The 108,455-nt window shown below is 37.2% G+C and overlaps 2 protein-coding genes across 2 annotated transcripts; both read left to right on the plus strand.

Annotated features, from left to right (window-relative positions):
- Positions 1-8,880: 8,880 nt before the first annotated feature.
- Positions 8,881-67,899, plus strand: TMEM38B (transmembrane protein 38B). Its single transcript, XM_004747748.3, has 6 exons — positions 8,881-9,129; positions 22,168-22,324; positions 34,917-35,101; positions 35,874-35,961; positions 40,305-40,422; positions 65,952-67,899. The coding sequence occupies exons 1-6, from the start codon at positions 9,018-9,020 to the stop codon at positions 66,165-66,167; spliced, it is 876 nt and encodes a 291-aa protein (XP_004747805.1). The 5' UTR covers positions 8,881-9,017; the 3' UTR covers positions 66,168-67,899.
- LOC101682551 (protein S100-A10-like) lies at positions 58,625-59,257 on the plus strand. Its single transcript, XM_045081653.1, has one exon. The coding sequence runs from the start codon at positions 58,712-58,714 to the stop codon at positions 59,003-59,005; it is 294 nt and encodes a 97-aa protein (XP_044937588.1). The 5' UTR covers positions 58,625-58,711; the 3' UTR covers positions 59,006-59,257.
- Positions 67,900-108,455: the final 40,556 nt, after the last annotated feature.

The raw sequence follows: 108,455 nt of genomic DNA on the forward strand, positions 1-108,455 counted from the left end.
TTTTAAAATGAAATTAGGTCCCAATTGAATTATATTCATGATAAGAGAGAATTATTAAAGTCCTTATAATGCTGGTTAAGTAAATTCTGAATAATAACTGACATTTATTGAGGGCTTTCTATGTGCTAGGCACTGTTCTTTACACACATTAATATATTTAATCCTCACAAAACCCCATGAGGTCCAGAGTATTATGTTCACCCTTTTAGAAGTGAGAAAACTGAAGCATAGAGAAACTTTCCCAAGATAGTTCAGCTAGCAAGGGTCAGAGCCAGGATTTGATTCAGGATCTCTGGCTGCAGCACCTGTAGTCTTAACCACTAGGTCTCTAAAATTAGTATAATTTCTATAACTTCAGTAGTTAAGAAAGCAGTATGAAAGAACATCTAAGGTCCTTCCAAGACATCTGAATATCATAAAAGACTAATAGGTAAGATTTATCAAGCAGTATGCCACACTGTCTCCCAAGGTGAGAGTTTCCCAAGCGAACTCCTTCGTATAAAATGGAGAATGCAATCTGATATGCTGCTACTAGCTGGCTAAGCTTAACAGAGAAGTCGCTAAAGAGATGGAGGGAAAGACTTTTCTGTTATGATTTGATGGGCCCTATTTGAAAATGAGATACATACTTATTGAGTGAATGAACCTTATAAATAATCTGATAGTCCAGCTGAATGTATTGGAGATAGGAAAAGAATTATACTGAGTTCTCCATGCTGGATGTCTAGTTTCATGAACTGCTTGGAGGGGAAAAAAAGTAGATTTCAATGTTTAAAACACTTTGGAAAATTGTTCCCTTTTTCGATAATCATAATGCCCATAAGAAGTTGTGCTGTTATTAAAAATATTCTCTCGAGGGGCACCTGGGTGGCTCAGTAGGTTAAGCCTCTGCCTTGGGCTTAGGTCATGATCTCAGGGTCCTGGGATCGAGCACCGAACTGGGCTCTCTGCTCGGTAGGGACCCTGCTTCCTACTCTCTCTGCATGTTTCTCTGCCTACTTGTGATCTCTGTCTGTCAAATAAATAAATACAATCTTTTAAATCTTTAAAAAAATATATGCTCTTGAGACACCTGAGTGGTTCAATTGATTAACCGTTGGACTCTTGATTTTGGCTCAGGTCATGATCTCAGGGGTCATGAGATTGGGTGCCTGGTCGGTGCCATACTCAATGGGGAGTTTGCCCGAGATTATCTCTCCCTCTCCCTTTCCCACTGCCCCCTGCCCCTCACCACCACTCACCACAACTTGCACATGCATGCTCTCTCTCTAAAATAAAGAAATAAGTCTTTTAAAAAATACTCCCTTTAGCTTTTCTATTTTATTTTTTCAGGCTAAGGAAACTTGTTACTAATTTTTCTATGCAAAACCATAAGAACATGGATAATAAATATTAATAGATCTTTACGTTTTTATAGATTTTATATCTAACATGGTTTACACAGATTTACAGATGCTTAAAGAACATCCAGTGATTGATGCTTCAATCCCTGGAAGTTCTGTCCACAGAAACATATACAATTCCACTACTTGACAGGCACTTTAGAAATAGACTTGGGAGATATGTAATGTAGATCCATTCTATATGAAAGCTAGACAGCTTTGGGCTCAAGCAATGGAATATGTATTTATTGTCAACTGTCCTATTAGAGCAGCTTTACTGGATTAATTTGCCTCAGTGACTGTTACTGGACAGAGACCCCCTGCATTTATCCTCTCCATCTATACTTCAGGACCCTCTTCACCATTTGTTCCCTGTTATTTGGTCACACTTCTGAAAGTCTAGTTAGGATTCCTTTGGTTTGCCCAAATGTCAGGTGCATATTATGTTCTTGTTCCTAATGTTTTGGTTTAATCAACCCATCCACACAGATCACTTACATTTTGTGAGTTCTTAGCTTTAGCTACATGCATTTTCTTTCAAACCTCCCTCATCGATCTCATTTTCTAATCTCTCTCTTGCCTATTTTATGGTGTAACAAGATGTTAATTGGGAGTTACTATCTTGGAACTCCAGCTACCGCCCCTAAGACAAAAGATGTTACTTATCTTCATATTCTAAAGAGAGGAGGTAAACCATCTAACTGGGACTTAATTAAAGATAACAACTGGTCTAGAGACCTTTACTCCCAATACCCCAAGATGTCAACAATTTGAAAGGAAATTCATAGAAGGGAATTCAAAGGTTTGGAGTGTTACTTTTCTACTCCTCTCTCTGTGAGGAGGAGGTATATCGCTCTCCCCCAAGCCAATTCAGACTCTATTTAAACAGATAAAGGATTACCTTTTCTCATGTAACAGTAAGCTTGAGAGAGATAGCTGATATCTTCAGTTATCTGCTATTTTCTTGACCTTCTCCCATGGTCACAAAACAGCTGCTCCAGCTCAAGGCAGAAAGAAAAGAAGGCCCATCTCAAGGGCATAGGTTACCTTTGTAAGACAACCCACATTGTTTTCATTGATCTGTTCATCTCTTATTTTACCAATATCACACTGTCTTGATTACTGTAGTTGTACAGTACGTCTTAGGGTCGAGCAAGCAGCGTCAGTCCACCACCTATGTTCTTCTTCATTTTTTTTAATAATTATAACTATTGCTTATTAAATACATACTATATGCCAAGTAGCATGAAAGAAACTTTACTGCATGTAATCTTTCAGAAAGCGGTTGATTTTCTGTTTCTAGAATTGCTGCTCTTCTTCTCTTCACTCTCCTGTTGGATTTGTAGGTGTTCGGAATGGTTTGATAAGCTAGCTAGCTGATTTCCTGCTACCTGATATCGTCTTAGCCTGCTACTTCTCCGCCATCTTGACTCCTCTTCACTTTGTTTTTAAAGCACTTCAACAGACTCCCTCTTCATTTTCATTTGCCAGTATTCTAAAACATGGCCACCCCTTGCTGAGAGGCTGTGAAAGCTATATTTAATGTTTTACTTCAATGTGTAATGTTGGACATACCTGTTGTGTTAGCCATCTGGTGGTGTCTGCCATAACTATAGATGTTGGGAAAACATCCTATGCAGAAGTCTGTGATATCACTGCAGAACCCACAAATGTACCCCATGAATAAGTCAGCACCGGAATCCTGTCATAAAAAAAAAAAAATCAATAGCCAAAACAAAACCCAAAACTATAACCAACACTTGTTAACTAGAAGGGCTTTGTTTCTTTTCTATAATTTCCCTACCTTCTACCTTGACTTTGGAGGGTACAGAAGATGGAGGGGGCAGAAGATGAGGAAAAGTGAAAGACCTCTTGCCCCTTTCTTCCATACCAAGTTTCTGGGCTACACAGACCAAGCTGATGGAACATGAGAAGCTCTGAATTAGATGCAAGACTGACAATTTAACCATAGTAGACTTGAACATTATCATTTAATTTTATTTTTTAGTATCTTTAATGATAAGAAGCAGTGGGATCTGATGAGATAATGTTAAAGGATGGGGTGGGGAGATCTGATATAGGGTGATAGTTGGGGGTTTTGTCTGAAGGAAGATAAATTCACTTCCTGATTATGTTCCATGAGGTTCAGGCCCTTCAACAAACTGCTTGTGCTAGAAACTACCAACTCCTTTAATCCTGACTGTCCACCCACTGACTGACTCCTAGTAAGTCTTTCTTGTTCTTATCTAGTAGCCTTTTCGTTGCTGTACGGGTGCTGAATCTGTTACTAAAGGACAACTTTTGGAGGAATATTTGGTGTCTGCAGGACAAGGGAAAGCCGAGGAGCAGTACTTAGGAGAGATTGAAACAAGATAATAAGAAATCCTGGTTTACCGCTGACTGCCTTTGTGATCTCTCTGTAGCCCTAGGTTTCCTACTCTGAAATAAGTGGGCTGAAGAAATTGATCGTAATAGACACCGCTTGTGATTGTTGCCTAGCTCTCTTTGTTCTTGCCTCTGATACCTAAGGATGCTCTGGGTCCATATGACCCAGCCTCCTTTCAGAGCTGGTTAAGCAGGAGAGGATATCTGTCTCAGGCCAGGCAGGTTCTCTTTTCTGCAGTATTGAATAGGGGGACACAGAGATGGAACGAAGCTGACACTGACTGTCATTAGTAACTGAGAGCTACCCACCCACACCTGCTGCTGCTGGCCTCAGAAATGTCCAGCTTCTTGCTCTTCTTGGGGTTAAATGGCTTAACTCTTCCTTGGCTTTCATGAGATTCCTGGTAGTTTTTCAGTAAATCCCTCATTTTTTTAAAGCTGCCCCCAAACTGTTTTCTATGACTTGCAATCCAAGGAAATTTTTTTAAAGGGTTCATTCAACTTCTACAACGTTATCATTTTTTATTTAATAGTGCCTGTTAATCTTGAACAGAGATGAGTTGTAACACTGGGTGCAGGTAACCACAGACACGAGGCAGCTATGCACTTGTGAGTGACTTCTGTTTTGGTAGTCCTTACATGGATGAATTCTAGGGATATTCCTTTTATTTTATTTATTTCTTTATTTAAAAGTTTTTTATTTATTTATTTGACAGACAGAGATCACACGTAGGCAGAGAGGCAGGCAGAGAGAGAAAGGGAAGCAGGCTCCCCGCTGAGTACAGAGCTTGATGCGAGGCTTGATCCCAGGACCCTGAGATCATGACCTGAGCCGAAGGCAGAAGCTTAACCCACTGAGCCACCCAGGTGCCCCGGGATATTCCTTTTAATTACACCAGACTTTTAATTAGGTATATTTGCATTTGTTACCGAGGAGAACATTTTTAATTTGATAGTTTATATTAGAGGTATATGTGATGTTTATAGAAAAGAATTAGCTTCCAGTGTAAGAAATAGGTGAACCAAGTCTTATTTTACAAGTCACCATATCAGAAGGTACTATTATTAGATATCCACTGAATCTATAAAGTTGAATGTATACTCAAATTGGTTTATCACTTAAACCTTATGCACCAGCATCTCATTGAACTGATTGAATGCTGTAGGTATTTTGAGGGCAATTGATGTTCTTTAGTTAATTCTCCCAGATAATGCTGGGTATTAAAAAAGTTGAATTCAAATTAAGCATATTTTGTTGTAAATGTCATATACTATTACACTATAATTTGATATGGCAGAGTTATCAAATACCTATCAAAATAACTTCAGAGTGAAAATGTTTAACTGGAATACCAAGGTTTAGAAGTGTTATTAGCCACTTTAATATGAAACCTCCTAACTATGGACTCTTTATGGGTCTTTGAAAAGTTACTGTTATTGATTTCCCAAAGTGAAAGGCATGCCACTCAGTGGATTGGAAGCAGTATTGCAGAGAAGAAATAGCTAGGATTACATTTTGAGGTACTAGTTTTGGGGATTTTGCCAACTTGACCCCCAGGGATGGGTGAGCAAGCTGAGACTAAGGAGGGCTATGTGAGTTGTTCTAGAATTAACTTAATGATTAATATTAGTGGCATGACAGTAATGTTTGCACAAACAGAAGCACAGACAGGGGAAAAAAAATTATTTATTTATTTATTTATTTATTTATAACAGTAGTTCTGAAGGAGGGGCATTTTCACCACAGCCTTCCACTGGGACATCTGGCAATATCCGGAGACTTTTTTTTCTTTAAGATTTTATTTATTTATTTGACAGAAAGATAGAGAGAGAGAGAGAACACAAACAGGGTAAGTGGGAGACTGAGAAGCTGGTGCCCCGCTGAGTAGGCAGCCTGATGCAGGGCTCGATCCCAGGACCCTGGGATCATGACCTGAGCTGAAGGCAGATGCTTTACGACTGAGCCACCCAGGCGCCCCTGGAGACATTTTTGGTGTGTGTGTGTGTTAGTGACATCTATTGGGTAGAAGCCAGGAATACTGTTAAACATCCTATAATGCATAAGACAGTCCCCACAAGAAAGAACTCTCAATAGTATTGTTGTTGAGAAAGCTGGTTTATAAAAATTAGTTTCATATGTTTTTGAACTCAACTTCTTGCTTTTTAGTCAAGACTCTTCTAGATGTTCATACAGTGAGACCAGCTTTACTTTCTAATAGATAAGCAATACTTTATAGTAACAGATTCATTTTAATATGCAGTGATCATTTAACTTTGTAAACTGCTTCCAAAAGTCAGGAAAAGTTTGAATTTTCACACACAATTTCCCTCAATCTTGCCTTTCTCTGTTACCAATTCAATGCCTTTCTTCCTTTCATTGCTCATTTCCTTCTATTCTAGATTATTTTATTAGACTAAATAACTGAAGCACTGACCAGAAGCAAATATAATTATAATTTTAAATATAGCATATTTAAAATTTGGATAGAACTTGTCTTTTTGTAAGATTGTAATTTTATATCCCTTGGATTTAAACTTTTTTTTTTCTTTAGACTCTAGGCAGATGGAGACCCAGTTTATTCTCAGTTTTTTTTTTTTTTTTAAGATTTTATTTATTTATCTGACACAGAGAGAGAGAGAGGTCACAAGTAGGCAGAGAGGCAGGCAGAGAGAGAGAAGGAAGCAGGCTCCGGGCCCAGGAGAGAGCCGGATGCGGGTCTCGATCTTCGGACCCTGGGATCATGACCTGAGCTGAAGGCAGAGGCTTTAACCCACTGAGCCACCTAGGCACCCCTCAGTTTTGTTTTTGTTTTTTGACAGACAGAAATCGCAAGTAGGCAGAGAGAGAGAGCAGGGGAAGTAGGGTCTCCGCTGAGCAGAAAGCCTGACTCGGGGCTTGATCCCAGTACCCCGGGATCATGACCCGAGCCGAAGGCGGAGGCTTTAACCCACTGAGCCACCCTATTCTCAGTTTTTAAAATGAAACAAGTTTTAGATTACTAGAAGAGCCTGAAGAGATTCATTTCTTTCTGTTGGAATTAGTTTGCTTTGGGTATGTAAAATGTTTGATTTATGTGCTTTAAAAAAAAAAAACTCTGATGCTTTTTATGTTGTCCTATTGGTACTAATAATTGGTTTAATCACATCTCAGAATGATAGTGGCATAGAGTATCGTTACAGATTTTGTAAAGATGACTACAAAAATACTATTTTTTTAAAATCTAAGGACAAAACATATTTTGTGAAATTTAAGACTGTCAAATGTAAAACTTTTTGGGAAACAATATCCAAGTTCTGCCCCTACATTCACAATACTACAATTCCAAAGATAAAGGAATGTATAAAACGTATGAAAGGAATCAACTGAAACATGGAAGTGTAAATAATCACAGGTATTTTTTTTTTTCTTTAGTTCTGCAAGAGATTTAAAGACCTTTCTCTATGGAAAGTACTTTCTTAGAAAACCACATATGAAAAGTTTTTTTAAGCAAGTCTGTTCTTTCCTTCCTTTCTTTCCTTTCCTTCCCCTCTTTTCCTTTCCTTTCTTATCTTTTCTTTCAAATCTTTCATTTATTCATTTGAGGGAGAGAGAGAGCACCAGCAGGGCAGAGGGGCAGGGGAAGAGGGAAAGGTGACTCCCTGCTGATCCAGGAACCCCATGTGGGGATCGATCCCAGGACCCTGGGATCATGACCTTAGTCAAAGGCAGACACTTAACTGACTGAGCCACCTAGGTGCCCCATGTTCTTTCTTGATAAGTAATAAAATGTAGACATTCACTACAATTTTCCCACCTTTTGAACACTTAGTGTTTAAGAAGGGGCCTCTAACATCCAGCAAAATGCCTGGTCCACAGCAGACACCCAAAGAACATTTGACAAATGAATCAAAACAGACAAATCTTCAGACTTTTAAAAAATCAATTTAAGTCTCCCTTGGCCAGTGCACACTCTCATAGGGCTCTAACTATCTAGCAGCTCATTATGTATTTCCAGTTTCCTGGTGCCAGCATGACCTGTTGACACATCAAATTAAAAAGTGTGCCAAACTAGACATGTGTTTTTCTTACCTAAACCTGCTCCTCCTTGTTTCCTATTTCTTTGAAGGTAACTATAATCCTCTTCCTCACCCAGTCCGCATAACCTTCTTTGACAGGTTGAATTGACATCTGGCTTATTCTGCCTCTACTTTATGTTTCCCATCAGTCCCTGCTCCTGTTGTCCTCAGCCTCTCCAACCATTTGCTTGGACCAGTGAATACGCTTTGGTTTTCCTTATCTTAGTCTCTTCTCATTAATCTATTCCTAAACTTACTAGTTGGTGACATATTACACCCTACCTCCACCGAAAAGGAAAAAACCCAGTTTAGTGTAACAGTGAAGAGAACGGATTCTGGCTCTGGTTTGTCTGAGCATAATGTAGTGATCAAGAGCTTAGATTCTGAAGCCAGACCACATAGTTTATAGTATGTCTTTCAAAGATTTTTTTTTCCAACCTCATTTCTCGCTTTGTAGTCTATCTCTCATCTAGCCTTTAAGGTCAGTTCACCTTTCACTTCCCTGAAACAGGCTTCCCTCTTCTTAGAACTGCCCTAGCATGGCATCTACACTTCTCACCACCAGCTTTGTTCAAATTACATGTGCCCTCAAAAATGTTTTTAATCTCTTGGGAAAACACAAACTTATTGAGGGCAGGATATTATTGTATTTTTTTTTATACCTCCACTGACTCACGGTGTGACTTGCGCATTATGGTTGCTTGAGAAATGTTAGGTGAAACAATTTAAAGGAACTAATCCCACTCTGAAACTCTACCCTTCTGGACTGCATAGGTTTATCCAAAATCATAGAACTTTATATTAAAAAGGGTGAATCAACTGTATGTAAATTAAACCCTTAAAGCTGACGTAAAAAAAATTCTTGAGGACCCAAAAACAGTTCTCAAGAAGTTATAACAGCAAAACTTAAAACAGTCCTTCACGTATTCGTTTTAAAATAATAAAGGTGCTAAATGTTAACATAAGTAATGTATTTCCCGCCGGAACACCAGGGAACCGCTCGCTCCGCCCACTCCAGGGACGCGCGGCCCCGCCCCCAAAGCGCGCCGGCGAGGGTCCCAGGGCGCACGCGCAGGGCTCCTCCAGGCCGCGCGAAAGGGCGCGCGGCCGCGGCGGTCCCCTCCCCCACTTCTCGCCGCGCACGGCAGGAACCCGTCGTCCGGGCTGCTTCGCCTGCTGCGGTCCGTCGTCGTGATGGATTCTCCGTGGGACGAGCTGACCCTTGCCTTTTCTCGCACGTCTATGTTCCCCTTTTTTGATATCGCCCACTACCTGGTGTCCGTGATGGCGCTGAAGCGTCAGCCGGGTGAGTGCGGGGAGACGCAGACGGTCTCCCTCAGGGTACCTCTCACCGAGAGGACGGCCTGGGCCGCCTGAACGGCCGAGTTGCTTCTGTCCCAGAGTCCTATAGTTGAGCTGGAGGGGCGCCGCGAGGCGACCCTTCCGTCCCCTCGAGCGCAGGTGGGGAAACAGGCAGGGAAGAGAGGTGGCGCCGGTACTCGTCCCAGGAGGCACGACCTCGGGTCCGAGATACCGCGTCAGGGACAAGGGACAGGGAAGCCGCTGGGGCATTCGGGAGCCCGGGTCCTGCCTGCGTCCACCCAGGATGTGCGCCGTCTCCCGGTGGTGCCGCCACTTCCTTGGAAAGTACAGTATTTAAAAGTCACCTGGGGACCGAGGTCCCGGGGACAGTGGGACTCTGGGGACCGAGGTCCCGGGGACTGCAAGTGGGACTCTGGGGACCGAGGTCCCGGGGACTGCAAGTGGGACTCGGTCGCTTGGAATAGTGAGTCGTTCTGGACTGTTCTGCGGTCCTGAAAGTTGTATCAAGACTTAAAAAGCCTCAAGCAGGCACACCACTATTCTTCACGCAGCGCTCTGTCACCTTGCTTAGCGTTCTGGCTAAAGTGATGGCTGGAAAACACGGGATCCCCCCTTTCCGTCGTCTGACCGACACCGTCCAAGACTCAGTACGTGTAGACTGAGGGTAGAGTCTGAATACAGCATTTTGAGGTTTTTTTTTTTTTTTTTTTTTTTTTTGGTATATGGCCAAGAAGCAATATTTATATTTTCTTGTATTTTACATTCAGTGTATGTGTGCTCTTGGGCTGCTTGATGTTTGCAGTTATTCTCTTTGCCTTTTGGTTTTAATGGATCTCTTCTTTGAGTTCAGGCATTTATTTTCTTCTTCTACTTTCTCCCTGTTCGTGCTGCCTGGTCCTACAGAGAGAGTGAGGGCTTGAGGAGGTGCTGTACCTCTTATTGACAATTGTTTGTTTGTTTTTTAAACTGTTTGGTCTCGGAAATATCTTTCATTTACATTGGTGTTTGTAGCTCAGTCTAAAGCATTGTTTGGTAGACCTTTTGACCTGGGAAAGGTGAATATGGTATTAAAGCAGGACAGATAATCTGCATAAGAAAGTGTTTCCCTGATTTGAAAAGGAGTACATTATCCTGCCATATTCAATATTTGAAATTTTCTTGTATAGGCTAAATCAAGTTCTCAAAGTGTGGTCCAGGAACTCTTAGGGTTCCGGACACTTCCAGGTTGAAGTTATTTTCCTAGTAATATGCAGATGTTGTCTTTTTTACACTAATTTTCTCATAAGTGTGCAGTGGAGTTTTCCAGAAGCTACATGACCTATGATATGGGAACAGATTGAATACAGAAACAGAATGAGAGTCCAGCTGTTTTCCCTTTGAAGCCAGACATTAAAAGGGATTTGCTAGCATATAAACAGTGGGACTTTTCTCACTGAATGTTTTTTGCTTTGGAAAAGTTATTTTTCGCAAAGAATACATAATTTATGTTAACATTTAGTACAGTTACTATTTTAAAATTGAAAACATCAAGTACTACTTTAAAATTTTCTCAGTTTCTAATGTGTTAAATATTGATACCTGTAACTCAATAAATATTCTTTGGTGTCTTCAAGACTTTTTCTCCAGGCCTGATTTTTTTTAAAGGTTTAATAATAATAAAGTTTATGATTTTGGAGAACACATACAGATAAGTGATGACCAGCATTATCAAGATATACGATAGTTTCCTCACTCACCCCCGATTCCCTTCTGTCCCTTTATAGTCAGCCCTCCCCCAGTCCTTGCAACTGTTCATCTGTTCACTAATTTTTAGGAGCACAAGGAGTCCCGAGACCAAAAAATGTGAGAAGCACTGGACCAACTGAATGCTTAAACAGTATTACACATGGTGTGAAAAATATTTTATATTCCAGTAGCAGTGCTTGTAAACAGGTAAAAATGATAAAATTCATACAAAAGACTGTAATTATTTAAGCTTTTACCTGAAATGTGTTAGACTGCCTGTTTCTTCCACAGTTTTTGCTTTTTTTTTCCTTCCCTGCTGTTACCATTCTTAAATATCTTGTCATTCTAATGATCAGAAAAATAGTTTTCATTTGCATCTGTCTTGGTTGCTGGGTGTGTACTGCTTAAGTTTCTTAGCAATTTGTATTTCCACTTCTTACCGAGTTTATCATATTGTTTTTCCTATTTAAATTGTAATATAGGGGTGCCTGGGTGGCTCAGTCAGTTAAGCTGCTGCCTTCTGCTCTGGTCATGATGCCTGGGTGCTGGGATCGAGTCCCACATCGGGTTCCTTGCTCAACAGGGATCCTGCTTCTCTCTCTGCCGCTGCCTGCCACTCTGCCTGCTTGTGTGTGTGCTTGCGTGCTTGCTGTCTCTCTCTCTCTCTCTGACAAATAAATAAATAACCAAAATCTTAAAAAAAAAAAATGTAATGTAATACATTTTTTTAAATGATAAATCAGGGTGCGTGGCTGCCTCAGTCAGAAGAGCATGCGATTCCTCATCTCAGGGTTGTGAATTCAAGCCCCATGTTGGGTGTAGAGATTTCTAAAAAAATAAATAAATAAAAATTAAAATTAAAAAAAAAAAATAATGAACCATCCTTACATTCTTGGGATAAGCTCCACTTATTTGAGGTATTATTTTTGTTCGAGATATTACTTTAACTCATTAGGGATTTTGATTTGGCAATATTTTATGTAAATTTTTACTTAATTGGCAACATTTTCTTACCCACCATTGACTGATTCTCTAGAACTTAGACTAGTAGTACAATGAAACTACAATTCATCCATGTATTACCAGGATTCTTCTTCTTCTTCTTCTTCTTTTTTTTTTAAGATTTTACTTATTTATTTGACAGAGATCACAAGTAGGTGGGGCGGGGGTAGAGGGGTGGGGGGGTGTGCCCAGGCGGGAAGCAGGCTCCCTGCTGAGCAGAGAGCACGATGTGGGGCTCCATCCCAGGACCCTGGGATCATGACCTGAGCTGAAGGCAGAGACTTTAGCCCACTGAGCCACCCAGGCGCCCTGATTCTTCTTTTTATTCTCTCAAGCATGTTATTCCTGGAGATTCTTGGCTTTTGGAATGTGCTCTGCCATTGCCAGTACCTCACTCCTCACTTTCCTACTGTTTACATCTTATATGTCTCTACCGAGATCTTAAAAAATGCCAGTGGAAACAAGATGTAAAGTGGGTTAACTCTTTCTGTGGTATGGATAAGGACAGCATCCCTTTTTTGTTTGGTTCAGATTGTAGGCCTTCAAATCCAAGGGTAGATGATGGTTTTTCCCTCATTTCCTTTTCCACATGACTTGTGCTTCAAGCAAAGACATCAGGGTATTTAATAAATTGGATTGTTTTTTATTTCTCTCTCTTTTTTTAAGGTTTTATTTATTTATTTGACAGAGTACAAGTAGACAGAGTGGCAGGAAGAAGGAGAGGGAGAAGCAGGCTCCCAGGTGAGCAGGGAGTCCAATGTGGGGGTTGATCCCAGGACTCTGGGATTGTGACCTGAGCCAAAGGCAGATGCTTAACCAACTGAGCTACCCAGGCACCCCTGTTTTTTATTTCTTAATTTACCTCCGTTTGTAAATAATTAACTTTAGTTCCTCCTAAACCGTGGCATCTGATAGTTTTTAGTTTTGTTTTAGGATAGGTTTTGCTTGTGTTCCATTTTTCTGGGTATTTTATTAGGAAGTTGGAAAATGCTGCCTTGAGGGCTATTAGAAACCATTTAATAGAAAGTTTAATCTTTAATTTCTCTTACCTTACATTTTTAATCTGCCTTCTCTTCTTAAATCTTGATTAAATTAGACACATTTCTTCAATAATATATTCATATCTAGTTGCTATTTTCTGTAAGACTTCCTGAAAATTTAATCTACAGTTATTTCTACTTGATTTTAACACACAAAATCTGCTTTTCCCCTTAATTCTCCCATCACTATTTTGCTAACTTCTCTGGAATCATAGGGACTTCAATTAAGCAAATATTTATTGAAACTCCACTGTGTATCAGGCACTATATTAGATATTGAGGATACCAAGATGAAAGATGCTGTTGTAGCCCTAAAGGAACTCAGCTGTGCTATTAGTCTTTTTTTGATAGTATCACAAAAGGTTTTATGATACTTTCCTATAAAATAATGATATTCATTTCAGATACATGCAAAAACATTGTAGTATCTTAATTCTAATCCTCGTATCTCTTTAAGATAGATATTGAACTCCTTTTACAGATGGGGAATAGTCTTACAGGAATGAAATAACTGTATTTAAGTCTCATTGGTTAATAAATTATGAGCTAGCTCTTCAGCTAATTCCAAAGTTCTCAAATATTCCTTGCTCTCTTTTTGCAAGTCCATTTAATGTTTCTGGTTTCTTAGTATTTAGCAGTTTCTCAATAAGCTTTCATTTGACATGGTTATTTTCTCCCATGATTTGTCTCATTTCCATATCACCAATGAGTTTTTCCTTTGCTTTTAGGAATTAAATCCAGGAATAAAGTTATTATTGTTCCCCCTTCTAATTTGTGGGAAATGAAAGGATTAATATGTCAAGAATTTGTCAGTTCTGTTGATTCTGTAAGGTGACAGCATAGTTTTGCTGTCTTTATGAATCCACACATAGCACACAGAGAAGTACAAAAATTGTAAATGTATAGCTCAATGAATTTTAAAAATAAGCATATCTATTTAATCAACATCTGGGTAAAAATAGAACATTCATGAAACCCCAGAAGCCCCTTTTGTTCTGTGATGTTTTAACCCACTGACCCACCCAGGTGCCCCTTGTTCTGTGATGTTTTAAAAACTGAGTTTATTCTGCCCAGTGTAGGGTGGAAAAGGATGTCTGAGAAATGACAGTTCACAATTTACTTCTACTAGTTGTAGAGAATCTTACTTAAATGTTTTTAATTTATAAGTCAAAGAATATTTGATTGACATGACATAAAATATTGGTCAGGGGATGCGGTTTGGTAGAAAGAGCTCATAAAATCAGGGGACCAGTGTTAAAACTCTGTCACTAACTGGGTAGTTTGGGATAAGAACTTACAACCCGGGGCGCCTGGGTGGCTCAGTGGGTTAAGCCGCTGCCTTCGGCTCAGGTCATGATCTCAGAGTCCTGGGATCGAGTCCCGCATCGGGCTCTCTGCTCGGCAGAGAGCCTGCTTCCCTCTCTCTCTCTCTCTGGCTGCCTCTCTGTCTACTTGTGATTTCTCTCTGTCAAATTAATAAATAAAATCTTAAAAAAAAAAAAAAAAAAAAAAAAAAAAAAAAAAAAAAAGAACTTACAACCCAGTATTTCATTTGTAGAGTGAGTAGGCTGGACTAGAACAATGACTGAGCAGTGTTCCCTGCTTAGGAGTCTCAGTTTTGGTTCTAAAGAGATGTTTGTTCGTGTTTCTAAATTTAAATAATTTCAGCCCATCCTTTGTTTCCCCAGCAATGGTAAACTGCTTTCTGTAGTTGATACCTCTGTGATACCATAGTATTTACTTTTTACCTTTTCAACAATTACTTAACAATTTTATATTTAATGATTTTAGAGTAAATTTTCTCTGTTAAAATAACCATGTATTTTCTCTTTCCTTACTGGATTCTGACAGGTACAGATTCCTAGCAGTGGAGTTTAACTTTTGGTTAAACTGTTGGTTTGGTTATGTCATGTTAGGATATCCAAAGTACTGGCTACTTCCTGCCCGTAGATCCAGTCAGTATAACGTCATCAGTGTCGTGTAGTGTAGGGTCAGTGTAATGTAGTTTGGATTCCCAGTATGATCAAAATCTCTGTGGACTTTGTCGGAGAGCAGGAAAGTTGACATAGAATTAAGGCAAGACTGCAGTATTTAGGTTCTGGAGTTCCTTGCAAATTAATATGGAGAAAAAGGATTTGCTTACCAGGTTATAGGGGTTATGTTGCTTTGTTTCAGTAGAAGTACTTCATCTTGAACACGAGCTGCAATTGGAGTCACTACCTGTCTACAATTATGATAATTCACTTTTTCCAAGATCCCTCTGCTTTACATATAGACCAAATAAGCATGTTAAATGGGATGTGATAAGGTATCACCACCTTTTCAGCTTTGATGTTTTTGGCTATAGCACCCATCTCTGTGGTATTGCTTTTTAAAGATACCTTAAGGAGGAGAAGAAACTCTAGGAGATTTTACTTGAATGTTTCTACCATCTACTAATCCTTGCTCCATAGATCAGAGGATCAACATAGGCTTTGTGTCAGTTAGCAACTATGTCTTGTTCTAGTTATACATTAAGGAACTGGGGAAATAACCACAAGGTGGGTCTATGGATTTACTTGGCCCACTATGATTCAAACTTGATCCAAAACTGGAAGTAGAATATGACTTCATTTTCTAGCTTTCATTTCATAATAAACTATTTTGATCTTCAAGTCCATAGGTGGTTATGAGTGCTTCAAAACTCATATACTTTGAATTAGAGTAAGGCTTCAGTGTGACAAATTTTGCTAAGAGTTTTAGGGAAAATAATTCCATTGCTAGCATATCACAAATATCTTAACTCAAGGTAGGACAGAGAATTTTTTGTCTTTTAAATATCAGCATGTTAAAAATTAAAAAAAAAAACCACATCTTAATTATCACAGCTTGTTCCTAGGCTAAAGGAATATATCTTTGTTTTATTTATTTATTTATTTATTTTAAAAAATATTTTATTTATTTATTTGACAGAGAGAAATCACAAGTAGATGGAGAGGCAGGCAGAGAGAGAGAGAGAGGGAAGCAGGCTCCCTGCCAAGCAGAGAGCCCGATGCGGGACTCGATCCCAGGACCCTGAGATCATGACCTGAGCCGAAGGCAGCGGCTTAACCCACTGAGCCACCCAGGCGCCCAATATATCTTTGTTTTAAAACTGAGAAAAAAATTAAAGCTATCATACTAACTGTTTTTTCCTATTGAAAATTATTTTATGCTGGAAAGATACACAGGCAGTTTCTGGTTAACTTTCTGTATTTTCACTGTTTAACTTCACGGTAAACTAATTCTGGTACTGTTATGATATATACAAAGGAACATAACACCTAAGAAAATTTGTCATAGGGTTGCCTCATAACTATAAAATGTGTTAACATAGTGTGCATACTGAAGAGAGCATTATAGAAAGGCCAGTTTGATTTAGGGAAGTTTTTCCAGCCGATGTAATTTTGAGAATTAGACAGAAAAGATTGATGCGAGGGAAACCCTTTAATTCAGTTCTTTTCTTTTTTTCTCTAATAAAATCTTAGTATTGCTGATTTAAGTCTCTTAGGGTTATGAGTACTTTTTTAGAGCTGTGGTTTGTTGTTTTTGTCCCAGCCTTGCAATAAGAACTCAAAAGAATTAGATTTTGGGCTCAGAGATTAAAAGCAGCCTGAGGTCACATTTTGCCTACTTTATCTGTGGGTCATGATCAGTCCATTCAGTAGGTAAGTCAACAAAGCGTCTGCCATGTACTAGGTAGTAAGTGTGTTTTTATGTATATTTCTTTATTTTAATCCTTATAAGTTATGTATTACTCCCATTTTATGAAAGTTGAAACTTAAGCTAAGAGGGCTTAGTGGTCCTACAAAGATGTTACAAAACTGGTATGTAATTATAGCTGCCTCTTTGATTTGTACAATACAAAGGGAAATTCATGATAGTGAAATCATAATATTTGACCTCTTGAAATATTTCACATATATTTTTCTGTCATTCAGTACATTTATAGAGCACCTACTCTATACAAAAGTCTCTTAGAATTTTAATAATAAGAACTTTATAAATGGAGCTAATACTTATATGTAAAATATGCAAGTTGAGGAAAAAGGAAAGTTATTTTGACAAATGTAATCAGAAATCAATGTTACATGAGCAAATCATTAGTATGAAATCATTTAGTAAATTTGATTTGGATTGTTTTGCAAAGGAAAACCTGGGTACATTTGAATTTGGTTGTCAGTGAGTGGTGAGTATCAGGTGGATGAAGGTAATGCTAAATCTGCATTAGAGTAATACTAAGGAACGTAGAGGACAGACACCAGTGAGTGTTTCTAATTGTATGTTTATTCAAAGTAATCCCCTTCTTTGCTTCTTCTATGTGTGTGTGTGTGTGTGTGTGTGTGTGTGTGTGTGTGTAAGATGTGTGGGGGTGCCTGGGTGGCTCAGTGGGTTAAGCCTCTGCCTTCGGCTTGGGTCATGGTTCCAGGGTCCTGGGATCGAGCCCCACTTCGGGCTCTCTGCTCAGTGGGGAGCCTGCTTCCCCTTCTCTCTCTGCCTGCCTCTCTGCCTACTTGTGATCTCTGTCTGTCAAATAAATAAATAAAATCTTAAAAAAAAAAAAAAAAGATGTGTGAAAGCAAACAATTAACTTGTTGCCTTCACACAACAAGTAAGTGCTGGTGCCAGGATTTATACCTGAGCAGCTAAACTCTAGAGTCTGTACCCTTAAGCACTCTATATTGTTTTTTTCTTTTTAAAGATTTTATTTATTAGAGAGAGAAAGAGAGAGACAGGTGCAGGCAAGTGGGGGGAGGGGCAAAGGGAGAGGGAGAAGCAGACTCCCCACTGAGCAGGGAGCCTTATGTGGGGCTCTATCCAGGACTCTGGGATCATGACCTGAGCTCAAGGCTGACAGATGCTTAACTGACTGAGCCACCCAGGTGCCCCTCTCTATAGCTTTTCAATATGAAGATGGTGCAGTATGGGAGCTAGTGACCATTACCTAAAGAAAAGATTATACTCATTTATTAGACTGACTGACCAATGTTATAATCAGTCATCACTGTGTGGTGCTGTATTGCCTATACACATATTTAGGTAGGTCATACTATTTAGGTAGAGACATCTTTTGTGGGACTTGGGCTTTAAAGAGCATGATCATGTATTATCAAACAAAGTTTAGGGGAAATTGCTACACTGAAGATTGATACCCTGTCTTTTAGCACATTTCTCATAACTGATTTTTCTTCCAGTTGGAACAGGACACCACTTCTTGAGTTATCACCAGATGCATATCATTAAACCTTGGCATCACTTCACTTGACAGGATGTGTACACCACAAAAAATGCACATCTGCCAACGCATGTTCACTCTTGGGCACATTTTGTTGTATGGAATGATGGGTTGCACTATTTGACTTTTATCTCCTCCTTTTGCTTTTTTTCCTGAGCACACACAGATGAATTCCCATTTTTTAAAAAAAGATTTTATTTATTTATTTGACAGAGAGAGAGAGCACAAGTAGGCAGAGAGGCAGGCAGAGAGAGAGAGAGGGGGAAGCAGGCTCTCTGCTCAGCAGAGAGCCTGATGTGGGGCTCGATCCCAGGACCCTGAGACCATGACCCAAGCCAAAGGCAGAGGCCCAACCCACTGAGCCACCCAGGCACTCCGAATTCCCATGTTAATACAAGTATGATGATGTTACTCTACTGAACTCACACATACATCCTACACATACATCCTAAGCGATAACAACAGTTAACTGTTTATAAATTCTTGCAGACCTTATTTTATTACTTGTATAATATTCTGATAGAATAACTGGTTTTCTGTTTTTTCCCTGTAAATAATTTCTTACTGTACATATTATGTATACACATATGATTTTTTTGGTCACATCAGTTCTTGTAAAGCTGCTACATTCTTTTAAATAGATGCATTGTATTCTACAGATTGGGTGTGACATAATTTGTTAAAATTTTGTTTAATTACACATTTAGTAAATGAACATTTTATTTAAAAGAATCCCAATATGATTAAATAATATGCTCGGTATAATTAAATAAATTTAAATCCCCTTTGAGCATCCTCCCAAATCCTAGGCTTCCTCAAGAGACAGTAACAGTTAACATGTTGGTGTATTGCAAACCCTATTCTTTGCATTCCATGGGTATGCAGGTACCTAGAGAAATGTATCGTGTTTGCATTTTTGCTCATAAATGATTCTAAAAAAATTGAAAAAAGTAAATGATTCCATGCTGTAATACTGCTGTTCTACATAATTGTATTTGGTTCTTTGTTTTTGCTGAGTAAAAATATCCCATGTTGATACTGCTTTATCACACTCTTTATTGCTCCTGTATAATATTCCATAGCACAAATGATCATGGTTTAACTGTTCTCTAATGATGGTTGTTTAGATTTTTTTTTTCATTTTTTTCACAGTATTATAAACACACTGCTTTAATATTCTTGTATGACGTTTCTTGGGTACTGAGTCAGTTTTAAATCAAAATTTTTTATTTATAAACTTATACTCCCAAATTATTCTTCAGAATGACTTTTTAATACTGTCACAGGAGTATATGAATTTCTTCAGACCTTTGCTGACTAATAAGTTAATGAATATTAAGCTGTAAATTTTTTTGCCAATTGGATGTGTGAGAAATATAACATCTTTTAAAATTTTGTTTTTTCTTGATTACTGATGACTTAAGGGAGGACTTTCTTATTTTGGTATGTTTATTAATCATTTATATTTCCCACTTTGTGACTTGCTCATTTTTCTCTTGTGTTTGTTGTCTTTTTTTGTTGATTTACTGAAATTTGCCTTATGTAATTTGAAAAACACTGTTCCAGACTTTTTTCATATAGAGGTTTTAAATTTTAGTGGAGTCAAAAAAGTTTTTCCCTTTATAGCTTAATTCAGGGTAAGTACTTTTCCTTCTGTTCTTAGATTGCTAGATTTTTTTGAAAATCAGGAACATTGAATTTTTAGGTCTTTTACTCTCTCTAAAGGGGAGATGATAATTTGTTAGTATGGTGAATGATTTAAATGAATTTTTACATATTGAATCCTTTTTAATTCTTTGGATAAAATCTACTTGGTCATGATTTATTACCTTTTCAAAAAACTACTGATTTCAATTTGTTATTATACTTCTAAGAATTACAGTGTATCTTCTTCCTTTCTTTTCTTCCTCCCTCCCTTCCTATCTTTTTCCTTTCCTCCTTCCTCTCTCACTGTCTCTTTTTTCTTTATTTATAATTTTTGATGTTGGGAGTATGTTTCATAGAATGATTTAAGTTTTTCTCCTTTGCTATATTCCATAATGGTTATATAGAATAAAAATGAGTAATCCAAAAATATTTGGTAAATGTTTTCCATTAATTTATTGAGGTTAGCACCTTTCTTAAGATAGATCTTTGCCCTATAGTTTTTTTTTTCCCCATAGTTATATGTAGATTCATGTTTCTGTCTATTCTTAAGGGAATTTTGGCTGATTTATACTGTCCATTTCAACTGTATCTTCACATTTATTAGATTAAATGCATGTTGCTTTCCTATAATTAAAAAACTCTATAAAACTATTTCCTTATTTTTCCTTCTGATGTTTTGCATTATTTTTGTTTCTGCCCCTGCCCCTTTCTTAGACTTGTTGAACAATGGTCTGTTTTATTGGTCTTTTCCAGTAATAACTTTGGGTTGGCTTTTTGGTTGCCCATCTTCATTTCCCTATTCTAGTTTCTGTTTAATGGGTTTCTACTTTTATTTTTATAAATTGCTTCTATTTTTCTGGCTGAGTTTATTTTTTATTTTATTTTTTGTACTTTCCCTTTGATATTTCATACTTACAGAATTGCCAGAATAGGTCAAATAATTCTCATATATTTTACTCAGATTCACCAACCATTTACATTTTGCCCCATTTATTTTTTCCAGCTTTATTGAGGTATAATTGATAAAATTATATATCTTCAAAGTGTACAATTTAATGGTTTGATATGCATATGGATTGTTAAATGATTCTCAAGTTAATTAGCACACCCATTATCTCACATGGTTACTTTTCTTTTTTTTAAATTGGTGGTAGTGACTTGAGATTGACTGTCTTAGCAAATTTTAAGTGTACAATACAGTATTAATAACTGTAGTCACTATGCTGTACATTAGATCCCCAGAATTTATTCATTTTATAACTAGAAGTTTGTACTTTAGCATCTCTCTGAATGTTTTTATTTATGCATATTATTTTTTCAGAGCCACTTGAATGTAAATTGGAAGCATTTGCCCAGTTACATCAAATTACTTAAGTGTGTTAATATTTACGAACCACAAAACAGTTACTAAAATCAGAAAGTTTAACAGTGATACAACACTGTTATTAGGCCAGGGTCCATATTTAGAGTTCATCAGTTGTCCAAAAAGGTCATTTATAAATATTCTTTCCCACTCCAGGATATGATCTAGAATATGCACTGTATGTAGTTGTTGTCTCTTTCATGTTATTTAATCTGGAGCATTTCATCAGCCTTTGTTTTGTTTTTGTGTTTCTTGACTTAGCTTTGCTAAAGTATAGGCGAGGTTTTTTTTCCAGAAGCACCCTCAGTTTGGGTGTATCTGATTAAGTTAGTTTAGGTTATATATTGTTGGTAGCAGTACTGTAGGAGAAAGATGTGTTCTTGGTGAATCATAACAAGAGTCACCTGATGTTTGTTTATAGTAATGTCTGCAAGGTTTCTCCACTCTAAAATTACTATTTCCCTCTGTAATTAATAAGTGCCTTGTTAGGAAGCATTTTAAGATTGTGTGTATATCTGTTCCTCATCACCCTTTCACCTCTGGGTTTATTTTGTGATTCTGTTTCTAGCCTGTCACGTTAAAAGCTTAGTTTATTTATTTCAGCTTTTATTTTTTAAAGTGCTTAAGATAATTTTTCTTCAAATTTGCTCTGACATATCAACTGGAAGTACTTAAAATAGGGCTGGGAATAAAAGGAGAGAGTAGGTAGGGAGATTGTTTATAATAATGTACTACTGGGAAACTGGCAGTAAGAGCCCGGACAGAGTATTTTAAAGATGCCCCAAATTATGTATGTCTTAAAATGTTTCCAGTCTTGCTTTAAAGAATAATAGGTAGAGTTTATGATGATCATGATTGCCACACCTATGAGTAATAGTAAGCTTTCGAAAGTTATGAAATTAAGAAGTTTATTTCTTTAGTGCCATTGGTACCTTAGGATTTGTTTAGCATACAGTTATCTCAGACCACATTTTTACTTTACCATTTCAGGAGCTGCGGCAGTGGCATGGAAGAATCCTCTTTCAAGCTGGTTTACTGCTATGCTCCATTGCTTTGGTGGAGGAATTTTATCCTGTGTATTGCTTGCAGAGCCTCCGTTGAGGTTTCTTGCAAACAACACTAATATATTACTGGCATCTTCAATCTGGTAAGCTGCCATTATGGTGAAATATGAGACATTTAAAAAATTGTTTTGTAAATTATTAATAAATGAATCTTTTTTTCTTTAAAACCTATTTTATGTTCCAAAAGTGAATGCATGTGCTAAGGAAGGAACCCAAATTAAGGCAATGTTTTTAACTGCAAAGTTTGTCTCTTTCTCGCCCTTCACTTATATTCTGTCCCAGAGGCAAGTATGTTACCATTTTCTTATGTATTTGAGTTGGAAGCTTGTCAAATGTGAAAGGGCACCAAATATTTGGCCCCAAACGGTTTATCTAACTAACTCATACATACAGATATACAGCAGGATAAAATAAGAATGTGACTAACTACACAAAAAGTCCAAGTGATTATGATTTGTATGTAATAATTGTTCTTGTCATAGTCTCTTTTAGATTTTTCAGAGCCTTATGGGATGTAGCATTGATTTTGTTTTGTGTTTGTTTTTAGATTATTTATTTATTTATTTGACAGAGAGAGAGAGAGAGACAGCAAGAGAGGGAACACAAGCAGGGGGAGTGGGAGAGGGAGAAGCAGTCTTCCCGCTGAGCAGGGAGCCTGATGCAGGGTTCAGTCCCAGGACCCTGGGATCATGACCTGACCTGAAGGCAGATGCTTAACGACTAAGCCACCCAGGTGCCCCTAATTTTGTTTTTAATTTAATTTGAAGTGAAGAAAAAAATGTTAGCAGGAATTGCTTTGGTTTCTTACAAATTCAAATATTTAGTTATCCTTAAGGAGAGTGATCCATAAAGCTAAAAGAAAACTATAATACAAAGTGCTTTGCTATGTCTGAAGCAGAAACTATACTTTTGAATAAAAACCATATCAAATATGTAATGTTAAGAATACTTAAAGTTCATTTTTTTGGTGATAATTTTTAAATGGGTATGTAACCAGTCTTAAAGGGGAGTATTATAAATAGCGATGGCTGTGTGAAAAAGTAATAGTGGAAATGTGTGGCAGTGGAAATAAGTGGAAGTAGAATAATAAATTTGATAGCTAATATTTAGTGAGTTGTTAACTGTATATCAGCTAAATTCTTTATATTCATATTTAATCATGAGTACTATAACCATTATTTTTCACATTTGACAAATGAGAAAATTGAGGTATTGAGAAACTTTGCTAAAATTTACGTGTTCAGTGATTGAACTAGGATCAAAACCAGGAAATTTGACTTTAGGACTTTAATATTTAATAGCCACTATCTCTCATAAATTAGTTTTTTTTTTTTTTTAAAGTAAACTCTACTCCCAATGTTGGATTAAACTCATGATCCTGACATCAATAGTGCATGCTTTACCAACTGAGCCAGGCAGGTGTCCCTATTTCTCATAGATTTGTTTAACCACCTTTTATAGAAGCATAGTCTTCCATTGGTTATGTGTTTTCTTTCTTTTTTTGAAGTACAATTAACATATAATGTTATATTAGTTTTGGTGTACAGTATAATGTTTCAAGAATTCTATACATTTCAGTGCCCATAATGATAAGTGTACTTTTAAACTCCTTTATCTATTTCATCCATCACCATCTGCTCTTTGGCAACCAGCAGTTTGTTCTCTGTATTTTTTTTTTTTTAAAGATTTTATTTATTTATTTGACAGACAGACATCACAAGCAGGCAGAGATGCAGGCAGAGAGGGAGAGAGGAGGAAGCAGGCTTCCCGCCGAGCAGAGAGCCCGATGCGGGGCTCGATCCCAGGACCCTGAGATCATGACCTGAGCCGAAGGCAGCGGCTTAACCCACTGAGCCACCCAGGCGCCCTGTTCTCTGTATTTAAGAGTGTTTTGGTCTCTCTTTTCTTCCTTTCTTCCTCCCTCCCTCTCTTCCTTCCCTCCTTCCTTCCTTCCTTCCTTCCTAAGATTTTATTTATTTATTTGACACAGAGAGACACAGTGAGAGAGGGAACTCCAGCAGGTGGAGTGGAGAGGGAGAAGCAGACTTCCTGCTGTTTGGGGAGCCCTATGTAGGGCTTGATTCCAGGATTCTGGGATCATGACCTGAGCCAAAGGCAGACACTTAACGACTGAGCCACCCAGGGGCCCTTCATCTCTTTTTTTATTTGTTTGTTTGTTTGTTTTGCTTCTTAAATTCCACGTGTAAGGGAAATCATTGTATTTGTCTTCTCTGACTGACTTATGTTATTTAGCATTATACCATCTAGCATTTCGTTTTTTAGGACCATTCACTAATTATCAGGAAAATGCAAACCAAAGGTACAATGAGATATTACCTCACACCTGTCAGAATGTCTAAAGTGAAAAACACAAGAAATAGCAAGTGTTGGCCTGGATGTGGAGAAAAAGGAACCCTTGTGCGCTGTTGCTAGGAATGCAAATTGATACAACCATTGTGGAAAACAGAATGAGGGTTCCTTAAAAAATTAAAAATAGAATTTCTATTTGATCTAGTAATTCCACTACTGGGTAAAATGAAAATCCTAATTTGAAAAGATATATGCACCTCTGTGTTTATTGTAGCATCATTTATAATAGCCAAGATATGAAGCAACCTGTGTCCATCCATAGATAAATGTATAAAAAAATATGGTATATACGTAGAATGGAATATTATTCAGCTAAAAAAAAGAATGCCTCTTGCTATTTACAACAACATGGGTGGACCTCAAGGGTATAATGCTATGTTTAAAAGCCTTTCTCAAGGACTTTTATTTTTATAACCATATTTTAAAAAGATATTAACTTAGCATTTATTATAATTTTTATAATTTAATGTATTACAATTTTAATAATGCTGAGACTATATAAAAGGTAGGATAGCCAGAGTCTGACACTTACTGTCATTTCTACTTCTGCTCCTGTATACTAACCACCACTCTTTTTTGCATGGACAAAGTGATTAATAAAAATAAGTTAGAGGGGTGCCTGGGTGGCTCAGTAGGTTAAGTGTCCAACTCTTGATCTCAGCTCAGGTCTCAATCTCAGGGTCATGAGTTCAAGCCCTATGTGGGGCTCCATGCTGGTTATAAACCCTACTTAAAAAATAAAAAAAATTAAAATAAGAATATATTACTCCTATGCTTAGTAGTTTCTTAATCTGATTAAGAACAAAATCTAAAACTCTTTACAGTGGCCTATAAAACCCTACAATATCTTTCCTTTCATTCTTTCTGATGTAATGTCTTTCTACTGTACTCTTATTCATTCTGTTTTAGCCACCATTAGTTTTATCATTTCTTGAACACATAGGGTATTTTTCTACCTCAGTAATTTTGTGCTTGCAGTCTATTCTCTAATGCCGTTTCCCTAGAAGGCATATATATATTTTTAAAATTAATTAATTAATTAATTATTTTTCTTTCAGAGAGGTCTCCTTGACTGAAATAGTACCTCCTCTCCCATGAGTATCACATCATTCTTCTTTATTTTTCTTCTTAGGCTTATTACTATCTGATCTGTTATCTGTTTATTTCTTTTTATCTTGGTCTGTGTCATTCTACTAGAATAATAGCTTATGAGAACAGGGACTTTGTTTTGTGAACTGTGTGATAAGTACTTTTCTATGTTCAATAAATACGTTGCTAAAGAAATGGACTGCTATACATTGTTATAAGGGATTTCTGTACTTGAGTAGTAAGGAATTCTAGATCTTGATTATTTGATCCCTTAAATGACATAAAATTGCTTTTCTATAAATGGATGCTTTCTTGGATTAAATTAAAAGGTATGTTAGAAATGGAAAATAAATGCATTTTTACATGGTGAATTAATAATATAATAATAATATATGAATATTATAAATAACAAAAAATAATATTATAAAAATATAATTTGTTATCCTCAGATCTTTTATTATCCCATTTTTGTATAGGAGAAAATTGAGGCTGAGGAAATTGGTGAATAGAAGGGCCTGAATTCAACTTAGCATTTGGACTGTGATCTTAACCAAGATGAGTTTTCTTTTTTTCCTTAAGATTTATTTATTTATTTATTTATTCAGGGGGTGGTGGAGAGAGAGAGAGCATACACACAAGCAGGCACAGGGTCAGAGGAAGGGGGAGAAACAGACTCCCCGCTGAGCAGGGAGCCGGATGTGGGGCTCTATCCCAGGATCCTGGGATCATGACCTCAGCCAAAGGCAGACACATTTAACCAGCTGAGCTACCCAGGTGCCCTTAGATAATATGTTCATTTTGAACAGTTTTCTTTTTTTAGGACCAAATCTTTTGTCTTATTTTTATTTATTGATTTATTACAATATTTTTTTCTTTAAAAATTTTCAATTAATACTGAACAGGTACAAAAGAAAATTTATAAAATATATGTGAAGTGTTAAGAACTGTGATACAATAAAAACTGCATTTTCATTATTTAGAATAAGAATCTTTTTATTATAAAGTGAAATTCAGAAAACCCACGAAAAAGTGTTTTGCCTAATGAATTATTCTGAAGTATAACCTTGAATCCACTACCCAAGTCTAGAGATAAGACTTAACCATTCATTCTAAAACCCCCTTCTGTGTGTCCCATTTCAGTCACAATGCTTTTGTCACCTTAAATAAGCATTATAGTAGCACACCATTATCTTCACTTTAATGGTAATTACTTGTATATTTTTATAATTTTATCTTCCGAACGTTCATCCCTAGACACTATTCTTTAGTCATGCCTATTAAAAAAAATTGATGTTTCTTAAGTTGCTTTCATTTTATAGGTTTCCTCTCCATTCCCTTTTTCTCTTATAATTTATCTCTCGAAGAACCAGAGTCATTTGACATGTAGAGTTTTCCATAGCCTGGAACACACTGATTGTGTACTCATGGTGCATATCATTATATTTCTGTATCCTACAGAGGATACAGAGGATTCCTGAAAATTGGTAGTTTGACTCAGAATACAAATCAGATTTAGGTTAGATCCCTTTGGCAAGACCATAAGAGACCTACAATATCTGATTTGCTTTCTTTTTTTGTTGACATTAGCACTCTTACATTTAAAGACTGAATTAATTAACTGGGAATTACAAAATGTTAATAGTCTAATTCTATCTTTTCTTGTGTATTATATGAAGTAGTATAAATAAATACTTCCCACTAATCTATTATTTGGTTATCCAGTTGTACGAAAACATAGGAACAGCAGGATAAATCCTTGATTCTTTATCTTTACATACCAATTTTCATGGTAATTAATCGATCCTCTGTCATCCTCCAAACATGGACTATTTTATTGTTTTTTGAGTAATTATGAACTTATGGATTTAAGCATATTTTATAGGTTTCAATAAATTGCAGTTGTCATTATTCAAGACCAAATTCTTTCATCTTTGGCTGGTGGGAGCTTCTTCAGATTGGTTCTTCAAACTTAATAGCTCCTTGCTACTTAATATTAAGATTCATCTTGTAATTTTTTTCTGGAATCACTCATTTCTCTAAGAAGCTCTGGTTTCTCTTAGTGAGAAATGGCATTTCAAGACCAAAATTTGAGCACTAGAGATGTTTGTTATTACTGAATTGATAGTTTCTAAGTCTTTTCAGTGACAGAATTAGGAATAATAAGGATGAAAATTATTCTATTTCTAATTCAAATTCAAGACCATAGAGCCTTCATTAAACTTTCTGTGTGTATATATAATGTATATGTAATATATTTGTGGTGTGTGTGTGCACGTGTGCATGTATGTGTGTGTGTGTGTATCCTTTCTTCTATACTAAGAATTTTCTTTCTTGATGGCACAAGATGTAATAGAATTAGAATATTCCACATTACTCATTTCTTTTATTCTTCAGTATACACACAATACACAGTAGCTTTGAGTAACAGTACTAAACTTCTGCTGATGGGATTACATTAATTTTTCTGCATATACACTTCTCGTTCTCTTCCCATTTTTAAAATGGATGTGCTATTCTACATAGCCTTACAACCATTACACACTATTACTTTTCACTTCCTAATCCTCATTTAGTCTTAGTTTTACAGTTAACTGTATGTTTAATGCTTATCACCAGTCCTTGTGTCTGTGTCTCTTTAGTAATTTTAGTTGTTTGAAGCTTATGCTCTAGGACATGCATCATTGATCCCATATGTTGGTGTTTGTGTCTTTTGTACTTGAAAGTCAGTTTTACTGGGTATAAATAAATTGGATCATACTTTGTATCTTTGAGGATTTTAAAATGTTACTGCATTTCTTATGTCATAAAGCATTGCTGTGAGAAAGTTTGGTGATCACTTTCTTTTCTTTCCCTTATAAGTCACATATTCTTCTAGATGGCCAAAATAATTTTTTTTCCTGTTAAGGCCTACTAATGTAAATACAATAAGTCTTGATGTTGGTCCTTCTGGGTCAATATTTTTAGGTATGTGTTACGTTCTTTTTAGTAGGTACTTTTTGTTTGTTTGTTTTTAATTGAGAACAAGTTATTTTAGTATTTGTATTCTTCAAGACTTGTATGGTTGTTATATGGCTCTTTGTCTTTCTTCAGTGACTTTTAAAATCTCTTTTTAAAAATTTAAAATGTTTCCCCTTCTATTTCTTTCAAGGTATTGTTATGTTTATTTCTCTTTGTTTTCATTCTAGTTTGGTTTTCATTACTGAAGTGATTTCTTTTCCTTTAAATAATTTTTTTTTCCCCTGAGAATTATATCTTCAGTTCTCAGTTTTTCTGATTCTGATGTATATTCTTTTATATGTTGTATCACTTTTCTTAATGTCTTTAGCTTATTTTGAACAGTAGGTCGGAATTTTGATCTTTTTGGTGGACACATTTTCCGAATGCTTTCATTGTCTGTAGGGATTTATTCTGCTTTTTTTTTTTTCTTTTAAATAAATTTATGTGGGATTTGACCTTGATCTTTCTTTTGGTCATTTTTATGTTGAATTAGGTTTCTTGAACTTTTAGGGTAAGGTGGAATTCAGGAAAGATGTTATGACTTCATAGAGCTAACTCCTGCTTCTGTTGTTTTTATAGTGTTCAGAAGATGAGGACCAGACCTTTCTCAGTTTTTCTGTGTCTCTTTCCCCTTAATCCAGTTTGGCCTGAACCTTCCATTTCTTCTATTTCTCTGTACTGCTCAGTTTTGATTGTATACTAGTGTTTTCTTCACATTGGGCTTGTTCTGGGAGACAGCTTAGGTGGATCCGTTTTGAAACTTCATGGGGACTAAACTGCTTTAACCCCTTAGACCTTTTTACTATGGACCCTTTGTCTCACCTGGTATTGGAGAATGCCAGAGTCTCTCCCAGTTTCAGCTGTTATTATTGTTTCCAAATTGGCCTCTTGTACTTGCCAGTGAATACTCATTTGCTATTTTGGAGTTGTTTTGTTCTTAGGTTCATTAGTTGCCACTTTGTTGCATTCTTCCTTCCAAAAAGTAGAGGTCTTGCTGTCTCTGCCCTTTTGCCTTTTGGGGTTTGAAGGGATACCTTGTCACATAATTTTAAGTGTTTTGGATGGGATTTGGTTTTGCTTTCTAGTTGCCCTGTTTTTATGTTGGGATTTGAAGAGATCAAAGTCTGTGCAGCCAGAGCTGCCACCATTTTCCCTAAAGCCTTGCTGTTAGTTTCTGTATCCCTTGTATGCCACCATCCCGCCGCCTGCTCCATCCCGTCTCCTTTCTTCCTTTCTCAGAGGTAACCATTACTCTTAATTTTGTGCTTATCCATTCCTTTACTTATCTGTGTAGTTTTAGCATATGTTTATATCCCTAAGCAATACAGTTTTTCAATGTATATATAGTATCATGTGTATATATTTTTCTGTAACTTGCTGTTTTTGGTCAGTCTGTGTTCTTGAGATTCAGTCTTACTGTGTATGGTTGTAGTTTTTTTTTTTTACTTCCAGCATACTAGAATTAATTGTCATAATTTATTCATTATTCTGTTGGCAGAGTTGTTTCTAGTTATTTTTCTATTGCAAACAATGTTGCTAAGAATATTCTTGTGTATACTTACTGGTGTACATGAGCAAGATTTTCTCTTGCTATTTGCTTAAGAGTAGATTTAGAGTTACAGAGGAAGTGATTTTTAGACTATGCTTCGTAATGCCAAATCATTTCTCAAAGTGGTTAACTAATTTACACTTCCATTGTATTGGATCCAACCTAAGAACTGGACCTTACCAATAACTTTCTTTTCCCCTGTCCCACTTCTCTGTACTTTTCCTGCAGATAACCTCTTTCCTGTTTGTGTTTATTCTTACCTTTCTAAAAAAAGAAGGCATAATAATATATATCATATATAATTATATGTAATCATATATATATTCACATGTATAATCTATAACCATATATGTAAAATAATATATATGAATATCTACACAATAAGTTTTTAGTTTTATTTATTTTTGCCCCTATTTTAAAATGGATTATTATACTGTATATGGTTTTTTGGGATGTGGGTTATTTTTTTAAAATTTTATTTATTTGAGAGAGAGAAGAGTGGGGTCGTGGGTGTAGGGGCAGAGTTAGAAGCAGACTCCCCCCTGAGCCGGGAGCCTGATGCGGGGCTTGATCCCAGCATCCTAGGATTACAACCTGAGCCAAAGGCAGAACTTGGCGCACTGAGCTACCCAGGGACCCCAGGACTTGTTATTTTCAGTCAAAATTATGTTAGTAAGATTCAGCTGTGTTTTTGCAAGTTCTTGTAGTACCTTCTTTCTTATGCTCTGTAATTTATTAATACCTATATTTTATTTATTCTGTTGACGATCATTGTTATTGATTACAAAACAATAATAATAGCAACCACTGATAGAGTATTCACTATGTCCTAAACATTTTTTAAATGTTTTATATGTATTATCTCCCTTAAACCTTATAAGAACTGTGTGAGGTAGGTACTGTTTTTTTTTTTTTTTTCATTTAGCAGATGATATACCTGAGCAAGATGGGTTAAGTAACTTGCCTAAGATAGCACATATCTACTAGTTGGGGCCAGGATTCAAATCTAGAATGTCTGTAGTTGGCTCTTATGTAGTGTGTTGTTTTGGATTCTGGAAATACAGATAATATTTCTGTCCTCTCAGATCTTTAAATATAAAATATGATACTTGTTCAAAGACACAGCGTATTTTACTATTTTTAAGGTTTTAATGTTGAGAAAAAATTTATAATCTTTATTTGATTGTAATTTGAGAGATAAAATTATGTTTGGAATGTACTTCAAAACTCTAGCAAGCTAAACTATGGGACTCTGAATGCACTGATTGGGAAGGCCATCTTTATTTAGTACAATAGCTCTATGTACTATTACACTATGTATAATAGTACATAGTGCTCACATGTGGATATTAGCACCATCTACTGGCAGCGGCAAACAATAGCTTGGTGTGTCATAGTATAGTATTGTTTGGAAGACAGTGTACACCTTAATAGGATTTTTCTTTTTGAAAACTGTTCCTGGAGAAATTAGTATTTTATAATTTTTTTGTGTACTGGGTTTTATGCTGCACTTTGGTTTCCTTAAACTTCCAAGTATCAACTATTAAATACTGCACATTTGCATACTTTGAGACTGTATTACTTTGAGGAAAAGTTCAAGAAAAAGTATAACTTTATAGGTCTGTCATCCTTCAGTAGTCTTTTTCAAAGCATACATAAAATACATAAACTTATTAATTTATTAGAGTAATAGGAGGAAGAGCAAAGTTGTCATATTGGACTAATATGAAGTATATTTAATTTGTCATTCTGCTTTGACTTAGTTAAGTAATACTGTCTTTTGGAGTCAGAGGAATAGAATTAATAATGGAATGAAAATAAGGGTTCTCTGACTAACCGTGGGAAACTTCTCTCTGCTCAGTTCTTGGTATTAACCTAAATTTTACTTTCATCTTTCCTCCTTAAACTGGTTTAGCTTTCATTTGTCAGTGGCCTGGTGTCTTGTTTATGTCCTGTTTTAGACTAACTTCTATATTTTGAACCTTTCTTTGCTTTTTATTTCTCTCTTTTAACCTATGTGACTTAAAAATGTATGAGAAATCATTTGTCTTCTCTCTCTATTTCTTGTCTGATATTTGCCATTTCTTCTTTTCCAATATGTTTTCTTGAGACACTTTACAAGTTAAAGTTGACTTAGATGTGATGATTTTAGTTAAGAAGAGAAATATAATCTTTATAAAAGGAGGGACATGGTGACTGCTTAATTAATGATTGTTGGTTGAGTGGTTCATTAAGGAAATTTTAAAAAGCTAACTTACAGAGCAAGAATGACTCTGTAGGGAGCCATTGGTCTGATATATTTATTTGTGAATCTATTGAGAACAATACACAATTGTTTTTTTTATTGCCCTGAGGCTATTTAACACTTGAAATGAGAATTGTTTTCTGTTTAAAATATTAGCTTATTATTGGTATACTTTAGCAATATCTGATTAAATAAGATAAAGGCTTGTTTATTTAAAAATAGCAATAAACAAATTTTAGACTGTATGTCACATTGTCACATAGTTGAATTTAAAAAGTCAAAGTTCCAATAGTTTAGGTTTTTAACTAATGTTAAAGATTGTCTGGTGTAGGAAATGAAAATGCAGTCATTATGCTGTATTTGTTAAGTTTTTGTTGTTTCTTTGACTATTTTACTTTTGAGCATTCATTACTGCTAAAGGGAAACCTAATTCCCCTTCCTTAATCTGATCTATGATAGATACCAAAGCATTTTTATTACATTTAAAAATATTTAAAAAAATTGCTTATTTTAAGTGTAACTTCCCCCCCGCCCAACACTTAGTCGACTACCTTATTCTGTATTTAAAGAGAAAGGTGTATAGGGGGCTCTCAAAAATATATGAACATGTAAAATTTTTAAATGATACGAGTTTTCAAAATGCCTTTTATTACTGTCAGATAATTTATTCCTTTCTCTCAGACTCTTTAATTATCAACTGATTCTTTGATTTGATATATTTTGTCTCCTGATTAACTGCTAATATTGCTTAATTCAGAGCTACTTATCCTCATGCTGAGTTTTAGATGAGGGGATAGCAAAATGAATGATTACTGCCATTTAAGGACTATTATAATTTATTATGAACTTTACAGTCTTTATATGTTCTAGAGAAAAATATGTAAAGAGATCTGTTGTGGCAGAAGAACTGATTGTTTTAGTTGTAGAGTCATCAGAATTTAGTCTGAACTGAAAATATTAAAATGAAACTCCCAATGTCGACATAATGGTAGTATTTGAGGGGGACCTTGAAAAATAGGAAGGAATCGGTAAGTGGAGATGAAGAAAGGGTGCTTAATAAGCCTAAACAAACCATTGCATCTTGCATTGGATCTTTGAAGTAGTATTTTAACAAATAAATTTCATATTCTATGAATACTCTTGGGAATTCTGACTTTATGAATCATGAGTTGCAGTTCTTTTAGAAAACATATAATACTTCTTCCATGTGATGTATTCTGTATCACTCCATTAGAAGATTATATTCTGCTTTAAGCATGAAATTGTTTGCCAGAGTATTTTACAAATGGGAGAAAAAAAACCTAGTGTGTTTTCCAGTTAATGCAGTTGGTATACTGTTTGAACACGTGCTTAGAGAAAAAATTAAGTTTCAAAATATAATTTACCTGGGGAGTGAATTGTTTTTAAACTAGTATCACAATTTAGAGAACATTTTTCATATTCTTTTACCTGTATGTAAAAATATTTTTCCTCAACACAAATCTGTCTCCTTGAGAGTTATCACCGTTCTGTGTATAGGCCCTAGTTTATGTGCTGCACAAAAGGGCACAGGTAAAGATGTTTGAAAGGGTTGAAATGCAGCCCTTCTCAGCTGCTAAGGGCTCTTCTCTAATTCCTTTTCCCAGAGGACAAACACACTCCAGTTAGAGAAGCCTCTATCCTAGAAGTGATTATACATTTGCTTTATTTAGTGCGTGGATTCAGCACTTACCTTCTAAAAGAGTATAGGCACAGATTAGAAACTCAGTAAATATTTTCTGCATATATAGAATATTCAGAAGTCCAATCAAGATGAAATTCCCCTTTGATCCTGTTGTTTGGGCAGATTATTATGTATGTCTCTTGTGGTTTAGAAAAATTGACTACCCAGTCTATGGTTTTCTTGAAGTCAAATTCTTGGTTTATATGGAGAATTCAGTTCGTCGTGCTTTGCCAAATTGTTATTGCCAATATGCTGGGTTTTAATTTTTTTATATAGGTGTTCTTGTGATTTAATGGTTTACTGATCAGCACGGGAGTTTTGACCTGCTCCGTTTCTGACCTGGGCCGGTTCACCCCTTCTTAGGCAACCTGGTGGTCCCCTGCTCCCGGGAGGTCACCATATTGATGCCAAACTTAGTGCGAACACCCGATCGGCATAGCGCACTACAGCCCAGAACTCCTGGGCTCAAGTGATCCTCCTGCCTCAGCCTCCCGAGCAGCTGGGACTACAGGCGTGCGCCACCGTGTCCAGTGATTTAATGATTTAAAAATCTAACTTACTCAACTAATTTGAGTGTATGTTAAATATTCATTAAATAATTTATATCTATATATTAATGCACGTTATACTTAATATATTTAACATTTATACAATATTTATTAACCTAATTTTATTATAAATATTTATACTTTATATATTAAAATATTTAAATTTTAATTTCAGGTATATTATATTTTTTTGCCCATGTGACCTAGTTTCCCAGGGCTATTCTTTCCTACCTGTTCAACTCTTGGCTGCGGGAATGAAGGAAGTGACCAGAACTTGGAAAATAGTAGGTGGAGTCACACATGCTAATAGCTATTACAAAAATGGCTGGATAGTCATGATAGCTATTGGATGGGCTCGAGGTAATATTAACATTATGTGTTTGTAAATATTCTGTTACTGATATATTACTGCTACTGAAGGATTGTCTAGTAAAATTAATGAGGATCACATACTTTAGTAACAGTATTTTTGGAAGAAAGAAGTCTTCTCTTGGCTAGTAAAGTTAATTCATAACTAGCACTTTCACTAGCACTAGTCATCAGCCATTTTTTTGAGCCTGACTACCTTACAATATAAAATTCTTCTGATTGATTTGATTAGTATCTCAGAACCAGAGAGAGTCATAGTTAATTAAGGTATAGTGCCACCATAAATAAAATAAGTTCACTTAAGAAATTATGTAAAAGGATTATATTAAAATTTGCTTTTTTTTGGTAATTTTTTTCATCCCAAATAACTAGAAGTAGTAAATATTATTGATTATGGGTTCATCTTTACTCTGTATCGTGTAGAAATTGAATAAATTTCCCTAATCTTTTATTGTATTATACTGCATCTAAAACTAGTATCAGGGAATGAAATGATAAAGCAGAAAATTTTAGTTTTCAGGCCTGAAATAAACCTTTAGGAACATCTCTGTTCTTGAGGCTCCTTAACCTTAATTTTAACCTTAATTGTGATACAATAGACAGTTGGCAACACTGACCGAAGGGAGGTATTACAATTGTTTCAATACCATAAGTATACAAGAAAACTATTTTCTTCCTCCTCAAAATTATATTGGGATTTTCTTGGGTTGTTTCAAATATTTCCTCCATAAAATTTGGCTAAATATTCTTGTTTTATTTTTAGGTGCAGGTGGTAGCATTATCACGAATTTTGAACAGTTGGTAAAAGGAGGTTGGAAACCAGAAGCTGATGAATGGCTGAAGATGTCCTAGTGAGTTGGTATAATCTATACTGAGACCAGCTTTTTATCCTTAGATCTTACCACATTTCTAAATATGGATGCAATGGAGTTTAAAAAAATAGTCATGATAATGGGAGGAGAATCAGGAAACTTACTCTTTCAAAAAGTCTGCTCTTTCTCAAATGTAGTTTTTAAAATAAATATTGATTCTTTTCTTTGTGGGTTCCTCCCCTTAGAAAATAAAATCAAACCAGAACTCTTGGATTTTTATAGAATCGTGGGAACACTGTGTATTTATGGAGAAAAAACTACATAGGAACACACTTCACGGGATGGAAATGAATCAGTTGCAGGCTCTTGACATTTTCATTAATGACTACATTACTCAGATTTCAAATGCACATAGTAGTAAAATGTTAAGCTTATGGGAACAAATCAGTTCGTTATCATAAGACATTGTTGCTTTAAAAATGAGAGTTGAGCTTAATCACACATAAAAATAAGATTAGAGAAAGTAAGCCACTCTATAATTTTAGGGTGCAGAGACTACCTTTTGCATCCATTTAAGAGAATCTGATCATTAAATGTTATCTAAAGATACTTACTCATTCGTAAGTAAGTTCACAGATGTATCCCTGATGCTCCCGAAAATGAAATAGAGAGATGTAATTACTATTTCCACAGCTCAAGAAGGAAATTACTTAGGGAATAGTAGTCATAGTAAGCAAGGTAAGGAAAGACTCCATTTAAAAGTAAGCTCATTAGAATAGATTAAAAATGAAGTTTAGAAGCAGTCTGTGATGACGTATATGTTTCTGTGGACCAATAAATTCTAGGAAATTTAACTTAGAAGGAAAGTACCCCTTAAAGTGTGAATGAGGTAGTTTAGAAATAGAACAAATAAGGCTTTGATAAGTTATAAGTAAGGCATTAATGAGATTCAAGGGAAATTTTTCTCATTTTGAGCATATGCCTTGAAATGTTTTTTGTAAAACATTTCTTGGGCTCTTACAACCAAAATCAAATTGTTTCTCCTTTGTTCAAAACCTTGGGAATGACTGCCCAGCTGGCCTGTAAAATCCTCCCAAGATCTGCCTTTCTTCCATACCCTATTTGCTTTGACTTCATTTCTTACTATTCTTTCTTTTGCTTGTATCCTTGAACAAGCCAGGGAATATGCACTGTATTCTTGAATAAATATACCACGTAGTAGATACTCAATAAATACTAGATGAATGAAAGAATTATCAGCTGGTCAGACGAGATTGATCACTGGTTTGTTATGGTATTTTGTGTATGCGTGTATATATAAATTTCCATTTATATATAACCAAATACTTTTGCATAGTAGAGAAAGTCCATATGGTCTTAGAGAATACATATATTGTCATAAACACAATGTTGGTAGAATTATGAATATTAAAGGTGGGGGCTCAGAAGAAAGTGAGGAGCATGATATTGGAAATTGGAGGAGATGTGATATAGTTAATAGTGGGAGAAAACTTAGTTGAGTTGTTTGCTACAGTTACATGGAAAGCATAATTGTGAGCAGTGAACTTGGGTATTTAGCTGAAGAGATTTCAAAGCAGTGTTAAAGGTTTGGACTGGTTTTTCCTTGCTGCTTTTAGTAAAGTGAGAGAGGAAAAGTTGAATTTAGGGAATAACTGCTGAACAAAGAAAACAAGATGACGATTTGGAAAGAACTCAGCCTATCCAGATTGCAAAAGATGATTAAATTAGGAGATTTATTTTTAGTAAAGTCTGTTGTGGAGACTTTCTAAGTCTTACTCTAAAGGTAAAGATTAAAGGGTGCGGCTGGAAAACTTTTGCTAGTGTTAAAGAAATTAAGTGTGTGACTCATGGATGCATTCAGCCATCACAGCACAAGCCAGGAATACACCTGAGATTATCCAGAAAAGATACATGAGGGACCATCTTAACTAATATCATGGATCCCTGTGTCATATGCTGGAGACTCACAAGGTATTTGAAAATGTTCTATCAGTAGAAACACTGCTAGCTTTCACTAAAAGGGACAGAAATAAGGTGAAATAAAAGGAGGCTGTCAGACTCCCAAAAATTTATAGGCAGGAAACAGGCTGATAAAACTGCTCAGTTGCAAACGTGTGTTACCCTTCAAAGAAAAGGAAAAATTAATTTTGGCTGGGAACCATGGGCCTGAGGTCTGAGGCCAGGCTCCTAGGTTAGAGTCCAGGTGCAGAGGCCAGAGCCACGAGTGTAGAGATAGGAGCTGTGGACTCAAGAGTATGGAGCCTAATTTCACAGGGGATTATTCCTAGGCCTTGGAACTTTGAAACCTAATGGAATTTGCCCTGCTGGACTTTGAAATTGCATAGGACTAGTGATCTCTTTTTTCTCTCCTTACCTTTCATTTTCTCCCTTTTGGAATGGAAATGTCTCTATTACCATATACCTATTCTACTATTGTATTTTGGATGCAGATAAGCTCATTTTCTAGTTTCATCAGAAACTAACATAAGAATATTTTCTAAATGCATCCTGATCTTCCAAACCAGTCTCATGGACATTTTCCTAAATCTCAGTCCTTCTCCAACTCCCTGTACCATTTTATTGTCTGCAGAATCCTTGCTTTTCAGATTCAGTGCCTCTGAATTTATGCTCTAAGGGAATGCAGTCCAAAATGGAATGTGAGTGTGCTAAGAGGAACCCATGATGAGGCACTGTGGTACAGAACCCAAACTTAGAAACAAAGAATAGCAAAATGACATTAAGATAAGCCTAATTTCTTTTTCTCTTAATCTCATCCTTTTTTTTTTTTTTTTAAAGATTTTATTTATTTGACAGAGAGAGAGAGAGAGATCACAAGTAGGCAGAGAGGCAGGCAGAGTGAGAGGGAGAAGCAGGCTCCCCGCCAAGCAGAGAGCCCGATGCCCGGCTCAATCCCAGGACCCTGAGATCATGACCTGAGCTGAAGGCAGAGGCTTAACCCACTGATCCACCCAGGCGCCCCAATCTCATCCTTTAAAAATGTCAATTTGGTGTACATTTTTATAATACAGTTGTACATATATATAACTTGTAAATTAATTGATAAACACATATTAGTGTCTTAAAACACTTTTTTTGTACCAATAGAGATGCACAGTGAAAAATTTTAGAAACCACTGTTCTAAAACATATGTGCTGCCCAGTCAGCTGTTACACAAGGTCTATACCCATTGCCCAAAGCTAATCCTGTTTTGAACTCAGTCCTCAGCTTATAATAAATAAATAGGTAATTTTTCATGAAATGAAATTTGGTCATATTTTACAAAGTGGCATTCTAAAAGTTTATCATTTATCTTTTCTAGTTGTAAGCACAAAGCTAGATAATGATCTGTTGCTAAGATATACTTTAAATGTGTGGCAAATGTATAATATGAAAGTTATGTTTTTTTTAGATTAACTATAGACATTAAAATTTCAGTATTAATTTACTAAGATACTAGCAAACCCTAATATTCTGTGCTGGAATTAGCAAAGTAATGTGCTAGATCTGGCTTATACTGTTATATGAGAGCTGATTGTATCTGTCTTTTCTTTCACTCTGCATAGCAGCCTGAAATTTACTGTGATGGGAGTATTTATACCATGGAAATGTGAAAATATTATAAATCAGGGCTTTCTTTTTCTTTTCCCACCTAACTGAAGGAGCTTGTTGTGTATGATAATGACTAATCTTTTTTCAAGTCATACTGTGAAACATGGGACTTTCAAATCTTTGTGAAAAATTATTATAAGGTCAAATGTGTTTCAGAAATACTGTATATAGAAATGAACTCTTATCAGAGAGTCATCATATATGTATGAACATTCTAAGATCTCTGGTATTTTTTTTTTTTTTTTTTTTTTTTTTTTTTTTTTTTTTTTTTTTTTTTTTTTTTTTTTAAAGATTTTATTTATTTATTTGACAGAGAGAGATTACAAGCAGGGAGAGAGAGGGGAGGAAGCAGGCTCCCTGCTGAGCAGAGAGCCCGATGCGGGCCTCGATCCCAGGACCCTGAGATCATGACCTGAGCCGAAGGCAGCGGCTTAACCCACTGAGCCACCCAGGCGCCCAGATCTCTGGTATTTTATCAGAGTGAAATTATACTTTATATAGCTTAGCACTTCTAAAATTTTATAAGTATATTTATGTAACTCATTTTTGTCTGTTAATAACTCATTAAATTAATATTTTCCAGAGTGATCTGAACATGATCCATCTCTATATTTCTCAATCCATCTCTATATTTCTCAAAGAAATTCTATTTCTTGAGAATTTCTATTTCTTGAGAATTTCTATTTCTCAAAGAAATATAGAGATGGATCATGTTTGTTACTTACTGACTTACAATGTGTTTTATTTTCAGCCCTGCGAAGGTAACCCTACTGGGGTCAGTTATCTTCACTTTCCAGCACACGAAGCATCTGGCGGTATCAAGGCATAACCTTATGTTCCTTTATACCATGTTTCTTGTGGCCACAAAGGTAAGAATTCAAAGTAGCTTTAAATCAGTATTCTAAATTCTGTATGACCAGAATTCTGCATACTTTGCAAGTAACAGGAACATACATTTTTAAATACTATTACAGTCTAAAAAGGTAAATTTCGGCTTATTTATTCAGTGCATCCATGAGCTTCTGAAACACAGCTCTTGTTTGACTCATGCCAGGCTATCAAGAAAGATTTGCAGATAGTCTAATAGTATATTGGACACCAGAGAGTAGTGGAAATAGCTCTAGCTGATCAGAGACTGCAGATAGCATTGTCTCATTTGTAAAATTAGGTACTTGGGGTAGATGTTCTCTGAGGTACCTTTAAGCTTTAACATTACAAAATTTTATAGTAGGACATACTTGTGCTTAGTTTCTTGTATTATTACTGCCTCGTTGGAAGCTTTATTCCATCTTGAAGATAGAAGATAGTGTGGTGTAAGATCACAGGTTTTGGAGACAGGTAATCTTAAGTTCAAATCCTAGCTTTGCTGAATAAGGCAAGTCACTTAATGTCTCTGAATCCTGATTTCCTCATCTTCATTGTATGATTGTTGAGAAGATTGGAGATGGTGCATATCCTTCTATCACTGTGACATATCTTACGAATTTTATTCGCATCATGAGGCTAATTCTGATTATTGTTATTCTTACCATTATTAGTATTGTTTGCTATTCAAAAGTAGATGGTTGGTTTTAAAATAAGATTATTATTTAAGTGTAGAGGAATTCTATAGGCATTTTTGGTTAAAAATTTACCCATGGAATTCTTAAAAGGAAAACATTATGTATTATATAAATTTATATCTTAGAGTCAAGTTGTTAGAGCGGTCATTTCCTTTTGTTCCAGTAGTTTCTGCAGTGGAGGTGATCTGTGGCTGTATTTTAAGTACTGCAAATATCTGAGGCAGTTTCTCTCATATGTGTCCTTCTTTTCCAGTCCTCACATTTTGAGCTGTGTGTATTTTTTGTAACAGCTTATTGAGATATATGTTACATACCATAAAATTCATCCATTTAAGTGTACATTTCAATGTTTTGTTTTTGTGTAGTCACAGAATTGTGCAGCTGTCATCATAATCAGTATTAAAACATTTTCAGCATTCAAAAAAAACCCATCATGCCCATTAACAGTCCCACATTTTCCCTCAGCCCCCCAACTGTGGGCAACCAGTATTCTACTCTCTAGTGTTTTGTTTTGTTTTGTTTTTGTTTTTGTTTTTGTTTTTAAATATTTTATTTATTTATTTGAGAGAGAGACAGTGAGAGAGCATGAGCGAGAAGGTCAGAGGGAGAAGCAGACTCCCCATGGAGCTGGGAGCCCGATGCGGGACTCGATCCCGGACTCCGAGACCATGACCTGAGCCGAAGGCAGCCGTCCAACCAACTGAGCCACCCAGGCATCCCTCTAGTGTTTTTGTTTATAAATTTTCCTGTTCTAAGATTTCATGTAGTTGGTATCATAAATACGTGGCTTTGTGACATGTTTCTTTCATTCTGTGTAATGTTTTTGAGGTTCATCCATGGTATAGTATGTATCAGTATGTTACTCCTTTTTTATTGCCAAGTAATTATCCATCATATGGATATACCACATATTGTTTATCCATCATTTGATGGATATTTGGGTTGTTTTATATTTTGGTTAGTAGGAATAATGAGCCATGAGCATTATTGCACTTTTTTAATGTGGATATGTATTTCATTTCTTTTGGGTATGTGATGTAGAAATGGACTAGATAATCATAATTCTGTTTTTAGCCTTTGGGGAACTAACAGACTGTTTTCCATGGTGTTTTCATCGTTTTACATTCCTACCAGTAGTGTATGAAAATTCTCATTTCGTATACCATCATCAACTCTTGTCTTTTTTATTAGAGCCATTCTAGTGGGGGTGAAGGAGCATCTCATTGTGATTTTGACTTACATTTCCCTGAGGACTGATGATGTTGAGCATCTTTTCATAAGGTTCCTTGTAGATCTTCTTTGGAAAAATGTCTCTTCAGATTACTTGCCCATTTTCAATTGTTTCCATTTGTCTTTTTAATGTTGAGTTGTAAGAATTCCTCATATATTTTGCATCCTAGACCCTTACTAGATTTCTGATTTGCAGATGTTTTTTCCCATTCTTTGGATTGTCTTTCACTTCCTTGGTCATGTTTTAGAAGCACTGATTCCCAAAATTTTGATGAAGTCCAGTTTACCTATTTTCTCTTTTGTTGTCTATGCTTTTGCTGTCATATCTAAGAAACTATTGCTAAATTTAAAGTTAAAAAGATTACCTCTATGTTTTCTTCTGTGAGTTTTAAAGCTTTATCTCTAATATTTAGTTCTGTGATCTATTTTGAGTTAGTTTTTGAGTATGGTATGAGGAAGGACTCAATTCAACTTCATTCTTTTACATTCTGTGGATATGTATTTTAATATACATATTCATTAATTCATTATTTTACATGCATATTCATTACATTCAAATTCAGGTTCTGCGGATATCTTGTCATCCTAGTATTATGTGTTGAAAGGACTATTCTTTCCCTCATTGAATTGTCTTGGCACCCTTGCTGAAAATCAGCTGTAAATGTGAGGGTATTTTCTGGATTTTTTTCTCCCTCACTTTTCTTCCCTTCATCTATTTGCTCACCATTCTACTCATACCATACTGTCTTAATTCATTTAGCTTCATACTTAGTTTTGAAATTGAGAAGTGTGAATCCTCTGAATTTATTCTTCCTAAGGATTGTTTTGACCATTCTGGGTCACTTGGATCTCCATATAAATTTTAGGTTTAATGTCATAATTTCTGCAAACAAGGCCAGCTCTTATTTTCTTAGAGATTGCATTGAATCTGCAAGGAAGTTTGGGAGTATTATCACCCTAACACTGTTAAGGCTATCAATCTGTCAACACAGATGTCTGGTTCAGTTCATTGTTTCCTGGTTTGTCTTCCTGGTTTGGTCTTTTTTTAAAAATTTTTTATTTTTAATTAACATATAATGTTAGCCCCAGGAGTACAGGTTTGTGAATCACCAGGTTTACACACTTCACAGTACTTGCCATAGCACATACCTTCCCCAATGTCCATAACCCAACCACTCTCTCCCTATACCTGCCCCCCGGCAACCCTCGGTTTGTTTTGTGAGATTAAGAGTCTCTTATGGTTTGTCTCCCTCCTGATCCCATCTTGTTTCATTTTTTCCTTCCTTACCCCCCCAAAACCCTACTTTGCCTCTTAACTTCCTCATATCAGGGAGATTATATGATAATTGCCTTTCTATGATTGACTTATTTTGCTCAGCATAATACCTGCTAGTTCCATCCAGGTCACAAATGGCAAGATTTCATTTCTTTTGATGGCTGCATAGTTTTCCATTATATATACATATACATATACATATATATATATATATATTCATATATCATATATCATATATCATATATATGCCACATCTTCTTTATCCATTCATCTGTTGATGGACATCTAGGTTCTTTCCATAGTTTGGCTGCTGTGGACATTGCTGCTATAAACATTCAGGTGCATGTGCCCCTTCGAATCACTACCTTTGTATCTTTAGGGTAAAATACCCAGTAGTGCGATTGCTGGGTCATAGGGTAACCTCCATGCTGTTTTCCAGAGTGGCTGCATCAGCTTTCATTCCCACCAACAGTGTAGGAGGGTTCCCCTTTTTCTGCATCCTCACCAGCATCTGTCGTTTCCTGACTTGTTAATTTTAGTCATTCTGACTGGTGTGAGGTGGTATCTCATTGTGGTTTTGATTTGTATTTCCTTGATGCCGAGTGATCTGGAGCATTTTTTCATGTGTCTGTTGGCCATCTGGATGTCTTCTTTGCAGAAATGACTGTTCATGTCCTCTGCCCGTTTCTTTTTCTTTTCTTTTTTTTTAAATAAATACTCTTTTTTTTTTTTAAAGATTTTATTTATTTATTTGACAGAGAGAAATCACAAGTAGACGGAGAGGCAGGCAGAGAGAGAGGAGGAAGCAGGCTCCCTGCTGAGCAGAGAGCCCGATGTGGGATTCGATCCCAGGACCCTGAGATCATGACCTGAGCCGAAGGCAGCGGCTTAACCCACTGAGCCACCCAGGCGCCCTCTTTTCTTTTTTTTAAAAAAGATTTTATTTATTTATTTGACAGACAGAGATCACAAGTAGGCAGAGAGGCAGGCAGAGAGAGAGAGGAAGGGAAGCAGGCTCCCTGCTGAGCAGAGAGCCCGATGCGGAGCTCGATCCCAGGACACTGGGATCATGACCTGAGCTGAAGGCAGAGGCTTTAACCCACTGAGCCACCCAGGCGCCACCCCCTCTGCCCATTTCTTGATTGGATTATTTGTTCTTTGGGTGTTGAGTTTGATAAGTTCTTTATAGATTTTGGATACTAGCCCTTTATCTGATACATCATTTGTGAATATCTTCTCCTATTCTGTCAGTTGGCTTTTGGTTTTGTTGACTGTTTCCTTTGCTGTGCAAAAGCTTTTGATCTGGATGAAGTCCCAATAGTTCATTTTTGTCCTTGCTTCCCTTGCCTTTGGCAATGTTTCTAGGAAGAATTTGCTGCGGCTGAGGTCAGATGCCACCTGTGTTCTCCTCAAAGATTTTGATGGATTCCTTTCTCACATTGAGATCTTTCTTCCATTTTGAGTCTATTTTTGTGTGTGGTGTAAGGAAATGGTCTAGTTTCATTCCTCTGCATGTGGCTGTCCAATTTTCCCAACACTGTTTGTTGAAGAGGCTGTCTTTTTTCCATTGGACATTGTTTCCTGGTTTATCAAAGATTAGTTGACCATAGAGTTGCGGGTCCATTTCTGGGCTCTCTATTCTGTTCCACTGATCTATGTGTCTGTTTTTGTGCCAGTACCATACTGTCTTGATGATGACAGCTTTGTAATAGAGCTTGAAGTCTGGAATTGTAGTGCCACCAACTTCAGCTTTCTTTTTCAACATTCCTCTGGCTATTCAAGGTCTTTTCCGGTTCCATATAAATTTTAGGATTAGTTGTTCCATTTCTTTGAAAAAAAAAATGGATGGGATTTTGATAGGGATTGCATTAAATGTGTAGATTGCTTTAGGTAGCATAGACATTTTCATAATAGTTGTTCTTCCAATCCATGAGTGTGGAACATTTTCCCATTTCTTTGTGTCTTCCTCAGTTTCTTTCATGAGTACTTTATAGTTTTCTGAGTACCGATTCTTAGCCTCTTTGGTTAGGTTTATTCCTAGGTATCTTATGGTTTTGGGTGCAATTGTAAATGGCATTGACTGCCATCTCCTTCTTCTGTCTTGCTGTTGGTGTATAGAAATGCAATTGATTTCTGTGCATTGATTTTATATCCTGACACTTTACTGAATTCCTGTAGAAGTTTTAACAGATTTGGAGTAGAACCTTTTGGGTTTTCCACATAAAGTATCATATCATCTGAAAAGAGTGATAGTCTGACTTCTTCTTTGCCAATTTGGATGCCTTTAATTTCTTTTTGTTGTCTGATTACCGAGGCTAGGACTTCTAGTACTATGTTGAATAGCAGTGATGATGATGGACATCCCTGCCGTGTTCCTGACCTTAGTGGAAAAGCTCTCAGTTTTTCTCCATTGAGACTGTTATTTGCGGTGGGTTTTTCATAGATGGCTTTGATGATATTGAGTTATGTGCTCTCTATCCCTACACTTTGAAGAGTTTTGATCAGGAAGGGATGCTGTACTTTGTCAAATGCTTTTTCAGCATCTATTGGAGTATCATATGGTTCTTGTTCTTTCTTTTATTAATGTATTATATCACATTGATTTGCAGATGTTGAACCAACCTTGCAGCCCAGGAATAAATCCCACTTGGTCGTGGTGAATAATCCTTATAATGTATTGTTGGATCCTATTGGCTAGTATTTTGGTGACAGTTTTTGCACCTGTGTTCATCAAGAAAATTGGTCTGTAAATCTCTTTTTTTTGAAGGGGTCTTTGTCTGGTTTGGGATCAAGGTAATGCTGGCCTCAAAATGAGTTTAGAAGTTGACCTTCCATTTCTATTTTTTGGAACAGTTTCAGAAGAACAGTTATTACTTCTTCTTAAAAATATTTGATAGAATTCCCCTTGGAAGCCGTTTGGCCCTGGGCGCTTGTTTGTTGGGAGATTTTTGATGACTGTTTAAATCTCCTTACTTATGGGGCACCTGGGTGGCTCAGTGGTTTGGGCTGCTGCCTTCGGCTCGGGTCATGATCTCAGGGTCATGGGATCGAGCCCTGCATCGGGCTCTCTGCTCCGCAGGAAGCCTGCTTCCCTCTCTCTCTCTCTCTCTGCCTGCCTCTCTGCCTACTTGTGATCTCTGTCTGTCAAATAAATAAATAAAATCTTAAAAAAAAAAAATAAATCTCCTTACTTGTTTTGGTACTGGTTTTCAATTTCATCCTGGTTCAGTTGTGGTAGTTTCTGTGTCTCTAGGAATGCATCCTTTTCTTCCAGATTGTCAAATTTGCTGGCGAATAGTTGCTCATAATATGTTCTTAAATGGTTTGTATTTCTTTGGTGTTGGTTGTAATTTCCCCTCTTTCATCTATGATTTTATTTATTTGGGTCCTTTCTCTTTTCTTTTTGACAAGTCTGGCCAGGGGTTTATCAGTCTTATTAATTCTTTCAAAGAGCCAACTCCTTGTTTTGTTGATTTGTTCTATTGTTTTTTTGGTTTCTATTTCATTGATTTCTGCTCTGATCTTTATTATTTCTCTTCTCCTGCTGGGTTTAGGCTTTCTTTGTTGTTCTTTCTCTAGCTCCTTTAGTGGTAGGATTAGGTTGTGTATTTGAGACTTTTCTTGTTTCTTGAGAAAGGCTTGTATTGCTATATATTTTCCTCTTGTTTTTTTTTTTAAATCTGATCTTATACGCTGTGTCTTTTGACTGGGGCATTTAGCCCACTTATATTCGGAGTAACTATAGAAAGATATAAATTTAGTGTGATTTTATTACCTGTAAGGTGACTCTTACTGTATATTTTCTCTGTTCCTTTCGGGTCTATGTACCATTTAGGCTCTCTCTTTGCTTAGAGGGCCCCTTTCAATATTTCCTGTAGAATTGCTTTGGTGTTTATTAAAATGGTGTTTATTAAAAATTAAAATGTTTTAATTTGTCCTGAAAACTTTTTATCTCTCCTTCTATTTTCAGTGATGATCTAGCTAGATATGGTATTCTTGGCTGCATGTTTTTCTCATTTAGTGCTCTGAATATATCATGCCAATTCTTTCTGGACTGCCAGGTCTCTGGATAAGTCTGCTGTCAATCTAATATTTTTACCATTTTTTGTTACAGACTTGTTGTTCCGAGCTGCTTTCAGGATTTTCTCTTTGTCACTAAGACTTGTAAGTTTTATTATTAGATGATGGGGTGTGGACCTATTCTTACTGATTTTGAGGGGGGTTCTCTGTGCCTCCTGGATTGTGATGCTTGTTCCCTTTGCCATATTAGGGAAATTATCTACAATAATTTGCTCCAATATACCCTCTCTCTTTCTTCTTCTTCTGGAATCCCAATTATTCTAATATTGTTTTGTCTTACGGTATCACTTCTTTCTCGAATTCTCCCCTTGTGGTCCAGTAGTTGTTTGTTTCTCTTTTGCTCAGCTTCTTTATTCTCTGTCATTTGGTCTTCTATATCGCTAGTTCTCTCTTCTGCTCATTTATCCTAGAGTAAGAGCCTCCATTTTATATTGCATCTCATTAATGGCTTTTTTGATTTCAGCTTGGTTAGATTTTAGTTCTTTTATTTTTCCAGAAAGGGCTTTTATTTCCCTAGACAGAGTTTCTCTAATATCTTCTATGCCTTTTTTGAGCCTAGCTAGCACCTTGAGAATCATCATTCTGAACTCTAGATCTGACATGTTACAATGTCCATATTGATTAGGTCCCTAGCCTTTGGTACTGCCTCTTGTTCTTTCTTTTTTTTGTGGTGAGTTTTTCTGCCTTGTCATTTTACCCAGATAAGAATATATGAATGAGAGAATAAAATACTAAACGGATAACCAAGACCCTGAAAAATGTGTGTTAACCAAATCAGAAGAGACACCAAATTGTGGGGAGAAGAAAGGGGGTAAAAAGAAGTTAAAAAAAGAAATTTAAAAAAAATGAGAAAGAAAAGAGAAAATATATATGTTAGACTGGTGATTAGAACAGAGTGACCCACTTGATTTTGGGAGTTTTTTGGTCTCTTAGAAGAAACTACCTCCCAAAATTTTAAAGAAAGAAAAAAAAATTATATATATATATATATATATATATGTATATATATATATATATATATATATATATACACACACACACAAAAATAAGGTTAAACATGATTAAGGGATGGAATATGATGGTAAGGATGAAAATTTTAAAAAAATTCTAAAAAAGGAGTTGATAAGATAAGTTGGTTGTGAAAAAGAAAGTGGAGAGAATTTGCTCAGGCTGGAGACTAGAGCAAACCCTGTGCTAGATTTAGGGTGTATTTTGATCTATTAGAAGAATATGTATTACAAAATTTTTTAGAAGAAAAAACCTTATGTATATACAAAAGATAAAGTTAGATACAATGAAGGATAAAATATGACTATAATAATAAAGTTTCAAAAAGATTTTTTTTAAGAAAGGTGTTGTTAAGATAAACTAGATAAAAAAACATTAAAAGAGGAAAGAGTAAAAGTTAAAAAAATTAGAATAAGAAAAAAAATTTTTTTAATTTAACTTTGCAAGACTGAAGAATCATGGGGAGAAAGCCATGAATTCCATGCTTTGCTTTCCCCTTTTCTGGCATTCCACTGTTCTCCTTGATCAGTGAACTTGATCTTGGTTGGATGTTCTTGCTGATCTCCTGGGGGAGGGGCATATTATAGTGAATCTCAAGTGTCTTTGCCTGAAGCGGAATTACACTGCCCTTGGGCTAAGTAATCTACTCTGGTTCGCTCGGGAGCTTTTGTTCCTTGAACGGTTTCTGTAGTGCTCTGGAGGATGGAAATGAAAATGGCGTCCGCCCAATCTCTGGCTCAGAGGAGTCTAAAGCTCGGGGCCCCACTCCTCAGTGCACCCTCAGAGAAAAGCACTCAATCACTCTCATCTCCCTGGTCTCCACCTACGCTCTGAGCTCACCGGGCCTGTGATGGAGCGTTTCTGTCTCTGGCACACAGCCTCGTTTGGAGTCCCCAAACCCAGTAGATCCATGCAGCTCTTCAGGGGTGTCTCCCCAGATCTACCACTTGTGGGGTCCCTGCTCAAAGAGCAGTGGCTTGACTGTGCCACGGATCACAGTTTAAGGTAACCCCGAGCTAAGAGCTCACTCCTCTGCTCTGTCTCTAGCCGGCTTCCCTGCTCTAATACCTGTAAGCTCTGTTATACTCAGACACCCCCGAGCCGTCTTTGATCCTTCGGGACTAAGACCACACTGTCCCTGCGAGAGCTCCATCCCTGCTTAGCCTCTGGAGTGATGTCCCTCAGTGGAGCAGACTTCTAAAAGTTCTGATTTTGTGCTCCGTTGTTCTGCCACCTGCCAGGAGCTGGCCCCTCCCCCCACAGTCTTATCTTCCCGTTGCTTCGGATTCACTTCTCCTCAGGCCCTACCTTTCAAAAAGTGGTCGATTTTCTGCTTCTAGAATTGCTGCTCTTCTTCTCTTCCATCTCCTGTTGGATTTGTAGGTGTTTGGAATGGTTTGATACCTATCTAGCTGATCTCCTCCTACTTGATGTCATCTTAGACTCCTACTTCTCTGCCATCTTGACTCCTTCCCCTTTTTATTAGGTCTTTTAAAATATTTTTTCAAAATGTTTTCAGTGTATGAGTTGTACTCACACTCCTTTTGTTAAATTTCTTCCTGTTGTTTTTAATGCAGTAGTAAATGTAATTGCTTTTTAGTTTTCCAGGTTGTACATTGTAAATGTGTAGAAATAAAATTGATTTTGATCTTGTATTTTGTAATCTTGCAGATAAATTTGTTTGTTAGCCCTAATAGGTTTTGTGGGGTTTTTTGGTGTGGATTCTTTAGGATTTTATATATTTAAGATCATGTTAACCTCAGATAGAGAAGGTATTACTTCTTTTTTTTTTTTTTTTTTTTTTAAGATTTATTTATTTGAGGCAGGGAGAGAGGCAGAGGAGTGGGAGAGAGGCAGAAGGAGTAGGAGAGAGAGAATCCTCAGGCAGGCTTGCAGTTGAGCACAGACCCAGACGCAGGGCTTGATTCCAGGATCCGAACCAAAGTCAAGAGTTGGCTGCTTAACTGACTGAACCACCTAGGAGCCAGTGCTTCTTTCTTTCCAATCTGCATGTTTTCTGTCTAATTTTCTTGTGTAGTTTCCCTGGCTAGACAATCTAATACAGTGTTTAGTAGAAATAGAATGACCATCCTTGTCTTTTTCCTGGATCTTAAGGTGAAGCCATTTAGTCTTTCTTTTTTTTTATATAATTTTAAAATTTTTTATAAACATATAATGTATTATTAGCCCCAGGGGTACAGGTCTGTGAATTGCCAGGTTTACATACTTCACAGCACTCACCATAGCACATACCCACCCCAATGTCCATAACCCCACCACCCTCCTCTCCCCCTGGCAACCCTCAGTTGCCATTTAGTCTTTCATTATTAAGTATGATATTAACTGTGGGTCTTTCACTGATGCCCTTTATCAGATTGAGGAAGTTAGTTCCCTTCTATTCCTCACATGTTGAGTGTTTTCATCCTGAAAGAGTGTTGGGAACTGTATAGTTTCTGAGATTTTCTAACTTTAAAGAAAATGAACGTGTATTATGGGCTAATTAGTAAACCATTATCTTGAACTTTTAATTTTTTTTTATTTTATTTTTTTTAAGATTTTATTTATTTATTTGACAGAGAGAGATCACAAGTAGGCAGAGAGGCAGGCAGAGAGAGAGAGGAGGAAGCAGGCTCCCTGCTGAGCAGAGAGCCCGATGCGGGACTCGATCCCAGGACCCTGAGATCATGACCTGAGCCGAAGGCAGCGGCTTAACCCACTGAGCCACCCTGGTGCCCATATCTTGAACTTTTTAATTACAAGCATTAGTTTTTGTTGAAGGCTTCATTTGTTCAATAAAAATGAGTTTTTGTTACAATAATTGCTGGACATAGAGTTCTTTAATATAAAACCTAAACTTAAATACCATATTGCAGTGTGATAATAACATACAGTATTGAACTTGTCTCATAATTATATTTCCCAGCATTTTCCTAATTATCCACCAATTTCTAAATAGAATGCATTTTAACCCATATTTTTGCCTAAATTCCATTTATATTTATATTGATTTTTAAATGGCTTTTCATTTGTTTCTGAGTAGCTACTGTAGTTTTTCATTTCTTAGATATAAAAAAATGAATTGATAGAATATATAGGGAAAGATTTGGCAGTAATTAATTATTTTTCTTTGCTTTGTTCTTTTCCTGTATTGTTTGTATAGTCAGGAAATGTGCAGTCTGTTTTGGATAATAATCTAGTGTTTTGGCATAGAGAGATGCTAATAAATTTGATTTCTCTTTTCAAAGAGAATAACTCCACAAAAGTAAAACAAACACATAGAAAGCTATAATACAAGTATTTAAATTGTGTGTTCTGTAAGAGAAACAGAAAGTAAATTTCCCCTACCATTGCTCAATCTGTGGTGTATCTTTTGATATCTCAACCCACTAGCAGCCAATCTGTGATAGGCCCCAGGAAGTTTCTCTCTTGACATATGCAGGCTAGCCCTAAGCCAAGAACTTGTGGCACCATCCCATACAGATATCTGAAGTCTCTTCTGCACCCCCGCACCGTGCTTACCCATTTTCCTCCCGTTTGATACATGGCCCTGCAGATCCAAGTCTGTTTAGCTTCACTGAGTTCAGTCTCTGCCACGTCAATTTCACTTCAAGCTTTCTGCTTGAAAACTGTCCTGAGGCAGAAGTGAGGTACATGTATGGATCACTTCATCAGTTACTCTCTTTTCATGATCAGTCTTATACTCTCTGTTGTCAGATCGTAAAAGTACTTACCTCTTTTTTTGGTCAGATTTATGGTTTTTATGCCTGGAGTCTAGAACCAATTATTCTGTCATTAAGGATCTATTTGATCCGTCTTGTCAAAGGTTTTTGTGTATTGTCAATCTTTTCAGAGGACCAATTTTTGGTTTTGTTGTTCCTCTCATTCATACTGTTTTACATTGCTGTGTCTCACATCACACGTTTTCACATATGTGCTTTTACTGTCATTCAGTTTAAATTCCTTTTTTTTTTAAGATTTATCCATTTATCCGAGAGCAAGCAAGCAAGCATGCAAGCAAGTATGGGGAGAGGTAGAGGGAGAGGGTAAGATATACTTCAGCAGATTCCTTGCTGAGGAAGGAGCCTGATGCAGGGCTCAATTCCAAGACCCTGAGATCATGACCTGAGCCAAAACTTACAGACATTTAACTGACTGTGTCACTCAGGCACCCCAGTTTAAATTCCTCTTAACTTACAATTAGAATTTCTTCTTTCACCAAAAATGTTTAAGAGTGTATTTTAAAATTTCAGAAATTAAAAAAAATCTTTTAAACTTTTAAAAAATTTTCTTTAACTGCATTATAGATGGTGTATGTGGGTCTGTCTGTTATTCTTGTGTTTGTTGAGACTTCATTTCCTTTCAATATTGATGAGATTTTATAATTATTTGTATATATGAAAAGTAAGTATATTCTTTATTTTGGAGGTATAAGGAGCCTGCATATATCTATACATATGCTTGTTCATTATGTTTCAAATATATAGCAACTAATATTTTCCAGTCTGATCTATTAATTTTCTTTCTTCCTGAGAGAAATGTGTTAAACTTCTTCCTCCTCCTCTTCTTGTCTCTTTCTCTCTCTCTTACCTTCCTTTCCTTTCTTCCATAGCCCAAGCAAACTGAATATTCAATGATATTCAGCCCTTGTAGGGTCCTCATTTCATTCAAGGAGAACTCAGTTCTACTTTGCCAGCTTTCACAAGTCATTAATGTTTGTTAAAATCAAGTCTCAGATTAAAGAAATAGATGCCAATTAAGACTGTTGATGTAGGGAAAATCACATGGGCTTTGGAATGAGCATGTGAAATCCAGGTTTCACAATTTTGAGCAAGTCATTTATGTTTCTTAAGCTAGAGTTATACATATTCTAAGGGATCTATGGCTTTTTGGGGCAGAAACTGTACACAGTCATATTATAAATGTGATCTATTATGTACCACTGGTTGATCTCAGTGTTAATTATTATAAACATTTTTAAGTTAAACAGGAATATATTATGGGCTAGAATTCAAAAGTCACATTTTTTTTTTTAAATATTTTTTATCTGTTTGACAGATAGAGATCACAAGTAGGCAGAGAGAGAGGGGGAAGCAGGCTTCCCGCTGAGCAGAGAGCCCGATGCGGGGCTCAATCCCAGGACCCTGAGATCATGACCTGAGCCGAAGGCAGAGACTTTAACCTACTGAGCTGCCCAGGTGCCCCCAAAAGTCACATTTTTAAAGATGAGATAAAATCCGACGTTTTATATTTGGCATGCCTTTGTTTTGAGCCCTGGCAGGTTCACTTTTTATTTCACAAGAGATGATTAGAGAAAAGTTTGAGAGGCATGGATTATCTTTTGGCTCCTTGGTATAAGGAGTTATGGTGAAATAGTGTTATTGTGAAATAAAACACAGGGAGACTTGAGTGGTTAAGAGTGATTAAAACTGAAAAGAGGCTGTTGGATTTTGAAATGAAGAGGTATTTGGTGACCTTGGTTAAAGCTGTTTCAGTGGACTAGTAGAGAATAGAAAAGTGATTATAATAGACTGAAGTGAATAAGAGGAATTGAAGACAAAGCATAAAAACTATTTTAAAGGGATTTGGAGAGAGTATAAATAGAAGTAGCTTGGGAGAGCAGTTTGCCAATATCTGACAAAGCTGAGGAGTCACATATCTTGTGACCTGTTCATTCCTTTACTCCGTATAACCTACAGCAATAGGTCTCTCAGTGTGTGGTACAGAGCCCAACTTCATCAGTATCTCTGTTAGAAAATGTTTTAGCAAAGTAGCATTTTTTTTCTTTCAGATCCGTCTAATACCCAAGCCACCAACTCATTCTTTTGTGTACTCTGATTTCTCATCCTTATTATATGTGGTCTTTTATTCAAGGTGTCAAATATGAAAAAAATGGTGCTAAAGGATCTTAGAGAGAAAATTAATCTGACTGATTGACAGTATGTTTTCCAGAAATACAAAGGATGACTTCAAAGGGCTGTTACATTTATCAAAAACTTAGGAACAAGCTCTTTAAAAAAAATTTTAAAAACCTAACTTACTAGATTTTCATACAATAAAAAATACTCATTCTAAGATTACATTTTGATGAGTTTGACAAATTTATGTACATGTGTAATCATCACAATCAAGATACAGAGTATGTCTGTTACTTCAGAAAGGTCCTTGTGTATTACTCCAGTAAATCCCAACTATTGCTTGTAGCTCCAGGGTACCACTTACCTTGTTTCTGTCACTATAGATTAATCTTTTTTTCAAGTTTCATATAAACGGAATCATAAACTGTGTATCTTTTGTGTCTGGCTTCTTTTGTTGGGCATAATATGTTTTTTTAAGATTTTATTTGAGAGAGAGAGCACAAACTCAAGTAGGGAAGAGGGGCAGAGGGACAGGCAGACTCCCCACTTAGTGGGGAGCCCAACATGGGGCTTGATCCCAGGACCATGAGATTATGACCTAGCCAAAATCAAGAGTTGGCCTTTTAACCAACTGAACCACCCAGGTGCCCGTATTCAGCGTAATATTTTTGGGATTTGGATATTGTTGGATATTCCTTTGTATTGCTGAGTAGCATTATACACCCCAGTTTGTTTATCCAGTTATCTATTGACAGATTTTGGATTGTTTCTAGTTTTTTATTTTTCCAATAAGGTTATTATGAATAAAGTTGCTATGAACACATGTACTTCATGTGGACATGTATTTTTATTTCTCTTGGATAAATAACTAGGAGTGGAATTACTGGGTCATATGAAAGCATATGTTTAAAGAAACTGACACACTGTTTTCCAAAATGGTTGTACCCATCAAGCATTACTACCAGCAGTGTATGAGAGTTCCAGTTGTTCTACATCCTTGCCAATATTGGTTACTGTCAGTCTTTAGCTGTTTCCAATATATGTGGTGGTATCTCCCTGTAGGTTTTTTTGTTTTTGTTTTTTTTACAGTTCTCTAGTAGAAATTTGAGCATCTTTTCTTGTGCTTATTGGCCATTTATATTATTATTGTTAACCAGTGTTTGTTTAGTCTTTGCGCATTTTTGAAATTTGGATGATTTGTCTTCTTATTGAATTGTAACAGTTCTCTGTATATTTAGGATGCCAATCCTTTATGACATACATGAATTGCAAATTTTTTCCTCCTAGTTGGTAGCTTTCTTTTTTATTTCATTAAGATTGTCTTTAGAAAAGAGGTTTTTAATTTTGATGAAGTTCAAGTTAGGAAATTTTCCTTTTATGGCCCTGCTTTTTTGTATACTATGTAAGTAATTCTTCCATACCTACCCCAGGGTTGTGAGGATTTTTCACCTGTATTTTCTTCATACAGTTTTGCCCTTATATTTAGGTGTGTGATCCATTTCAAATTAAGTTTTATGATTAGTTTAAGATAAGGATCAGATTTATTTTTTCCATGTGAACACGAGTTTGTTCCAGGACTATTTGTTGTAAAGACTCTCTTTTCCCTCATTGAATTATCTTGGCACCTTTGTTGAATATCAGTTGCCCTTTTATGTGTGGGTCTCTTTCTGGACTATATTCTGTATACTATACTCTGTATACTGTACTCTATAGTATACTTCTGTATACTATATTATACTCTGATTTAATGTCTATCTTTAACCAATACCAAATTATCTTATATAACTATAATTTTATAATAAGTCTTAAATCAAATAGTGTAAGTACTTCAAATTTATTCTTTCTCAAGATTTCTTTGGATATTTTAGGTGTTTTACATTTTCATCTAAGTGTTACGATTAGCATGTCACTTTATACAAAAAAAAACCCGACAAGGCTTCTAGGATTGTGACTGAACTTGTGTTGTGTTTATAGATCCATTTGGGAAAAATAGTATCTTAAAAATACTGAACCTGCCAGTCTATCAATATGATATATTTAGGTCTTCTTAAATTTTTGTGTTTTCATTGTTTTACATAGATTTTGTTAAACTTATCCTGAAGTAGTTAATATTTTTGGATGCCTTTATAAATAGTAATTTAAAAATGTTCAATTTTACAGTTTACATTGTTTATATATAGATTTATGGTTGATTCTTGTTTTTCTTGTATCCTGTGACCTTTCTAAATTTACACATTAATTCTGGTATATTTTGTGTTGATTTCTTAGTATTTTCTACAAATGCAATCTTGTGTATAATTTTTTACTTTTTCCTTTTTAATTGATACTGTTTATTTCTTTTTATTGTCTTATTGTCCTGGCTAGAACCTCCAGTACAATGGTGAATGGAAATGGTTAGTGAGAGTAAACATCTTTGTCTTGTTCCTAACCTTAGTGGGAAGACATTCATCATACGTTAATATTGATGTGAGCTGTAAATTCTTATCAATATACTTCATCAGGTTGAGGAAATTCCTTTATATTCCTAATTTGGTGAGAATTTTTATCATGAATTGGTTTGGAATTTTGTTAAATGCTTTGTTCTGGATCGGTTGAGGTGATTATATGGTTTTTTCTCCTGTATTCTGTTAATGTATTAGATTACATTGATTTTTAAAAATGTTGTATCAACCTTTCATTTCTGTGAAAAACCCCATTTAGCTATGATGTATCCATTTTATATATTGCTAGATTCAATTTGCTGATACTTTGAAAAGACTTTTTTCCAGTGTTTTCATGAAGGATATTGGTTTGCAGTTTTCTTTGTAATTTCTTTGTCTGATTTTTATATCAGCGTAACACTTGGCTTATTAAATAAGTTGAGAAGTGTTCAGTTGTCTATTCTCTGAAAGCATTTATGTAGGTTTGATACTGTTTCTTGGTTCAGTGTTTGATATAAGACTATTTTCTATTCTACTTGTGTTCACTTGGTAAGTTGTATTTTTCAAGGAATTTGCCATTTTGCTTAAATTTTTTATTTTATTGGCATGAAATTTTCCTGGCACTTCTTTGTTACCCTTTTAATGTCCGTAGAATTTGTAGTAATGTCCTTGCTTTAGTTCCTGGTATTGGTCATTTGTATCTTCTTTTTAAATCAGTCCTACTAAGTGTTCATCAATTTCATTGTTTGTTGGAAAGACCCAGTCTTTGGTGTCATTGTTTTCTGTTTGATATTTCACAATTTCAGGTCTATAGTATGTCCTTCCTTTTACTTACTCTGGGCTTTCTTTATTCTTTTTCTATAAACAAAAGGTTGATAAGTTTGACTCCAACACTTTTTGAAAAAGTTGCATGGAAGAAAGTACCATGGACAAAGTAAAAAATACAGCTGTCAAATTGTGATGGAAGTACTTGTGACATATATCACAGAGGCTTATCTATGTAATAATAACAACTTCTTAAAAATTAAGGGATACATGGCCAAAAACCTGATAGAAGGATTAAAAGGAAGCTGTCAACAGACAATTCACATAGAGAAGATATGATATCTTTCAAACATGTGAAAAGATACGCAACACTCATCATTTGAGAAATTAATTAAAATAACACTCAGATATCATTTCTCATTTATCTGGCTGGCAAAATTTAAAAAGTCTGGCTCTGTGTTCTATCTATAATGCTATGGAGAATCACGTACTTTTGGAATTTTTTGCTTTCAGTGTTTTTGGATATTCTTTCATGTTTGTTTTTCTCTTCAACTTTTTTCCAGCTATTTTTGCATATCAGTATGAACTTTAATAGCAATTTGTCTTGGGATGCCTGGGTGACTTAGTGGGTTGGGGCCTCTGCCTTCAGCTCAGGTCATGATCCCAGGGTCCTGGGATCGAGCCCCACATCGGATTCTCTGCTCAGCGGGGAGCCTGCTTCCTCCTCTCTCTCTGCCTGCTTCTCTGCCTACTTGTGATCTTTGCCTGTCAAATAAATAAATAAATAAATCTTTAAAAAATAGTAATTTGTCTTAACTCTATAAAATACTTGTTGGCATTTTTTAAATTGAGATTGTATTTAATTTATAAATTAAGAAGGCAGTTATAGACTGGCCGCGCGTCCCACCCAGCCAATCGTCCCTGCTGCGCCTCGGGCCAAGGTTTCAACAGACCTCACCAAAATGCCGTTTCAAATGGAACATGCCATGGAAACCATGATGTTCACATTTCACAAGTTTGCTGGTGATAAAGGCTACTTAACAAAGGAGGACCTGCAAGTACTCATGGAAAAGGAGTTCCCTGGATTTTTGGAAAATCAGAAAGACCCTATGGCCGTGGACAAAATAATGAAGGACCTCGACCAGTGCCGAGATGGCAAAGTGGGCTTCCAGAGCTTCTTCTCGCTAATCGCAGGGCTCACCATTGCATGCAATGACTATTTTGTAGTACACATGAAGCAGAAGGGAAAGAAATAGGCGATATTAGCACCACTCCTGCCCAATGAGAGTTCTTCCGAAGGGTCTCTTAAGGAATCTATCACACAGCTTCCCTCTGTATAAAGGATTCCATTGGCAGTTGGAGACCCTCAGAAAATTTACAAATAAAATCCAACCCCCATTTGAGAAGCAGAGAAAGAAAAGTCAGATAAGCTTTTGAGTTTTGATTTTTATATTGTTTGCATCCTCTTGCCCTCAATAAACAAATTCCTTTTTTTAGTTCCTCAAAAAAAAAAAAAAAAAAAAAAAAAGAAAGCAGTTATATTACAAGGAGAAACAGAGTAAGACAGGAATGAGGACAGAGCTATGAGATTCTTTAATACTTAGAGAAGGAATAATCAGAATGGGAAACCGGAAAGAAGTTGTTAGACAAGGGGAAAACCAAGATACAGTTTTAGGAAGAATAGACTCTAGTGAGTTGTGCTGAATGCTGTTGAGAGGTGTATTCAGATAGTATGTTAATGAAAACATGAATGAGGGACAGTGTTATTAGGCCCTTTGAGGGATACATATGGGCATATCAACTTGGAATAAGACCCAGACTCTATCCTTAAGATATTATGAAGAGAAATATGAGACATACATACTCTACTTTTATTTTTTTAAAAGATTTTATTTATGTATTTGACAGATCACAAGTGGGCAGAGAGGCAGTCAGAAAGAGAGAAGGAAAGCAGCCTCCCTGCCAAGCAGAGAACTGGATGCGGGGCTTGATCCTAGGGCCCTGAGATCATGACCTGAGCCAAAGGCAGAGGCTTAACCCACTGAGCCACTCAGGCGCCCCTACATTGTACTTTTAAACTTTGAGGATAGGGATCACATTTGTTTCATTTATCACTGTATTCCTGGCAGTTTGTTTAGTATTTTAGTAGATTTTATTTATTTATTTATTTAAATTATTTTTTAAAATTAATTTATCTATTTATTTGACAGACAGAGATCACAAGTAGGCAGAAAGGTAGGCAGAGAGAGGAGGAGGAAGCAGGCTCCCTGCTGAGCAGAGAGCCCAATGCAGGGTTCCATCCCAGGACCCTAAGATCATGACCTGAGCTGAAGACAGAGGCTTAACCCACTGAGCCACCCAGGTGCCCCAAGTAGATTTCAAATATATATTTGAGTGACTGATAAATGGTCAAAAGCTTCTTTTAGAGGTCTCTCTGTATTGAATTCTTCCATACTTATCTAAGATTGTACTACCAGAAATGAACAATTTATTTACCCAGTTTATTGAAAAGGACATTTACAAAAATTGAAATCTTAAATTGTTAATTTATTTGACATCATCAGGGTAATAATTACTGATGCCTAAGTGAATGACATCACCAATGAAGAAAGCATAGATGACCAGAAAACATGGTTGAATATGCCACTTGCCATTGGGAGTTCATTCAAGGGCAAGGAGACTTTTATTATTGGAGGTTGTTCAAGGGCTTAATGGAGTAGACATAGGAGTTTCCCTGCAAATAATTGGATCTGGGGACTCAGAGACAAGAAGAAGTATGTTCTGGGTGGAGAGAGAGTAATAGTGCAAATTTTGCTTATATAGATTCATTCAGTTCATGTGAGGTAGAAATTAGGTTTATTCATTGTACTCTGTGCTAGGCTCTGTAGAGGATCTAGAAGTACATTAAGTACTGTTTGTGCCCTTAAAGAACTTAGATTGTATGTCACAGTTTTCTGGGCATCTTTGAAATTCTGTAACATGAGATATTACATAAAGAATGTGGAAGAGCTTTTAATAGTTTTTTTTTTAACTTGAATTAGTTTATATTTTAGGATATGTTGTATATATGAGATTGTCTTTAGGGTTTCTACTTTCTTTTCCTTCTTTCCCTTTTTAAGCAATAGACTGGGAAATCAAATGCTATTTAATTTAGGGATTATGCTTTTTCTGTTAATAGTTTGCTAAATAAGGAGACAGTTTTATATTTTATTTGTAAAAGAATAAAGGTTCATTCCATTTGTTACCATTATATTTGTGTCACCTTGCTGAATCAAGACCTGATAAGAGGCTGAATTCACAGAAGTTTGTCCTTGAACCTCATAAGTCTATCTCAGCAGTAATTTCTGATGCCAGCAATTCTTCTCAGCTGAGTGATGAGTCTACTGGGAGTGGAGATTCTATTAAAACACTCGACTTTGAAAAATACCGTAGTTCATGTTCTCAGGAAATACTTTAGATCCTGGCAGTCTTCTCTTTTAGTGTTTGTAAAAAGACTTTGCTGTTTTCCTGACAGTGGACAGTGGTTTTTAGAATTTTTTTATTTGTTATTGGCAGTCCATGAAGTCAAGCTATGACCAAGGTAATCTTGCTAGTACACCTTATTGTAACCATTCTAAAGAATAATTTAATATAAAGAAGTTCTTCTTAGATCTTACCCAATAATGACATAAATTTGTAGATGATATTTGGACTCTTTTTTTTTTTTAAGATTTTATTTATGTATTTGGCAGAGAGAGAGACACACACACAGAGGGAACATAGGCAGGGGGAGTAGGAGAGGGAGAAGCAGGTTTCCTGCTGAGCAAGGAACCCATGCTGGGCTCAGTCTCAGGATCCTGGGATCATGACCTGAGCGGAAGGCAGATGCTTAACGACTGAGCCTGAGCCACCCAGGCATCCCGTATTTAGACTCTTCTTTCTCTCTCCAGGTGACCACATTAATATTCATGCCTTTACCTTTTACTTATCTGGAAATGACTTCCAATCTGTATCTCATACTTAAATATTTGTGACAAGATCTCCATCCCTGCATTTATTCTTTTATGTTCTGTAATTACTGGTTTACTCTGTCTCTGACCAGCCTCTGACTACTGTGTAAGGGCTTTCAGGGACTATATTCAGTCTTTTTCTGGCAGCCAGGTATAATGAACAAGCAGATTATTTTAATCCTGTCAGTAGTTGCTTTTAGGTTTTGTTCATGCTGTTCTGTTTTGGGTTTGCCCTTCTAGATTGTGACCCTTTTGGGGTCTCAGTTTAAACTTGAGGTATATCTCAAGGCAGTTCCACTTTGGCTGGTCTTGAACTCCAACCTTAAGTTGGCTGCTGAAGTGTCTGATCTACTTTAAGGCTTCCATATGTTGCTATCTGCTGGGTTTTTGAAATCTTTCCGTGTTTGCATAGTTTAGGATTGGTGAACTTCTCCAGGGCAAGTTATGTGTGGATCTTTGGGCTTTTTTGTGGTTCTCTTCTCTTTGAGCTGTATTGCCCTCAAGTCTCAGATGCTTTGGCCTTCTCACACTGCGGCCTTTGTCTCCTTAGCCCATTTTGGACTTGGGTTTGCTGTGAATTGACACATATCATTTAAAAGAAAAAAGGTTGAATGTGGACCTCACCTTACTCAATTAACTTTCTCTTAGGGGGAATCATAGCCCTATTAGGTTTGACCTGATTTGTTATTCTCCACTGTCTTTTAATGGTTGTTTTGTGTATTTGTTTTTTATATTGATTTTGGTGAGAGACTGGGTTTGTTTGATATAAGGCATTTTTTAAAGTGATGGCTGGCTTGGGCCCCATGAGCATGCATCTTTTAAAAAGTTTGTTATTTTGTTTTTATTGAGAGCAAAGTTACAAAACAAAATGAACTATTCATAGTATACAATTCTGTGACATTTTGTACATTCACAATGTTGTGTGTTGTGCATTTTTAATTTATCTAAATGATAGTACATTATAGCTCTTGTTCTTTGTCTCATTTTCACCTAACAGTATTTTTAAGAATTTTTCTGTATTACTTTTCTATGTATTTCTTTTAACAGTTGCACAGTATACATTTCACTTACGTGTTCTTGATGGACACCTGTCTCCCAATTCCTCACTACTAGACAGTATTGCAGTTAGTAAGAACTTTATTCTTTTTATTTATTTATTTATTTGAGAGAGACACAGTGAAAGAGGGAACATAAGCAGGGGGAGTGGGAGAGGAAGAAGCAGGCTTGCCACTGAGCAGAGAGCCCAATGTGTGGCTAGATCCCAGTACCCTGGGATCTTGACCTGAGCGGAAGGCAGATGCTTAATGACTGAGCAACCCAGGGGCCCCAGTAAGAACTTTGTTCTTGATTCCATTTTCCTCACCAAATGGATTCGGTAGGGTCCTCTTGTGGAGATTTGATTCCAAAAATTTCTAATTTGGTTCATTATCTTAGATCTGCTGGAGGAATTGTCTTTTGGAAATTCTTGGGCTTTTCGGAACCATTCTAGTCTTTAACCTTCTCCCTTCAGATCCATTTTGGTACCAGTCTAATTTTTTGAGTAAATCTGAACATCTCTAAACACTGTGCATTTTGCCAGATAAAGAATTGGTCGCACTGGGCGCCTAGGTGGCTCAGTGGGTTAAGCCTCTGCCTTCAGCTTAGGTCATGGTCTCAGGGTCATGGGATCGAGGCCCACATTGGGCTCTCTGCTGGAGGGGAGCCTGCTTCCTCCTCTCTCTCTGCCTGCCTCTCTGCCTGCCTCTCTGCCTACTTGTGATCTTTCTCTCTCTGTCAAATAAATAAATAAAGTTGTTAGAAAAAAAAAATTGGTAGCACTTTATGTTCATCCTTTTATGTCTTCATGCTTTGTATATACATGTGGGAAAAATTGGATGACTAGAGACTTTCTACTCTCCCTCCTAAGGGTAGTATTCTGCAATTTACTGAAAGTCTGTGACCTTAGATGATGATAGAATGCATTGTATGTAGTGACTGAGCTCAAAATCTGGGTGTTCCAAACTGCTTTACTGCTTATTAGTTCTATGACTTTGGACAAGTTACTGAACCTATCAGCCTTGGTCCACATCTCTATGCTGAGAGTAATAGTAGAATAATTGTTGGGTTAAGTTTAAAGAGGATAGATCATATAGAACACTTATCAAAGTTCTGGCACATGTTAAGAGCATAGTAGTGGTTGCTGTTATTGGTTGTTTTGTATAGACTGTAGATGTTATTTTATCTTCCTGTTTCCTTTGAATGCTAAATGTATTTTTGTGGTTATACTGCTCATTTGGCACCCCAAAATATGGTACCTTGTATTATTATTATTGATGAGTCATATTCTTTTGCTTTGGTTAAGTATAACTAAGTCTCTGTAGAGAACAGAGATTTTCTAGAATCTAGCTGAGTTTGTTTCTCCAAAAGATTAAAGAATGTATTTTCTCTAAGAAATAAGTCCATGCATATATATTCAATTAATTTGTGACAAATGGGTCAAGAATACATCATGGAGGAAGGATGGTTTCTTCAATAAATGGTGCTGGGAAAACTGGAGAGCCACATACAAAGAGATGAAATTGGACTACTGTCTTACATCATACACAAAAATTAACTCAAAATGGATTGAAGAACCAAAACCATAAAACTCCTAGAAGAAAGTATAGGTGGTAAGCTCCTTGACATCAGTCTTGGCTATTTCTTGGATCTGATGCCTAAAGCAAAGACATCAAAAGCAAAAATAAACAAGTGGAACTACATTAAGCTAAAAAAAAACTGCACAGCAAATTAAGAAAAAAAAATAACTGTACTGCAAAGGAAAGGAAACTGTTAGCAATATGAAAGGGCAACCTATTGAATGGGACAAAATATTAGCAAATGATATATCTGATAAGTGGTTAATATCCAGAATACATAAAGAACTTATACAACTGAATAGCAAAAGAACAAACAATCCCATTAAGAAATGGATAGCTCTGAGTGGATATTTTTCCAAAGACATACAGATGGCCAATAGGTATGTGAAAAGATGCTCACCATCACTGATAATGAGGAAATGCAAATCAAAATCACAAAGAGACATCACCTCACACCTGTCAGAATGGCTGTTATCAAAAAGACAAGAAGTAGCAATGTTGATGAGGATGTGGAAAAAAAGGGAACCCTTGTGCACTGTGAGTGAGAGTGTTAAGTTGGTGCAACTGCTGTGTGAAACAGTATGGAAGTTTCTAAAAAAAAATTAATAGAACGGGCGCCTGGGTGGCTCAGTGGGTTAAAGCCTCTGCCTTCGGCTCGGGTCGTGATCCCAGGTCCTGGGATCGAGCCCCACATCGGGCTCTCTGCTCAGCAGGGATCCTGCTTCCTCCTCTCTCTCTGCCTGCCTCTCTGCCTACTTGTGATCTCTATCTGTCAAATAAATAAATAAAATCTTAAAAAAAAAATTAATAGAACTACCATATGATCTAGCAGTTCCATTATGGATATTTGAAGAAAATGAAGACACTAATTCAAAAAGATGGATGCACCCCCCATGTTCATTGCAGCATTATTTATATCAGCCAGGATAATAGAAACAACCTGTCAGTTGATGGATGAAGAAGATGTAATTTATATGTGTGTGTGTGTGTATATATACATATCTATACAATGGAATATTCAGCAATAAAAAGAATGAAATCTTGCCATTTGCAACAACATGGATGGATCTTGAGGACAGTAAGCTAAGTGAAATTAGAGAAAAGCAAATACTACATGATTTCACTTATATGTGAAATCTAAAAAAACAAATGAACAAACAAGACAAAACTAAATATAAGAAATAGATTGGTGGCTGCCAATCTATTGGAGGCAGAGGGTTGGGGAAGTGAAATGGATTAAGGGACTCAAAAAGTACAAATGTCTGGTTGTAAGTCATGGGGATGTAGTGTGCAGCCTAGTGACTATAGTTAATAATAGTATATTACATATTTGAAAGCTGCTAAAAGTTCTCATCACACAAAAAATATGTAACTGTATGGTGACCTATTGTGGTGATCACTTTGCAATATATACAAATATTGAATCATGTTTTACACCTGGAACTATGTCAATTATACACAATAAAATTTTTTTTAAAGAGTAAAAAATAAGAATGTGTTTTTAATCTTTCTCTCTTTTTAAATTTACATTCTCTTCTCAGTTTTGAGAAGTAGAAAACATTTGTATTTCAATTCAAAATTGAACTTTTTTTTTCCAGATAACCATGATGATTACAGAGAATGGTACTGTGCCTTTTGCTTCTTTCGAGGATACAGTGAGTCGGATGCTGTTTGGCTGGCAGCAGCAATTTTCATCATGTGAAAAGAAAAGTGAAACAAAATCATCTTTTAATGGTACTGGCTCATCGACCTCAAAACCTATAGCTGATGCTTCAGATACTGTTAAAAAGAAACATACTAAGAAGACTGAGTAAATTTATTTTATGAGCTCTAAAGGCAGAAATTTTTTTTCTTACCTACCTGTCTGATTGTGATAAAATTTCTATGTAAATGATGTGAAATAAAGATTATATATAAGGAATGGAGGTGACAAAAAGAAAGAACTTCTTTCTGTTTGAGGGAGATTGTCTCTTTCTGGATTGTAATTCGTGAGTGTTATGAGTATATCATGTGAAATTGTTTTCCTAAGTTATATATAAAAGATTCTGTTGTGATTATTTTAATAGTTTTATATTGATAAAGGGGACTAGATTTTTTCCCTAATGTTAGAAAAAGTAAACTTACTATCATTGCAAAATAGTAAAAATTAAAGCCTTTGTTTTATTTAGGTATCTTCATACACATTTTTAATTGAATCTATCTGAGCTTTAGTTCAGCAAAATTAAATTTACACTTAATATTACTATTATAATTCCTAGATATGGAATACAATTTCTATTTAACTTTGAGAACTGGGAAAAGTAAACCTTACCTAAACCACTTTATATTAGGAATGAAAATAAATGACTAGTTTTTATTTCAGATATAAACATTGTATTTTTTAGCCCATATAAAGTGGAAAATATTTGAAATTTATTTAATTTTTTAAACAGTAGTATTTTTCAGCAAGAACAGAGTACTGGTATGAGTCTCAATCTGAAGTCTATGTCATGCCCTTGTTTATAGTGTTCCTTTTTCTCCAGAGAAAATCAGGGGTACAATTTTTAATAAATTACTAAGCCCATGTTTTGCTTTGCAACTTTCATTTTAGGAGCTTATTTTTTTCTCTCTTAAAACACATTCATTTTAACTGTGAAAGAAATTATTGCCAGCATTTTACATATTCTTAACTTTTTTCTTTTCTTAGCTGGCCTGGATACATCGATGGTAGTATCTTTAATGATTCAGCATTTCAGTTTAAAACTTTTCCCTTATGTCTCCTTTCTAATGGGTACTTTTCAGTTTTCTAGTTGGGTGTCTTCTTACTAATTTGCATATGTTTGTTATATTTTAATCTACATGTACGTATATTATTTTATTTTAAATTAAAACTAATTACCCTTATGTGGAAATGCTCAGTTCTAATGAGAATTGTCCTTGAGCATTTGATATTAACCAGCTAACCAAGAAGAAACATAAACTAAAACCTCATATGAAGAATGATGTTAAGTCTGTCCTTACTGGCAAAAAAAAAAAAGAAGAAGAAGAAGAAAGGGTCCTAAGTAATGTTAAACTGTCTTGCTTTATTTCATAGCTTAAAAATCTAGTTACAATTTTAAAACACTGCGAAAAACATGTTTTTTTTTCCAGCCAAGACAATGACTCTACCTGCAAAGAGTTAGTATGTACATAAGTCATTTGGGAATGGCATAGAAGTACTTAAATCACACTGAAGTTAGAAATTTTTTAAAAAATGTTTTTTAATATAAACACCAGCAGGGTACTATGCTTTTACTTGTTAAATCAAAAATATTTTTTAAGGGGGGGGACCTTTGATAGCCTTGGGATGCTAAGAAGTTTATTTTCAGTATTGTATCAGAAAGCATTAAATATTTGGGTTTTGTATTATATTTGATACTCTGGTAGTTAAAAACTTTTCAGAATTAACATGGTACTAATTATTGAATTAGCTTTGAAGTGTGGGTTTAACTATAGTTGAAATGGTAGGAGTGTTGTTTTACACTTGTATTAAAGACAAATTTATTAAAATAAGTTATTTAGCACCAATGGAGTATTACATTATTTTTATTTTTTTGTTTTATATTTTTCTTGAGTTAGGAGTTCAGAATTCCTCTGGCATTTTAACTGATATACAGCATATATCCATTGAATACTGTCTAAATGGAATATTGGCACAAACTATTAATTTAGATGTGCATTCTGGAACCTTCAATTCAAGGTTCTTAGAAAAAAGCTACTGGAGAACATGGCTTAGACTTGAAACCTCCCACTCCAAATCTACTCATGTTACCTAGACTAGAGAGTTCACTAGGTTTGCAAAAGCAAATTCTTTCCCAACATGTAGCATGTGTGAGGCCTATGGGCCTGTTTCATATGGCCAGTCCTAGGGAGCAGTGAGAAAGTCAAGACCTGGTAGTTCTCTTTAAGTAACAGGAGACAAGATGCTGGTAAGAACATGGGCTGGCTTAGCTCAGTGGTTTCACCTTCTAGTGAAATGTGGCCAAATTAATATCAAACTTTGATTTATCAGATTAGTCACTCTTCTTCGCTGAGAGAGTAAGGGTAGGAGAGGGCTGAGATATGTAGAGTAGGTGGATTTCAGTGGGAATTCCAGCCTCCCTTTAGGCAGAGACCAAAAGTGGATATGAGAGAAGAAGGGAGATATTCCTCCTCTACTGTATTTCTTTTCCATTTCTTTGAGGCCAGACACTTCATTTAAATCTACCTCAAAGCTCAAATGGATTGCAGTTGAGTGATATGTTGGAAATGGAATAATGTGTTCAAGAATACTTTCCTTCTCCCCACTGTTCTCTTAGAGTTTACATTCCACTGGTGAAGAGTCTCACAATAAACAAGTGTGTTCCTGTGGTGATACGAAACGTTATGAATAGATATTAAGGAGGACACAGAATAGAAAGTCAGGGACTTGGGGGTGTTGGCTGAAATAGCATTGTTAGAGAGGGCCTTTCTGTTAGCAGAGACCTGAAGAACACATGAGGGAGCAGGCCAGGCAGATATCTGGGTAAGTATGAGGGTCATTCGGTTTCTTTACATACTTGAGTTAGATTATGTATTTTTTCCTAAAAATTTTTGAATTTGTTTTTCTTAAGTATGATTTTACTCTTGTGGTTTTTAATATTTTTAATTTGTTTTTATTTTTGCATTTTTTTTCTCTTGAGTAAAATTTGCATACAGTGAAGTGTACAAATTGTAAGTATACACTTAAATAGTTTACAAATCCATTCTAATCAAACTTCTATCAAAATATAGAACATTATCAGCACCTTGGGAAGATCCCTTCCAGTTAAACCTGCCCCCCCAAACTATTCTGAATAGAGTAGAATCCAATCAGGCAATATATTCTCTTTTTCATAAGACTGCTATCATACTCAGCATAATGTTTTTGAGATTCATTCATCTTGTTGCATTTATCAGTAGTTCATCCCTTTTTAATTTCTTATACCACATTTTGTTTATTCTTTTGGTGGTCTATTTCTGGTTTGTGATGTTCTGAATAAGCTACTATGACCATTTTTGTATAAGTCTTTTTTTTTTTTAATTTTTTATTTTTTATAAACATATATTTTTATCCCCAGGGGTACAGGTCTGTGAATCACCAGGTTTACACACTTCACAGCACTCACCAAAGCACATACCCTCCCCAATGTCCATAATCCCACCCCCTTCTCCCAAACCCCCTCCCCCCAGCAACCCTCAGTTTGTTTTGTGAGATTAAGAGTCACTTATGGTTTGTCTCCCTCCCAATCCCATCTTGTTTCATTTATTCTTCTTCTACCCACTTAAGCCTCCATGTTGCATCACCACTTCCTCATATCAGGGAGATCATATGATAGTTGTCTTTCTCTGCTTGACTTATTTCGCTAAGCATGATACGCTCTAGTTCCATCCATGTTGTTGCAAATGGCAAGATTTCATTTCTTTTGATGGCTGCATAGTATTCCATTGTGTATATATACCACATCTTCTTGATCCATTCATCTGTTGATGGACATCTAGGTTCTTTCCATAGTTTGGCTATTGTGGACATTGCTGCTATAAACATTCGGGTGCATGTGTCCCTTTGGATCACTACATTTGTATCTTTAGGGTAAATACCCAATAGTGCAATTGCTGGGTCATAGGGCAGTTCTATTTTCAACATTTTGAGGAACCTCCATGCTGTTTTCCAGAGTGGCTGCACCAGCTTGCATTCCCACCAACAGTGTAGGAGGGTTCCCCTTTCTCCGCATCCTCGCCAGCATCTGTCATTTCCTGACTTGTTGATTTTAGCCATTCTGACTGGTGTGAGGTGATATCTCATTGTGGTTTTGATTTGTATTTCCCTGATGCCGAGTGATACGGAGCACTTTTTCATGTGTCTGTTCGCCATCTGGATGTCTTCTTTGCAGAAATGTCTGTTCATGTCTTCTGCCCATTTCTTGATTGGATTATTTGTTCTTTGTGTGTTGAGTTTGCTAAGTTCTTTATAGATTCTGGACACTAGTCCTTTATCTGATATGTCGTTTGCAAATATCTTCTCCCATTCTGTCAGTTGTCTTGATTTTGTTAACTGTTTCCTTTGCTGTGCAAAAGCTTTTGATCTTGATGAAATCCCAGTAGTTCATTTTTTCCCTTGCTTCCCTTGCCTTTTGCGTTGTTCCTAGGAAGATGTTGCTGCGGCAGAGGTCGAAGAGGTTGCTGCCCATGTTCTCCTCAAGGATTTTGATGGATTCCTTTCGTACATTGAGGTCCTTCATCCATTTTGAGTCTATTTTTGTGTGTGGTGTAAGGAAATGGTCCAATTTCATTTTTCTGCATGTGGCTGTCCAATTTTCCCAGCACCATTTATTGAAAAGGCTGTCTTTTTTCCATTGGACATTCTTTCCTGCTTTGTCGAAGATTAGTTGACCATAGATTTGAGGGTCTATTTCTGGGCTCTCTATTCTGTTCCATTGATCTATGTGTCTGTTTTTGTGCCAGTACCATGCTGTCTTGATGATGACAGCTTTGACAGGGATATTGAAAAAGAAAGCCAACGTTGGTGGCATCACAATTCCGGACTTCAAGCTCTGTATAAGTCTTTTGATGAGTATATGTTTTTATTTCTTTTGGGCAAATATCTAGGAATAGAACTATGTTTAGTTTTATTAAGAAAACTGGGCGGGCGCCTGGGTGGCTCAGTGGGTTAAGCCGCTGCCTTCGGCTCAGGTCATGATCTCAAGAATCTGGGATCAAGTCCTGCATCAGGTTCTGTGCTCAGCAGAGAACCTGCTTCCCTCTCTCTCTCTGCCTGCCTCTCTCCCTCCTTATGATCTCTGCCTGTCAAATAAATAAATAAATCTTAACAACAACAAAAAAAAAAAAAAAAGAAAACTGGTAGACCTTTTTAACAAAGTGGTTGTATGATTTTATACTCCATAACTTTGTATGAGAGTTCCAGTGTTCTACATGCTTACCAAAGGTTAGAGTTGTTAAACATGTTAATTTGCCCATTTCCAATGGGTGGTTTACAGTTTTTTATGTTTGAAATATGTATTTCCCTGGTGATTGATGATATAGAGCACTTTCTTGTGTGCGCTCATTGGCCATTTGTTTATTTCATCCTGTGAAGCGTCTGTTCAAATCTTCTGTCCATACTTTATTGGGTTTATATTTTTATTATTAAGTTGTAGGGGTTTTTATGTATGGTGGATATTGATCTTTTGTCAAATACCTATTTTGCACATATTTCCTTTCTGGTCTGTGGCTTACCTACTCATTTTTATACTGATGTCTTTTAATGAACAGAGGTTTTTAATATTGCAGCGGTCTAATTTCTCAATATTTTATTTTACAGTTACTGTTTTCTGTGTCTTAAACTTTTGCCTACCTCTAGGTTATGAATTATATTTGCCTGAGGAACTCCAAATAAAATAATACCTAGCTTTTATTCTAGGAAACACTTATAAGAGAAATACTTTATGCTATTATGTTAAGTCATAATTTTGTTTTTCAGCAAGGCACCCAGGCCTAATTTTTAGTTCTGCTTCTTGAAAATCATTGTACACCTCATATGTGTGGTCACTTCTTTGTGCTTGTGTTATAGGTCATATATTTTAGGAATTTAGTGCTTTTCTCTAGGTGTCTGTTTAGGGACTGTGGGCAGGCTTGACCTTGTTTCATCACAATCCTCAAAATATAGAAGAGATGGTGAATTAGATTGTGATAATAGAAAAAATTTTTAAAAGATTTTATTTATTTATTTGACAGACAGAGATCACAGGTAGGCAGAGAGGCAGGCAGAGAGAGGAGGAAGCAGGCTCCCCGCTGAGCAGAGAACCGATGTGGGGCTCAATCCCAGGACCCTGGGATCATGACCTGAGCCTAAGGCAGAGGTTTTAATCCACTGAGCCACCCAGGTGCCCTGATAATAGAAAATATTTTAAAAGTGAAATAAATCTCTTAGCTCAGTGTAGGTACAGGATTGTTTGGAAAGCAGTGGTCCATATTGGAATATATAATCTTAGGGCGTATTTGTGGACAGAATGTGAACCAGTGATCTGGTATGAAAATCAGTAGGCCTTAGGTTAATTTACGTGGCAGACTGTTAGCTGATGCATCACAGTACATTTATGTAGTATGCTTAACTGAAGATAAGTATTACTTCCATGTTTAATAAAGATATTTAAGATTTAATTGGGATCAAGAAAAAGTCAATTCATTTGGTGGGATTATTATCAGCAAACAGTCGTTTTGTTAGGAAGGCAGAGAATTGGAGGCCCTTCTGCCTGACAAATTTAATAACTTCATATGTATTTTTACTCCTGTAGAATTATTATATTAGTAAAGAATAAGGTTGATAATGGACATTTGTATTTTTTATAAACATTTTATCATGACTTATAAATCCATTCTAATCAATAAAAATAGACTATAGACTGAAACCTCCCTTGAGAATAATACAAAATTAAATGATTCTGTTTGTGGTTTATAAATAGCATTTTTATATTTTGACATCTTAGCTGTGAGAGGAAGTACATAGTATCTTAATTAAATTTGCAAGGGACATTAGATGTCATGAAAGCCCATAATGACAGGAAAAACCCAAAGGTCTAATAGTTATGTTTGGGAAATAATTGGCTTAAAAAATACAAGTATGCAGCAGGGAAGAATTATATAAGACCTAAACCTAAGGAAATATGCATGTGTTTTGTAATAAACTGTGATTGACAAAAATTAATGAAACATTAACATGTTACAGTCTTTGTTTTGAGCAGCCTGACATTTTGAGGGTTACCTTACTGAGGAAGAGAGAGAAGTTCATGTTAGAGGGCAAATAGCAGTCTTTGCCATGACTGCTTACCTAAAAACAATATCTTGAAAATAATATATGTGAAAATGTTTCTAAAATATTATTTCACAGAGAAGAGTCTAGTTAATTTATAGTTAAGACCAGAGTTCTACACAGTTTGCAGGGCAAATAATGTGCCCTAGTCATTCATTTCCCATGTGTAATATTTGAGTCTCACAAGTCAGTAAAACTTGAACTTAAGAAGTCTGTTCTCATTACACTTACCATGTTTTATTGTTATGATGCTGTGGTGATGTAATATTACTATGAAGAAGCTGAGTCCCTCTATATGGCATTTTTACTCATTCATTTAAATCTCTGTTGCTCCACAATGTCAATTACCACATTCACATTCTGTCTGATCTTTCAATATTCTCAGTTGAATAGGTGTCCTCAAAAGCTTACCTTATTCTTCTCTATGTTTGCAGATTATGTATTATGATAAATTTTGTGGTAATTAAATCCATTTGAATATAGTCTTTAAAAAAAATTCCCTTCTCTCTCCCTCTAGTTTTTTATTCTGTGTGCATTCAAGTGGCTTCAGGTTTGGTCCTGACTCTTTAATCTTGAACAATATTATTAATGTTATTTATTAATTTATTAATTTATTAATTTATTTATATTTTTAAAGATTTTATTTATTTATTTGACAGAGAGATCACAAGTAGGCAGAGAGGCAGGCAGAGAGAGAGAGAGAGAGGAGGAAGCAGGCTCCCCGCTGAGCAGAGAGCCCGATGCGGGACTCGATCCCAGGACCCTGAGATCATGACCTGAGCCGAAGGCAGGGACTTAACCCACTGAGCCACCCAGGCCCCATTAATGTTATTTAATGTTGCTCTTCTTAAAGGAGACTTAAGCCAAACTGTCCAGCATCTTTAAAGCTTTAAAACTTTCTAGTCCCACTCTGAGCCAAATCCATGGGATTCTAGGCTACCCCAGGACGGTGGGAATGGCACAGATTGAGCTGATGGTTGCTCCTCAAGCAGTAGTGATTTGAGTCAGTAGGTGATAGATGAAGCAGTTGATAAATGTGTAAAAGCTGTGGGCAGCAGGAACAAAGTTGAGCATTTCCTAGGAAGATAAGACACTCATTGGAAAGGCTTCAGGGAGGGCAAGTGACTTCTGTGCTGGCATAGTTATCCCCAAATATTAGGTCTGAAATAAGGTAGCAGAGTGGCTAAATTCTGATCTAGCAGTTTTTAAAGCTGCTGAGGTAAAGTTCTTTCAGAGCAGTTATTTAAAGGATAATTATCCTGGGTCTTAATATCCTAATAGACCCCTTAGAAACACTACCTTGCAGTACACAAACCTAGAGCCCTTATTCCTACTTCTTCACTGACTGCCTCCACAAGAGATCATACTTAAAGCCATTCAGATACTGTTAGTTTTGTTAATAGTCTTGCTAAGCCTTTCTCTTAGGATAGGAACCCACTCAAGAGATTCTTTGCAGGAAAGGGAGGATCTGCTTCAAGGTGACTTTTAGTCTTTGACTGTAGCAAAGACTGTTGACATCTTACCGTGGAAGAGAAATTAAAACACATATTTCAGTTCTGACAGGACACTCCCCTCAGAAAGCACCCTACTACCTAAAGGTGACAAATGAGTTCACTTCAGGCAAGGATGAGAGGAAACTGGCAAGACAAGTAATCTCCATTAGAAACAGGAACATTTCTTCAAAGGGACACTTATCAGATTTGCATTTAAAAATTTTGATCGATGTATAACATTCAGAAAAGTGTACAAATTGTGTTTATCTTGTTAAATTATCGTAAAGAGAACATACCCATGTAACTAAATCCCAGGTCAATAAATGAAACACTATTAATATCTTTGTTTTCTTTTCTAATCACCACTTTTCCCTTCTCATTGGTAACCAGTATCCTGACTTCTAAATATCAGATGTTTTAACTCCTTGAATTTATATGAATGGAGTTACACCAGAATTTTCCTAGTGTGTCTGACTTCTGCATATGTTTGTCAGATTCATCTGTTACTTTGTGTAGCTTGTGGTTCACTAAGTTTCATTGCTAGTATTCCATTGTATGACTATACTTCAATTTGTATTGAGTCTATTGTGTTGGTAGGAATTTAAATTGTCTTTAGTTCGGAGCTATTGCAAATATTGCTGCTGTGAAAATATTCCTTTGCATATCTTTTGAGGCACATATATATATATACTTTTGTTCTGTATGTTCTTAGGAGTGAAAGTGCTAGGGGCCTGGAATATGAACATATTCAATTTTTACAGATAGTTCCCAAAAGCTTTACAAAATAGTTGGCTTAATTTGCACTCCTATGAGCAGTGTTTGAGAGTTCTAATTCCCCCACTTCTTACCAATACTATGTATTCTCCATCTTTTACATTTAATAATTCTGGTGAAGTTAGAATAGTATCTCATGTATTAAAATTTGTATTTCGGGTGCCTGGATGGCTTAGTTGGTTAAGTGTCTACCTTCAGCCCAGGTTGTGATCCCAGGGTCCTGGAATCAAGTCCCGAGTTGGACTTCCTGCTCAACTTTTGGGAAATGTTGGGGCTCCTTCCCCAACAAATAGTAGGGGAGCCTGCTGCCCGCTTCTCACTCTTCTCCGCCCCTCTGCTTGTTGATCTTTCTCTTTCTCTCTCAGATAAGTAAAATCTTAAAAACAAATAAGATTTTAAAAGTTTGTGTTTTAAATAAGTTTAAAAAAACTAGTTAAAAATCTAGTGAAGTTGAACATGTTTCAGACAAGTTTATTTGCCATTTGGATATCCTCTTTTGTGAACTGTCTGTTCTAGTTACTTGCCCATTGTTTTCAGTTGGGTTGTTTGTCCTTTCATTTGTGTACAGGGTAGTGTGTGTGTATGAGCTCTTTGGCAGTTTGATGCATTACAAATAAATTCTTCTATTCTGTCAGCTTTCATTTTCACTCTTAAGTTGAGTACCACGAATGTTCAGTTTAACAAAATTCTCATTATAATTGATTTATGATCTTTTTTGTCTTATTTAAGAAATCTTTCCCTATCCCACAGTCATGAAGATATTCTCCTATATTATCTTCTTGAAGCTGTATTATTGTATCTTTTATCTAAAAGATTCTAAAATTTCCACCTAGAATTTATTATTTTTGTATGGTGTGAGCTTGGGATCAGTTTTCCTTTTATTCTTTCTTTATATGGATATCTAATTTATGCACCGTTTATTAAAAAGTATTATCATAAACTGGACATACATGCATTAAAATGTTCAGGACTCTGTTGCATTGTTCTCTTTGTCTATCATTATGCTATATTGCATGTATACTATAATGTATACTATATATTGATTATGTTAACTACAGTAGCTGGGTAAGTCTTAATATCCAGTAGAATAAATCTTCCCACTTTGATCTTTACCTTCTTCAAAGTTTTCTTGTCTGTCCTTGGCTCCCTTTGCTTCTGTATCCATTTTGAGATTGTCAACTTCCACAAAAATAACTTGCTTGAGTCTTTTGAGAGTTTTAAAATTGGGATTCAAAAAAATTATTAGTATTTTTATTTTACTTCCCCCTTTTTTTTTTTTTTTTTTTTTAGAGAGAGAGAGAATCCTTCACCCCCAGCATGGAGTCCAATGTGGAGCTTGATGTGGGGCTCAATCTAATCACCCTGAGATCACATTCTGAGCAGAAACCAAGTGTTGGTTACTCAGCCAGCTGAGACACCCAGGTGCCCCTTTCACTTATTCTTTCTTGAATGCTCTTCATTTCTTCATGGAGATCTGAGTCCTGACCTATTTTCTTTGTTTCTCTCTAAAGAAGTTCTTTTTACCTTTTCTTGCAAAGCAAATCTGGCAACAGATTGCCTCAATATTTATTCATCTGAGACATTTTTTCTCTCTCACTTTTGAAAAATAATTTTGCAGGGTGGAGAAGTCCAGGTTGGTGGGTTTTCTTCTCTTAGCATTTAAATATTTCATTCCATTCACTTTTTGCTTGGATATAATTCTTATTCTTTGTTCCTCTTACAGGTAAGGTGTTTTTCTTCCACTTTCATTTCTTTCAGGATTCTTTGTCTTTGATTTTCTGTAATTTGAAAATGATATGCTTAGTTGTAGTTTGGTTCTTTGGGGGGGGTGTTATTTATATGGTTTGGTGTTCTCTGACCTTCCTGGATCTCTGGTTTGGTGTCCAACATTGACTTGGGGGGACATTCTCAGTCATTATCATTTCAAATTTTTCTTGTTTCTCTCCCTCTCTCTTCTCCTGGTATTTGCATACATGTATGTTATACTTTTGTGGTATTCCCATAGCATTTGAATATTCTGTTCCTTTTTTCAGTCCTTAGTCATTTTGCTTTTTGGTTCCCAGGGATATCTCTAGCCCAGAGATTCTTTCCTCCTTCATGCCTATTCTACTAAGAAAGCTCATCAGAGGCATTCTTCATTTCTGTGTTTTTGATCCCTAGCATTTCTTCTTGTTCTCATTTATGATTTCCATCTTTCTGCTGGCATTGCTTGTCCACCTGTTCTTGCCTGCTGTCTATCCAATATAATAGCCCTCAACATAATTAATCACAATTATTTTAAATTCTGGCCTAGAATTCCAACATCCCTTCCATGTCCGTTTTTGATGCTTGCTCTGTCTCTTCAAATTGTGTTTTGACTTTTGGTGTGCCTTCTCATTTTTTCTTGAGAGTCAGACGTGATGTATCAGGAGGAAGAAACTGCTAGAAATAGCCATTTAGTAATAATGATGGTGAGGTGTGGGGAGAGGTGAGGCATTTTATAGTCTTGTTATTAGGTTTCCACCTTTCAGTGAGCCTGTGCCTCTGGACTGTGACCATCACAAGTGTTTCAGGTTTTTTTCTGTCCCTGTAAATGAGACAGAATGGCTAGCATGGGCTGATGTTAGGTATTTCCCTTCTCCAGATCCATTAGGCTCTGATAATACCCCAGCAGTTTAGGCTCTGATTAACTAGATACTCCTTAGGGCAGGTCTTGTTAAGAACAGAGTTCTCTGACTTATTTCAGAATGGTTCCTTTCTCCTGCTGGAAGCTCAAGGAGATTTTTCTCCTATATATACTGTGGGAATCTAGTTGAGCTTCTGCAGGTAAATCTCACAATATTGTGGGAGCCCCCTTATGACTGGGTCCCCCGAAGATGTTAATTCTCAGAGTTGTTTCCACACTGAGCCTTCAGCAATTCATTAATTACGGTTCAGGTTTTTTACCTAGCACTGATTTTTTGGCAGTTACTCTGGTAAACGGAGACTCCCTCTATTTGCCTGTTTATTTCTGCAATCTTGGGGACAGTGTTTTATTCTTTGTTTTCTCCTTTCTTATGGATCCAAGAAGCATTAATTTTTCAGTCTGTTCAGCTTTTACTTGTTGTTAGGACAGAATGGAATGGTGACTTCCATGCTCCTTACATGTGGAACTAGAAACTGGAACACTCTCATTTTTTTTTACTGTGTAAAATAAGTGAGATATTTATCAGTTTAACCATTTTTAATTATACTGTTCAGAGGTATTAAATCTATCTAAAATGTTGTACAACTGTCACCACCATCCATATCCATAACTTTTAACCTTACACAATCAAAACTCCATATCCATTAAGCAGTAACTCCTTATTTCCCTCTTCCCCAGCCTCTGGCAACTGGTCTACTTTATGACTCTATGGATTTGACTACTCTACCATAATGGGTGGAATCATACAGTATGTATGATTGTACAGTATGTATGTATGTATCTTTTTGTGACTGGTTTATTTTTACTTAGTGTAATATCCTCCAGATTCATCCATGTTGCAGCATATTTTAAAATTCCTGTCCTTTTTAAGGCTAAATAACACTCCATTATGTGCATATATCACATGACCATTTGAATACCTTCTTTGGAGAAATACCTATTCAAGTCCTTTGTCCATTAAATTATTTTTTCTTCATTGAGTTTTAGGAGTTTTCTCTATATTCTGGATATTAATCATTTATTTGATATATGACTTGCAAATATTTTATCCCACTCTGTTGCTGTTGTCTTTGATGCACAGAGTTTTAAAATAATCACAAAGCCCAATTTGTTTCTTTTTTCTTTTGTTGCCTTTGCCTTTGGTATCATATCTAAGAAATCTTTGCCAAATCCGTGTCACGAAGTTTTTGCCCTCTGTTTTCTTCTAAGAATGGTACAGTTTTAAGTGTTATATTTAGGTCTTTGATCTATTTTGAGTACATAGTGTTAGGAAAGGGTATAACTTTTTTCTTTTGCATGTGGCCATATAAGTTTCCCAGTGTCATTTGTTGAAAAGATTGTCCTTTTCCCATTTAATGTCTTAGCACCCTTGCCAAAAATGTATGTGAAGTTTTATTTTGGGGCTCTCTGTTCTGTCCAATTGATCTGTATGTTTGTCTTTATGCCAGTACCGTAGTTTTTTGTTGTTGTTGTTGTTGTTGTTTTTTGGTGGGGGGAGGTAGGCAAAGTTTTTTGTTTTGTTTTGTTTTTAATACTTACAGTGGGGTGACTGAGTGGTGCAGTTGCTTAGGCATCTAACTCTTGGTTTCAGCCCAGGTCATGATCTCAGGGTTATGTGATCGAGTCCTGTATTGGGCTCTGTGCTTAGCACAGAGTCTGCTTATGACTCTCTCTGCTCCTCCCTCCTGTGGTGTCTCTGTCTCCCCATCTCTCTGTCTTCCTCTCAAATAAATAAATATATTTTTTTTAATTTTTATTTATTTATTTGACAGAGAGAGCGACCACAAGTAGGCAGAGAGGCAGGCAGAGAGAGAGCTGGAAGCAGGCTCCTCATTGAGCAGAAAGCCTGATGTGGGGCTCGATCCCAGGATCCTGACACCATGACCTGAGCTGAAGGCAGAGGCTCAACCCAATGAGCCACCCAGGTGTCCCTCAGATAAATAAATCTTTAAAAAATGTGCTTAGAGGTATTTATTTATTATTATTATTTTTTTATTTCCCCAAGGTTTTATTTAAATTCAAGTTAGTTAACATATAGTGTAGTATTAGTTCCAGGAGTAAAGTTTAGTGATTCTTCACTTACATACAACACCCAGTGCTCATCACAAGTGCCCTCCTTAATAACCATCATCCATTTAGTCCATGCCCCGCCTACCCCCTCCCACAACCCTTAGTTTGTTCTCTATAGTTAATAGTCTCTTCTGGTTTACCTCTGTTTTTATTTTACTTCAGTTTTTTCCTTCCCTTCCCCTATGTTCATCTGTTTTTTTTCTTAAATTCGACATGTGAGTGAAATCTTATGGTATTTGTCTTTCTCTGACATATTTCGCTTAGTATAATACACACTAGTTCTGTCCTGTCATTGCAAATGGCAGGATTTCATTCTTTTTGATGGGTGAGTAAAATTTCTTTGTGTATGTATATTTATACCACCTTTTCTTTATCCATTCGTCTGTCAATGGACGTTTGGGCTCTTTCCATAGTTTGGCTATAACAATAGCCAATAGTTGATTAATGCTGCTGTGAACATAAGGGTGCATGTACTCCCTTTGCATCTTTATTTTTGTATCCTTTGGGTAAATACATAGTAGTGCAATTGCTGGGTTGTAGGGTAGTTCTATTTTTTTTTTTTTTTTTTTTTTTTTGGGTAGTTCTATTTTTAACTTGAGGAAATTCCATACTGTTCTAAAATCCTTGCCAGCATCTGTTGTTTTCTGTGTTGATAATTTTAGTCATTCTGACAGGTGTGAGGTAGTATCTCATCATGGTTTTGATTTGTATTGTCCTGATAAGGAGTGATGTTGAGCATCTTTTCATGTGTCTGTTAGCCATTTGGATGTCTTTGGAAAAGTGCCTGTTCATATCTTCTGCCCATTTCTTAACTGGATTATTTGTTTTTTGGGTATTGAGTTTCATAGGCTCTTTATAGGTTTTGGATACTAACCTTTTATCTGATATGTCATTTGCAAATATCTTCTTCCATTCCATAGGTCCTTTTAGTGTTGTTAATGGTCTTCCTTTGCTGTGCAGAAGATTTTTTTCTTGATGAAGTCCCAGTAGTTCATTTCTGCTTTTGTTTCCCTTGCCTCCAGAGATGTGCCTAGTAATAAGCTGCTCCACCTGAGGTCAGAGAGGTTACTGCCTTTGTTCTCCTCTAGGATTTTGATGGTTTCCCGTTTTACATTTAGGTCTTTCATCTATTTTGAATTTATTTTTGCGTATGGTATAAGAAAGTGGTCCAGTTTCATTCTTCTGCATGTTGCTGTCCAGTTTTCCTAACACCATTTATTGAAGAAACTGTTTCTTTTCCATTGGATAGTCTTTCTAGCTTTGTTGTCCATTTCTGGGTTCTCTGTTCTGTTCCATCGATCTATGTGTCTATTTTTGTGCTAGTACATACTGTTGTGATGATTATAGTTTTGTAATAGAGCTTGAGTCTGGAATTTTGATGCCTCCCACTTTGCTTTTGTTTTTTGACATTACTTTGGCCAGTTAGGGTCTTTTCTGGTTCTGTTCAAATTTTAGAATTGTTTGTTCTAGCTTTGTGAAAAATGCTGGTGGTATTTTGATAGAGATTGCATTGAATGTGTAGAATGCGTTGGGTTGTATAGACATTTTAACAGTATTCTTCCAATCCATTTAGAAGCTTTTCCATTTCTTTGTGTCTTCAGTTTCTTTTATAAGTGATCAATAGTTTCCAGAGTACAGATCTTTTACCTTTTTGGTTAGGTTTATTCCTAGGTATATTATGGGTTTTGGTGCAATTGTAAATGGGATCGATTCCTTGATTTTGTTTTTTACTGCTTCATTGTTGGTGTATAGAAATGCAACTGATTTCTGTATGGGATTTTGTATGCTGTGACTTTGCTGAATTCATGTATTCTAGCATTTTTTTTTGGTGGAGTCTTTTGGGTTTTCTACATAGAGTATCATGTCATCTGCAGTGAGTGAAAGTTTGACTTCTTCCTTGCTGATTTGGCTGTCTTTTATTTCTTTTTGTTGTCTGATTGCTGAGGCTAGAACTTCCAGTGCTATGTTGAACAGTAGTGGTGAGAGTGGGCATCCCTGTTGTATTCTTGACCTTAGGGGAAAAGCTCTCAGTTTTTCTCTGTGGAGAATGATATTAGCTGTGGGATTTTCATGTATGACCTTTATGATCTTAAGCTATGTTCCTTCTATCCCTACTTTATTGAGGGTTTTTATCAAGAAATGATGCTGTACTTTGTGAAATGCTTTTTCTAAATCTGCTGAGAGGATCACATGATTCCTTTAAAGATTTTATTTTTATTTTAGAGAGAGGGAGTGAGCACAAGCAGGAGGGGTGAGAGGGAGAGGGAGAAGCATACTCCTCACTGAGCAGGGAGCACAATGTGAATCTCAATCACAGGAACCTGAGATTATGACCTGAGCTGAAGGCAGATGCCTAACTGACTGTGCCACCCAGGAGTCTTGAGGGTCATATGTTCTTATTCTTTTAAAAAAATTATTATTAATGAATACTGCTCTTTTGATTAGTGTAGCTTTGTATGAAATTTTGAAGTTACAAATTGTGTGTCCCGGGTTTTTTCTTTTTCAAGATTCTTTTGGCTGTTTGGTGTTGCTTGAGCTTCTATATAAACATTAGGATGGATTTTTCTGCAAAAAAGCCATTGAGATTTTTTTGACAGAGAGAGAGATCACAAGTAGGCAGAGAGGCAGGCAGAGAGAAAGGGGGAAGCAGGCTCCCTGTGGAGCAGAGAGCCCGATGTGGGGCTCGATCCCAGGACTTTGGGTTCATGACCTGAGCTGAAGCAGAGTCTTTAACACACTGAGCCACCCAGGCGCCCCGCCATTGGGATTTTGATAGGGATTGCATTTAGTCTTTAGATGATTTTGGGTAGTGTTGCCATTTTAACCATAGCCAGACTTCCAATCCATGAACATGAGATCTGTTTCTATTTATTTATGCCTTCTTACATGTCTTTCAGCAATATATTATAGTTTATATTGTGAAGTCTTTCAACTTCATGGTTAGTTCCTAAGTATTTTACTCTTTTTCATGCTATTGTAAATGGAATTGTTTTTGTAATTTCTTTTTCAGAGTGTTCATTGTTAATGTATAGAAATACTATTTGATTCTTGTGTGTTTACTTTGTATTCTGCTACTTATATGAATTCATTTATTATTTTTAACTTTTTTGTGTGTGTGCGCAGTATTTAATGTTTTTCTACGTTGAAGATCACCTGAGAAGAGAGATAATTTTACTTCCTTCTTTCCAGTTTGAATGCCTTTTATTTATTTTTCTTGCCTAATTGGTTTTGCTAGAATTTCCAGTACTATGTTGAATAGAAGTGGGTATCTTTGTCTTATTCCTGATCTTTGAGGAAAAGCTTTTAGTCTTCCACCATGGAGCATGATCTCTGTGGGTTTTATATATGGCTTTTATTTTCTTGATATAGTTTCCTTCTAATTCTAGTTTATTGAATTTTTTTTCATGAAAAGATGTTAGGGGTGCCAAGGTAGCTCAGTCAGTTAAGCATCCAACTCTTGATTTCGGTTGAGGCATGATCTCAGGGTCCAGGACCCTGGGATCTCAGCACAGAGTCTGTTTGCCCCTCTCTGAACCCCCACTGTCCCTCTCTCTTTCCCTCTGCTTCCCTCCTGCTCACGTGTGCGTTAGTGCTCACTCTCTTTCTTTAATCAAATAATTTTTTTAAAAAATGGTGTTGAATTTTATCAAATGCTTTTCCTCATTCTATTGACAGAATTATGTTGCTTTTCTCCCTTCTTTCTGTTAATGTGTATTAAATTGATCAATTTTTAAAAAATTATTTCTTTTCAGCATTAACAGTATTCATTGTTTTAAGTTGATCAGTTTTCATATGTTGGGCCATCTTCGCATTCTGAGAACAAATCTAAGTTGGTCATGCTGTATAATCATTTTAATATGCTGTTGAATTTGGTTTGGGAGTGTTTTGTTAAGGTTTTTTGCATCAGAGTTCCTAAGAGATATTGGTCTGTTATTGGTCCCCCGCCGCCCCCCCCCCCACCCCCCGTAGTATTGTGGTCTAGCTTTGGTATTAGGTAATCCTGACCTCATAGAATGAGTTAGGAATTGTTCCTTCCCCTTCAGTTTTTTTGAAAAGTGAGTGAAGGATTTGTAAAGATAAGTATGTAGTCAAAATCAGAGTACTCTGATACTGTAATATTGTGATATATTAATCACTTAACTCTAGTGTAGATGTTAAAAGAACAATAGTATTAAAAATAACTAGTTAGAATAATTTGTTATGAATACACAATATAAAAAGAGGTAAATTGTGACATTGATAACATAAAAGGTGAGAAGTAAAATGGTAGCATTTTTTGTATGTGATTAAAGGTAAGTTATTATCAGCAAAAATAGGCTGTTTTATCTATAAAATATTTTATGTAAACTTATGGTAACCACAAAGCAAAAACCCTCAGATAAAGAGATAAAGATGAAGAGAGGAGAATCAAAGCATTCCAGTAAGAAAAATCATCAGTTCACAAAGGAAGGCAACAAGAGAAGAAAGGAATAAGGGAATTACAAAACAGCCAGAAAATAATATGTCATTAATAAGCCTTTAACTATCAACAATTATTCTAAATACAAATGGATTATATTCTCCAGTGAAAAGTCATGGAATGGCTAGATGGATTTTAAAAAACAAGATCTAACTATATCCTTTCTATGAGAGACTCACTTAAATGTTAAGGATGTGCATAGGCTAGAAGAGATAGAGAAAGATATTTCATGTAAGTTGAAACCAAGAGAGAGCAAGGCTAGCTATATATATATATCAGACAAAATAGACTTTAAGCCAAAAACAGTAATGAGAAAGAAGATCATCATATAATGATAAAGAGGTCAATGTATCAAAAAGATATAACAATTGTAAATACATATGCTCTCAACATTGGAGCACCTAAATACATTAAGCAAATGTTAATAGATCTGAAGAGAGAAATAGACAACAATACAATAATAGTAGGGGACTTCAGTCTTCCACTTTCAACAATGCATAGATGATCCAGACAGAAAATCAGTAAGGAAACAGTGGGTCTGAACAACATTATAGACCAAATGGGCCTAACAGACATACAGGATATTCCATCTGACAGCAGCAGAATACATATTGTTTTCAAGCGCACATGTAATATTCTCCAGGACAGATCATATGTTAGGCCACAAAACAAGTTTCAGCAAATTCGAGAAAGTACAAAACACTGTTGAAAGAAATGAAAGGAGAACTAAATAAATGGAAATCTCTCCCATGTTCATGCATTAGAAGACAATATTGTTAAGATGGCAGTATACCCCAAAGCAATCTACAGATTCAGTGAAATGCTATCAAAATTCCAATAATTTCTTTTTGCAAAAAAAGACTCAACTTACATGGAGGTTATGAATCTACTGTGAACAAATGGATATCTACTCACCAAGGTCAACCTGTCTACAGCCACTGCTGATGCCCAATCTACCAGCAATAGAGACCAACACTGAGTCCTCAATATGGTACCATTATGATTACATTGGATTGCTTCTAACATGGAAGAGGAATTGCTTTGTTCTTACTGGAATAGACACTTTGGACACAGATTTGATTTGCCTATACACAATGCCTCTGCCAAAGCTGTCATTTTTGGGCTTACAGAATCTATCTGTCTGTCTGTCTGTCTACCATTATAATATCCTGTATGGCATTGCTTCTGATCAAGGAATTCCCCCTCACAGCAAATGAAGTGCAGCCATGGACCCATGCTCACAATAATTCACTGGTTTTACCATGTTCCCCATGTTTTGTGTGCCTCGTCTCTTCCCTGTGCTGGTTTAGGGGCCGAAGTTCTTAGCCTCTCATAAACATTTTATTAGATAGGAACTCAGAATACTGCTAACAGTGTTCTTAAACTGGATTAACTGAAGTTTTATCTGGTTTCAGGAGTTCCCAATTACCCTAAAGAAAGCACTTTTCACATCTACTATCACAAGAACCAATTAAAAGAACCTATTCCAGGAAAGTAAGGGAAGTCAGTGATAAATTGACATTCTTTTGGATCCTCTCAGCTTTCACAGAGGGACACCGAAGTTACATACTTAGATTCTTCCTTGCTGAGGGATACCAGTCAAACCATCTCTGGAGGAGTAAATTGGGAGAAACAGACTCAGGGCTGTGCATGTATATGCACACTCCCCTATTTCCTTGCCATAAATCTAGCTTTTTCCATCCTTGAGCCCATAAGGTACCACATGTGCTTCCTTAGATGGGATTGATAGATAAGATGCTGGGATCTCAGCCATACAGGGTAGGGAAAACCAGCAAATTGGGACTGAGCACATGGCCAGAGAGGTTAACTCATCAATGAGGAAGGTTCTTGTGGAGGATTCTCTAAAGGGTATTAGTGGATTGGTACTTGATCCACTTGTATTAGTTGGATAGGCCAACTGCAATAACTGAAGTCCCCAGAATATAAAATGGTTCACATACACTCAAGTTTATTTTCACTCACATGAGCTGTCTAAGACCTCCAGGTGGTGTGGAACTATCTTCTGCACAGGCATTCAGAGATCCAGCTTAATAAACTCTGCCATCTTTAAAACATGGCTCCCAAGGTTGCCCTAGAAATTAATACCCAGCCACCGGAAGGGGGAAGAGGCACATTCAAGGTTTATTTGGGCCAGACCTGGAATATCATTTCTCATTTCCATTCGGTAGAACTGAATCATATGGCCACTTCTCACTGCAAGAGAAACTGGGCTATGAGCCCAGGAAGAAGAGGAAATCAATTGGTGAGGACTAGCAATGTCAGATATATAGCTCCTATATCCAGGGGATAGGGATGTGGTGTCTGGAACAGGACAGCAGAAGCTAAAGACAAGAATTTGCTGTAATTCAGGCAGAAGGCAGCATTCTCTTTCAACTATTCTGGCCAATGTAAAGTAAGACATTATCTAGCTGCAGGTGTGGAGATGGTTGTGTTGGTGGAAATGTCAAATTATGCTAGATCCTGGGGAAAGGGGTTCCAAAAAGGGTTTCTAGGACCTGAGCCAAGAAATAAGATTTTAAGTCCAAGCCCTAGTGGTGATATTGAAGCCCAGTAGTATGGACAGAGATTTGGGAGAAGGCTTTCATGTGATGGTTTGCCTTGAAAATTCTTTGCCCTTAACTACAAGACTTAATCCCAGGTCACCCCTGCTGGAGGGCCTGAGAGTGTGTGGGCCAGGCATAAAGCTCTCTGATAGTTTGAGGATGGTCCTCCTGAAACTTTCTTCTAACATTGTCTTTTCACAGGTGGGTGCCATCTGTGCTCTTCAGAGAGCTTCCTTTCCTTCAAAGAGTCAACCTGCTACTTGTGGCTTCTTTAATCAGCCATATTCATACTCCCTAGCTTTTAGGAATTTACATTCGAATAATGCTGGGACACAGGTCAGAATTTCTGATGTCCTCTGATCTCATAGGACACATTCTGTCTCAGTTTAGGCATGTAACCTAGAGGCTAAATAACTACTAGATTTTAAATAACCAATAGATTCTTTATGGAAAACTTGCATGAATTACTTGCTTTGTTCGCTTTCTTCTTTGGAGGTAGCCAAAAAAAATTCTTAACAATTGTTTAGGGCTTTCTGAAAATTGTCTTTTAAGGATTGATACTGCATGTACTGTCTAGAGATGTTGTTGGAACAGATGTTGTGAGGCTCTTACACTGTAATATGCTAAGAATGCCTATGTATCCCCCAGGCATTTTCACAGAAAGTCCTCAAACACATTCATAGCACGACAGGGCGTTGCCTTCCACTTGACCCTTCCATTCTCTTGATTTTTCAAAGCACAAGGGTTATTAAGAAGCTGAAAGATGATTATTACCCTACATCATGGTTGCCAGCTCTATGCTGGAAGATTTTTGAAAACAGACTCAGGAAACCACTGTAGGTTAATGACAGGATATGGAAGATTCTAGCCTGGGAGTAAGCTAGCCTATTACATGGAACAAAATATGGGATAGTAAAGGAGACTATCTATCTATCTATCTATGATAGTATTTGAGCAGAGACCCAAGTAAGTCTACCATATAATGGCAACTTGACCTTGGGCTAATTTTAACCACTCAGTGCCTCAGTTTCCTCAGTTGAGAAATGGGGATTATAATTGTCCTCACCTCCGTAGAGTTATTGATAGAGCTAAATGAGACAATGCATAGGAAGTGCTTATCATGAAGGCTGGCGTAGAGTAGGCCCTCAAAAAATAGGTTACCGGGGCGCCTGGGTGGCTCAGTGGGTTGGGCCGCTGCCTTCGGCTCGGGTCGTGATCTCAGGGTCCTGGGATCGAGTCCCGCATCGGGCTCTCTGCTCAGCAGGGAGCCTGCTTCCTCCTCTCTCTCTCTCTCTCTGCCTGCCTCTCAGTGTACTTGTGATTTCTCTCTGTCAAATAAATAAATAAAATCTTTAAAAAAAAAAAAAATAGGTTACCTATTATTATAGGCTGAGTTTTTTTTTTTTTTTTTAAACCTATCATTTGAGTAAGAAAAAATGGGAGATTAAGCAGCCACCAAATCTAAACACTTGTTCTTAATGGTTAGAATCCTTGAAATTCTGCTGGTAAAAGAGAAATCTTTGATTATCTTCACCTGCATTAACTCTTTTAGTTACCCTCTCAGAGGAAATACCAGACCAGGTAGAAGAATAGCCCCCCAAAAGTCTAGAGCAGATATTCTCAAAGTGTGGGCCCCAGGTCTGTCATGTCAGCATCACAGGGAACTTGCTAGAAATATAAATTCTTGGGTTAGGTAAACTGGACCTACTCAATCTGAAAATCTGGAAGTGGGGCCCAGCAATCTGTGTTTTAACAAGGCCTCTAGGGATACTTCCGTTCAGACTTGGGGACCAATGGCATAAGCCACCAGAGGTACATCAGTGGATAAAATTCAGCCCGCAGTCATTGCAGAGAACCTGTGGATGTTAATGAGCCCGGGCCTACACTTCTAGCTGCCTCCTGTGATCTCCACCTGAACCCTTCCTGCCCCTTCTCGGCCTCCCGTGGCATCTTGCTTAATCCTGCCATCCATGTGCCCCACTCTTCTTGTGTCCTCTCACTTGTCATGCGGCCTGGCTCTGAGAACCTGTTGATTTCCCTTCCCGAGAGTTTGTTGTCTGCCGCTGTCTCCCACCACCCCTGTCTTCATCCAACTCCCATTATTTCTCATTGGTTTGAGGACAGCGCCACATTTTTGTCCTTTCTCAACGCTTTTTCTTTAGTGTCCCAATTCTTCTCTCCAGAGAGGGACTGTACTAAAGCATGATCTCATTCCAGGTCTTAAAAACCTTCCGAGGCTCTAGATTAAGTTCCTTATCATGGTACTCCAGTTTCCTCACAGCCGAACCAGAGATTACATTTCCAGCCTCTCCTTCCTGCCCGTGACTCTCATACCATATATCATATACTCCAGCCACCTAACCTGTTCTGTCCTCTCCAAGCTCTTCACGCCCTCTTGTTCTGCATATGTATTCGTCCCCTGCCTTGCCTCTTCTTCCTTATTTGCTCATTGAGATTCTCTTTAAAAGTTCAGCTTCAACATCCCTGGTCCAGGAACCTTCCTTGCTCTTCTCAGAGTCAGAATCTCTCTTTTTTCATTTCACCAGTCCGACTCCATTTTCAAAAGCATCGACTACTCCTATGGATGGTTTTCCTACTAGAGCGTGACCTTAAGGGCCCCCAAATGTAATCTCTTATTCCTCTTGGCACGCCAGCACTCAGTATAGTGCTTAGGGCTTATTAAGTAGTTGCTTAATAAATGTTTGCTGATCCAAGGAAGGAATGAAAAGAAGTGCATTGCTACAGAGACTTTTCCTTTTAAGGAACAAAACCTCAGCTGCCCAGGCACAGAATACTGCCTTGGAGAGAGTATTTATGTTCTGGATCACGGCAGCTGTGGAAGAGGAATACATCTCTCAGGGGAAACCAGGGAAGGGTTTGGGCAGGTGAAATGTAATTATCCAAGCTGGCCCTGGGCCAAGGATTCTCAGAGCCACCGCGAGGCCAGGGCTAAACACAAATGGGTACGACCTTCGTCTCTCATCCTTCTGAAGAGCTTGCTCCTCTGGCAGTGTGGAGCCCCCTAACAGCTTGCTGGGGCCTGGGGTCAGTCTCACTCACAGGGAAGGGGCAGCAGAGCCCCATGACCCAGCTGAGCTGGCTGCTTGGCTCTCCGCTGCCTTTGGTCTAAACACAGGCTGGTGTGGGAAACGGAAGCTGGCCTGTGATCTTTCTTTCATTCTTTTGGGCTGCACTGCTGCATTCCTCCCAGCAGAAGTTAGCAATGTGCCCTTGCCTTTGAGGACACAAGACCCCAGCATGCAACAATAGCTTGACCTCAAGTTACTGGCAACAGATTCCCTCAACCTGTGTGTGTGTTGGTGTGTTTATGTTTATTTCTAGAAACAGTATCTGCTCCCCTATTCAAATTATTAGGCAACACGTGCCCGAATGCACACAACTGAAAAGCCTTTTTTGCAGATGACTTTAAATCCTTCCTGGAAGGGGGTGCAGATTACACAGAAAGTGGCTGAGCTGGTATTTAAACACAAACTCTGACTGGTATCTGAGCTGTGAGACTGCCTGATTTTTGTGGCAGGTTCGGCTCTCTGAGGATCCACCTGGGAGGGGTGACAGGTGGCAGAGGCCAACAAACATAGCCAGGACTCCCGGGCTCTTGGTTTCAATGTAACTAAAGTCATAGAGCCTTGGAGTTTCCACAAGGAAATGACCTTGGAGGTGGCCCCAGGAGACAGGCAGAAGAATGCAGAGTAAAGAACAAGGCACGTCCTTTATACAAAGCAATCTCAAAGTTTAGTCAGTATTGTGCTTCTCAACCATTCTCCAGACAAGATTTTTATGCCCAGAGCAGGGACTTTCCCCTAAACAGTAATATTCCTGTATGTTCTACTTTCCATTTCCTTGATTGTCCCTCCAAAGGTCTCCAAGCAATTTACAAACTATGGGTTGTGTGTGCAATTCGGACCCTTGAAGTTTATCTATCTTTCTCTTCCCTCTCACTTTTCCTTTGTCTTTTATGATTGTGATTGAAAAAGAGGCAGAGTTGGGAGACCAAAGCTCATGAATGTATATGAAGCCATTACATCCGCTGGGTGAAATGCATGCCCAGGCACTCTCGTTTAAATGGTTGTCTCTGCATCACCAGCCCTGCTCGGGAGCTTTTCCTTCCAATCGCACAAATTCATTATTTACTCTTTTACTGCATCTATTTACAAGTCCACATGGACCCTCTGGGAGCCCAGTGAGTAATGGGAGCCCAGGCTCCAGTAATGAAGCCTGGCTCACTCTACTTTGATATATCTCACTGCTACTGCTGCCTGGGGGATAGAGAGTGTGCCCACCTCTTTTTTGGAAGGTCAGCGTGACTGAGGACAAAGACTTTAAATTGTGCTCTGTGGAATCCTGGAATCCTGAGCAGGCTGACAAGAGCTCTAGGAAATACCAGTAATAAAATCAGCATGGGCATTTTAAAAAAAAATTATTTTTCAAGGCACTAAGATTTTGGTGTGGTTATTAAACTTTTTTAGGGGTTAAAATGTATATCTAGTACAAACAAACTGTGCTCCCTGAAGTTCGTAAGAGTGAACCACAGGTAGGGATCGAGTGTGTATGGAGGAGCCAACAGTGGCTGCTGTGGACCGTCTGAGGTTGTGGCTTGTCCCAAATAGAGGTTTGCCTATTTGACTGGGGTGTCAACTCCAAGAGGAAGACCACCTGACAGTAGCAGACACTTAGTAAACATTTGTTGAGTGAAGGAATTTTCTGGCTGCTCCATGTCCTCAGATAGTCTTGCCAGCTTCTTCCTGTTCCTAGGTCTTCTGCCCATTTTGACCAGCAGCTTTGCTCTATGTGCTTCACATATGCTTAGAGTCAGGATCCTCAGGCCCCCCTGGGACTAAGTGACCCCACTGTGACCTACTCACTGATCCCATCACTACTCCCCGGGTCTCCTTTGCTGCATAACACTTGCTCCTAGGGGAGATCCGGGTTGCGTGGCTTTTCTCTCTCCTTCCAGCGATGGCTCAGATGGTAATTCTGGTCTCTGCTCTCTAGTTCCCTTGACTCAAGGGCAGGACCTCTAAGGTCTTGTCACCCTAGAGTTTTTCTCCATGTAAACACCTATTGTAACTCCAGAGTCTTGGCCACCAGCTGAGAGGATCAGATGCTTGGAAGCGACAGCTTTGTAGCCTGACTGCTCCCGGAACATGCTTCTCTAGCAGTGAGCTCTTCCTTTCAGAGCTGAGTACATGAGTGTGGGGGCAAGACTGTCAGGGTGAGATCCAGTTTCTCTTCTTGAGTCACCCATATGCTCCAGTCCTTCAGCCTCTCCTCTGCAGAAAGGTCAAGGTTCTCAAACTACGGGGAAGGGATGTCTCTAACGCCTCCCCAAGCGGTCACAGGTAAATGGCCATGAACACATGTGCCTCAACTAACGAGCACATATAATGACTCTTTGGGAAACTACTGGGACCCTTGACCTCTTTGCTCTCTGAGGTCACGTTTGTAACAAATGGACAAAATCCCTACCCAAAACCCCTTTCTTAAAATTAAGAGCACTCAGAGTGAGAGAGCCTTGCTTCTTGGGGGATTTGGCCCGTTTCCCTCCGTGGTACATGAGGGAGGGGGTCTCATCTGCGGTGGCTCAGTGACGGTGGAAGCAGAAGTGACGTCTGGTGAGGCTGGGTGGGGGTGGCTTGTGAGGAAGGAAAAGCGCAGAACCCTCATGGACAAGGCACTTGGGGCAAGTTCAGGAAGAGACATGGAAGTGACGTTTTGGAGGAAGCAGCTGCCGGCATCTAAGAAATGCAAAAGGATGAAAAGACAATCTTGAGAAGGCTCACTTTGGGTTATGGGTATCACCTCTTTCAGCAGATTATAAGAGCACAATAAAAGGTTTGCATTATTTTTGGCTGTTGAATTCGTTTACTTGAGTGAGACACCATGCTGGAATCCAGCTCCCGGAGAACCAGGGATTTCATTCAACAAATACTCACCGCCAACTACCGGGCAGATAGCAGTGAATAAGACAGACCCAAGCCCTTTATTCATAGAGCTTATTGGAAGAGGAAGAAAGTAAATAAAATAAGTAAATTATGTCATATAGTGTGAAGAGGTAAATGCTATTAAAAAAAATAAAGAGGAGAGAGAGATAGGGAGCTTCAAGGGTGGTGGGGGAGACATGTTGAAAATCTTAAATATTGGGGCCTGGCAAGGCCTCCGTGAGAGAGGGACATGGAGCAAAGCTTTTAGGTGTGCAAGGGATGAGCCAGGCCAGATATCTGAGGCAAAATCTCAGAAGATTTGGTGCCAGGACATACTTGTGGAACAGCAAGGAGGCCTTATGACCATAGCCTAGGGAGTGAGGCAGAGCACGGTAGGTGAGCACAAAGGCCTGCTCACTAGATGTGTGTGGATTTATAAGCATTATGCATCCATTTATTCAGTATTTATTTATTTATTTATTAAGATTTTATTTATTTATTTGACAGACAGAGATCACAAGTAGGCAGAGAGGCAGGCAGAGAGAGAGGAGGAAGCAGGCTCCCTGCTGAGCACAGAACCCGATGCGGGGCTCGATCCCAGGACCCTGAGATCATGACCTGAGCTGAAGGCAGAGTCTTACCCCACCGAGCCACCCACGTGCCCCTATTTATTCATTACTTATTTAATTTAATAAATCATTTAATAAATGGCTTAATGAATATTTCCTTAGTCCTCACAGAGATGACAGTCTGAAACGGAAGTCAGATAGTTAATCATCAGAAGCCCGTCCAGCTCCAGATTTCTGGGAGAGTCTAAGGAACAAGAGGAGGGAGGAACTTGCATGTTTCCGTCATAGAATCTACTGAGAAGCGGAACTTTCCATCATAGATGGAATCTATTGACAAACATAAACAACAAGCGTCTGGCGGTTGCCATACATGTTCTGTATGGGCAGCGGACTGAGCAGGGGCAGAGGCCCATAGCAGAGCAAGGCGGATGCTGAATGTGGTTGGTGCCTGCTGTATGAGACAGGGTAGGGTGGCTGGAGGCTGTGCCCCCAAAGGTTGGTGGGAAGCAACTGTGAGGGGCACGGTGGTGAGAAAGCTGCAGGCTGGGTTGGGGGTTGGAGGTCGGAACTCCCCTTGGCAGGAGCCACAGCAGTACAAGAAGATCTGTGTCCTTCAGTCCTACCTGCTCTGTCTCTGGGGAGACAGGTAGGGTGTCTGCAACCAAAGGGGAGGCTGGGGCACTGAGGCAGACCGTCAGAGCCAGAAAAGCACCCAGAAATCACCCAGTCACCTAGAGGTCAGTATCCACTCACTATCTAGAGGATGGTGTGGAAGCCCAGAGAGGGGAGAAATTTTCCAAAGTTACCGGTTAGAAAATGGCACAGTGGACTCTCGAGTGGGCAAAGTTCTCTCTTTTTCACCGGAGTATGCCAGAAGGTATTTTTCAATCTTTTCTTTCTCTTCTTTATTCATTGGCATGCAGCCCTTTCTCTCTGGCATTTACTGGTCAGGACCCATCTGTACTAAGGATCTGGTTTCTGTCTTGGTAGGTTAATCATGGATGGGACAGACATGGTGATGCCAAAATCATGCTGGTCTTGGGCTCCTTCTCCGGCGTTTTGACCTGTGGCCCTTTCTCACCTCTTGTCATCTGCTAGGACTCTGTACTCTAATCTGTACATTGCTCTGTACTCTAATCTCTACCTGATGACCCGTCTGAGGCTGTGCCCAGTCCTGTTCTCCCTCTCGACTAATTCTGTCATACAAGGCAGCTATTACAAAGTCTCATTTTTCTCCCGTCCCAGAGTCCAAAATAGTCTCTTCTAAACCCAGCTTGTAAGGTCTATTTTCATCTCTGTGTCAGTTCTTTTTCTTTTGTCCTTAGTTCTCTCCTTTTCTGTTTTAAATCCTGATATCCTCTCCCTCTTCTTGTATTATCTTTCTTCTTGAATACCCCACTATTCACAGAAATGTCTAGGGACTGATTGGATAATTGGGCAAGAAAGAATCCTTTGGAGAATGAGTGGTAAGGAGGGAACGAGGCTCTGAATAGCCATACTTTATTATTTTTTGTGTCATATCTATGACTCTTGTAGCAAATAGGGACCTGAAGTTTAGGTTTGATCTGGACTGTATAGAGTAGATCTGTTATGTCTTCTCTCCCTCCTCCTCTTTTTCCTTCAGATTATGACTTTAGACTGCCAATAGGATGAGCTTCCTTATGTTTCTTTTACCTGCCATTACTAAGCCATGCCATCTTAGTTTGTGCGTTGGAATCCATTTGTGTCGTTTTCCTTGCTCCAAGTCTATCCGTCTCTAACTTCAACTACTATCTCTTTTCTGATAGCTATCAATTCTGTACTTTCAGTCCACATACCTGTCTAGATTTAAGACTCTTTAGATAGTCACATCATTTCCTTTTAACTGTTACAACTTTGGGGTTGAGACCCACTCCCATAATTTTTAAATTATCCCTAAGGTAAGTTCCTTAGCTTTTAAGCTGTTTTTTTTCTTCTATGGAAAATGGAGAGAATATGAATATTCACCTGTCAAAGCTGGTGGGAAGATAAGATGAGATAACGGATCTAGAGTTCTCTTGTAACTTACAAGGGATGTCAAAACAAAACAAAACAAAATAAAACCCTCTGCATAGATGGCCAACAGACACATGAAAAGAAGTGCAGCATCACTAGTCATCAAGGAAATGCAAATCCAAACCACAATGAGATATCACCTCACATCTGTCAGAATGGCTGGAATGAAAAAGACAAGAAATAAGTATTGGTAATGATGTAGAGGAAAAGGAACTCTTGTGTACTGTTGTTGGGAATGTAAATTGGCACAGCTACAGTGGAGATTAGTGTGGTGGTTCCCCCCACGCTTAAAAATAAAAATACTATAGGACACAATATTCCACTACTGGGAATTTACCAAAAGAAAACAAAACCACTGATTTTTAAAAATATATTCATCCCTGTGTTTATTGCAGCATTATTTACAATAGCCAAGATATAGAAGCATCTAAGTGTCTCTGGATCGATAAATGGATAAAGAAGATGTGACACATGGACACACAGACATGCACAGTGGAATATTACGAAGTCATAAAAAGGATGAGATCTTGCTATTCGCAAGGTGGATGGACATAGAGGCATTATGTTAAGAGAAATAAGTCAGATTGAAAAAAAATACTATATAATTTTACTTGTATGTGGAATCTGAAAAACAAAACAAATGAATACATAAAAAACAAAAAGCAGAATCAGACCTATCATATAGAGAACAAACTGATAGTTGCCAAAGGGAAGGAGCTGTTGGTTGGAGGATGAGCTAAGTGTGAAGGGGAAGGAGAGATACAAGCTTCCACTTATGGAATGAATATGTCAGGGGAATAAGAGAAGATGAATCACTGTGTTGTACACCTGAAACTAATTAACATTGTGTGTCAACTATACTCAAATTAAAAAAACAAAGCCAAAAAACCCACTACACATCATTGTTTTGTGAGTTGTATTTGCAACTTGAGCATGTACCAGCTAGGTTTAGAAATTGCCCCTGCAATAGACATATGTTGCCACCAGGTGGCAGGAGAAACCCGTGATGCAATCTAGGAAGGCGCTATTCCGTGAGATCAAATAAATTCTGATTGTTAAAGGCAGACAACTCTTCAGTGATTGTTAAATAAAAAACAAAGCTTATTTATAAATCACAGCATACCTGAGCAAACCAAATATAAAGTGTGTAATACAGTGTGTTTCATTTTTTAAGGCAATGGTGATCATTTTCCAGATGAAATCTTATACAAAATCCCAAATATACAAGAGAGATAAAAATGGCAAGGACACTGGGAATCTGTCCCTTCAGCCTCCTCTTTTATTCTTGCGCCACCTCTGCCAAACCTCAGATCTTCATGGGACATAGTTTTATTTTATTATTATATTTTTGATTTTATGTATCTTATTGGGGTATAATGACCTACGGCATTATATTTACATCAGTGTACAACATAATGATTCAATATTTGTATATATTGCAAAATGATCACTACAATAAGTCTAGTGAACATCTGTTGCCATACATAGTTACAGAATTTGGGGGATAGAGGTGTTTCGTTTGTTTTGTTTTTTTAAGTGAGAGAGCAGCTGGGGATGGGGGGGGAGGAGGGGAGCAGAGGAGTCAGAGAATCTTAAGCAGGTTCCACACCCAGCATGGAGCCCAATGCAGGGAGAGGAAGGGCTCAATCTCACAACCCCGAGATCATGACCTGAGCCAGAATCAAGAGTCAGGGGTCAGACCCTTAACTTACTGAGCCACCAAGGCGCCGTAGGGACAGAGTTTTAAACCACTGTTCTTCTATTTTCCCAACACCCTCTTAGAATATCCTTTAATCATTATTAAAAAAATACATAGTACTCTTTAAAAATATAGTTTTAAAGCATATGTGAAATATAAACCATAATTAGATAAAGTGTATGTAAATATAAATTATAAAATTTATAGAGTTTGCAGTGCCTGGCTGGCTCAGTCAGTGGAGCATACAATTCTTGGTCTCAGGGTTGTGGGTTTGAGCCCAATGTTGGATGTTGAAATTGCTTAAAAATAAAATGTTTAAAAATTTTATAAAACTTGTAGAATATATCACATAGAATTTTTATAAACTATTCAAAATTAGAACATACAAATATAATTTTTTAAATTTTAGAATAAGAATATTTTGGGGCACTTAAGGAAAGTTTCTTAAAAGAATATTCTTTGTACCCCTGGGGATAAAAATATATGTTTATAAAAAATAAAAAATTAAAAAAAAACAATATTCTTAATATTCTCAGCTGCTTTCAACCTTTATTTTAATTGTCGGAAAATTTCTATCTAGCTTTCAGCCCAAGAGCAGACTGAACACAAGCATTTCAACCCTTTTCACCCTTAGAAGTATCAACATGATTTCACAGAACTAGAACAAACGATCCTAAAATTTGTATGGAACCAGAAAAGACCCCAGACAGCTAAAGCAATCTTGAGAAAGAAGAACAAAGCAGCAGGTGACACAATCCCAGATTTTAAGAGATACCATAAAGCTATAATAATCAAAACAGTATGGTACTGGCAAAGAATAGACTTATAGATCAGTATAACAGAAGAGAGAGCCAGAAACAAACCTACACTCACATGGTCAATCAATCTCTGACAAACGGACAAAGGAGACAAGAGACAAAGGAGACAAGACTATACAATGGGGAAAAGACAAAAAAAATGTTGCTGGGAACACAGGTCAGCTGCATGCAAAAGAATGAAACTGGACCACTTTCTTACACCACACACAGAAATAAACTGAAAATGGATTAAAGACCTAGGTGTGAGACCTGAAATCATAAAAACCCTAGAAAAAAAGCATAGGCAATAGTTTCTTAGATACTGATCATAGCAACATTTTTTTTTTTAAAGATTTTATTTATTTATTTGACAGACAGAGATCACAGGTAGGCAGAGAGGCAGGCAGAGAGAGAGGAGGAAGCAGGCTCCCTGCTGAGCAGAGAGCCCGAAGTGGGGCTCGATCCCAGGACCCTGAGATCATGACCTGAGCCGAAGGCAGAGGCTTTAACTCACTGAGCCACTTAGGCACCCCCATAGCAACATTTTTTAAGGTATATCTCCTCAGGCCAAGGAAACAAGAACAAAAATAAACTGTTGGGACTACACCAAGATAAAAAACATTTGCACAGTGAAGGAAATAATCAACAAAATAAAAAGGCCGTCCCTACCGAATGGGAGAAGGTATTTGCAAATGATATATTGATGAGGGACTGGATAACTAGTGATCACTAAACTCTTGAAGAGAATAAGAGAAAATGAAAATGAACTAACACAACTGACTTCAGAGGATATACAGATAATTCAGGGAAAAGAAGAAAACTTTAGAAGGATTATTAAAGCTGTGAATGGAGTTCTCTAGATGCTGCTTTGTACAGCCTGTCTGGTCCTATGCAATGGCTTGTGTTTGTAGGTCAGGCACCTGGATTTAAGAGTAAACCATGTTAAACAGCTTAACCATGTCACAGTTGGGAGGAGAGCTTGGTTTCTCTGGGCTTTAGTTTTCTTCTGCCTCTGAAATATTGTGTGATTAGGAATGTGTTCAAGGAAGGCACAGCAGGAGGCTTTTTCCTGCCTTTGGTTCCTATAGATGTTGAGAGATTCCCACAGGTGGTCCTGCTCCTTTCAGGGTCATTTAATCTCTGCATTTACAACCTGTTGCAACTTTTCTCCCCTTTGCCTCTGAACTTGGGGATGTGAAGGGGTTGGAGGGCACTCTTCTCTACTACTCCCTCACCCAAACTCTGATTAGTCCGGAAACAATTCTTTCTTGGTAATGCCTCAGTCTTAGATGAGTCTATCTCTCCTTCATAAAATGAGTGTATCCTTCCTTCAATGAAACAAGGATACACTCATTTTATGAAGGAGATCCATCTTTTTCAAAGAAATGGAACAAATAATGCTAAAATTTATATGGAACCAGAAAAGACCTCGAATAGCCAAAGGGATATTGGAAAAGAAAGCCAACGTTGGTGGCATCACAATTCCGGATTTCAAGCTCTATTACAAAGCTGTCATCATCAAGACAGCATGGTACTGGCACAAAAACAGACACATAGATCAATGGAACAGAATAGAGAGCCCAGAAATAGACCCTCAAATCTATGGTCAACTAATCTTCGACAAAGCAGGAAAGAATGTCCAATGGAAAAAAGACAGCCTCTTCAATAAATGGTGCTGGGAAAATTGGACAGCCACATGCAGAAAAATGAAATTGGACCATTTCCTTACACCACACACAAAAATCGACTCAAAATGGATGAAGGACCTCAATGTGCGAAAGGAATCCATCAAAATCCTTGAGGAGAACACGGGCAGCAACCTCTTCGACCTCTGCCGCAGCAACATCTTCCTAGGAACAACGCAAAAGGCAAGGGAAGCAAAGGAAAAAATGAACTATTGGGATTTCATCAAGATCAAAAGCTTTTGCACAGCAAAGGAAACAGTTAACAAAATCAAAAGACAACTGACAGAATGGGAGAAGATATTTGCAAACGACATATCAGATAAAGGACTAGTGTCCAGAATCTATAAAGAATTTAGCAAACTCAACACCCAAAGAACAAATAATCCAATCAAGAAATGGGCAGAGGACATGAAACAAAATCAAATTAAAGTTTATGGGAAATTTCTGTTGCCCAAGAGAAGCATGGTAATATACTGTGACTAAGCAAATTCACTTTCCTCTAGGTATATTTCCTATAAGAAACACATTTAAAAATATGTCAACTGGGGTGCCTGGGTGGCTCAGTGCGTTAAAGCCTCTGCTTTCGGCTCGGGTCATGATTCCAGGGTCCTGGGATCGAGCCCTGCATCTGGCTCTCAGGTCAGCGGGGAGCCTGCTTCCTCCTCTCCCTCTGCCTGCCTCTCTGCCTACTTGTGATCTCTGTCTGTCAGATAAATAAAAAATTAAAAAATAATCTTTAAAAATATGTCAATTTCTAAAAAGACATGCAAAGATACTTGTTTCTATTAAACTGACTGGGTGGCTCTTGAAAAGGAAGGGAATAAAAAAATAAAAGGATACACAGAGCAAATATAGTAGCTGAAATAGAATCTACATAGGAATCAGAGTGGAGACAATACTATTAAAAAAAATATTAAGTGAGTAGAAGACAAATTTTAGGTGTTCTCAGAATGCAGAGGAAAAGGACCGAGATATTAAAGCAAAATCAAAAAGGATGGCAACTGTAAGCAACAGAAAGCAGAAATTGGCTTCATGATTAATATGCATCCTAGAAAAAGAATCCAGAACAAATGGAGTGGAAGCAATAAATGTAAGAAACACATAAAAGTGGGATTTTTGATTTTAAAAAAATCTTTTAAAGTTTTTTAAAAATTGGATTTCAAAGAAAAAGAGAGAACCCTGCAAGCATCCTGAAAAGAAGGTAAAAAAACAAAAAACAAAAAACACCTGTTTCTGACAAATGAGCAAAAAGCAGATTGATAGAATTCTTGGCGACATGGAATGCCTGGAAACAATGTAGCGATGCTTAGTGGAGAAGGCTATGGTTCCTATGTGAAGGGAATAAGAAGATACTGTCGGAGGTGGTTGGTATCTGGAGAAATATCTCACCCACATAATATTGCTCAACAAAATGTTCACAAGGTGTCCCCAGATCCTTGAGATGTGATACACTATAGTGTGCATTGAATATGTTAAATACACAGATATAATTTAAGTATTGGTGATAGAGGGCAAAAGAATATGTGTAAAGAAATTATACATTATATATACATATTTAAAGAGAAAATAATATTATCTGAATTCAAAATAAAAGCAGAATGGAAGGAATTGAGGCAAGAGAAAATGTAAGTGCTAATTTTCATATTTTCAATAGATTACAGTAAAACTTATAGTCTCTGTATTTGATAAATATAGATTTAAGAGTGCTTTTGAAAGTTTTCCATGGAATTCATTACTCCAGAACTCCAAATTTTTATAGAAGAGTGAAACAAAGATTACCCTATAAAGAAAACTGGAACAGAAAAGAATATCAAAGAAATGAAAAACAGCATAAAATGGCATTAGAAAGATGAGTATAACCAGTCTGAGAATAAATATATGTACTTTAAAATTTCCTATTAAAAAAAAGTTAAACTTTCTCCAGTTTGATCATAAAATTCAGTGGTTTACTATGTTCAACTATAAAATGAAAGGCAAAGGTCTATTGGGAAAACAGAAACAAAAAAGAGAATGGTTATAAGAATCACTGATAACTCATTTTAGAATCATTTTATGCTGCTAGAAGTGCTGGTATAGATCAGTGGTTCTCTAACTGGTACATCAGAATCACTTGGAGGGTCTGTCAACAAACAGATTTCTGGGCCCCATGCACAGAGTTTCTGGTTCATTAAGTCTGGTGGGGGAGTGGTGGGGCATGAGGATTTGCACCGCTAACAAATTTCCAGGTGGGGCTGATGCTGCCAGTCACCGAGAAACACTGAGAGTGGAGATTTAATGGTAATGCAAATGTACGTGTTGAGGAATTGCATCAAAATATACATAGCAAAAACCATTGGAAATATAGGAAGACAAGAGAATAACAAATTTCAACATTTTAAACAGTGTGGAGATTCCTCAAGAAATTAAAAATAGAGCTTCCCTATGACTCTGCAATTGTACTCCTGGGTATTTACCCCAAGGATACAGATGTCGTGAAAAGAAGGACCATCTGTACCCCAATGTTTATGGCAGCAATGGCCACGGTCGCCAAACTATGGAGAGAACCAAGATGCCCTTCAACGGACGAATGGATAAGGAAGATGTGGTCCATATACACTATGGAGTATTATGCCTCCATCAGAAAGGATGAATACCCAACTTTTGTAGCAACATGGACGGGACTGGAAGAGATTATGCTGAGTGAAATAAGTCAAGCAGAGAGAGTCAATTATCATATGGTTTCACTTATTTGTGGAGCATAACAAATACCATGGAGGACAAGGGGTGTTAGAGAGGAGAAGGGAGTTGGGGGAAATTGGAAGGGGAGGTGAATCACGAGAGACTATGGACTCTGAAAAACAATCTGAGGGGTTTGAAGTGGCAGGGGGGTGGGAGGTTGGGGTACCAGGTGGTGGGTATTATAGAGGGCACGGATTGCATGGAGCACTGGGTGTGGTGAAAAAATAATGAATACTGTTTTTCTGAAAATAAATAAATTGAAAAAATTTTTTAAAAATTGAAATAAAACTATTAAATCTCAAAAAGAAAAAAAAAAGGAAAATACAATCCAAGCTAGAGGTAATTATGGATAATTCTTCCCCAACTGATGAGAATTGGAAAATTTCCCGATCATTTGTACGGTTCTAGAATAAGGAACCTGGTGAGTTTAAAGTCAATCAAAAAGTAGCATGATGTAAATATTCTCAATAGAGATGGATGAAAAGGAAACCACAGACCATCCTTGAGAATCTGAAGTCTTTTTTAAAAATTAATTAATTAATTAATTAATTTGACAGACAGAGATCCCAAGTAGGCAGAGAGGCGGGCAGAGAGAGAGGAAGGGAAGCAGGCTCCCCGCCAAGCAGAGAGCCGGATGTCGAGCTCGATCACAGGACTCTGGGATCATGACCTGAGCTGAAAGCAGAGGCATTAACTCACTGAGCCACCCAGGTGCCCTGAGAATCTGACGTCTTAAGAGAAAAAGTGAGTGGAAAATGAGGCAATAGAACCAAGGAAGGTTTGTCCCATAAAGGAAAGGATTATTTATAGCAATTTATTACAATAAAACACTATATTCATAGAGATCCCTAAAAGAGGAGAAAATATTACACCCACTTACTGGAAAACTTAGTGTAAACCCAAATCATCTATGGTGGTGATCAATTATGGTGATCTAGAGCTCCCATTAATCTCATGACATTAGTGGGAGCAATTATAGGTCTCAAAATAGAGAGTTTGGTTGGGTCGGTTTCCCTCCATTTATATGGAATATACCTCTTAACTTGTGTCTTTATCACATCATCTTATAAGTTTCTGGCCTTCCTCAGACTCTTGTGACTGCTCCCTGGTGCCATCTGCTTTGCATCAAGTGGCAAGATTATGTATATGACACATATGACTCCGGCCGGGGCATGCTTGTGGGATAGACCTGCTTGGGATCCCTCTTCTCAGGAGGAAAGTGACCTGGAAGGCATTCCCAGGACTTCTTTTGCAGTGTGGACAGTTCATGGGCATCTACCTTCTGAGCCATACAGCATCTGTGATAGAAAAGAATTCAGAAGGAAGGATGATGGAACATGACGCCTTTCTCGGTAAAGGAATCATTAAAAGTATTGGTAATGGCGCTGAACTTTTGTGAGTTGAGGTTTTGAATTATTTCTCTTGGATATTAAAGAACACAGTGACTCACAGGGCCAGAAGTGGGGCTGGGACAACTGGATATCCAAATGCAAAAGAATGAACTTGAACCCCTATTGCACACAATATAGGAAAATCAAGATGGATTAATGATCTAAAAGGAAATGGGCTTCCCCTAAGGATTCTTTTTTTTGTTTGTTTTTAAAGATTTTATTTATTTATTTCACAGATAGAGATCACAAAGTAGGCAGAGAGGCAGGCAGAGAGAGAGGAGGGGACTCCCTGCTGAGCAGAGAGCCCGATGTGGGGCTCGATCCCAGGACCCTGGGATCATGACCTGAGCCGAAGGCAGAGGCTTTAACCCACTGAGCCACCCAGTCACCCCCCACTAAGGATTCTTTTTCTTTTCTTTTTTTTAATTTTTTTTATTTTTTATATACATCTATTTGTATCCCCAGGGGTACAGGTCTGTGAATCGCCAGGTTTACACACTTCACAGCACTCACCAAAGCACATACCCTCCCCAATGTCCATAACCCCACCCCCTTCTCCCAACCCCCCTCCCCCCAGCAACCCTCAGTTTGTTTTGTGAGATTAAGAGTCACTTATGGTTTGTCTCCCTCCCAATCCCATCTTGTTTCATTTATTCTTCTCCCACTAAGGATTCTTAAAGTAAACACAGGCATGAATCTTCATTATCTCAGATTTGGCAATGGTTTCTTAAATATGGCAATAAAAGCTAGGTGTCCAAAATAAAATATAGATAAATTGGACTTAAAAACATTGGTGCTTCAAAAACTTTTAGAGGGCCCCATCAATAAAATGAAAAATTAATTAACAGAATGGAAGTAAATATTGCAAATCATATATCTGATAAAGGATTTACGTCTGGAATATTTAAGGAGCACGTACAATTCAATAATAAAAAGACAACAAAATTAAAAATGGGCACAGGATCTGAATAAATATTTCTCCCCAGAAGATCTACAAATGGCCAATAAGCACATGAAAAGATGCTCAACATCATTAGTCATCAGAGAAATGCAAATCAAGACCACAATGAGGCACGGCTTTATACCCACTAGGGTGGCTCTAATTAAAAGGACAGATAACAAGTATTGACAAGGATGTGGAGAAAGTAGAACACTCACATACTGCTGGTGGGAATGTAAAATGGTACAGTTTGCTTTGGAAAATGGTCAATTACTCAAAAATTTAAACATAGAATTACCATATGACCCAGTGACAATTCCCCTCCTAGGTATATGTCCAAGAGAAATGAAAACATATGCCTGCCAAACAAACAAACTTGTGCATGAACGTTCAAAGCAGCATTAATCATGGACAAAAAGTGAAAACAACCCAAATGTTCATTATTTGGTCATAAAAAGGAATACTGATACATGTTAAATGAATAAATCTTAAAAGTATTGTGCTATGTGGAAGAAGCCAGTCACAGAGGATCACCTATTATAATATTCCGTTATATAAAATGTCCTGAACAGGCAAATTCATTGAGATAGGAAATATTCTAGTGGTTACCTACAGTAGTGCTTGGTGGGGAATGAGGAATTTAGGAGCTAATGCGTACAGAGTTCTCTTTGAAGTGATGCAAACATTCTCAAATTGATTGTGATAATGGTTGCACGTTTCTGTGCATGTACTAAAAGCCACTGAATTGTGCACTTTAATGGGTGAATTACATGGTATGTAAATTATATCTCAATAAAGCTGTTATGAAGATTAGAATATTGTGGACACTGGGGTCATACATAGACTGAGCCTCCTCAACGTAACCTCCATATCTTCTTACATCTAGAAAATGTTTATTTTTCCTGCGTAGCGTTTTAAATTTCTCGTGTCTCTTCCACTGTGGTAATCCAATTTTCCACAGTATCTGTCTGCTTCCATTACAGTTTTAATTCCAGTTTTATTTGCATGTTCATCCAATCTTTCTTGATGTCAAATTGTTGCTTTTTCATGACTCTGTTTTAGTTTCATAGATTCAATATATTCTTGAATCTTGCTGAGCATGTGACCATAAATGCTTCAAAACTTCTCCTGCTTTTTGGAGTAAATCTATTTCATAAAAGCAATTTTTAAAAAAAAAGGATTTCTCCTATTTCTTCTGACCTGCAGAATTCTTATTTCATAGATGGGGGTTGATTTTACTGTTTCTTCACTTGGGACATCTCATGTCCAAGACTCAGCACTGTGCTGGTCCTCCAGACAATAAATTTAGCTGTTGCTAAATGCAGAAAAGGCTCTGAGGTGATGCCAATGTTAGTAGTCTTCACTGGGGTCAGTCTACAAATTGTTAATGGATGGCTGACTAATTGTGTTTGCCATTTTCATGGAAATTTGGGAGTGGAGACATCAAATGTCTGCTCTAAGCCATCTTTTTCTGGTCAAAAAGAAAAAAGATTTTCTTAAGCGTATACTCAGTTTACTTGAAAATTTCAAATAAAGGTGATTTTTTAAAAAAATCAGTAAACCCTTTGGAAGTCTTCCTTTTTGCTTGGGTCGGCTAGGGATCCCGGTCGCTCAGGCAGCGTGTGCTCCCTTCTTTCTGGTCCGATTTATTTGCTAAAACGTTGAATGTTGAATTACCTATACATAGCTTAGGGAGATGGGAGACTCCTATTGGTAGGAGTTCACATAATTGGAAAAATCATTTGGAAACTTAAACTTTGAGAAAGGAACAACTTGTCTTGTGATAGTAATTGCAGGAAGAGGCAATAAGGAGGCTTTTGTCAGAAATAGTGTCAGCTAGACCAGTGGACGTAAAATCCGATGACTACCATACATCAAAATGAATTCCAGATGGATTCAAGAGTTAAAAGAATGTATAGTCAGAAAGCAGACTCATGTAAAATGGAGTCGTTATCATATTTTTTTCCCCAATGAAGAATACCTTACCAAGCCCTGAAGCCACAGGAAAATAAGAGATAGGGTTCCAAGTTCAGACTCCCAAAATGAAAAGCTTCTATCCAACAACAGAAAGAACCAAAATTTAGAAGGCAACCGTACTTCGGATGTATTTGTAACAATAATGACAAGTCATGGGCATAGAATTTCATATCTGCATGGAACCTGAGGAATTACTTTAGCGAGGTGGGGTCTTAGGTACATAATGGGCCTGTGACTAACAGGCTATGTGAAGACCCCCAGGTGTGCTGGTGTAGAGCATGGCCTTGGCCATCTGTCAGGCTGCCCTTGGTTTCAACTACTAGCTCTGCTACTTTGGGGAACACATTTCTCTCTAAGCCTCAGCTTCTTCATCTGTAACAGGGAGCATAATGGTAATCTCTATCTCACAAGGTTACAGTAAGAATAAGATGAGAGAAAGGATTGAAAGTACCTAAGAGTGTCTAGCTCCACGGGTGGTATTGCTTTCTTTATCACCACTGCCATCATGTTCCTCGTCCTCTTCATCACCGGTCATTACCATTCTCATCAACCTCATCGTCCTCCCTACCTGTGTTGGGATCCTGAATCAGCATTCCTGAGCATCAGAAGCTTTTTGGAGCCTTCAGGGACCTTGGAGGAAGTCAGTGCAACAGGTGGGTGAAATGATAATGAGGCCAGATAGGGCAGAACTTCACAGGTCCCTGCTGTCGATCTGCTCTGGTTCCTCTCTTCCCTCTGTTGCTTTGGCATTCTTCTCCCTCGTTCAGAGACTCCATCCCCTGGCCCATTTTGGTATTCCAGGACACTGTGTAACATTGGAAAGGTTCTAAATCTTTGCTTTCTTCCAGTTTCCTCACTTGGAAGTCGGGAATAATTAATTCCTTCCTTCTCACGGTTGCGATGGGAATTTTTGAAGGGACACGATTGTGAAAACTAGCGTGGGAGCGGACATCGTAGGTCCTCCGAAACTCTTAATTAATTTTGAGAGAGGGTGACTTGCTTGGTGTCACACATCTTATTGAACCAAGGAATGCCCTTGGGCACGGTGTCTAACTATTGTTAGATTTATGGCCTAATCTCACATTAAATACGGGAAGACAGGCTGTTGGTTGGGTGTGCTCTGCTTGACCCATTTTTCTCTAAGCAATGTATCCATCCACTTTTGAAATTCCTGGAGCAGCTTTTCCTCAGCCAGTGGAAATAGCCTTTTGGCTTTCTGTGTAGCTTTCTTTTCCTTTTTCTCCCTTCAAATTACTTATGACCACTTGTTTTTTTATACATAATTTAAAGAACCAAAGCTGACACCCCTCCCCCATGTAACAGTTGGCAAAAACACTAAAAATATGCCAAAACTTAATTTTATGTGTGTACTTTTTTTTTTACCCCCTAAGAAATAATAAAAAAATTATACTTGCAAAACATGTAGTGTGGGTCTTGAATCAAGTAATCAAGTTACTTCTGCCAGATGCCTTTGACAGCACCCCAAAAGGTCTAGATTCCT

This window comes from Mustela putorius, unplaced genomic scaffold (assembly GCF_011764305.1).
Source record: "Mustela putorius furo isolate JIRA1106 unplaced genomic scaffold, ASM1176430v1.1 tig00000580_pilon_pilon_pilon, whole genome shotgun sequence".
In the NCBI taxonomy this organism is placed as follows: domain Eukaryota; kingdom Metazoa; phylum Chordata; class Mammalia; order Carnivora; family Mustelidae; genus Mustela; species Mustela putorius.

Excerpts from the sequence above, each read along its gene's own strand:
- TMEM38B (XM_004747748.3), top strand. The coding sequence starts at position 9,018 with ATGGATTCTCCGTGGGACGAGCTGACCCTTGCCTTTTCTCGCACGTCT. Across the intron at positions 9,130-22,167 it reads GGCGCTGAAGCGTCAGCCGG|GAGCTGCGGCAGTGGCATGG; the intron begins GTGAGTGCGGGG and ends TTACCATTTCAG. Across the intron at positions 40,423-65,951 it reads TGTTTCTTGTGGCCACAAAG|ATAACCATGATGATTACAGA; the intron begins GTAAGAATTCAA and ends TTTTTTTTCCAG.
- LOC101682551 (XM_045081653.1), top strand. The coding sequence starts at position 58,712 with ATGCCGTTTCAAATGGAACATGCCATGGAAACCATGATGTTCACATTT.